A 132,177-nucleotide genomic window follows, 5' to 3' on the forward strand; every position below is an offset into this window, starting at 1 on the left:
ACTGGCAGTGAATTTAAAATATTTTTTTACCAATAATCAGTTAGTAACATAAAATCCTCTGTATGTATGTAAGCCATACATACACACACTGATAGATATTCAGCAAGCTATTTATTAGAGAATCTCTGCTACAAGAAGACAGATAAAGATGTAGCCCTGTTTGGACATAATTCACCAAAAGAGTGAAATGCATCTAACAAAAGGCATTGACAAAAGGTGATTCATGGTCTGTAAAGGTGCTGTCTGCCGCCCTGTTCACACCTAACACAGGTCATAAGGCCTGAAATGCAGATTCTTAGTATGGTCTCAAGATCAGTTTAACACCAAAAGCTTATTCACCTCCCCTTTCTTCTAACATTTAGGTGATCTTCCATGCAACCCAGAGCAGGTACAGACGACAAGGTCACTTCCCATGGCATGTCCCAGCAGGTGGCACGGTGTGACAGTGACACACGCGAATCTGGAGCGGTGGCCAGTGGTCCTGGCACTGTGATGGGGAAACAGGGAAAACTGTGCCTTCCCTAATGGATGTAGCTGTGGCTGCATTTTGACAGGATAAAAGATTTCATTTAACAGAAACCAGACATACCAGCATCAGTTCCCAGATGTAACAAAAATATGTTTTCCTGAGGATTTCCACAGCACTGAGAAGCAATCACGTCCCCAGCTACACCAGAAAACACTTTCTCACTCTGCAGCAACAAAATCGCGGAGCCCCAGTCCTGCTCTGCTGAGATGAACAGCTAGATGAAATTATTCTGATAATTAGTTCATACAGCAACTGCTAAGCATGGTATTGTGCCCAGTGAAATGTTTGTGGTTTAGTTACATATTTTATAAATTCAAATATCACATCTAGAACATAAGATAGTTTATACTGCTATCTGCTAGAGGTACATTCAACAATGAGTGTTCAAGAGCAGCTGTTTGATTTAGTCTTGGGGAAAGCTTTTCATGAATCAGAGAGGAATATTCAGCTTCTCTGTAAAGGATTTCCAGGCCTGTGTATTTAGGTCATTTTAATTAAAGAGTATATCTTTTTCAAGACTCTCTAAACAAAAGGCCAGCCTGTGTAAACTGAGGAAGTGTTTCTGATTTCAGTGGGGTTGTGACCATTTACCAGGGGCTGGTCCTTGGCCTCCAGGCTGGAGTTACAACCCTTGCAAAGGCTATATCAGAGAAATTTTGCAACTGCTTTTTTGACTAATTCTAGACATAGCTCCCATGGTTATGACCTATTTCCTGATCTTCTAATTTGCTCTTTTTCAGTACAAATCTCTTTGTGTTGTTATCAGAACAGCAGATGAAACCACATCTTTTACCCTTTTGAAAAGCAGCTCACAAGAAATAGGTATCACCTCTGTCGAAACTTGCATTGGCTTTTTCTCTTTTTTATTTTAAATTTCTAAGGGAAGGTACATCCTTATTTCCAATGTTATTTCTGAGGAAAAAGTAAAATGCAGAAAATCACAATCTGTATGATATCTGCTTTTTATCACCCTTTCTCCACTTCAGCTCCTTTTCTGAATGGAAGCCAGCAGAATGAAAATAAAATGTAAAAGAATGTATATAAATGCAGCATGGGAAAAAAGAAAATCTTTCATAAATATTTAGAATCATGTTTGTTTTATGGCTTTAATACTTGGTAAAAATAGCCCCCAAAACTGATTGCATGTGGAAAAAATGCAAACTCTGCTCTGTGTCTTCAAAATGCAAATGTGTTAATGGCACATACAAAACCAAAGCAGCACACTGCAAAAATGGATTTCCATGTGTAATCAGAGTGGATAGCACAGAACTATTCCTTGAACCTTTACCATAAAGTAAATGTTGTCATGTCAGTTCCTATTCTCACTTTCTCCTGGCACCAAAACATGCTCAGTAGTTGTCTGTTGTGTTTGCCACTGGTATTATGTTCCCAATTACCTACTATTTATCACTTCTGCAATTACCAGGGTAATACATTTTGTGAAAATCTGTTTTGGATTGTGTTTGCCAAGGCTTCCATATAAACACCAGCATCCACTTAGCTTTTCTCACTCAGCCATGTCTCTAAAGATAATGGCAAGCTCAACATCCCCTTGGAAGAGCTCTCCGATTTGAGAAGCTTTAGAGCTATGAGGGGGAATATGCTGCAAGTGCAGACCCAAGGTGTAATTACATCTGTAATATTCTGTCACTCATGTAAGAGGGCAATAACCATCTTTTTCTCTAATTAATTAATAATAAGTTATTATTATTAATTAATGTTAATTAATGTAATTCTGAACACATGGAGGAGGCCTTGAGAAATGAAAAAAAAGATCCTCAAACTAACTTGCAAAATAAATACATTGGTGTGTAAAGAGGAGTGAAGAGATGCCCTGAGTAGGGTGGGCAGTGGCCAGGCAGAAAAGGACCTGGGGCTGCTGATCAACAGCCAACTGAACATGAGCCAGGTGTGCCCAGGTGGCCAAGAAGGCCAACAGCATCCTAGCCTGTATCAGGAATGGTGATCAGGCCTGTATCAGGACCAGGGAAGTGATTCTTCCCCTGTACTCAGCAGCGGTGAGGCCACACCTTGAGTGCTGTGTCCAGTTCCGGGCCCCTCAGTTCAGGAAGGATGTTGAGGTGCTGTAGAGTCTCCAGAGAAGGGCAACAAGGCTGGTGAGAGGTCTAGAACACAAGCCCTATGAAGAGCAGCTGAGGGAGCTGGGGTTGTTTAGCCTAGAGAAAAGGGGGCTTACAGGAGACTTTACCACTCTCTACAGCTGCCTGAAAAGAGCTCAGAGCCAGGTGGGAATCAGTCTCTTTTCACAGGTAACAAGTGACAGGATGAGAGTACACAGCCTCAAACCACCAGGGAAAGTTTAGGTTAGACATTAGAAAAAAATTCTTCACAGAAAGAGTGGTTGGGCATTGGAATGGGCTGCCCAGGGAGGTGTTGGAGTCACCCTCCCTGGAGGTGTTAAAAAAAAGACTGGATGTGGCACTCAGTGCCATGGTTAATTGATCAGGTGATGTTAGATCATAGGTTGGATTCGGTGATCTCCAAGGTCTTTTCCAACCTAGATTCTGCAAGTGAGCTCTGCCCAACTTGCCCATGGTAAGACCTGTAATTATTGACACATGAGAAACATTTGCAAAGGCAAGAGAAACCTGCCACCATTTACTGAAATATTGGTTATGTTCTGTTTAATCCTTTCGTTGTTCTTTTTTTGGACTTTCTTTTTTTCTTTTTGCTGTCTTTCCATGGAAACATAACACAGTCTATTGTTGTATTTAATTTCTGTCATTTGTTTCTCCTCTATCGACCTCTTCTAATATGTGTCTGATTCTATTTTTTTCAGACAAGCTAATGATCCAGGAAGAGGAAAGACATTTTCAGGGCAGCTCGAATATAAATGATAAACTGTAAGTCACATTTGTTTGCACATGGATAGTATTTGTGGTTTCACACTGTTCCAAAGCAGGGGCTATGCTTCCAAGAACTGGCTCGGTAGTTTGCCTGTTATTTATCACGCTGTCCCAAGCAGATGATTTCTGGATGATTAACAGAGCTATCATTGCATTTTTACACGCAGGCCAAACTTATCTTGCTGCTTTTGAAACACTTAGTAATTGTTAAAAATAAAGATAAAAAATGAACAGAACCCTGCAGAAACACTCATCTGCTAACCTTGCTGTTAAATTTCTTCTAAATGCTAACATTATTTCAGCTGTAATTAAAGCCTAGATTAACTTTTCCAGCCTTCCCATTGTCCATGGCTTGCAAGCAGTTGCGAACCCAACCTTTCTTTAAATCACAGTGAGGAGATTACACTGATGATTATTGACTTTTCAGAGTGGAAAAGAATCTCAGAGATAACACTGTCTTCCAAAGAGCAGAGGGAAGTTTACTTTCAGCATCCCAAAGAGGTTAATTTGAACAGTAGCTTGAAGTACAAAATATTTCAGGTAGTTTTTCCTCCCTCAGTTTAGAAACTAGACAAGCAGAGCCCCAAATTAAGGATGATGCTACCTAGGAAATACTTTCTTCTACATGCCTGGAAAACATCTGCCAGTCCTCCTGTTCAGTTTATGGAAGTGAAAGGCATAATCTGAGGCTGTCCTTGGAAATGCAAATTCAACTTAAAACCACCAAGTTGTCTCCCTTCTTACCACACGTGTTTAACAAATCCCATTTACAAGACTTGCTCTGTACTATGTTGGGGGAGTTATCCATGCTCTGTTTAGGAACATTTTATGATTAAAGGATAGGAAATGATTATTTTTACTTCAATTGGTTAAACTGCTCATATTGCACGGTGGTAGCAAAGTCTGTGACCTGAGAAAATTTGCCAAGTTCCATGACACATCTCTCAATACAAGCAAGTAGTTTATAAACCCATCTTGGGTTACTTTATTTTCCATTTCTGGTCTGTGGGAAGCTAAAGGAGAATCCATGAATGTTATTATTATCATTAGGTTCCCTTGTTTCATATTGCTGAGCCTGAGCATCAGCCCCGTGGAAGCAGAAAAGAGTCAAAAATGTTTAAATCTCTTGTCATAGATTCTAAGCTGCATTTATCTCTCTGTTTCCTGCTTATCAACGTGATTAATCTATTTAAATATTTTAGAGAGGATTCAGTTTTGGAGTATGCAGATATACACTTAAATTCCTAAAGACACCCTGGAAACACAAGGGGTTTTTCAAAAGTAACTAAGCTGCTTTCCTATCAATTTCTTCATTCATGGCTTTTTATTGTCCATAAGTAATGTGGGTACTGGTCCAGGGGAGAATGGTAAAAAGAAAAAGCTTCATTTTACCCAGAGGGGAGCTGGCCAAGATCTGCCCTCTGCCCCTGCACTAACAGGCCTTTGCCAAGAACAAAGTGCCACGTTTTAACTCTTTTTATCTTTGAGTACCTCATATGAACTCATCAAAACCCCCCTCCAAAAGGGCTTGTTTTACTCAGTGAAGACAATCCTTTTGCCTCATGGTTAGATTTGAAATCCAGTTCTGTTAGGAAAGTGTTTAATCTAGTGTCTGCTACAGAGAAAAATAAACCCAGTAATTTCCCCATTCTTTATCTAGCTATAATAGTAGCTTAAAAAACGCAAATAATGATACTTCATCATACCTCCTCTATGGTGGAGGTCTGTTTTGATTCTGTTTTCATAAGAATAGAACTCCTAACCTGACCTGTATTTTCTCTTTTTGCTCTGTTTTCCAGATGCTATCTTCTACTCTGGCAGTATGGCCATTTTCCTGTCAGAGAAGCCCAGCAAAAGGAGGAAAACAAATGCAAGATTTCCTATTGAATGATTCAATTCACCTGGAATAGCATTTGAAATAATGAAAGCTGTCTCCCATTAGCAAAGTCCTGTGCCCACTATTTAAACTAAACTGTGTGCTGTGGAATTGCAGTCCTGTCTTCAAAAAAAATTGGTTTTCCTGCCTGGAGGACACTGCATGACAAAATACACCCTGCTCAAAATAACACAAGGATTTATAACACTCATGTCAATACAAGAAAGGAATAATTTACAGGTTATTAATCAGAAAATTTTGCAACAGTTTCAGTGCCAACTGTTAATGCATTATGCAGTAACATCTCTAGATAGTGATAAATTTTGAATTATTTTTAATTGGTTTTGAAAGTTAAATTGAATCCCATGATTGCTGTTTGACTTCTAAAATCATAGAATTTGTCATAATCTTGTAAAGATCCATGTCCTGAATCAGGTCTTACTGAATACTGTTTCCTTCCAAATCACTCATTCATGTTCCAAAATGCAAGTGTTCATAAGCTCATTTTTTGGCCAAATGTTGTAAGGTCAGTTACATATGACTGCTGGCCTGAGCGATAGCAAAAATGGTGAATGTACATTAATTCCAATTCTTTTTTTCATATAAATGGTCTCAAATTGTTATTCTCATAGGTTTAGTTCAGTACATTAATTCCAATTCTTTTTTTCATATAAATGGTCTCAAATTGTTATTCTCATAGGTTTAGTTCAGCCAACAGTTCTCTGCACTCAGTGGATTAGCTGGTTTAAAATGCCTTCATGCATGACAAATTCTGATCACCAAAACACACTGAATCTTACTTCTGGAATTCATAGTGTTTTCCATTTTACTCTGCTAATGTGAAGTGGTACAAATGTGCCTCATGAGGTCTTGAGAGAGGACTCAAGACAGCAAGATGTGTCTAGTTGCAAGTGTCTGATGAAGGCTGATGGATCCTTCTGGAGAAACCTTAGTGGTATAGAGAGACCACTTGTTCTCTTTCTAGTGTTTAATTTAATGTGCTGTATTTCAACATTGCTACACTCAAAAAATATTTCATATGTATAATAAAAGAACCTTTTGTGTCTGTGACATGTATCAATGTAAGAATAGTTGACATGTGCCAGGGTTATTTTACAACAGTCTGTGGGAAGCAGGGTCAGATCTGCATAATTAGAATAAATTTTGAGAAAACTCTGTCTCAAGAGTAAGCTCAGTTTTTAGCTAGGTCCACAATTCCTGTTGAGACCTCAGGGGACAGGAAGTTTATCTGACATTTCTTTCCCTCAAAGAAGTCCTATAGAGCTCTTTCTAGCAGCCCATCTCTTTTTTTTCCAAGTCTGGTAGCACCCAGAGTGTTTGAAGACCAGATGAGAAAGGGTCATTCAGATGCAATACGTTAATCTATAAAATTCGAAAGATTTCCATGAGAAGTCTCCATGAGAGTTCAGGAGAGTTGTCCTGGGTAACAAACCAGGATACCAGTTTGGTTTATGTGGATCTTGGCTGCTGTACCACAGCAGGAGACCACAGCTGACAGAAGCCTGTAAGCTGGTGCTCCAGGAGTTGCCTTGGAAAGGATTTTGTCACGCTCCAACTTTTCGCTGTTCAGAACAGATTAAATTGAAATGAAATTCAGGATGGGACTCAGCCATAATGAAAGAATTTTTGCTGTCTGGTGACTGTTCAGATGCAGTTAGCTGTAATTAGCTTTATCGTTCCCCAATTAGTGGTTGCTGGCCTTCTGCCACCCTGCTTCATAATGGTAATATTAAAGAACTGAATTCACATGTAGCCTGTTACAATTTCAGGGATGCCTGTGTGGGCTCTGCTTATGTATCCTTTTATAAAAAACATACATTGTCATTTCGTAAGAAAGCTGAAAGAATGGAGCACAACAAACTGAGACTTGCCACCTGCTCCATCTTACATTTTGGTATACTTTTACAGTTTCAGGCTCTGCTTTTGCATGCTGGGAAGATTTCCACCACTTAGATCTGACAGCTGGAATTTCATCTAGGCATCATTTCACCTTTTGGTTCCTTGCTTCAGTGACAGTGTATCTCCAAAAGGAGCTTTGGTGCAATCAGTGTGTGTATGCATTACCAGGTGGTCCACCAAGAAACCATCTAACTCCTCAGTTCTTTTGGTTCCTGAAGGCATCCTCAGTTTTACCCCCAAACTGGTTCTCAGCATCCAGGTAATTTAGTTAGATTTCAGTACTTGCACATGAACAACATGAACAACAAAAAGGGTACTAAGAAAAACTGTAAAACAGTAATTACATTACTTTACAAAAATCGAATTTAATCCCAGGCTTTCTGAGCTACCAGATTCAGAAGGTGGCCTTCCATTTCAAACAGTTTAAACTGATTTCCCTCTTTGAGGATTACTGTTTTCTATTCAAAGAATCATGGAATCATTACGGTTGGAAAAGACCTCCAAGACAAGATCACCAAGTCCAACCTTTGACTGAATACCACCATGCACAGTAACCATATCCCAGTGTACCATGTCCACTCATTTTTTGAACACTTCCAAAGATGGTGACTCCACCACCTTCCTGGGAAACCTGTTTCAGTGCTTAACCATTCTTCCAGTGAAGAATTTTTCCTAGTATCCAACACGAACTTCCCCTGATGCAACCTGGCTTCACCCTCCTTTCAGGGAGTTGTAGAGAGCAAGGTCTCCACTGAGCTCTTTTCCTCCAGGCTGAACAAGCTCAGCTCTGTCAGCTGTTCCTCATAAGACATATTTTCTAGACTTTTCACAAGCCTTGTTGCTCTTCTTCAGACACACTCCACTTCAATGTCCTTCTTGAAGCGAGTGGCCCAGAACTGGATACAGTGGCACTCCAGATAATCTGTTCCTTGACTTTCCCCAGCACTGAGGTCAGGCTGACAGGCCTGCAGTGCCCTGGATTCTCCTTCCAGCCCTCTGGTAGATGGGTACCACATTGGCTAGCCTCCAGCTGTCTGGGATCTCCATAGTTAACCAGGACTGCTTCATATCAGAACCAATTTCATCTTCCCATTCAGTTCTCTTTGAACTTGCAAATTACACTTTTTCAAATTTCTTGTAGGACTCTTAAAGCACTGAGGCTCACATTATTAATGTTCACACTACACCTTAAATGGTGCTGGATTTGAGAACAACTGACCTTTTAGATGTGACAAAAACATACATCACTATTCAGCCAGTCTTCAAAAAGCTCAGAAAACTAAGAATTACTGTGAGAAAAAAATCCAAAAAAGTTAAATCAGAAAACAGTGTCTAGTGTACTAGGGCAACTGTTAACCTACACCACTGTGATCACATGCAGTGACTTTGTTCTCATGACTAATATTATTATTCTTACTTTTACATTAGCTTAAACCTTTAAAAAAACCTGGATATTTCCTCTTTGTGATTTCCCTCACAGATACACATATGGCTCTTTTAGTTCTATATTTTCTTGCCTTATGTTTGCTGCTTTAATATGTTCTGATTCCTTTTACAAGGAACATTATTTAATTTCTACTATATAGCAGCCTTCATCTTATAATTGCTTCAGTTTATCTTCTGTTTTTCCTTTGTAGAGGAGAACAAGATTGCTCTTTCTTTTGAATTTATCTTCTTTTGAATGTCTTGTAATGAAGTGGAAATAATGAGGTTGAAAGCATCACTATACCTGTGTAGAACCAAAGGAAAGAGAAATCATTAACAAACACTTTTTCTACTTGATCATTAGGTCCATCCAAGCAGCAGAGGAGGAGAAAAACACCAGTTAACAAGGTGTAGTGCTTTTGAAGTAGATGGAGGAGGGAATGAAGCACAATGTTTTCCTTGTGCTAATATGACTTCCTTTCAGTCTCCCACTATTTTTTAAAATTGGTTTGACTAGTTGAAGCTAGCTAAGCAATTGATAGTTGAATTTTTTACATTGTTTGGTTCACCTTTAATTAGCACATTCCACCGGCCTTTTAAGCAATTACTGTTAATCATTTATGTAGCACCTTAATGATCTTGTGTGAGGACTTTACATGTTTCAGGACTAATTTCTGCCTCACAACAGAAGAGGAAAGTGGGACTCCAGCTCCCCAAGATGAAGTTGAATGTCAGCTTTTACACAGCTTCTGATAAATAACACTCTGAGTCTCTATTGTGTTATAAAGGCCATTTGTCCACCTAAGAAACAGTTTAAGAGCATGTCACTGTCTTTGTTTTGCTTCAGTGCACTATGCAGTAAAAGCACTATTTCCACTAGAGAAATTAGAAAATCCACATGCAGTATTATCCCTATACCTCCAAGCCAGCTGGAGAATATTCACAGCAGCTTTTTCTTGTTATTTGATTTAGTTAATCAAGAATGCAGGATAAATCCAAATAAAAATAATCAAATAAACTTATGGGGTTTTCTTTTCTTCCTCTCTGACTGACAGTTACATTAACCCTTGAACTTCATTTTCTTTAATGCCTTTTGCCTCAGGACAAGTCATGTATACTTTTATAAATGTGCTCTAGATCAACAATCTCTTCTGCTCTGTAAGAGAAATTTCTTTTCTGCTGGGAAAAGAAATAACTACTAAAAAATCAATCCTGGAATAGTGTAGGTACTTCATGAACATGCTGATAAAAATCCTCATAACTGCTGGATCTTTCCGGTATGACAATTTTCTGAAATCTGGCATATTTGCTGGGCCAGAGGAGATAACATATTCTACTTGAACACATGTCCGGGGACCTTGGTGTTTCAGGAGCTGCACAAAAACCAGAAGAAAAACAGTCAAAGCCCTGAAAACATGGGTTTAATGTGGAAGAAGAAGCAGCAGGTCAATAAAAGCCTCACAAGTGCTTGTCAACAGGAGAAGGGACAGTTGCCACAGGAAACTATCCAACTAGCGAAGGGGCTGTTAAAACATTATGGTAAAAGAGGTTTTAAGATAGTGTTTAAAGATATACTGGGAAGTTTTGCACATATTTTAAGAGGTTGTTCTCGAATATTAGCAGTGGCTGGAAAGAAAGAATAAAACTGCTTTTTGAAAATCTAGCCAGGTACAAGAAAGCCACACACTCTGAACAAAGCCTGAAGCTGGCTTCAGGGCCAAATCAGAAGAAAAATGCTGTTGTTGGCTGGGAAAATCCTCAAAAGTCTTTCTTTTATATGAAAGAGAGGAGGAACCTCAGAGAGAAAATTATCCTTGCAAAAGTCTTCTGGGTGTAGAAGGATTTACTCAGTCCCAAGAAAGCATGCCACATGAAGGACAGCAGAGCCTGGATAATAGTCTCAGTGAATGAATCAGAAACTGTGCATTATTTTAGAGATGTCAGAAGACAATGAAGGCCAGGTTATGGTCCTGTGTGATCAGTGGCTTAATACTTCTGTCCACAAGAAAGGAGAAAAAAAATATGATGAAAAATATTACTTCTATAGTGGCTATGTTAATCCTAAATGCCTACAAAGAAGTGTTAGGGATGGCCTAGAATTTTAATTTGGACAAAAGTGTAGGGTTTATCCTATCTAACTTTCAATAGCTGCAATGTAGATATTACCCTTTATAGGGAAATATGCACAGTTAGATCATCATTCAGCTGCCAGAGTTTAGAGATTGTTCTTTAGCAGTCAGATTAATTGCCCCCTACAGTTCTTTAAATATTATTGGCTTACTTTTCAGACTACACAGAGACCCTACAATGGGTTCTTCAGAAGTAAATACCTACATTCAGATATCTGAATCCCAGTCATGGGGACAGAATACGGGGTAGACACGAGGGAGAATTTATATTTGTAGATGACATTTACTTTAAAAAGACATACACAGAAAGGAGAGAGCTGTAGGAGATGCCCAAAGGGGGATGGAAAAAGACAAGGACACACTGAAGAACATACAAAAGAAATGGTTTGAGAGATAGGAGTGTTTATTTACTTTAGGTCAGTAACTAGAGACTGTGGAGAAACACAGGAAAGAGAGCTAAAGATGGTGAGTTGAGCATACATGGAAAAACAGACCAGAATTTGGCGGTTTTATCTTGGAATAAATAAATCAGGCTTTTTGGGGAAGTGAGAAGCAGAGGCAGGCATAAGGAACATTTTGTGGAATGTGACAGTTTGTTGGTAAACTCTTTTTTTTCCCAAAACTCAGCCTCCAAAACTCACTTTTTTTTTTCCAAAACTCTTCCAAAACCCACCTGTAAAATGGGACCATAGCAAATACTGGGTCCTGAATCATCAAGCAGAGCATGCAGGTACTCTTCCTAGAGGTGAACGACAGCAGGAGCCAGAGCCACTCTGGGTCCTTAGCAGGACTTTTCTAATTCTTTTTACTTCTCATTGCACTGCCCAGGTACTCTCTTGCAGTCAATCAAGGTACTCTCTTTCCTCAAGGCCACACTTCGTAGAGTGTCCTGCTTCTTCACAAAGTACAATATGGCAAAACAAAATCTGATTCATTCACTTCATGCCACAGTTCACACATGGTGCACATGAGCAATGGTATTTCTGTGAAGACTCTCCTTGCTTCATTTCTTTTCCATCTTTCCTGTCTGGCATGTCTTCCATTTCTGTCTTTAGGGAAAACAGCCTAGAAAGGGAAAGTTACAAGATATGCTATTGCTGAACTATTAATTGGATGCAGTTAAAAAGTCATGCAAAGGTTGAGCTGGATGGCATTACAGATACACCAGGAATAAAACTGCTCAGGGCAAATTGTTGCCCGTATATTGTGGCTCTGGAACGTGGACGACCTGAGCAACGAGGGAAGATTTTCCAGTAGGAAAATCTAAACTGCTCAGTTTGAAACAGGCAGCACAGATTACAAATCAGGATTCTCTATTTTCAGTATAATAATTAATAATTTGAGATTAAGTTTTGCTGCAGTGACAGTTGCTGACTCAAAGCAATAGCCTAGCACTAGTGTCTGAGTTTGCTGGGGTGGGAGGGCTTAGTGATTTTCTTTGATTTTTCACAGACATCACTAGTATTTCATAACACTGTCATATTCCTCACTGAATGGTGATTAGACCATTTTGTTTCAGTTTGAGCCAAGCAAACTGGTCTTTTGTGCTACAGCAAGAATGAAAAATCCAGAGGAAAATGATTACTTCTCAGCTCGGGGAAAACTCAAGACTTATGTTGATTCTTGTCTTCTAAAAATACTCTGTAGCTGGATGTAAGCCTACTTGGCATGGAACTTGTTGGGATTTTCAGTTTTGAAACTCTGCTTCAGGTGTTGATTGTCACCTGCTACCCTTTCGGCAAAAAAAATATACATGGAATTTGGATTTTAGGAGAACAGTAGAAATTCAAGTAATAGTAAATTTACTTGTATGCACAGCTTCCTTTGAAACTTCAGAAAACCATTTAAAAGACTTCTGCCACTTCAGAGGTTACATTTCCACTGTATTTTAATTCCAACAAGGTTCACGAGTCTTAAAATAGAAAAACTTGTTTTTCTTCTTTTGTTCAGCAGTGATCTCTCTAGTTGGATTACTGCTTGTAACGTGGATACTTATAACAGAGTTTTCAGGAGATGTTAAGACCCAGAGCTTTAGATTTTCCCTAAAATGGACTAATCAGGATAGGAAAACTCCCGAGGTTTTTGAAAATGCAAATGAAAACAATAATATTTTTTTAAAATTAAACCTGTTTCTGCCATGCTGGATACACATATCTCAGAGTATGACACAACTGCATGAGAACTAACTGACTTACGTCACTTCGTGTTCTAAAATGAGGGCATAATTTGCTTAAAAAGCCAAAATGCATCTATTTTTATACTCATTACTGCTCATGATAAAGGAAGATAATTTCAAAATGCTTTTCTAATTATAAAGAAACAGAGTATTTTCCTGCATTACAATAGCACTTTCCTCCAAAATATTTCTGCACATATATATTTCTTATATAACACTGAATGACTTGTATTTCTAAGGAAAATGTTTGAACATGTTTGAATCCAGATCTGTGGATTTCCAATATTAAGATTTATCATAATGAATTTTTTTTTGTATCTTGTGGTTCATTTACATTAAGATGTCTTTGTGGAATTATGAAGACATTATGTTATTATATGTACAATAACATGTGAAGATAAAACACCATAATAAGGTGCATGCTGTGACTTTTGCTATAATAACATTCTTTGTTTTACTGTCTTGAGCTCAGTTTTCCCCATTAGTCTGCTTTGGAGTTCTGTGTCACTTGGCTGCCGTCACCCTTGTGGTCCTCAGGATTTTAACTGTTTTTTTTTCAAGCTGAAGGAGCAAATTTGGAAGCTGATGCAATGTACACTGTACATAGATGATATGAATAATACAAACTGGTTTGCTGGCTGTGGATGCTTATTTCCTCTTTGTACTGAAATAAAAAGAAATCTGGCTAAATTAGGTCAAAGAATAATCTTGATCCATTCTTACGTGCAACCATCAGAAATCAAAGGCAGTAGCAGGATTGCTGTAGGCTGAGTCCTTTCTTAAGAGCAATAGTAGTTTTAATGACCCAGTGGAAGGCATGGCTGGACCCTGATGGAGTATTACATGCAAATTTAATCACTGATGTTGAAGTCTCCATGAAAAAAATGCAGGCAACCAAGAGGAAAAAAAAGAGTGCAAAAGATTCATCTTTAACTATGTGAAGCAAATGCTGAGAGGGAATATCATGGGTTTGGAAATATATCAGAACAGCAGAAAGGCAAAGTGCTGTTAGTATTACTTATTATAACTAAGAAGGGAAATAATTGATCCAGACTGTCTAGGAATACAGGTGGGCTGGAAGTCAGGGTTAGTTTTCCCCATCAAAGAAGTGTGGTCTGGAACAACTCTCCAGTACAATAAATATAGCAAAAGCCATAGAGAGTTTAATCTTGATCAGTTTTTTAAAAATCCTGCCATAAAATATGAGATAGCCAAGTGATATTTTATACAAAGTTATGAATGTTTAAAATGTCAGCTGAGGCCACTACACAACTGTCATTGCAGACAATGTTTACTGAAAGTTTTTGAGTTGGAAGAAGCATCACTGTTTTATCTCTGGCTCAGAAAGCCTGTTATTTCCAGTGGTTAGGAGAAAACAGTATTTTATCACCAACAAAATAACTTAAGAGCAGAAAATATATAGCAGAATGTAGAAGGTTTGGTACAATCCTATGGCTACATATTTATAGTATCACAGGATTCATAAACATTTTGTTAATTTGTTCAACCACTGTAGCTATTGCTCATTTCTACCTACATTTATAATGTTTATAATTTGAAAACGTTTGCCAAAAAATACTTCTGAAATAATCTGTGTTATTAGAAGTCTCTACTAGAAGTCTCTAAGATTTTTCTTTTCTTTTCATGGAACACTAGCTTCTAAGTGCAACCCATAAATCCTTTCCTCTAAAACTTCTTTTTACTCTCAGTATCCAAATGTGTATCACTGTTGATACTTTCTTAAAATTTTACTAACATGCTAAAATATCTCTGACATGAAGATGCATACAATGTACAAAACAGGTTGAAGTTGGGTGCAGTAGCCAGTTGGTGTGTGGTATAAGGGACAAAGAAAGGTGTCTGGTAGGACAGTCCCTAGTACCAGAGACTTCTGCCTGGGTCACAGCGACAAAAGAAGCCTCTCCCAGCATGCTTTGTTCAGGTATGATAATGTACCCCGGTTTTGCATTCCTGGTTGGCTGTTGGCTGCCCTGCCCCCTTGCTACCTTATATATTTCGTGCCCGAGAAAGTTCTCCACTCCAGGTTCCCCCCCATTGGCCTTTGCCCCTCGCCACTCCCCCAGAGTTTTCCTATTGGCTCCCATATCTTAGTCCTGCCTTTGTACCGCCCCTATGCCCTCAGATCATTGGTCTCTGATGCTCACCCTGCTCCCGTACTTAAACCTGGACCCTCCGTTGTTTCTTGTCTTCGCCTCTGGACTCCTTCATGGTGTAGCTGCACTAAAGAACTGTGGAACTCCTTGCGGGGACCCTTCCCGTCTCTTTGTGGTCGGTTCATTGTAAGAAGCTGTCCATGTGTGGATGTGTGCGTACACGTGTGTGGGTATGCTGAGCGGTTTCGCTTTGGAGACGCTTTTGGAAGATCACTGTATCCCACCAAGCTGGCACCGCCAGCAAACCAGACTAGCGATAACTGGGGTCTCCACATGAACAGTATACTTAATGCCATGGTCCATTGAAATCCCATGGAAACCTCAGCAAACTAATTTAACAACAGCAGAAATGGGATTTTTGGAGGTTTGAAAGGGCCTGTGAATTGTGTCTCTTCAATGATTTCAACGGAAAGGATGAAGACTGTATTAGTGAATGCACCTATTCTATGAAAAATTGTATGGCAAATAATGTACCAAAAAAAAAATCTTTATTATTTGAATGGTATTATCCTGAGCATACTCCTCTCCTGGTGGCAAAGACAGAGATGGAGGTTCTCCAGTCTTTTAAAGACTTTCACAGTGTCTGAAACCTGTGTTTTGGAGTTCAATCCCACTGTGTTTTTTTTAGTGTCTGTAATGGGCATTCTGCTTTATAATTTTGAATATAATCCCCTTGACTCTCCCAGGTGTCTCCCTCTCTCTCTCTCTCACACCACAGAGGTTTTACAACACAGTCCCAAGCACCCTCATACATTTTGCAGTCAGAATGCTTTCTCTTCTACATGACAAAACTGAATCTCTCAAGTATGCTCTGCATACTTTAACTTCTTGGTGAGTTTTTCTAAGCTACTTCTCCCTGCATTATAATTGCATAATAGTCTCAGATTAAACTCTCTTTAAATATGCTGCTGCTGCTTTAATTTGAAATAAATAGACTTTATTTACATCTTCTAGTTCCTTAATTTATTTGATCTCAGAGGAATTGGTTATTCTTGGGCATTGATTCACACTTAAATTATCTATGAGAAACACATTAATGAGTATTATGATAATAACACTAATGCTCTGATTAAGATGGTAGTTTTAAATCATGAATATAAATTGCCTTCAGCCTGAGATTCCATGTGTTAACTTTTGGGAGAATATGCACTTAGCACAGCCAGACTGGCTCCTTTACAACAAAAAAAATATTAGTAGAGAAAATCTAAATTGAAAGCTCTGTTTTTTAAATAGTATTGATAGGAGTTTGCATCCAAGAAATATCACAATGTTGGATATGTTCAGTCTTTAAGTTCACTAATGCTTGTGATTAGACACAAACATTTGCTTATAATAGAATCTTGCTGTATAGCTGGGAAAGTGTGTTTGTCTGCATGCACAACAGTTTAAATGCTGTTACTTGAATAATAGATGAATCAGAAGACTGAGGAAGAGATATAAAATAAAACCAGTTATCTGAAAATCCTTGTTCAGTGACAAGGAAGATAGTTTTGACGACTCAGAGGTTCTCTATCTTCAGAAATTAAGTGAAATGGCTGTCTCAGTAAATAGTGACCATTTGAGGATTTATAATGGAGCAGTTATTCTGGCTGTCTCACCACTTTTTCAAATGTGAACAAGCCTTGACTACTGATGTGTTTATGAGTTTAGCTGCTGGTGTTATTTAAAGTTGATGTTTTGCAACAGCTGGATGACTTAAATGATTAATAGTAAAGTCAGGAATGAGATAGCTACAGCCATCCCAAATGTTTCTACATAGTCCATTTACCTTATTAGCACTGTGCTTTCCACAGCTGAGGTGTCAGCACTATCTGAGACCAAATAGTAAAAATACTCTTGTTATAAAGAAGGTAAAAGAGAATAGTCAGCTTTTTCTATCATAGACATTACTAGCAGGAGTCTAATTTAATCACACATGCTAACACAGCTAAATAAAGCTGCTACTATACCTTGAGCTACCTGATCATGGAGAAGGATCTTGTGTGCTCCTCAATGTGTTGCTGGGTACGAGCCCAAGGACCCTGGGCTATCTGTTATGCTGCTACTTGGTGTGGTTGATATTAAATGAAATACTGGAAAATGTAAGTCTGAATGCAAGAAAATTGGGACTGGAGGATTTTTGGATTCTTCCTCCAATGAAACTAAGGCCCAGTTCTCAGACCTTTACCCTTATTCTGCTTGCAGGAGACATGTAAAATCAGGCTTTCTACAGAAAGCTTCCACTGACAGATAAAAGCTCAAAGTGTTTTGGTTGGCAAGGCTGGAGAATTTGGTCATGTATTTTAATAAGGACCCATACACACCTCACAGCAGTTAGTGCTGGGATACAAGTTAGTTATTCCCTACTTTAGTGAATCATTCCAAATTGTTCTCTCTTCTACAGGTATCTTGAATAACTCACTATTCCTGATAGAATTTTGTAGATCTGTTTTTCCAAATTTTTAACAGGTCACTCAATACTGATTCTTGAGGGACATCACCAGTCAATTTCTCTCTTCTTAAATTATTTATAATTTTTCATTGTCAGTAGCTCATAAGCCTACTTTTGATTGGAATAATTGTCTTATTGTCTAAGGCAAACTGATTTAGTTTTCTCCCTAGATTACCATATGCTTCCTTAGCAAATGCCTGTCTAAAATCCAAGTATATCCATGACACTCTCTGACTTCAGTTTTCTGACTAAAATCTATCAAGTTTGTCTGGCCAGCTTTATTTTTAGTACTTCTATGCAGTTTTGTTTCCATGACAACTGTCCCATCTATGGACTACTGACAGCCCATCATCTGTCACACAGGGACTACAGGGGGTCTGGGACATCTCATGACATTGACGTTGCCCAGCCTCACTTGGATGTTCACCCAGGCCAGAGAGTGGGCCCAAGGACTGCTCTCAAAATCCTCTGGAAGACGAGCATCAAGAATAAACAAAAAGCATCATTGGCTACAGCCCAAGCTCCAGCTACCGAGCCTGACTGAATGGTAAATGGTTCCACTGGAACAGGCACAAAAAGACATTCTCTCCAAACATGGGGAAAGCAGTGAGAGAGTTAGGACTGGGAATAGCAGAGGCACATTGCTGCAGTCAGGAGGTAAGGGATCCCCTGGGAACAGAACATATCCCTTGGCAAGGAGGTTGTGTTAGACCTGCTGTCATCCAAGGTGTTCTCCCCATGTGGTGTTTGCTTCAAGATGAACTGAAACCTTACCTGAGAGCCAGCATGCATGATGAGGCTGGATGATTTCAACCTGGTATTTCAAGGAATTCAGGTTTGGCTGAGGTAAAGCAAAGGTTCCTTCATTACATATTATACATTTGGGAAAAATAATTAATACTTTCATGGTATATTTTCTGTCATGATTGCTCAAATATGGTAGGTTGTCACTCCATAGTAAGGGAGGGTGTGTTTATCAGACTAGTGCAAAGTAATTTAACACTGCATTCTAGTATATTTTCTGAGTTTCAAATATCTCTCTTTCCGACAGTCTTTTAAAAAGGAACCAAACTTTGCATAAATCACATTCAAAGAGTTTGTGAGTGTATTGAAGCATGTTAAAACTTTCTGTTAACCAATTAAATATAATGAACTATCTGTTCTGCAACAACTTCTTTTTATTTTCAATGAAACGACGCCAGATTTTCCCTTTTCCTTCCCTCTCAACACCATTCTGTGTCAAACACACGTACTGAAGTGCAATTCATAATAAAAATAACAACAAGAAATAAATAAAATATAAGATGCTTTTAAAACAGCTTGAAGAGCTCCTGCTACCTCACCCAAGGAAGAACGAAGGGATATTTCTTACCTTGGATAAGAGAAATAAGCTTTTCTCTTGTGCACAGGTCCTTAATGCCTAGCTCTAGTCATATGAGCATGGACCATTATATTTTAGTGAGTTATTTCAAGTTGTTGAAGCCTTCGGAGGAATTTTAGGTGCAATGTTGACCTAATTTGAGTATTTCATAGCCATATGCCACCTTGTACACAGGAAAGCCAACTCTACCAGGGTAGTAGACAAGATGGCTTTCCTGACTGGTGAAAGGACAAATTATAACAGGAAAAAGGTTTTAGCCCAGTACAGTGTCTTAAAAATTAAGCAGCAATGCATTGTAAACTGGAGGGGGGAAAAGCTCCAGGAGGGCAAAAGTAATGAGGTCACTCTTTTTTTAATGTAGCTTTTTAGGTGAAGCAAAAGTCCTGTGTTTTCTAGCCCACATGTCCTCACCCTCTGGGGTTTTCAGGTGCTCTCTTGAAACTCAGCATATTCTCAAATCCTCTTTGTCCATAATTTATGTGTTTTGCATTTGTTTCAGTGTGACAAAACCAAATATATCCGTTTTTAGGGTACACACCTGCAAGATGGAAGCCACTGTTTCACGTTTCCAGTCCAGCCACATGAAGGGAGACAGCTAACTCAGGTCTCCCATTTATCCATCCTGCTGTGCCAACCTCATCCTCAGGTGGGGTCTGTATTATGAGAAAGGAAGGACTGAACAGATAAAGGTGTGGTTAACTTGGTTAACTGTGGGAGAAGGTGCCGGCTGCGAACCCCAAAGTAGCTGTGATGTTTCACACTATTGGGGAGCAGCCCAGCCTTTGTCTGTGCACTGTAAAGGGAATCCTGAATTTTGAATTTCCCTGTAATCAGGGTCGTCACAAGATTAAGCTGTAAGATTAAGCTGTAATACTTGAATAGTGGAAGCAAAGGTGAATCACATTAAATTTCTTATCTTCCACAGAGATCCCTTAGATGCATCAGACTTTTATCAAAATGAAATGTTTGATGTGTAGAATAATCTAGCAAGAGCTAACTTACATGTTTACAAGAATTATTTCCACTGAAGAGTAATCAGGTATGGTCTCATAATGCTCCTCTTGCTCAGCTTCTATTTAGCAAATTTGTTGTGTCCAAGTTATGTCTTTTTATCTGTACTTGCTGCTATGAGCTCTGCTGTGACTTCTACCTTTTTTATGTTTGAAAGCTACTTTTTTCAGACTGCTAGTGAGAAGCCATGGGTCAGACACATTTCTATACAAAACCACCACGTGTAGGATGGATAATGGCAATGAAATTACCATGAAAATTATTTAGTCTGAAAGAGTGAAATTACATCTATTGTGCTCCCAGTGAAACAATACATGAAGTGCTAGGGGAAGTGTTATAATCAGATACTTTGATTAAGCTTATCAAGAGAAACATGTAAAGCTGCTATTATGAGTGCCCATTCCCACAGCCATTGGCAATTTTCATATGTGTTTTCAAACAAACAAACAAAACAAATAGCAACCCCGTCAATTCCTCCTCTAAATTAGGAGAACAAGTAGTACCAGTTTAGGTCAAAGATAAGTCTGTTTCCAATACTTGTAGTGAGTTAGGTATCAATTTTGGCTGTTGGTTTTGTCTTAGACTAAGCTTGTAAAGTCTCAGTGGCTTCACTGAGCTTCTTAAATCTTTAAAGCAGATCTGGAAAGGCTAAAACAAAATTATTGTACTCATGTTTTTCTTTTTTTCTGTAATTCTGTCTCTTTCTAATCAAATTGAGAATATGGCCACATCAAAAACATTTATCTAACTCTGGCTATTCATTATCTTTTTTTTTTTTTTAATGTGAAAGACCTTCTCATTCCCAAACTGCTCCAAAATGCCACTGAGTTATTTCAAAAGCAAATGTTCCTTTTTCCTGAGAACTATTTTCTCCCAAAAAGTATGAAGCTGTGTTATCTCTTGGGTCCAGTAAATCTCTTTCTGGATGAACGCTCAGGAATAAGTCAGGACAGACTTTCATGTCCTCATTCTTTCAACATGTCTTGAGAACAAATACAGCTTGATGGTCCCAGTGAAAGTGGCAGCATTCCTTTCTGGAGCACAGCAGGCTCTCTTCTGAGCACTGTCGAACATGGGGAACCTCTGCCTTGCACAGAAGAGTCAATTTTACATTGAAATTGAAAAGCTGGAGCGGAGCAGTCAGGATCAAACAGGGAGTTGCTTGACGAATGCTGTAGTCTTAAGACTTACTGGAGTGTTATCTTAAAAATGGATTGTGTTTCCCTTCCAAATTCTACTTTGGTGTCTGGCTACTAAGTAAACATCTATGTGATTTGTCTAATAATGCAACCTTAGAATTCCCCCTAGTTTGAAAAAGTCGGGTCCCCTAAGTAAACTGTCTTGAAGATAAAATGAGAAATTGCAAAGTTTCTAGTAACTTCTAGCATTTTATTTTTATGCTATCTTTGTATAACTCAGAAAAAGTGAATTTTTCTGCTTTTGAGCTGTATAAAATAAAACCACTAGCCAGTTTATTGCAGGTCTGACTGAAATTAGGATTCTAAAATTATTTTCTTTTATTGTTTTTACTTATAATACTCAGCTTAGCTCAGTAAAGCAATTTTCTAGGTAATTCAAATAAAATAAAGTCCCCCTTGTTCTGCCTTTTAGAGGAATGAACCTATCAGAGCAACAGGAAGGTATAATTACATTGAACAGATTGATTGCAAGGAGACTGTCAGACCACTGCTCTCTGCTGTGTGAGGCCTTTTACTGCTGAGAGCCCACAACCAAATTTACTTGTTTCAAATGCTGGGCAAGTACCAGCTGAAAATTCAGCAACCATGGACTGGTTATTCCTTTGCAGGTCCTTCCATTCTACAACTGGAAAATCACATTAGCAATATATTGATAAAATTCTTACATACATTATGCTTAAAACAAGGCCTGCTTGACTCAAGTGTTTGATGCAATAATTTTGCTTAATATAGAACTAATCAAGGCTCCATCTTGACATGATCCAAGAAAATAACTGTCTTCTAACCATCAGCTCCAATGGCATTAGATAATTATGCTTTCTCTCTTGCACAATGTGTATTTATAGTGTAGAAGATAACTGCACTGGGTATATTCTTGGAAGCCAGGATAAAGCTCTTACGTTTCTGCACAAATAATCTGGTTTTCAAAAGAATTCAGAAGAAAAAATGATGTTAATAAGTGTGTTGAAGTAACCTCCAGTTGCAATACCATGGTAATTTATCAAGTAGGAGTTTAAAATGCCTTCATCCACATTTTTATGATTTTCAAAAGGTCCATTTTGACCTCAAAGTGTTACTCTTGACTAAAATAACAACCTATGCTGGAATTTTGCTGAGTCTTCAGAAACTAAGGAAAATTTTAATGTGACCTGAGACAGCCTTCTCAAGTCAGGCATCTGGTTTGTCTGTCTGTTTCCTACAAACAGATAATAATCTCCTGCAAATGCAGTTCGTCATCTAGGCTAGAAACCAAAGTGTCCCTAGGCTCTGCAGTAGTTGATTTCAGCTGCCAGGACATCAAAAGAACTGAAAGGTTTGCTGCTTTGAGTTTTTTGGTTTTTTTTTCCTCTTGAGGCTTCTTTAAAGAGTAAACTGTTACAACATCTCCTTCCTGGCAGAAAAAAAATATTAATGAATGAATTTTTTTCCCCTACTCTATTACAGCGCTGCAACATTCAGGAGCTAACTACGGTTATATATATAACTATGGTTATATATGCTACTAAGCCCTCATTCATATCAACAATATAGTATTCAATATTATGAAATATTTGAAAATATCATGGCTATGGCAAGGGTTCTGTTTTTCTTCGTGACAATGGAACTATTCCTTGCTTAAAAGCTTTAATTTCTTATGCAGGAGGGAATTTCTCCAGGGAAAATCGCACATGTTAGTTAGAGGGAAGGAAAAATTTGTACTCATAAATTTTAATGTGTAATTTATTTGCTTGTTTCTGTGGATTAGTCTGAAGAAAAATGTGCAGGGCAAAAGCCAGCATGGCTTGATTAATGGTCCAAAAGGCCTTTGGGGGATTAGGGATTTGGATGAATTGTTTAAAAACATCTAGAGTTTAAAAAGATCCTTCTAAACATTTTAACTTATACCAATACCTATGAAAATTGCATAATAATGACTCTTACCATATGGTGAATGTAACTGTATTCCAAAATCCTCTTTCCAATTTGACTTGCTCTGCTTTAACTCTCTTTTGAATACATGGCAGTATATTCTTGTCATGTACAGGAGGAGGTGAAATACAAATTGGTCACTGGAGATAAGAGAAATAAAAACATGTGCTACTAACTCCTAGTTCATATAAAAAATACTGTACTAAAAAAAAGATGTGAAATATTTGAAACTAACATGGTTATGGTAATGGCACCCCCGCTGTCTATGGCTGATTATAACTGGCTGCATCCCCCAGAGGTCACTGGCTGGAAGGAAAGCGAGATCTACCTCTAAATTCTAATCAAAATTACACTTTACAAAGAATTGGCAGCATTGGTTGCTCTAAGTAGAGATTAAAGTTTATTTTCCAGGTTTAAGCATAACTCAGTAGAGTGAGAATATGCAGTGAGGCTCTATTGGAAAAACCCCACATATCTGGTCCACCTACCTGGACATGCTACCTCTTTCTAGCACAGAGTCTGGTGATTTGAGAACCTCCTGATTACAACCATTGTATGTTTTTCAAGTTATATTAAAAAAAATTGTGCTGTCAAAGACATTGTGGGAAAATAATTAATTTAAACAAATATTTACTGACTGACTGTGTCTCATTCCATTCCTGTAATAGTATCTAAATCTAACTGTAGGGAGCTTTTGGTTTTAGATTAGGAAAAAAAGAATTTACAAAAAGATTAAAAGAAAGGGAAAACAAATCTGAACTAAGCAAAGAATCTAGGCAAGAACTTTTCCTGTTTTCACATAAAATCCAACCCCAGCTTACTTAAATAAATCTCCAGCAAGGTAAATGAGGAACTTCAGACCCAGTGGCTGGGAAAACAGCTCAGAATAAATGTACGAATATAGCATGAGTTTCCAAACTAGAATGATGCGTGGACATCTGAGTTGTTTCTGGCACAGAAGCTCATGAATTATATTTCCACATGAAGAAATGCATGAAGTAATTTGGAATTCTCCCAACAGAGCTACCAGGTACCATATATGTATTGGAAAAAAACTTACATGAATATCTGGCTATGCCACAATCCGAATCCTCAGAACCAAATATAACAAACTATATGTGATAAGAAAGCAGATGAAACATAAGAAAAAAACAATGCTAGAAAATAAAAGAGTAATTTGACCACAGAAGACTAAGAGTATTGCTATTTACTGCATCATTTTCAAACTGAACTGAAGATTTCACATGCAGAAAGACTCATCACAGACCATCAACACTGACATCTTGAAGCCCTTTCTCTATGGGGCTATCTATCATAAATTCAGGGAAAACAAATAGTTTCCACAGAGACAATCCTTCAGCACATGTAAATGTAGAGCTCTATTAACCAAAGGAAATCAGCCAAAATACAATTTAAAAAAAGATTAAAAACTTCTATAAACTCACAACTCTTCACTGTGGAGCAAAATGAATAAAAATCACATCAATAAAAACAGTTGAGAAAAATCCAAGAGGATTTACATGAATAGTAAGAAAATTGATATAAATGTTGAAAGATGTGGTAGTAAATCACAAGGTCCACATACATCTACAGTACTAAGTTATAAGGGCTAAGTAAATTATGAAGCTCAAGCTAGGAAAAGTTCAACAACAGAATTAATAAGACAAATAGGCTACAAAAGCATCTTACAAAGAATGAAAAAAAAGCTTAGCAAGAGCACAGCTGATCTTCACCAGTCTTCAAGCACATTTTCAGCCATAAAAGACTATGTCAGAAATATATCAAACAGCAACAAATACTTTAAGAAAATATTTGATAGCCTCCTTCTTGGAATACTATATAAGCAGGAAGAATATGATAAAATGGTTTTATATCAGGGCATATCTGGCAGAGATGAAGTGTACTCAATGCCAACAACAGTAGCACTGATGTCAGAGATGTTCTCTCAGTGTGGCATTTGGCACTGGAAATACAAATTTTTAAGATGAAGTCGGACAGACAAAGTGAGAACAGAGTGATGCAACAACAGAACACTACCTGTGTTTTACTAATGTCAATTAGCTAACAGGAAAGTGAAACAGCACTGTAAGAAAAGGTGAGTTAATAAGCAGTCATAAAAACTGCAGAACACCAAATATTTTCTAATTTTGGCACTGTATTTAAGGGCAATGAGTACTAAGACAATTTGCTTCCATGTAAATATGAGAAATGGTCAGATGGAAAAGCTGTTGTGAACTGGAGTTGCATCATTCATTGAATCAAAAGAAATGTGGTCACTCCAAATTTAGTAACTCAAGACCAAATTAATTTTTGTTTTGAATATAATTTCCAAATTCATATCTGGATGTCTCCATAATTTTAAAAGCAAGTGCTATGGAAAAATAGTAAATATTGAGGAGAGATTAATTTATAACAAATTTATATGTTTATCCTAAAATTACATAATTCCAGCATATGCTGCATTGAAGCTACAGGGTGTATCACTGCCTGACAGGAAAATGTGGAAAAGGGTCAGAGAAAGTAACTTCCCATGCAGGAAGATTTGGGGAAACTTAGAGAACATAAATGGGATGAAGGAAGGGGAATAGAAAAACTTTTTTCTTCCTTTTTCCTAGCTCTTTTCTGATTGTATGGGAGAATCCAGATTCAGACAAAAGCCAAGCCATTGACTGTTTTCACAGTCAGGCCTTTGCAGTTATAGTTACTTTTCATGGCTTGAGGAAAGAAAGAAAGGAGCTGTTACTTCTCACAAGATCCCTCATTACAGCTCCAAAGTTATTGCTGATTTTCATGAATGCAGTTTCCTTTCACTTTAATAACTGAGAAATATTGACCTTGGGTATTTTGAACCTGCATTTGTGAAGCTGATGATGCTGACAGAATGAATCACACAGGCTTGCATTTCCATTTAATTCATATGTCTTTTGAATTGGGCCTTTTTCACACGTCATATCCTGAATTTAGACCTTGGAAAATTGAATTGCTAGTTGAATTATAGTCATAAGTGGCACTTTGGAATGCCTATAGAAAGTTCTTAGTTTTTTCTATTGGTGATATGCCGTAGTAGTTTTTGGAAGTCATTAGGGTTAGCTTATCTTTCTGGAGAATTATTTCTGAACATGACAAATACACCCTCCCTCCCCTCTCCCCACGTGCAGCCCAGAAGAGTTGTTTTTGCTGGCACAAGGATAGAGGCTGAGCACGGGAGAGCCTGAGCTTGCAGAGACACTCAGCTGATGGATGGGATCCATCAGAAGACTCAGAGCAGCTCATTTCAGAATGGCACAGGTGGAGCCACAGTCTTCTAAGGCCACTGTGGGACCACAACATGTTTGCTTTGCCTTTGAGCCCTGAGAAGCTGGAGCCACTGCTGCGTTGGCAGGACACTGCTGGGTACAAGTCAGGAGCAGGGGTGCTGGTAAGCCCATCTTCCACCAGCAGAAGGGCCAATGCTCCCACCTTCTCCTCCTGCCAGGCAACTCTTTGTGGCTGTTCTTTAGTTTGCTCCTGATCTCTGGCTTTGATTTTATCATTATTCCTTCCCTCTCTTTTCAGCAGGAACCAACAGGTCTGAGTCCTTGTTTCCCAGACTTGGGGCAGGAAAATTAAAATGAAATGGTGTCTGCACTGCTGAGATGCCCTGAGCTGGAACTGTGAGTGGAAATTGTGTCTGTGAATGCACTGCAGACAAGGCCTGGCCAGGCTTGGGCCAGAATGGGCCAGCCATGTACACGATCTGCTGGAATACACCCTCCCAAAATGATTCCAAGCCTGGACTAAGCTTTATGCCCAGCCAGGTCAGAGCAGCAATAGAAGCACTTTCGAAAATCACCTCCATCCATACCAACACACTGCTATGAGGTGAGTTACAACTTCTCCCTTTGCCCAAAGAAGCTGTTGATGCCCCATCTCTGGAAGAGTTCAAGGCCAGGCTGGATGGAGCCCTGAGCAACCTGGTCTGGTGGGTGCCACCTTTGACTGGGGAAGGGGGGTTGGACCTGGGTCCTCTTGAAGGTCCCTTCCAATTCAGGTGTTTCTATGTTTTCTGTGAATCCATGAAACCAATGTATCATTGTACACATTTCTCACAGAGCAAAGTAGAAGAGCGCAATCCTTTTTTTAACTGTGTTGGAGTCAGTCTGAGGTGATACCACAGCCTCTCCTGGAGCCACTCCAGCGCCACACCTGTGTAGCCCTGTGCCCAGAGCTGGGCTGGAATCACTTGAGTGTGCTGCCTAGAAAACCAGAGATCTTGTTTCTATTTTATCTGGGGCTTTGTGTCTCTATATTGCTGCTGCCAGCCCTAAGTACATCAGTTCTTTCTTTGCTTTAAAAAAAAAAAAAAAAAAAAAAAAGTAATCTAGTGTTTCACTTCTTAGGGCTGGAAGAATTATGGAATGACTATAAATATACATACCCTGCTCCAAGGCTAAGTCCCTTCTGAATGTGATCACCCTTGAAAAATGTGAAAGTTTTCAGTGTTTTTAGACCATAAATATGTCAGGATGCATCCTTTTTCTCACTTTCTGCTATATGAGTTGAATGTGAAAGCATTACTTTTTCAATCTGCCTTTTTTCAATCTGGAAAGACATTTCTGGATATACATTTATTTATTTATTTATTTGAAAATTCATTCTCTCATTCTTGATATATGGTTTATTTTATGATTGAGTTTACCAAAATGGGATTTTTTGAAAAGTTTTTCTTTCTTCCTGATAGCTTTTTTGACTTTTTTCTCTGTGAAAAAATTACTTTTTAGTTGAGTGAGTTCTGTAATTTCTACTGTCTTTTTCCTTTTTTTGAAGTTAAGTGAGGGAGAAGGAATTCAAAGGAAGAAACGTCAGTTTAGACAGCAAAAAAATTTTTCAAAATGTTGTTGAGCTACCATGACTGTATCTACCCTATTTCTATCCTTATCTGTTCATAGCTCCTGATCAGCTTGCCTGAAGATTGAGACCTTGACAGCTATGGCTTGCCTCAGGTATGGTTCTTAGAGATGAGCAAATCAATCTTTTTCCCTCAGCTGCAACCTGTTCCTTCTGCTTGTTCAAGTATAAATTCAGATATTATAGATTAGAAGATGGAGGAAGGAGAGAACTTGACTCAGATAACTAACTTCTAAGGGCTGATCAAAGTTACAGTTCCAGGAAAAAAAAGTACTTTTTTTTCATATGTTAGGGTAGGTATTTTAGATCTGCATGAGGAAATTAAAATAAGATCTTAAAAAAAACCAAACAAACAAAAAAAAGGGATCAATCGATATTAGGATCCACATCCAAAATTTTGCCATGAGCTCAAAAACTGAAGGTTCAGAGACAAGAGAAAACAACTTTTGTTGCTTTGCAATATTGTCACACAGCTTCAGGCCATTTCTAATGTACATCATATAGAGCTTCCTTTTTAGCAAAAAACTGCAAAAGGATTTTTGTCATGCAACTAACATTCTAGGCTTTCTGAAAGGAAAATCCTTCTTCATCTTAAATAAATAAATCTAAATGATTTCAAACAAAATCAAAAAAAGGAAAGTATGCATATATAATAGATTATTTGTACAATATTTTTAATATATAAACTATATCTTTTATATATAGACTTTAATGCATAGGACAAGAGAATGATGATATTATGAGCCACTTAGCCTAGAAAATCAGTAAGATCCTAGGTAATTGATCCTATGTTGGTTGGGTCTCATGAGTTGGTCTCCTTGTTCTGCTCTCTGAAGGAACTCAACTTTAATAGGTAGATGATGCAGCTCAGGGTAGTTCTCATATCCAAGCAAAGAACAAACATTCAAGAAAAAAATCAGTGCAACGATTATCTGCTTCCTAAATTACTAGATATGTTTTAAGAATATTCTCATATCAATCTTATATTTTGATGGGAGACTGGCTCATCTCCTGTGTACTATGATTTTGAAAATAACAGATGAGACTAAGCAATAACTAAAAATATAGGCGAAGTAAATATTTTCAGCATGGAGCATTTGACATGATGAATTGGTTAACTGGGTACAAGAAAGCAACTAAACAAGTTAAAGTTAGTAATAGGCAGCTGCAGGCTAAAAGTTTGCCCTGTTTCTGAGGAGTGCAAAGATGAAAGACAGCAGAAACTTTATTCATGTTCTGTATGTTTGTGTTTCCCTCCAGGAGGGTTATGAAGAGTGTTAAGAGAAAGGAATATATTCATACATCTTATATTGTCCACAATTCTCTTGACAGTGTGGACAGCTGGCAGAAGTCAAGAGCCTTAGGAGCTTTTCCTTTCTGCTCTGTGTCCCACAACTCTGACCTTCTGCCTTTGCATCAGTATGCCAAAATCTGTGATCTTCTTATAAACCTCCTTCAAAAAAATTTTGGCTATGTACCTCAAAACATAGCACCCAGATGAAGTTTATCCACTTGAAGTGCAAGAAAGCTCTTTGGTTTACATCAGGGTAATTCAGAGCCAAATTCAGCCCATGTTTTGAGAATTTATTTTGCTTATTTTCCCCGCTTTTTAGCAAGGTCCACCATAGCCTGTTTAGTTAACGCAGTCTTGGTAACAGAAGATGTTGCTTCTTCTGTTTTCTGTAGAAGGTTGGTGGCATTCAGGGATTTAAACGTAGATAGATTTACTATGAAGCACTGGTGAATTTGTAAAAGCAAAATGAGAACTGGATACCCTGCTTCTCCAGTAGTGATTGCCAACAACACTTTGAAAAGTAATAAAATTCTACTGTAGTAGTCCTTACCATTGCTTGCCTCATGAAAGATTTTGTGAGTTCCAGAGCACACAGCCCTGTATACTGAAAAACATAGCCCAAGGAAAATGTAGCCACACAAGATGTCCACAATCTTTGTGCTCACAAAATAAAGGCAAAATTCTAAATTAAATTAAAATTTAAAATTTGTTAAAAAAAAAAAAAGGCAAGAATTATTCAGGGTTTTGATTCAGCCAATTTTCCCATTTAATCAGAACATCCAGGAATTTCCCAGGAGGATTCAGGCTCTTCCTTCCTTCCTTACAGAGGAATAAGTAGCAGTACAGCTACGGTTTGGTGTCTGGGCAACAGAGCAATTGATATTAATGCCATTGTTGTACATTGTGATTGGAATTCATCTACTTCTTTGTCTTTTGTAGATAGGAAGTCTGCTCCCCTATATGCATCAGAATGGGAAAATTAAAACATCCTCTCTCCTGCAACACTAAGTGAGGTCCCAGAATATCAGTGCTGAGGTCTGTGTCTGGATAGAGTCCAGTCCTCTTGCCATTGTAGGACTGCTCAGACTTATATTAACATTGTCATTGGAGAAGATTTTGGGTGGCTAGGAAATCTCTTACTTCTTTCTTAACAAGTTTTGATCAAATAGAGGGCCGTATATGCTTAAGACAGAAATTTTAATTTTTTTTTTTTTTTCTGTTGTCTGAAATGAAATTCTGCTTCGTCTACTTGCATGTCTGGTCCTTGCTGTGTGCCATATTTGGTGTAATACTCCCATATTGACAAAAATTCCTTTGCTATCCAAAATGCTTTGATATAGGCATAGGCATTTTCACATTTAAAAATAGAGGGATAGAGCACACTACTCCGACAGGACTGTGAACAGAAATTGAGCACAATTAAAGCCAGAACCAAAACATAGATAACAACTGAATAGATATGGTATTCTTTTTGTAAGTTTGTGCAACTAAATTAAAGTCACTCCATTAACTCTTTTTCCTTATATTAAAATATTTTTGTTTACAAAAATTGAGAGCCAAGATTTTATGTTAAAAAAAAAAAAAAAAAAAAAGTAGGTTAAACCCTTGTAATGAGAACCTAAATATAATTTTGATATTGGCCAGAATACTACCTGGAATATATGAAGTATTTTTGTAAATTAGCAGTTAGAGTTCACCTCACTTAATAACCACCATTTAAAAGGTAGGCAGGGCATCTAAGAAGCCTCCATCTCAGTGGTGGGTCAAAGGCACCTCGTGAAGAGAAATAGACATCCCAGACTGTTGGGATAAGCTGCTTTTTCCTTTCTGTCTATTTCCATAAATTACTGGAAAAAGGTGACTCAAAAGGTTTCACTCAAATATTTTCCTCTCAGGTGAAGTGAATCCCATTTAAGATTAATGAATTCAGAGAAGTACTGAAGCAGAAAGAAAGCCAAACCAGGCATTCTGCAATGCAGGGCATTTTTGTGCCTTCCCACAAGTAAAATTATGGTTTGGATAATAAATGTGCCTATAAATATCAGGTAGCTATGGGAATTTTTAAAGATTGTATGTTGCTGGAAGGATAAATAGGGACTGACTGTCAGTGCTGGCGAGATGGTAATCTTTCTCACAGCAAAATAGTTGTAAGCTGCTATTCACACATGAAATATTGTAGAGGAAAATATTTGAGAGTGAAATATAGTAAAAACTGGATTGAAGTGATATGGTTATCACACTGGGTAGGTTTCAGTAGTGACCAGAAACTAGAGCCCAGCAGACCCTGGGAATTCCTGAATGTTCTTTGATAAAGTTCATTTTCACCACACAGCAAATTATTACAGCCTTAAAAGGCAATTTAATTCTTGCCTCAGCCTTAAATGACCCTTTCCCCTTACCTACCCTGTTGACTAGCCTTATTTCTTCACACCTTCTGGGATAAGAAAATATTCAGAATATGAAGCTTTAGGGATACACCTAAAGATATAGGAACTCAATAGTTAGATATTTTAATTTTGAGCTGCTAAAGCCTGGTCCCAGAACAGAGTCCACTGCACCAGAGGATGGATACCCAGCTCTTGTCACACTCACCACGGAGAGCCCTTGAGAAAACCAAAACTAAGGTCTGAAATTACTGGTGAGATACAACCCACCTTGCAGCACTTTTCACAGGGCTGTAGAGAGGCACTCTATATACTCAAGTTCTGTAGTCTATAACTATTCTGTGATGAAGTGTGTGTAGGTCACTCTTCCTTTTTCTTCCTGAGTAAAACTTTTTTCTTCTCAAAACATAGGAACTACCCTATTTTTACACCTTTGTACTATAGGACATACAGCCCTAAAAGAGGGAAAGAATTTCAAGCATGTTTTCATCTCAGCAGTTCTGCACCCATCTTTTAGGGAAATGTCCTCCCTGCAAAGGTGTGAGCTGCCCGAAGGAGTGGTGCAAAGTCCTCCAGCTGAATCTGCTCCAAGACGGAGAAAGTAGGTGATTAGGAACTATTATATCTTTCCATTTTCTCGAATTATATACCTGGGGAAAATGACAAACTCTTGTGCTCCAGGTGGCTTCATCAAAGTTACTGAGAGGAAAAAAAGAGTAGTTGTAGTAAAATTAAATTAAGCACAATTACATTTCACTTGTTTTGCTACAGTTTAATAATTTTGTATTGTCTTGCCTTTTTTTGTTAACAAGAAACATTTTCCCCAAATTTGTCTGGTTTTCCACCCAGATTAACTTTTCTCATGAAAGACACCTTCTCCTGCTCCCAAACCTTGTCCTTGATATCCTGAATATGCTCAGATAAAAGTGTTTTGAGGCAAAGTAATTTGAGGTACAAATTGTACAGAAACAGCTCTATAACCACAGGGGTGATATGTGTGATCTTGCCCTTCCTGTCAGGAGTGTGTATGTATTAAAAGATATAGGTTGATAAGATATAGATATATAAGGTATTTTACATCAAATGATATAGGTAAAATGTATTTGTATCAGCACATAAACTTTTATGTTATGTCAGCATTCTGGAGTCCTGGCAAACTTTGAATCCCGTTAAATGAATCTTTAATCAGTATTTTGTTACTAGAAGTCTGGGAAAATATCATCAGATGATAAGGAAATTCCTCAATCATTACTTGTTAATATATGTAACACTGTCCTGAATTTGTCCAGTGTGAATTAGAAGTCCTTGTGCCAAGTGATTTTATCTCTTTCCTTACCAGGAAACTTCTTTATTTTCACAGAGAAAAAGATAAAAACCATTTTCCCTCCCTTTCCATTGTGGGCTTGAGGCTTATCAAAGGATCAGAGAAAATAGTAAAGGAAGGCTATTGTCCCAGCATGTGCTGTGTATTATTGGCAGGTAAATGGAGAGAACAGGAGTAACCTATAAACTCAGGTAAAAACCAGTGCTTTGACACTCCACTCTCTCAAGACATGTATTCAAGAGGATTGCCACTCTCCAAGAAGGGTTACACTTTTTTCCATTCGCATTTTCTGGTATCCAATATTTAACAGTTTTACAGAGTATTAATGTAGTCTTCACTGACCATTTAATAAAAGAAAAGATATATACCAAATGTAAAACCCAACTTTATTTTCGAATAAAGTATCAGTTTTTATAGAGCGAATTGCCATACCAAATTCATAAGCAACTTTGAAGTCTACCAAAGTAAATCCTCTTCAAGCACAAATGAAAAATAGACAAAACAGATTAAAAAAAAAATACACAACAGCAAAAAAAGAAAACTTTCCCCCTAAAAAGCCTGAGAAAATTAAGGTCCTTGATGTTACCTTAAATATAATAAATAAGTCCCTGTGAAAATAAGCTTCCAATATGATCTTGTCAATGACACCAGTGATGTGTACAAACGGTGTTTGGCTAATGGACAATTTATGTTCCATTTTCTGGAATGAGTCCCGCAGGAGCTGATCCTCAGTGGACGTTCACTTGGTTCTGCCACTCTCTTACCAACAAACTATTCCACAGAATCCTGAATGTCAGTGTGCTAGTGACAGTAAAGACTTTGCATAAGGAAGATTGGTTTCTATATAGTTTCTAGATAGTATATGGTTTCTAGGTAGTTACCATCTATGCCACTGCTAGTTTGTGGTTATGAGATTATCAGATCAGATGTATGAATGGAGAAATTTTGTTTCACTCTCACTCCCTTTGAGAAATTCCTTATCCTAGAAATGGGTCCACTGTTAACTTCACAAAACATTGTTTCCAGGCATGCCATTCTTGTCTGCAGGATCTCTAGTATGGCACAGGTCAGCCCTACTCATGTTGTAGTGTTGCAAAAATAGAAAATCCATTACACCCAGAAAGGAGCAGGGTAAATGTGGCCAAAGATCAAAAGCTGGGATGTTCCTTTTTAATCACAGATCATTAAAATGAGCTCTTGAGCACAACAAGAAGGATGTTGAACTTCACCTGTTTCTCCAAATCCTGGAGCTGGTGATGAGTTCCCTTCCCAGTGTTTCACTGGCTGTACACACACAGTGACCATAGGTGTGACTGCTACCCTGAGCTCTTCAGACTCTGCCTAAGCCAGACTTCATTGCAGTTTAAGCCAATTCCTAATCAGAGTACAACTGATGTATTTGAATGGGAATCACTATGTTTGGCCAGAACAAGCATGAAAATCAGTTCATTTACATTTTCCAGGCTACACAAAAGTCAGTAGACGAGAACATTATTTGTGTAGAGATTCTTGAATTAAATGGATGTGTGAGTCAGCATGTCCTTTAACATGGCATTCAGAAAGTTATTTCTTAGACTGTCTTCCAGCTGTTGTATAATATTCTGATTTAAGTTATAATATGTGCAGTCACACAAATTCTGTTGACGTCAGTTGTAGTTCATTCCTTATAATTAGTGCATAATGCTCTTCTCATGTTTAAGACAGGGAAGTGGAGGAATCGGTAATTTTTCTAAAATAATTAAGTTGTCATCAAAATATAATGAAGATAAGAAAATTAAACGAACTCTCTTATGAGTCTGAATGAAATTTAAACTGAAAAAATAGACAGCAGTCTACATCTGCGTTTTTTTTCCCAGAAGTAAATAACCTTATTTAAACAAGAAAAAGACACTTCAGCTGGTGCCTTGACAAGTGTGTGCATCTGTCACATTAAGAGCAATCCCCAAACACTTAAATAAATGAATAATTAAGGATATCATAACTCTTATGCCACCCCCATAATTATGTCACTTTAGTAATGTATTACTGCATAAAACAGTAGACTTGGAATGGATTTCTCTGGTGCAGAAGTAAGAGAGTGCTGACATCCAGCTTAAAGCTACCCTTGTCCCCCATCAGCCCTTCTCCTGTGCCTCCGATCAATGAAATTCACAATGGAATAACAGAAAAACTCTCAGTGATGATAAAAAGCCTTAAAATAATGCAGATGTCCTCTTATATGAAAGACATGATTGATAGCCTATTATTCTTTTTCTGTTCATACAGTGGGTTTGGTTGCAAGGGGCCTTAAAGGTCCCCTTGTTCCATCCCCCCTGTCAGGGGCAGGGGTAATAATTGCAATGCCTCAATTAAAAACAAAACAAAAATTAATGTTCTGGATTACTATTACAGTAAAAAAATGAAATTAACCTTAGGAAAAGAAAAGAAAGCTTGAGGGTAGTCAGTTAATTTTCAAGAAGTGGATCAGAAACAGCACAGTCACTGCATCCCTCATTGTGCAAAAGCTTCCACTGGTCATTAATTTAAAATCTTTTGAAAAGCCACTTTGATAAGACTGTACATTAGGAAGAAATTTATCTGCTAATGCCAAGACTAAGCCATAGGTGCTTCTTTTTATTCAAGCCTATTTGATACATAAAGAATATCTATTTTGCAGAAGAGGATCTGAAAAAGTTTTCTTCAAAACTTATTTCTTCTTCCTAAAATTAAAAAAACCCACTACTTTTCACTGTTGCAGAAGACCAAATTTGTATCTTCTGGCATGTCCATAGGGATGGTTCCATCTTGCAGATGACAACTCAGAGCTGCCAAACCTTGTAATGACAAAAAACCCAATGACTAGGAGCATTATTTGTTTGTCTGACTTTGAAGAACTCAGTGATCTGTGAACAGACAGAAACAAAAGACTCATTTGCAAGGTACAGCCTTGGGTATGTGAAGCTTTTCTATGCATTAAGTTTCAGGCCCAGTTAGTCCAGCATTTACAGCTGAGAAATTGCATCCTATTTTCCAACTTCTAAATAGGGAAAGACTTGGGACCTGATCCAAATCTCAGTGAAGTCAATGGGCATCTTTCCAAAGACTCCAATGGACTTTTAACTGGGATCTTTGTTCCAAACACTGTTAGTAAGCAAAGCTGGGAGAAAGTATTATGAGTAGTTTCTCTACTGAGCATCTTCAGGAAAAAACTTGTCTGTGAGACATGGCTTTGCACGTGTGAGCATGTGGGTGTGTATACAAATTATATACAAACAGGGAAATGCATTTTCATAAGTAAAATGCTTTCCTTAAATGACTCTCTCCTGCCCTGGCTATTTTTGACTGAAAGTACTATAAACAGAGCAGAGCAGATATTTGTATTATTCAGACAAGGATTTCTCTTGGGTCAGCATAAGAGCAAACACAATTAAGTCACCTCCTGAATGAAGCATTGGTTATGCACAAGCAACCAAAGCTTTCCATGACCTCCTTGTTTTTGTGCCAACTTTTCACGTTGACATCACCCATACTGGCCTTACTTCCTTCCTCACCACCAAATGGCCAGTGGCTCCTTGCCATTGCTCCCCTCCCCACCACTGCACACAAATCCCACCCACCCTTTGGAAATTCCTGCCTGTGTCCTGAAATAGCTTTCTGTTTCTTTAGGATAATTCTAATTACTCAGAAGGAGGGGAAGAAAAAAACAGTTGGAATTTGCCATAAATTCTCAATGGATTTCCATTGAATCTGCCCATCTTTCCCTCTTCTAGTCTCCAGTTTAGTCTCTTTTAGCTGTATTTGCAATGCAAGATGTTTGCAAATTCAGACTTAACCTTGTCCAGCCTATTTACTCCTTCTTTCGCTGCCAGGCTCCCTTGATCACCATAGACTCTAATTATTTTTTGCTCAAGATACTCATCTATGCAAAGAGATGGTTTGAGGACCTTGAATTAACTTAGCAAACCATTTTATTATGGCATAGACACAAAATAAACATTATCCACACAAGTGATGTGTGAAGAAAACTGGTCCCCAAACATGCTGTTAAAAAACCCAGTGATAACCACCTTGTGTTTGTCTTGCTGAGAAGTTGGTAGCTGTAGTGTTGCTGCAAATACCTAAGTTTTGAGTTGTAGCCTAAAAGAAGATGATGTTTCAGTCTGAGTTTTGTATGTAGGAAATAATGCACTATACTCCACCAAGGATCTTGACATTTATCCTGAAAACCCCCAAATTCATCAGCTTTACTGCTGTTTGTCATTTATAATTTTGTTGTAGAACTAGAGACTGCTCCCATAAGGTTAATAGTCCATTCAGCTCTCCTTCCTAATCCTTTGAAGATTTGTAATTAAATGTGATGGGTATGACTGCAATGCAGACATCTCAATATGGTAAATCAGCCATATTTAAGGTCTTTCATACCAGAGTAACTCCAGTTAAGAGTATCACAACACTACTGAGTAGGCAACAATGCCTCTGCTCAAAACTTAGGAGCAAAAGTTCATTTTTATATAGGATTCAGGGATTAGGGTTGATTGTCTGGTCAGTGGACAGGTTTAGATACTCCTTAGAATTGCATCACTGCTTCAAATTTCTGTAAAATTAATTTGATCTTTAAAGAACCTAAGGGAAAAAGCCCTCTCTTGACAAACTTTTCTGAGATAAACCTGACTCCAGCTAAAGTCAGTGGGAGATCTGCCACTGAATTTACTGAGACCAATGTTGCACCTCAGGAACTGTAGATATCTTATAATCCTGCTGGATCTGTTCTTGTTACATCTGATACATTTCTTGTTAGGGAAAACCTAGAAACTAAAGCACTGGATCATCTCCAGTACCGATTCCCTTTTAGCTTCCAAGGAAGGCATGAAATATGAAAATGAGCATTCTTCTCACCTTCTGGACAGCCTCTGAGCCATCTGTCTGAAAAGCCACTACATGGAAGCTTGAAAACTCTCTTTTTTTCTCAATTAACTTTGCTTATGGCCTGAAAAGCAAATTTTACTGTTGAGTGCAACCACAATATTAAGACTTTATGCAGTGAAATCTCCTGTTTCGGGGCAAGATTTTTTTTTCCTTTGAAGCTGAAGGGAATATTCAACATTCTAAACCTTAAGCATGTAGTAGGCGCCTAAATCAGAAGGCCAAGTCCAATGTGTTATCTCTGATGGCTCTAGAAGAAGATGCAAAGCATGTAAGTTAAGAACCTGCCTCTCTTCATTGACTGTAAAATTCACTGCGTTCAAAAGGAAAGGTAAAATCTACTTCCATGCAGGCAGCCCAATAAAAAAACAAATCTTGATGTCATAACATTGATATTAAATACAGATGGTGGTCAGTAAACCATAAACTGTTGAAAAGGTTCAGGTCTGAGAACCAGCCAGAAGTCTGGACAGTTTATGGAGCAATTCGAATCTGTTTTATCTGCTAAATTGGGTTAGACGGTCTTGTGAGAACTGGGTTTTTATGATTTTTTCAAAGTTCTTTCTGCTTCTGGATAAGCTCTAAATAGCCTGAGAAAAGGCTTTGTCATATAATTTTGGCTATTCCCATTCTAGTCCCAAGGGACCTGGGCCAGTGTGAAAACAAAGATGGAAAAAAATTTTAAGATTGCGCAAAAGCTTGAAGTTGAAAGAGTCCTTTTAAGAAAGTGGAGGAGAGAGGAGTAAGATAGATAGTGTTTAGAAGATAGAAGTTTTTGACTTTAGATGGCTCCCCTAATATAGGAATATAGGATGATAGCTGACAGGACCATGGAAATGCAAGGACAGCCCTATTCAGACCAGAGATTTGTCTGGCCAGGTATCTGACCAGCTGCAGAAGCCAAGTTAAAACTGGACAGCATAAAACAGGGCAGGCCCATATTCGTCTCTACTTGGGGCTGCTCCTTTTATGCCTTTTATGGCTTTCCTGAGAGCATCCCAGTGCCAAGCACTATTTACTCAGGAGATGGGCTATGCAGCCCCTTCCCATGGGATGCAGAGAGTTGCAGTTCCTGCACATCTCCTTTCCAGCTGTGCATTCACTGCCCACCAACCAGCAGCTTTCTTCATAAGGTACAAACACTCCCTCTTGCTCTGAGCTGATTTTTCCCTGTACAGCAGACAGTTCACAGAGTATGAACATCTTATCGACAAAGAACATTAGGGAGAGGTTTGTCTTGTTTATACCAGCCTAGAAAACAATTTAAAACCACTGTGGGAAATGAGGGAAGGGTGGAGGAGAAGATGAGAGATGAACCTCCCTGCCAATCACTGCTGCTGGTAACATCTACTTTTTCGCTGTATTCAGGTTCTGGCTTGTGTGAACTAAAACAGAGGAGAGATCTGTCTTCCAGGATCAGCACAGAGGCAGCTATGGCAATCCAAGGCAGAATCATCTGTCAGGAAAGTATCCTGTCATGGGTGTGTTTCCTGTGAACACACTAGCCCCACAACACCTGCCAGCACAGCCCACCTCAGTCCCACAGTCACCTCTCACTCTTCCCTGCAAGTGGAAGTGTCAGCCTAAGGATGGCTGTGCATCTGTGCCTTGGGCAGAGGACCACAGAGAACACGGAAAACTGAATGGAGCAATGTTTTAACAGCAACTCCCAATGCCACAAGGAGCATTTAAGTTTCATGAGGCAGAGAAGAAGGGAGGAGACTGGTTGATCTTAATCCAAAGGTTTTATTACTGAAATGCATTTATTACTGTAGTCATAAACTACCAGAGGGTAGTGGTCAATGGCTCAGGTCCAGATAGATGTAAGTCACAAGTGATGTTCCTCAGGGGTCTCTACTGGGACCAGTGTTACTTGACGTCTTCATCAATGACACAGATGAAGGGATCATCTGCACCCTCATCAGATTTGCAGATGACACCAATCTGAGTGAAGCAGTTGCCGCACCTGAAGGACAGGATCCATCCAGAGGGGCCTGGACAAGCTCAAGAATTGGCCCATGGGAATCTCATGAGGTTTAATAAGATCAAGGTGCTACACCTGGGTTGGGACAACCCCTGGTTTCAATCCAGGCTGAGGGATGAACAGATCAAGAGCAGCCCTGCCCAGAAGGATTTGGGGGTACTGGTGGGTGAGAGGCTGGACATGATCCAGCCATGGGCACTCACAGCCCAGAAACCACCCGTGTCCTGGGCTGCATCCAAAGCACTGTGGCCAGCAGGGGTGGGAGGGGACTCCATCTCTCAACTCCACTCTAGTGAGACCTAAATGGAATACTGCATCCAACTCTGGGGTGCCCGGAAGAAGAAAGACATGGACCTCTTGGGCAAGTCCAGAGGAGGCCACCAAGATGATAAGAGGGATGGAGCACCTCTTGTACAAGGAAAGGCTGAGAGAATTGGGATTGTTCAGCCTGGAGAAGAGAAGGCTTTGGGGTGACCAAATTGTGGCCTTCCAGTACCTGAGGGGAGCCTGCAAGAAACCTGGAAAAGGACTTTTTACAAGAGCATGTGGTGACAGGACAAGGGGGAGTGCATGCATAATACTGTCCCTGCTCAGCTCTGTGGGGTCCCGCGTGCACGCACAGAAGCACGGGTGGGTTCAGTGTTATAGTTGGTAGCAAAGAGTCGAGAAGGGCATTTGGGTGCGTTCTGGCAGGAGCATTTGTTCCTTCTACACTGTCGAAGGTTGCAGAGGCAAATACCAACATGACCCTGAAACTCACAGTTTTATCTGGGGGTGGGGAAAAGGAGGGACTGGGGAACGGGGACCAGTGGGGAACTCTGGGGGAGTGACGAGGGGTAGAGGCCAACAGCCAACTGGGGAATCCAAACTGGGATAGATTAACATAACAGAACAATGCGTCCTGGGAGAAACCTTTCTGGTCACCCTAACATAGAGTGGTTCTTGTGGTACTAGGGACTTGTCTTACTGAAAACTCTCTGTCCCTTGTAATATATGTTCACCAGCCACCACATATGCAAACTAAAAGAGAATAGGTTTAGATTAGATATTTGGGAAAAATTTTTTAGTGTGAGGGTGGTAAGGTTGGGCATGGGAGAGGGCCTCGGTGGATCAATGCTGTGTTTGTTCCTACTGGGTCCCTCGTAGGGGGACCACTTAGGCAGCACTCTGCCAGCACCCACGCGTGCACACGATCTCACCTTCGCAGGCAGTCGCGGACAGCCGCTCACACCCACAGTCTGTGCATGAACTGGAGCCAGAGAGGTGAGAGGGGTTCTTTGCATGCAATTCTGAGGTGTTTAATGGCAACACACCCAAAGGGAACAGAGGCAAGAAGAACCCAGAACTGAAAGCCTGCGCCAGTTTTATCCCAAGAGCTCACAAAGGCGGGCAGAGCATCCAAAACCAATAATCTGAGGGCTCGGGGGCAGAGGCAAGGTTGAGTGACATAACAGGGGCCAATGGGAAAAGGGATGGGAGGGGGGAGAGGGCCAGTGACCAGCAGAATCGAGACAAAGGGAGAACTTTCTAGCACAGTGTTGTAAGGAGAGATCACTTTTAAGGCAACTTGAGGGGTGTAAAGTGGACTTAGCCACCGCAACAGTTGGGGATGCCCCATTCCTGGAGGTGTTCAAGGCCAGGTTGGATGGAGCTCTGAGCAACCTCGTCTAGAGGAAGGTGTCCCTGCCCATGGCAGAGATGTTGGAACTAGATGATCCTTAAGGTTCCTTCCAGCCCAAACAATTTTATGGTTCTAAGCAATGTATCTGCATGTTATAACAGCTTTTATTACTACTAAAACAGAAATTATGAAAAGTCCTGTCAGTAAAAAAAAAAAACCTTTAACTTATTTGTGCTGTAAGTTTACTTTCTATCCCAATATGTCAAATGGTCTCCATGTAGAGTGTGGGGTGGGAAAGGGTTTCCCTATTTGCTGTAAGTGTTAAAGAAGATTAAACAGTATATACAGCCATAAGAGGTATGCCTTTTATCCTTGCATAGCTGACTCAAGAAGGTAAGGCCAGCAGATTTAAGAAACTGCATAAACCCTATGGCATTTGTAAAATACCACTCAGCAACACAGTGGGGTGCAGGAATATTCTCCTTAAAGACAAATTGTCCTTCCTTTAACAGCTCTGCAGCTGGCCAGCAGGGATTACTAACCTCATTAATATCTCATGCTTAGTTCCAGTTTATAAATAGAGCCGCAATTATGCATGTACATGGTCTATTCAACTAAGTGTTCTTATCAGTTTTTCCCTTCTGTCCTCTTCTCCAGTCTCTCAGTTTATTTTATTTGTTTACTGAGTCTGAATTCAGCCTGTTAGCTCTAGAGATCAGAAATGTTTGTTTGAACAGTTAGCATGATAAGATGATCTTCCTCTGATGGGAAACCCAAGTGTAATACAAATGCTGCTAATTTGTAATGTTGTTGATCTGGTTGACAAAATCCTTTTGCATCTATTTCGCTAACAAAGGAATAAGCACTCTGGTGAGTAGTATATGGATTAGAGCACTGGAAACTCAGGCCAGAAGTTCCAGCATACCTCATTTTTTCCTCCCAACATCCTTAGACGATATAAGCTGCAGTCTCAGTGTTCCTTGTGACTGTTTTTCAGTTCTTGAAGGCAATTGCTTGAAAGCAGATCACTCTATGATTGCCTCTCCTGCTCTTGTGTGTTGAGGAAGACATCAATGATATGAATGTTTACAGTGAACATAATTATTTCTTGGTAGATCTCATAAAATCAAGCAATCAGTGGGGAAAAAAAGAGACAAACTTATGATATTTCCTTCTTTAACATAAAAAAATTTAATTATATGTTTTCAAATATCAACAAAATGTTTCATTTGAATATCAGGCCTCAGCCTCAACTGTAATGTAATGAAAAGATGAGTGTGACACTGAGCTCTGTAAACTGAAATTAGGTCATCATCTTGGTTAGAGCTCTAAGGTTGACTCCTCTGCTGTTTTTAAAAGGTTCCCACATTTCCCACCATGTTGCTGCCCTACTCTGCAAGAAATATAAAACATTAATATTGTCACTGAGACAAAGACTGACTTCCTAGGGTGGCTGTTGTCCCTTCCTGTGTGTGGTCATGTTTCAGTGACTTCATTTCTGTGATTAGTATAGTCCAGTTAGTGGCAGGCTATGAATAGGGGAGGGAGATGCTTGGAAAATGGGAGAGGTGGATGTAGATCTCTAAAGGAGAAAAGGAAATATGAAATATGTTCTCCATTCTTTTGGTAAAAGGCTAACTGCTCTATCAAAGGATCCAACCTCTTCCAGTATTTTGTGATTCTAACTGAGGATTTTTCTTTCACTGTTTTGATCAGATTATCTCTAATATAAATAGAAAATTAAGTTACTAGTAACTTTTTATAGTATGCATTAAGTGAATAATAAGTAATATTTTTCATTAAAAACTTCTCTCTGAATTCAATCTGCAATTTTAAGTGGTTTGGGGTTATTCAAAAACATATTTTTTAGTTAATAAATAGCTCATGTGGAAAAAGTCATCCAATGTTACATTAGCTAGAGAAGAACATAATTCTTGCTTAGCTAAGATGTTTTCAGACCATTGTTGGATGCTTCCTGACTCCATGTTGCCGTTGTAACACAATGAATCTAGAAAAGTATTTAAATCATAGAATTGTAGAAGAGTTTGGGTTGAAAGGGACCTTAGAGATCATCTAGTTTCAGTCCCCCTGCCCTGGGCAGGGACACCTTCCACTAGAGCAGGTAGTTCAAAGCCTCATCCAACCTGGCCTTGAACACTGCCAGGGATGGGACATCCACAACTCCTCTGGGCAACTGGATCCTGTGTCTCACCATCCTCACACTAAAGAATTTCTTCCTAATATCTAATCTAAACTGACCTCTTTCATTCTATGGAAACACCTTGTAGCTGTGAATTTACCCAGTTCAGTAGTGCTCATCTGCACTGACTTCTTTTTCGGTATCACAATGCAACCCTGGGATTTTGCAGATGATTCTTGATATATTGCATGTCAATATTTCAAGGCATCTGAAAATGTTTTCTACTCTACTCTAAGTGTCAGAAGAGACACAATCCAGTATATCTATTTTGTTATGGTTTTTTCTTTTGAGAAGCACTACTACAGCTTTAATTTGTGCAACTTGCATCAAAACTGTCTCATATTACTTCAGGGTATCTATATATTTCCCATTTTGCCATCTTGCCTTCCTCCTACACCCCATCTTTTGACTTCAGGCAGGCTTTGAGAGAAAAATTTTAGGGCCAGATAGCATATGTCTTCATATAAACCTTCACCAAGGGAACAAAACAAAACACTTTGGTTGTGTATGGAGAAATAGCTTGGCACATTCTTGAACTCCCAGAAAGTGCTTTAAAATGATTTGTAGTAGTTCATAAAAATCATTAATTCACTCAAAACTTGAGTCCACCGCTCAAGCTCTGCTTTTTGGTATTACAGGACCCATGGCGAAGACTGAAGTCTTGGCTTGCCACGTGGCCATAAAAAGCAGCCACAATGCTGGCTTTCACGGGAAAAACCCACTTCTCACTGACACTGTGAACACACACTCCTGCTCATCTGCATCCTCCTCTTCTTCCATCCCTAACTGCACTCGCACTCCAGGGCTCAGGACTGGAACAGGTAGTGAGGGAAAGTGCTTGAAGTCCTGCTGGTTGGTGCCTGGATCGGGAGCTGCTCCATTGTACCTACAAATACAGCACCATTTCCAATTCGTCACACTTGTGTTCTGCAATGACACTGCAGACACTTTTTTTAAAAAATCATATATATTTATAAATATTCCATTGGCTTAAAACAAATAAACAAGCCCTTCCATCAGGCATACATGTGTATTCAGGGTTAGGGTAGAGGTGGAAAGGTCAAAGGGATTGCACTACTACAGTAACATTGCTCAGACTGACTGTGGTAAGTTAGAAATGTATGATTCCTCCTTAAGAATGTGCCTGTAACCAGACATTTAAGGCCATGTTTATAGACTTAACTATAGGTTAAAAAACATTTTTACTCCCTCAAATTAATATGAAATTTACAGGAATTAGCATACCAATGTCTATGTAAGATTTCCATGCAATTTAATTGCAATTTAAAAAATGTTAGGGAAGATTACGTGAACTAATAAAGTTTATAAAAAAAAATTTTAATATATAATTCAAAAAGCACTAAATAATTATGCAAAATTAATTAGCTAATCATATCCCTAAAGTAGTGTTCTCTGTGAAGTTTTAAATAAATTTATAAAGCTTATTATTCTCTGTTCATAAAGCATAGAAATATTCAGCATGGATTTTTTTACTGATTAAAAATATTGTGTGCTCAGCAATTTCACTAAGTTCATTTACACAGAACAGGTTTGATGACAATGGTTTGATACTCAGAAATATCAGCTAGAGATGAAACCAAAGCAGAGCAAATCCAAAGAGAGTGCTTTGTGCAGTACCCTTGAAATGGGAAGATGACTGCTTCCTTGAAGTATTTAGGGATGTTGGTTTTCCAGACTCAGTACAAAAAGCCTTATTTTGCTCCTGTTTTGAGCTGCCATCTCATCTGGGTTCTCCACTGCAGTTTTCAAAAGGCACTGAGCATATTCAAGCATTTATGGAACAAATCTATGCATAACTGTGAAGCTCTTAACATCTAGACTGCATTTTCTTTGTTTCATTTAATTATTCCTCTAAAAGGTATTTACTGTTTCCAAGTCTCTGTAACTTGCCAATTTCAGATGAAACAGGAGTACATAGAAAATATTCAAAACTCACTTAATATTATAAGAAATGGTTCCAGCACTTCCTGTGTCATACACAACTGCAATTATTAACCGTTAAATAAAAAGTGCAGAAATACTGCAAAGTAATAATTTTGCTTGCTAAAAGCCCACCAATGTTGAGACAATAAGGCTAAAGTAGCATTACAAAACATGTTTTGAGCACTTCAGGGCTGATCACAAGTAAAAGTATGTTGTTAAGGGCATTATCCAAATGTCTCTTAAACGTTGACAGGATTGGGAGGGTTGTGAGTGGGAGTAGGAGGTGTGTGTGTTACAATTGCACATTAAAACAACCATTCCACCGAATGAAATTAGGGGACCTCTGTGGTTTGGAGGGTTATCCTGGCTTCACTCCTAAGTAAATCTTCCAAAATTTGCATATGTTGTGAAGTTCTGAAAAAATCAGTCAACGATGGAAACTCGTCAGTATTTAATAACTGGGTGAGTATCCTGAGATTTTATTAACACTCAGTATGCTGCAGTCAATGCCTGCACAGCTTGAGCTGTTCTTTCCTTGAAATTGCTCTTTTTTCATGGTGGTACTGAAAGTATTAAGAAGGTTTTGCTGTTCTCTCCATATAAGTATTGTAAGGAAGAAAAAGTAAAGGCATGGGAGCGAGGGGGAGAGAAAGAAACAGAAGAAACAGGGAAAAGATATTCAGGACACAATACAAAAATGATGCCTAACTGGCAAAACCAGGAATCCTGGACACATTTTCCAGAAGAACATTGTGAAATCCATGACAAACACTTCAATCATATTAAGAGGAGTAATAAGAGCTGATGTTATTTTACCGTTTTCAGAAATTGACATGACATCCAAAGTTAACTTAAGTAGTGTAATAGATGAAAATTCAGCCATTCAAAAGATAAGAAATACAACAAAATGTGAAAAGGTGTCATGTGCACAAGTGTTATACTGAGGTCCACGAGACCTGAATCTCATTGCCTCTCCTGCCCAGCCAGAGCCTATTCCTAGGCTGGTGGGAGCACCCCCACACACCCCTGGGGTGGCTCCAGAGCACTACAGACACAGGGTGAGGATTTCTCCTTTTCTTTGTCTTTGGTCAAAAGACCTGGCCTTTTCTACCTCTCCACCCAAAAACTTCTCTTCTGTTGCTCCTCTTAAAATTATTATCACACTTAGCTCTGTCCTGGGACTTCTCAAGCCCACCACACCAGAAAGGGACAAGACCATTTCTTTATATGAAGTTTAAACTGGTTTCTTCTCTATTTCACGGCTTACATTCTGAAAACAAGGTCTACAAATCACCTTGGGACCCTTTGTTATATTTATCACAGGAACATTTAGGCCAAAGACCTTCCTCATGCCACCTCTGAAACCAGAGCCATGTAAGCTGAATGATGACGACAAACAAGAGTTTATAGGTGTGTGACAACTTGGGGAGTGAGGCTGCTGTATGCTGGAGGTGGGGATGTGCTGGAGTTCATTTAGTATTTTCCTAATCAAGAGTGGGTTGCCTGCCTGGTCTTTTTCTACCTGTTCAGTTTTATGGGACAAAATAAGCCCCTGTTTTGAGCTGGAGGCTGAACTACAAGGACAGGGAGGCTTGAGATAGGATTTGGTGGCTTGTTTGTTTTATTTTCTTAGGTAACAGAGGAAAGTGCTTTTCTGGTAGCAGCAAAGGCATCAATTAATATTTAAAGATGGTTATCAGGGTTTCTTTTTCTACACTCACTGGGGAGATCAGAAGTGCTCTGTCCTGGCTAGTGTAATAATGGTTTATCTCCCAGAGACCTCCCACATTAACAAAAAGCCATGGAAGGTTGCCCAGTTGCTGTCACTGAGGGACCCTGCAAGGTTCTGATGTGGTTTGTCACTTTAGTCAGGCATGGAGGCTTCCTGCAGGAGGTGGCATTCACTCCCCAGATGACGTACCTGGGGCATGTTGGCAGGCCTGGCCTGAAGCCTAGGATGTCAAAGAAGTTCCCTCCATGCTGTCCCTCAAAAAAGCTGAGACCACAAAGGAAGTTCCCCTCTTGCAGTAGTCTTTAGGGGCAGACAGGCCCTTGGAGGTACAGTGGCATTAAGTGGCACCACAGAGCCTGGAGTTCAGTCTGGCTTCCCTCTCTCCCACAAGTCTGGCTGATCACATCAAAGGCAGGAAGCTGCACTGCTGTGCCAGGCAGGAGAGGAAGTCACAGGCTAAGCAGTGTGGAGATGAGGGGGTAAACACTGGAAAGTCCTTGCAGGGTGGTAGTGAAATGGATGCCTTTCTGGGAGCTTCTGCCTAACATTCGATGTTGATTTCATTGGGACAGGCTGAAGCACTCTCACCAAAGTATCTTAAAATTGCAGTTTGTAGGTTGCTAGAAAGTACCATAGGAAGTCCTGAACAATTAGGCTGCAGGCACTTTGGCTTGGAACACAAAATTAGGTAGTTACCTTTTGATCTTCATCTCTAGATCCCTGCAAAGGGCTAATAATGTACCACCTCATCTGGGTGCTGTGAAAATGAATCCATTCCATTTGTGAAGTATCCAAGTACTCTGACACTGAGCACATCAGAACAGCCATTGAGGAAATTGACAAATCTCTGTTCTGAGGAGGGTTTGGATAGCATAAATTAAGTAAGATGTCTAAGGTCACATACTGAATAAAATAAAAGAAATTATTCTGTGTATGTGAACTGAAGAGGGATAGATAACTGGGGGAAAAATGCCATAATGTAATGAAGGTCTGAACTCTAATGCACACTCCCAGGAGTTCAACAGAAAGTTACAGGCAAATTTTAGTCTTCCCTTCTGAAACTTTGGAATCCTTGGCTTTGCAGCTTTGGTGCTTGGGAAATGCATTTCAAATACATTTTGTTTTCATTCTTTTCCATGAGCCAGGTTACCTGGTTGAATTGCAACTTCCAAGGTGCAATGTGGTCTTTATTCTTCTCAAAAGAGGCATAGCAGGTCATTGGAGAAAAAAGGGAAGTAATCAAACTCAATGTAATCCATGTCTGGTTGTCAATATAATGATTCTACCAAACCCAAAATATTTTCCATGTGAGTATTTATATTCAAAATCATATGAAAAACAGAAATATAGGAAAATATAGAAAACGGGATATAATAGCTAATATTTTACTATTTTTTCTTTATTTTTTTATTTTACTAGTTTATTCTTTTTGTGTGTGTGTCTCACCCTCTCTATGAAACCAGAAATATCAGCTGAGCTCTGAAAGCAAAGGCTATACAGATTTTGAGTCATTACCACTGCCAGTATGCAGGATCATATAAGTAAGACTAATCCTTAAAATAAAGCTAGATCTGAAGATGTATTCTTAGAACAGTATAAATAAATTTTCTCACTTAAAAAATTTGTCTAGAATAATATTTTTGTTAAATTCCATTTTTTCTTTGTTTACAGTGGATTTTTATATGTAGTATTGTATAACAAGGACAGTTTTTTGCATTCAAGTACAAACCCCAAAAAGCCAGACCATCCTATTACTATGGAAAGACAGCAGCTACTAAGCTGCCAGAAATTTTATGAAAATGGTTGAATCAAAACCAGAAGAATTCCCTCAGTTTATCCATCCCCAGAGAAGAACGTAGTAGTAGTTCAGGCCTTGCTATGAAGAAGAGAATTCATGGAATACAGAAATGTTAGAAATATTCTAACCATGGGAAAAATGTCAGTGGGAACTTTACCCTATTAGGCACTGATGAATGCATTCCTCCTTCAAGATTTTTCTTCCATGTGAGTTCCCTTCACTAATGTTTTCATTTAAAGCTAAACACAAATCCTTTAAAATGCTCTTCTCTTCCATTGGTCCAGCAATCATTTTTTCCTGGTTGATCCTATTTGGATTTTAAGGTTCTACGAGCTTGTAGATGTCTAGAATAAAAGTTTTGTACTCTGGAAGATTTTGGGGCCAGTTTTGGTAGCAAGTTTTTAAGTAATTGAATCAAATCTGTTAGATACTTCTGGAAAACTTCAGCTCTTCCTGTAAGATTTTTTTTGCTAGGTAACACAAGCTAGAATAAAATTTCCTCTCTATATAGTACATGGGGTTTAATGAGGTTACAGCTAAGAAGTATATCCCTTTTATTCTAACATGAGCAGACTGTAAAATCTGTCTGAAAAGATCAGGAAAACAGTAGCATATTGTACATCAGAAGTGACATCCCAAGATCAAAGGCAGTGAAACTGAAGCTATTCAGAACAGAAAGGATTTTCTCTCATACTAACAAAAAGGGTTCTGGGTTTTTTATTTTTTGTTGCTTAACTATAGGAGACCTTTTGAAAAATATTTGCCATCACATCTGAAAAAAGGTATTAACAGATTACATTTTATTTTCTCAAAATAGTGATTCAACAAAACAAAGTAAGAGTTTATATTTATTGTGGGGTTTTAAGTTAAAAGGAGAAAAAAAGAGACAAGTAACTCCCCCAACAGTCTTCTCCTCAAATCCAATTTTTTTTACGAATGGTAGACAGCACATACGTGCCAGCTGTGTCATCGCAAAGGGCTCACAGCCTTAGAAAACCAGATATAATTTTTGTAGACCACCTTTAGCATAGTGCTTCAGATTTGCAAAATATGTCCAGTAGGCCCCTTTATCTTAAATCTTTGTATGTGAGTTCATGAGACATGAGAAGTTTTCTTATTTAAAAGGCTGAGACCTCAGCTGACGTATGCATTAGTCTGTAAGTAAACAGACATTTCTCTCCATGTCCAGTGAATGAAAAATATTGTAAAGAAATGTGTATAAAAATATGAGTCTAAAATGAAAATTTCAGCATAATACTATAGAAATTGGAACCATGAAAATAATTTTTTATTATTGTTTTGAGGTCAGCTGCTGTGAAAATGAAATAACCTTAATCAAAATTATGTTGACAGTATTTCAAAAAGTTTCTGCTATCTTTTTAATCCAGTTATTTTAATACAGCTTGTTTTCATACTTTTATGCATTTGGGGGCAGGAATTGGTGGAAGATATTTTACTAGCTGGGGAGGAAAGTGAAGGATATCTTATATACCAAGTTTATTCACATGTGTGCTTGTGCATATACAGTGGAATAAAGAAATTAGAGATTTCAGAAAGTTCATGACAGATACTAAAATCTCATTTTGGAAACTGCTGAAAGAAATTTTAGTTTTTGTTTAATTAGCAATTAAAATATAAGAAACCCCAGAAGAACTGTGTATTTTCTGTCATCATGGTATTTTTGGAAATGCATTTTGGAAATGCAGTTTATTGGTTCAACTTCCCTCAGTATTTTGAGCAGATGCTGCAATTTAATCTCAAGAAAATTTTAAGAAGAGTGTCTCTTCATTTTCCAAGGGAAGACCAAATGTTGCCCTCAGGCTCAGAAAAGTAAAAGTCAGCCCCCAGCCCACAGACTGAGCTCAGGAAAGCCATGTCCTCTCTGATGAACATTTGAAATTGCAATACTCATTCTGTCAGAACTTTATTTAAAGCTGGTGAGTGCAGATCAGGTAGAAAGACATGAAAGCCATCCAGTGCCCAATATTTGGTCACATAATCAAGCATTAGCACCAAACCCTTCGAACAGAATATGTGGGCTAATTCACCTCATGTGGAATGAGGAATTGGAAACAAAGACCTGTGTTAGCACTCAGGAATGTATTTAATTTTCTTTGACCTGATACCCAATCATATGTTCTAAAATCTCCATTTTCTGTTTGTGAATGGAACTAGTTTATAGCTGTTTTATCTGATTTGTTTACAATTCAGTAGGAAGGATTTGCAGATTAGATTTATCTCTCAGAGAAAGTTATTACAGAGGAATGAAGACATTTGAAACAGAAATAATAAACAAGGATATGTATTTCATCTCAGCAATACTGACCTTGCAGGAAATTACTTTATATTTCTCTTTCTGGGCAATTCCAGAGAAAATGTTACTAGACAATACACTTTTTTTTTACTGAAATACATTTTTTAAGTGTAAATATTTGGAGGTAATTAAACAGTTTGAGCATTTGTATTGTGACCCAGTCCAGCCTTGCAGTGTTAAGGCTGCTTAGTCTTCACCCAGCAGCACATTTTTAGGATGGGATCCTAAAATCATAGCCAAAGTCTAGCAACACATTGACACACGCTTTTGGAAATTAGAATCTTCCAGAAAAATGAGCAGGAACTAGCAACTCTTCTCACTGGGATAGTCTGCAAGTACCAAGACTGAGCCCAGAATTTTCTGAAAAACATTTTTCTTTTGTCCATTAGCAATCGATTTTGGGGCTTTGGGGATTGTTTCCATTTAAAACCTTCCTTTTGGCAGTTCTTTGGCCAAGATTTTTTAAACTTAGGCTCTGCCATATTTTTCTTGATTTCAAAAAAAGAAAAATCAACTGTGAGAGAGATCTGGATAGTCTTTAGAAGTAAGACAATCAAAGCCATCCATAATGTCACTGTATCTAGACATGCCTAATGAGATTCAAGGAAGTAAATAGTCCTTTCTGTGGGCACAGAGTTTTTACCAAGACACCCCCCCATCTACTTTGCTGCAGCAGCCCTACCAGCTCAAACTTGTAAGCAATGTTAAAGTGAGTGAAAAAGTATCCCATGTTCCCAGGCCAACGTGGAAGCAATTGATTCTTTCTATCCAGTTACTTACCCAGCGCTGTGGAAAACTACATGTTCCCAAATTACTAACTGGTGTTGCTTAAATCAGTTGCTTCCCTTTTACTGATAAAAGCATCAACAAGAAGTTCTTTGAGGATGATGTTCACTGACTGTCCAAAATCACTAATGACATTCATATGAGGACAGCTCGCTTCAGGAGGGTTTTCAGTCCTAAGAGTATCTGCAAAAGTCATTCTACCCTGTGTGCTTTATACTTGAGCTGTGAGGAAGCCTTTTTCTCCCAAGTTTGTTTTAACCTGTAGCATTATACCTGAGAGCATCATCCTTTTCTTCCTCACGTCCCTTTGAAAAAACATATAGTGATTTTCCTTCAGAGAGGTGTATTGTCTCTTTCTGTACATTCCAGCTGCTTTTTGTTCCATCACTTTGTGGTGTTGAGCCTGTGTAAGGGGCTGTATTAAATGGACATTCCATGCATTTGTTTGGCTTAGGAAAACATGATATACCACAGGAATATCACATTTGTGCTGCCAAGCTCTAATAAAGACTATCTTGGAAGATCTTTCAGTTCAGCCTCTGAGACAGGCCAGCCATGCTGCAGTAATTGGTTGCTAATGCAAATTTTTGGGGGAGAGTAGTGAAATACTGTGGGTCATTCCAGATCTGCTGTGGTTCCTTGGAGCTCCTGTCGTGAATATTATTTTAAACTTCAAGGATGAGGGGACTCATAAACTATATGAGGTATGTTGTACCTGATTAATTTATGGAATAAGTGGTGTAAGAGTAAATTTATATGCCAAATAAAATATCAATTGAAATAGATCTTTCTGTGCTTGCTAGTTTGGGAACACAGTGTACAATAGGCTTGTGTAATACATATTTCTAGTTGCTGTTTCTGCCCTTTAATAAACTCTTTTGAGGTTGGTATGATTTCAGTTTTCCATTTTCTTACAATTAAGTGGACACAAAAAGTGCTTAAGCAAAATTAGGATGACAAATATATTATCACAAAAATATTAATAATCTTGCCTATCAACAAGAAATAAACTTGTAAACAATGTATTTACTAATGTGTATACACTTACTCAAAGTGTATGAAAATCAAAAGAGCAAATTAAAGCGAAAACTAGTATGGGAAAAAAAACCCTAAAAGGCAGAGTTTTGATGCTGCCTGCCCTTTTCCTGTTCTTTGTTTCTTTATCTTTCAGTTTCTTCTTATATATTTTGTGTAGAGCTGAAGAAGAGTTAAATAAATAGGGATTATTGGCCTCATTTGTTCATCTCCCAGGGAATAACTTCTAATCCCAAATCCTGTGCAGGTAGTTCATTCATTCATTCAATAATGCAGGTTATTGAAGATGATTCTGGAGAAGGAATCTGCCCTCTTCCTGTCAACTACTTGCAGAACAACTAGCAGAAATTCATTTGCTTCTTAAAACCACTGGAACATAAAATCTAACACCACCGGGGCTCCATACTAATCCAACACATTGTCTCTGACAGCAGCAAACAGCAAATATGCACAGAAGAGTGTAAAATGGGACAAAGACAGTTGGTCTTTGATGAGTGTTCTCCCAGAATTCAGTGATTTGCATTTAAAGTGTTTCCTAAGCCAGTGGTAGTATCTTTGTACTTAACCCTCTGTGGGCTTTTCTTCCACTAATTTGTTCAATTTCTATCCTGAATAAATTTTTGGCAAGAAGCATCCTCTTGAAAGGTCTAAACATCTAACTTCTGTGCCTGGTGTGAAAAAAGTAGCTTGGTAGTTTAATTTCGTGTCCTAGCTAGTCTTTGTATTGAGAGTACCAGTAAACTTTCCTTATTCATATTCATGACATCCATACTCATCCCCTGGAATACCATTTAAAAGTTTGTATCATATTATCTCACTGCCAGCCTTCTGCACCAAAGATTTAAGTGAAACATCACACACTATTAGCAGCTCAGTTAGCAGCTCAGTTCTTTCACTTGGAAATTCATCTAAGATCTTTTGGGAATATTGCCAGACCTGGTAGTTACTGTTCTTTTTGTCTCTTTATTCCATAAACTTCTACCAAAATCTTGACTAGAGACAGATTTTCCTGATACATCACTTACAAGCAAGGTTCTGCCAAGGTGAGCTCTCTGTACTCATTCCTTCACTGTGGTCACAGGTCGAATGAATCCATTTGAGGTTTTTCCTACAGCTTACCATTTTTAAAATATTGATGCATCTTGATCATCTCTTTGCTATATTGATGCTCTAGCAGGCTTGCTGCTTCTGATGTGTTTGAGAAAGACTTTCATCGTACTGATGCCATTTGGAAGTTCATCTCCTGTCCTGTTCTGCTTTTTCATGTGTATTATATGGAGTTTTATGATTTTTCTGGTTATTCTATTTTGGGCACATTTTCAGATTTTGAAGGTTCTTGCTTCTAATAACATTTCCTACCCTTCTGTTCATCCATGCTGCCTTTCTTTTTCTCTTTCCAAAATGGGACGCAGTTGGCCTGAATTCCCATATGATATCTTTGAACAGCCTCTTTGCTGCTTGCCAGAGCTTCACCCTTTGACTATCCCTTTAACTGAGTTTCCTCTCCTGTGTGTAATTCTTTTTTCTGAAAATAAGAGGTGTGGCATTCTCATTTATGCATCTTCTACCACAACTGAAAGTTACACCAATATTTAGCCTTATGCAGAGACATCACTTATTCTTTAACCCAGAGACTCAGGGACATCACACTCCATAGAAAGTGACAGACTATTGAGTTTCATCCTATAGACCTGTCCATAGTTTATCATTCCATGAACATTTATTGGATTGGATCATTCCATGATCAGCTGACAATTTCTTTAACTTTGTATTACCTCCATGAATTTGATTCTTCCCTTATGCATAATTTCTGTAGTGTCATCATTTTCTGCATCTTTCTTCCCTTTCGCATTAACATAATCAATGCACTCAGCCCTTGGCAGAATGGCAAGCCCTTCATATTTCAGAGTACCTACAAGAGAAGAGAAAAACATACCATTAATTTTCAAAAACACATAATTCAGAAATAACTGAAAGGCACTTAGTTTCGGATTCAGCTAGGTAAGTGACCTCTACAAACAATATATTCACAATGAAGTAGTACTGAAGTTGCTGTGGCTGCTGCGGTCAAAATCATAGCCACTGGCTATTCTAAAATCCAGATATTGACCAAACATTCCACTCCCAAGGCAAGTTACCATCATGGCTTGATGAGGGAGAGCTGGAAAACAACCTTAAGAAGGTGTTGAGGAATAAAAGAGTGAAATTGCTACCAAATGCTATCTAGTGTCCAGCCAGTACAAGGGGGATAGCGAGCAGTGCAGCAAGGCCACATGACAATAAACATTGAGATAAACAAACACAATAAACATTAAGAACATGAGCAGATGACACTTTGGGTCTGAAGCCTGTAATTCATCACCATTCTACAACCGAAACACAAACCAGTAGCACAAGGTGATGACTAGCAGTGAAGGGACAGAATTTACAGACTTACAGAGTGTTAGTTTGGGGCTGTTTCAGCAACAGAGTATCAAGTGCCATTAACATGTAAGTTTAGTACTGTGTGAAAGCTGGTATCAGCATTTGATCTGACAACCTTTCATATCTTCCTGTGCTGCTGTGGACTGAGATACTTGTAGTGAGCAGATGCAGTTAGTTCAAGCAAAATGTAATTTGAAGCTCATTTACCACAGAGCAGTCCATGCAATCAAAGCTCTGTGATGAAAGCTGTCTTTCAAATAGAAAGCATCAACATTAAAGGTTTGTTACCAATTGGTACATGCAAATACATTAAGAAAAAGCAGGGGAAAGTGGAATAACTAGCAAGGGAAAGCATGCACTGTGTGTGCTCTTGCTATGCTCTATTAGGACAGAATGTCAACATTTCAATCCTGCCTAAAAAGAAAAAAAGTAAACCTTAAAATCCCTGCAGACAATTGCTCATAATCATCTTCTAGGACATTATGAGCTTGTTCCTTTGTTTTGTGTTCTTGTCTTGTTTTAACTGCTTTGTGCCCTGTGTCATTGCTAACAAGTTTGGAAAGAATATGTAAAATACCACCAAATTTGGAAAATTAGCACACTATATCCACTCCAGTCATTTTGCTCCTATGTAAATCACTGCATAAGGCACAATATGATAAAGACTGAGTGCCATTTTTATTTCCATAGCCTGACCTTAATATTAAATCCTATGACTGGTGAGTCACTTTCTGTCTGGTCTTTTGACATTTGACTCTCACAAATCATTCTGCACAATTCCATTAAAAACAGTATATATTAAAGCAGGGAAATTGCTTCTAGAATCAGTTTCTAGGTTCTCAGTCCAAAACAGCACTGCAACTGGGGAACTGTTCTACTGGCATTTCAGTTGTGGAGACTGGGTTAGCTACTTGCTGGAGTATTTAGTTAGTGCATATCATTCCTCGGTACACGAGGTGCCCCACACTATAGCTGCTGTAAGATACTTTAAAAAGGAAGGGTCTGTGCCATTATTCCTCTGGTAATCATAAGACCAGCCAGCTTTGTGCTCATCTCAAAAAGAGCAGTGTGATTTATAGAAATTTTAGATTTGAGTAGAATTTACATGGTTTCACAGCCAAGTGCTTGGTTTTGTTCCCTGCTGAAGCCAATGGGACTATTGCCATTGATCTCAAGGTGAACAGGGCTGAGCCACAAATGAAGGATTAAGGCAATACTCAAGTTTCTCTTGAGGGTTCCATGATTCCAGTCTGAGCTTCCTCCATATCCACTACACAAACCCAAGGACTCTCAACACCTCTCTAGGGCCACAGCAAAAGAGATTTCAGAGTTACACTCTCAGGGTTTAGTCAGCACTTATTAAAGAATGATTGAGGGAATATGGGGCAAGATCTGGTCCACAGACACCCATTTTCCAGAAAAATGCAAGCATCTAGGGCCTACAAGCACTTTATTACATCTGTTCAAAGAAAAAGTTGTTAATACCTATATTTTGTGTAATACCACAGCAATAAATGCACTTTTCCATAAAGTGGGAAACGTAGGCATCCAGGGTTATGTAAACCTGAGAGGTCTGAGCACACAACTCCTGGCTGTCCAGTCCACCAGGCCCTCTACTCAATGACATCCCCACTGTGTCCCCCTGAAGCTGGGCCACTCTGCAGCCATGGGTCTGGCTCTCATCTTCTATCCAACCATTTCTAGCAATTTTCAAACCAGGTAAATCACCTCAATCCAAGACAAAGTACCAGAGTTGTAAACTCTAGAGAAGGACAGAGCACACATCTGCTCCTAATATGGCATTTTCCATTTATGTGCCTGCTCATCTGAGTGCTCGTCTGTCTTCACCCACTAACACTGGCAGCCCATGGCACAACTGCCCTGCCTTTTCCTGCCTCTCAGGTGTTTTCTGTTTAACTTGGGACCTGAAGTGGGTGGTACTGATTTTGTCTGTGGAACATTCCTATGGATTACAAGGGCTTGTTTAGTCAATATGTATTTCTTTTACCCTCCTGTTACGTGGGAAAATTCTTCATACAAGCCTCAGTAATCCCTTCCTGATTAGAGTGTCATTCAGATCATGGTTCACTGGACAATTAGGCTTCACTTACAGTCTTGCTACTTTGCTGCCTGATGATTTTTTCTCTTAATGGAGACAGTAATTTTAGAGTGTTTAGAAGTTCGATTACATCAATGATGACGTTTTTCCTTTCGTATCTCCTGGGTAGCCTTGAGCTAAGCAACAGAAACCAAGCCTCATATTGATAACTACACTGAAATCTCATCTCTCCTCTTTCTGAAAGAGGAGCTTTATTTATATCCATTAGGCTCATGGTTAGTCAAAGTTTCTGACAGAATCATGTTCTTAATTTCAAAGGCATTTCAGTCTTCTTCTTGAAGTGTCAAAAAAACCCACCACAGTGAGAGATAACAAAAGCTTGACAATTGAAACAACCTTGAACTGCAACTTACTCTGACTAAAATTCACTATATGTTCACTTGGCTCTACTCCAAGATTTAAAGTAATGCAAAACTAGCCCCTAATCTTTTGACAATATAAAAGCAATTCTCCCCCCCTCCCTTTACCAAGACTAGCGATGGCTGGGATTTTTAATCTCTTTTTTCGATCATCCTCTAGTAAAAATCTAGATGTTATATTTTCCCCTATTTCTGGAGAAGGGGCCAGTACAGCTTTCCTGATACAAATATTCCCAGAATACCAAAAAATGAGGATCCAGATGCAGTTCTTGCAAATTTGCCTAAAATCTGTTCTGCCCCAAGAAAAGGTTCCACTGAACAAAAAATGTTCGGGAAGCAGAGTCTAGTAGTGACTTCTGTTTCCCCTCTAGCAAAATTTACAGTTGTTTTGAAAAGCCCCAAATGGAAATATTTGTCCAAAAGCTAAATATTTGTATTTCTGGCAAAAATAGTCAGATTTTTGATGAAAAATAGAATTTTCCACAAAGGTGTGCACTCTGTGTAGAAAACTACTTTTTCTGTGTAAAAAGACAAAAATTCCAGCAATTTGAGGACAGTGATTTTGACAGAAAATTTGGAGAAGGACTATTTATGACAAAGTAGGATAGGAGCTTGGAAAAGACCTATGGAAAAATCACAGTCTATTGTTTGTGCACAGAGCCACAGTACAAAATCCTTTCAACTGACTGATCATGTTCTATCCCCCAAAAAGAAAAAAAAAATTTCTTTGCCTTCACTGTTAAAATATTTGTCCAGAACAGCCACCTGGATATGAATCTACACATTTACTCTCACCTAGCTTAATCCACCCATTTTTCTGCCAAATTTCCTTTAGTCTACACAGTTCCTTTCCTGATGACATATTTCATCTCAGCTTACATTTTCACAGGCAATTGAACCAAACATTCTCTAAAATCCTTCGGTCCTCATTAATTTGTTCTTTATCTGCTGAATTCATCTTTCTTGACTGCAGATTGCTAAATTTATATGCAGCGCTCCAGGTAAGACCTGACCAGTCCTCTGTGTGTTACCTGGCCTGATTCTTTGCTTTTCTAACTCTACAGCAAGTCTCTGTCCCATGTGTCCCGAAATCACATTTATTTTTCACGACCATGTCACATTAATACTCATATTTGCCACACACTGACTTGCACACACAGGACTTCCTGCTATTGCCCTTTAGCTTATGGTGGTAACATTTTCTGTTGTTCTTTAGCACATGACTTTTCATCCTGTTTTATTAAATTCCCAACTACTTTTAAGGACTTCATTTTCAAGTGATCCAGTTTTGTAGGATTACCTGGATACTGCTTTTGATTGACAGCACCTTGAATCAGTAGCAAATTTTGTTTTGTTAAAAATGGAAATAATTACTAAAATTACTAAAAGGAGTAAAACAGGACCCCAGCCTGATCTCTGAGGAACTTTACTGCTATTTCCTTTTTTCCTCCTGTCTATACATCAGCATTATTAGTCAGGCTTATTTAATCACATTTTAACCAAATAGATGTTTTCATTAAGCTCTATCAATTCAACTAGCAATTTCTATGGTAGCATATGAAACACATTATTGACAGCTATCTAGAGCAAATCTAATGGCTTTTCTTTGTATAGAAAGGCATTTTCCTACTTTTTCTCAGTAAAGTATCATCTCATGCTAGTGCAAACTCCCTTTGATAAACACTACTTGCATTTTATTTCATTTTTCATTTGTCTTCCCTTCTGCACTTACTCTTCTCTATTCTTAAGCCTTTTATGCCACTTGATCAGTTAATTTTTTTTCTGTAGTTTTTGTGTTTTGTCTTCTGTTTTTTGGGAAGATCTACCCTTTAAATTGTAAAAAAAAATATAAATGAAACCAATCATCATAACGAACCATTACAAAACCCCTAAAACTAAATGGGAGAATTTTCTTCTCATTATATCTGAAGAAAAAGATTTTATTTTTTCGTGTCCAGTAAACTGTCAAAAAAAAAAGCACTGAACAAATCTGGAGATTTGAAACAAATTAGAGTTAAAATGACATTAGCCAGGTGTTGGGGTCCCTCCCCTGCCGTGTAGCCCTGGGAGAGGGGCCCTGAGGGCACAGACACGGGGTTTCCCTGCCCCTGCTCAGCCTCGTTCCCATTGGTTGGTTTGTGTTCCCTGCGCAGGCAGAAGGACCCTTGGTCCCGTGACTGGAACAGTTCCTGGGCAGAGCCCCGGCCATGCGGCTGGAGAAATAAACATCTCTGAAACATCTAGCAAGAATCTGTCTGTCCATATATATTTCCTTTCCACGGGACTCCTGGTTTTGATATATGCGTGTTGCAGGATCCCCACTGCAACAAATGGTGGAGAATTGAGAGAAGAACGATCCCCGATCCCTAAGCGACTGATTTGTGTGAGTAAACTCTGGAAACTTTGGATTCCTCTTCTTGGTTTTGCTTTGCTATTCCATATCTAAACTATGGAGGAACCGTGGGAAGACTCTTGGCTCTCAGAGCCACATATGGACATTTATCTTAAACTTAAAATGATTCTTGAACAACGATTTGTAAATTTTAGCTTGATTCAAGCTCAGAAAGAGCTGAAACACTTCCTGGCATGGTTGTTTAAGAACTTTTTCTATGTTTCTTGGGATTTAATTCTTACGAAGGGCTTTTGGAAAACCGTTTGGACACAGTTAATACTGGAGTCAAAATATATGCCGATGGAAGAATATTTTCGTGAATATTATTTAGTTACCGAGACTGTTGAGCAATGTCAGCTGTGTCCTGGCGAAGGGAAGCCTGGCGCAGGGACCGTGCGGCCCAGGCCACGTGCACCGAGCGCTCTGCGAGCAGCAGCGAGGCAGTTCCCGCGCGCGGGCGGAGCCATGCGAGCCGCAGTGTCGGTGGCGGAGCGAGGCACAGCGGGACCCGGCAGTGCCCACCCGGCCCCGCCCAGCGCGTGGTGGAGCGAGCCCCGGGAACACCCGACCGAGAGGGGCGGCGCGCGGGCGGCGGCTGGCGGCGGTGGCGGTGGAACGGAGCCGCGCCTGGCCGAGACGCGCGCTGGAGCGGAGCGCAGGGGAGTCATCGCTCGGGGGCCCGGCCGAGACGTGGGTGCAGCGCCTGGCAGCGGCAGCGAAGCTGCGACCAGAGGAGGCGACGCACGGAGAACTGAGCAGTGCGGCCCGGCCCAGCCCGCACGGCCCCGAACGCGACCCCGGGAAGAGCGCGCAGGCACCAGCAGCCCCGACAATTCCAACACGGGAGCGACTGAAAGAGAGAGCAAAGACGCAGTGAGACAGAAAACAGCAGCCACTCGGAAAAAGGAAAAGATCATAGTAACTAAGATCTTAGGGATAGTAAAATGGTATAATGTTAAGCAAAACTATGGTTTTATAACAAGGTGTGACAACCAGCAAGACATATTCGTGCATAGAACTGCTATTAAAAAGAATAACCCTGAAAAATGCATCCCGAGCTTGGGAGATGGAGAGGTAGTGGAATTCAAAATTATACGAGGTAGAAAAGGGTTACAAGCATCGCAGGTCACTGGGCCTGATGGTGTTCCTGTAAAAGGCAGTATATATGCAAAAAATCGTAGTCATGTTAGACAATATCTCCATTGTAAACCCCCCCTACAGTCTCCCTTTCCTAATCCCACCTTTCCCTTTTACCCTATGTCCTGTTACCCCCAGTGTATTCCCAATCCGTTTTTTCATCCATGGTTTCCCTCACAAAACCATGCTTTTGCCAATTGTTTCCCCAAAAATCCCTTTCCAATGCCGAGTGGGGGATGAAAAGGGAGAGAGAAGAAGTTAAACCCTCTCCTGCCTCAGTTTCCCCACAAAGCATGCTCAGAGAGTTCTGTCTCCCTTCTGTCAGCCCTAAGATGTTCCACAGAATCTGTTTGGACATTTAAAGACTCAGGAGGGTGGCTTGTTTTGTTTTGAAACTGTTCTTGTTACGTTTATCCAGTTGTTTTCATTCTCCTTTTATTAAAATAAAACGGGTGAGGTGTTGGGGTCCCTCCCCTGCCATGGAGCCCTGGGAGAGGGGCCCTGAGGGCACAGACACGGGGTTTCCCTGCCCCTGCTCAGCCTCGTTCCCATGGGTTGGTTTGTGTTCCCTGCGCAGGCAGAAGGACCCTTGGTCCCGTGACTGGAACAGTTCCTGGGCAGAGCCCCGGCCATGCGGCTGGGGAAATAAACATCTCTGAAACATCTAGCAAGAATCTGTCTGTCCATATATATTTCCTTTCCACGGGACTCCTGGTTTTGATATATGCATGTTGCAGTATCCCCACTGCAACAGCCAAGTACTTTCCACTATGCCAAATACCCAACTTATTTATTTTAAATTTAATCTATAAATTTAAAAGATCAGATTCTACTTCAGCTACACATGTGAATGTAATGAATGCCTATTAGTTTAATGAGTATAATAAGTATTAAAGGGTCTGAGTATAATAGAAATCAGAAAAACTGAATACCCTGGCCAAGAAATTGAAAAAGATCATTATACTAAAGAGATCTCTCTCACTCTTTCGAAATTACAGGGAAGTCTTCTAAATTTGAGAGAGAAAGAACAAAATTGCATACTTTACACCAAGTACTGTAGACTACACTCTGTGTCTTTGGTGAAAAATGTCCCTGTGCCATCTTCTGACTGAGGATTTCACAGTTACAGACATCACTTTAAACAAGCTATTTAACAGGCCTGAACTTAAAAAACCAGAAAAGTGTCTTTGTTTTCACTGAATTTCTTCATATTTGTGATCTGCAGAAAAATCTTTTTGTGTAGCCAAGCTACTTGCATATTATAGAAAGACCATTCCAGAGGGTTCTCCATGTCACTGTTGCTGGTTTGGAATCTCTGCTTTGGGGTGGAGTTGGTGTGCTGATATTGGCAAACTGCCATTTCACAGGCCACTGCCAAAAGCATTTTGTGTTTGTGAGAGAAGCTGGAGAGCAGCAGGGTCAGAGAGGGCATATACTGGACATGCTGGGGAGAACCAAACTGGGTGCTTGTACCAGCTCAAAAAGCCTAAGGAAGAGTGTCTGCCTCGCCCAAGGACTCAGCAACAGGAGGTGTGACCTTAATGACTGAGGCAAAACTATTTACAAAGTGTAATCTGCACAGCCAGAGCTCAAAACTGACTGCAGTAAAGGGGACAGTAGAGCAGACATGAGATGTGTGGGCACATGGCCTGTCAAGGAGGGTGCAGCTGAACTCTTCCCCCTCCATCCTTCTGCATAGCACACCCAGGTGAAAGGCAGGGAGTGCAGCTTCCATTGATGTGCATCACTACCCTCCCAGGAAAAGCCTTTCCACACCTTCCACACTTCTCCATGAGGACAGCTGCAGTTAGAGACAATGTCAGTAATTCTTAAAGGAGCTCGGTTTGTTGTTTTGTACAGCTACACTGCCATTCACATATTCTATTTGCAGATACAAGACTCTCTGGAGATGAATTTTAACATCCAGCTTTGCCTAGAAAACAGAGCTGGACAGACATTCTGTGGTGTCAGTTCACCTATAATGCAGCAGTGACAAGAATATACTTAATAAAACATAGCTATGGCTATGTTTCATTAAGTCTACAGATAAAAATTCCCAACAAAGTGAGTCCACGTAGCATATATAACACAGTAAGGAATCTATGTAATATCACAGATTGTGAGAGGATATAGGAGACAGGAAAAAAAGGAAATATATATTTTTCCCATCACAGAGAATACACTTCCTCCTTCATTACAGTTTGAGCCTCACAGCTAGAAGATGCACCCTCAGCTACATCATAAGGCTACTCTTCATGCCCAGACACAGCAGGGTACTGTTGTGGATGCTCAGAGGGAGGAGAATGAAACAGCTGAGGTGAATGAAAACACTTGAGGACAGCCTTTCCTTAGAAAACTCTGTCTGCGTGGTGTTGCTTCTCTGCCTAGGAAATAATGCAGGGTTCAGGAGATTATGGGGACATAAGACAATTGGTAATGGTGTCAAAAGTTTGAAATACATAGAAGAACTTCTAGACACCATCTGGATCTGCAGATAAAATACACTGATGCGTTTGCTTATTCAGAGAATCTGAATTTCATCTTCTCAGTGCAGCTACAACATTTGATGTGGGGGGATGGACAGTAGCACACTGTGCTGCTTCTCAGAGGATGGTGGTGTAGCCACACATCCCCTGGAGGCTGCCAAGGTCTGAAATCCCTTTGTCATGAACAGCACACATACTGTTTGCCTCACTCAGGCCTGGAACCTTCTTTGTTGTATTCCATCTGATCAGTGAGAGAGGCTCAGTAGGAACAATCATGTTAATAGCTACTGATGCTAAAATTTTACAGAACTCTAATTTTCTCCAGTATAAAAGATCCAAACTGCACATACATTAGTCACAATCCTTTTTTCCTGGAAACACTTTCTAAAATCATTTTCCAAGGCTGATGAAATCTTTCCTTAAGTAGTTGGGCTGCAGGAAAAAAAAAATCTAAACAACCAACCTAACAAAATGCAGGATGACAGTAGAGCATGCCTTTGGGAGATTTAGGAATATCTGATGAAGACCTAGTGTCTTTGAAAAGTGTGAAGACCTAGGAAGAGCACTCCTTTGGCAATGGGACTTAGTACAGCATTCCACATAAACTCTCTGTGGTCTGGAAAGCAGGGCTCAAAACACACAAAACAGCTTGAGCAGCTCAAGAGACAGCCACTCTTGCAGGAGGCACATTGTCCAGGATGCCTTGTACACATACTTTGAGGGAAACCCTTCAAAGCTTTTCATGCAGTTCGGGTATTTCTGGCAACTGTATGTTATGCATTATGCAAGCAGTAATTGTTAGATGACTGAACAAAAGAAAACTCCTTTTAAACAATGAAAGCAATGGTTTTGGAGTCTTTATACATGGGACATGAACAGGATTTGTGGGTAAAATACAAATTGTCAAAGCATCTTGAACTCCATAAACAATTTAAATAAGAATTGAGCTCAAAGAGGATTGGTGTCATTGCTTCAGTATGGAAAGTCTAAATCAGCCATTTATTGCCAGCGCTGTGTATTAGAGGATTCTGAAGAGACCTATAGCCAGGCAGCAAGTACTTGTTACTTAAAGCTCTACTGGCATGTACCTTTCCTTGGCAGGCAGACTCTTCCAACAACTGGAACTGAAGAAGAGCTTTTGGGTCCTGAATGTGTAGTGAGAGCAGAGAACTTGCTGTACCTTGGCACTGCCTGCCACTGTGTCCATTAGCTGTCATTGAACTTTCTATTTCCACTTTTACTGCCCTCTGAGGAATACCCAGGCTCTGCTGAACCAAAATAATATTTATTTCAACCAAAATGCATTTACTTCTCTACCACCTCTATAGTGATGAATTTCTATCCCTGTTTGGACCCTGTGTCTGCAGTCCTTCTGTGCCTCATGGATACCTCCATAAAATCTTTCTTTTGAATTTGACAGGCCCCTCTTTGAAATGTCATCAAATCAACTCTGTCTAAATTAATATGACTCCTTTGTTCCTTCATAAACCTATGTGTTCTTTGCTGATTAAGAGTATCAGTCTCATTTGTATTTATCTCTATACAGCTGTTCTAGTTCCATTCTTGTTCTTTTTTCCTTTCTACATGCTCTATAATAGGGCACTGAACTGTGATATGTTTAAGTAAAAAGAATTTGAACCATGATTTCTGGATTTCATCCATCAAGAATTTGTTTTCTTCTTAGGAAAAAAACCACTTAGCTATATATAAACAAAAATATTAGTATTTGATGAATCTCCTTCAACTGGTGTCTCTTTCATGTCAAAGAGTCACTGAGATTAGCAACAGAGGAAAGGGCTGAGAAATAACTGAAGATATTTCTTTTCACCTAAAATGCTGATTCATTGAAAACAAAACATCACAAAAGTCTGACTGTGTACAATCTTCTGTTGGAACAGATGCAAGCTTCAAAACTTCTTTGCTAGTTCTAGGATATGAGGACTACTAATACTTGAGATACTAGTTTCTGTCATTCCACAGAAGGAATAATGATGACAGTTCCCAAGAGTGTTTCTACACAGAATGTTAACAGTAATTTGTTAATTGGTTTCCCAGGCTACTCAGCTTCAACATCCTAATGAATCATTTGCTTGAAGAATCAAACACTGGGGTTTGGTGTCTGGCAACTCTTGTGTCCTCAGCTGCTGGGGCAGCCCAGCTGGGGACAGCCTGGCTGGTGGCTCCTCTGCACGGGGACTGCTCTGGGGTTTATTGCTGAAGAACCTGATGAGCCTTGGCATGTATTAATTCCACTCATGGCAACAACTGCTCTCTTAGCAGGATGCCAGACATCACAAAGCACAAGAAAGAACTTCTGAAGAGAGAAGATGGGAAGGATTTTCCAAAGCCTTGCAGTAATGATAAACCATCGGATTCTTGTGAATGATAAAAGAAATGGGTTTGAGATTGGTTTTTTTTGAAAGACTGATAGCTCTTAAGAAATTGTGAGGAGCACATCCAGACTGCCTGTGTCAACCAAGAGCCCGAAGAGGAATCTCGGACACCAGTCTCAAGAATCAGAGGGGTTGCACTGTGCAATTCTCTGTGTCAAAGACTCTTGACCTGAGAGCCTGCCTGGGAATCTCAGAGCTAATGGCATAACCAGTCTCTTCTGCAACCCAGCTGTGTCAGGAGTAGGTGCAATCTGGCCTTTCAGTCCACCTGTCACATACAGATCAAAGCCAATCCAAAGAGGTATTATTTTCTGTTACAATGAAAATACTTTTGTTACCTGACCATATACCATCCTACAAGTTTTTCTTTGTACATTAGTATTTCCCTCTGCTCTCAGCATGCAAGTTATAATACTGCCCATTAGTTTGTAGTATTTCTGTTTTATGATGTCAAAGATACTATAATCAGCTATTTCTTTTTAATATATGAAAATAATTTTTGCATACGCATTAAAAAATTTAAATTCTCTTTAACTTTTCTCATAGGAGTCTCCTTGCTTTGCTTGTAGCTGGTTACTTTGGGTGATATAAGGCTATTTAGGAGAGTTTTATGCTGCCTCCTCAGTCCCTTTTAATACATAGTACTTACATTACAGCACATATTAAGTCAATGGAAAGGCAACTCTAATATATTCTCATTCTCAGCTAAAAGCCAACATATAAAGGCGACTTCTGTAAAAGAAGGCATGGGCTAGCATGTCACTTAACTACATACTTTCCATGCCTCGTGAGGCAAAACCCAGATCCATGCCTGGTGTAAACTGCCAGGCAGTAACACGGAGTTGCCTTAAACTCTTGGTTCTCTATTCAGACCTCGGAAAAATAACCACTTGTGGGGAAAAAACATTTAGTAGTACAGCTGTTGCTCTGCACAGTGGTAAGACTGACTTTGCCAGGGATCACTTCACTCACTCCTCAACATTTTCCGTATGTGCCTGGCTTGAGGGGACTGTGTTCGATGATCTTACTTGTTTCACCGGCAAAAGGCACCCCGGTGCGGGCACCGACGTGCAGTCGGGACAGGCACCCAGGTTCCCTGCGCGTGTATCATGGGAAGAGGGGGTTCTCCGGCACCTGGGAGCGGGCAGCGAGGGGTAAGAGGCATCCAGTGCCCGGCAGCAGCCCGGGGGTGGCGGTGGGCACCTGCGGGACGCAGCGATGGGCGCCGGGCGTCCCGGCTCAGGGCACCGACTTGCACCTCTTATGGGGGGAGCGCCGGCGGCAGCGAGAGGGAGGAGGAGAAAAGGAAGGCGAGCAGAGGGGCTGGGGAGACGCGGGCGGGCAGGAGCCGGGGGCCAGAGGAGGAGCTCCGCGCAGAGCGACGGCGGGCACGGCCGCGGTCGGGCCGGGAGCTGAGGCGCCGGAGCGGGGCAGGTGCGGGAGCCGCCACTGCCGCTGCCCACGGGGCGGGGGAGCCGGCAGCGGCCCCGGGCCGTATGGTGCCGGGCGGGACCCGGACCCCGCTCCCCGCCTTCGAACGGGGCCCGCGGAGCGCCGCGGAACGCAGCCCGCCGGGCCCGGCACTCGGTGGGCATGAGGACCCTGCCGATCCTGCTGCTCTCGCTCTGCTGCAGCCTGCGGCGGGTAAGTCTCCTGCGCACAGCCCGGCCAAGGGAACGCTCGCCCCGCGCCAGACCGCGGGCCGGGGTGACCCTACGGCTCCTTCCTGAGGAGCCTGTGCGGAGCCCTCCGGGCTGTTCCCCGCGGCTCCGCGGGGCGGGGGCTCGGCGGCAGCCGCGGCAGGTGCGGAGGCTCCGGCCCCGCCGCACACACTCCGGGAGGGACATCGGTGCCTCCTGTCGCTCGCTCTCCGGCTGTCCCCGGGCGGGGAACGCGAGGGGAGCGGGCGCGCAGTCCCCGCCGGGACCCCCGGGCGCTGCCCGCCTGCGCTCCCTGCCTGCGCCCCGGGCGCTCCGCAGCGCCAGGACGGCTCCGTCCCGGCTTCGCTCCGCCGGGCACGGTCCCATCCCCGCCGAGCCGCCACTCGCTCCCCGCCGTTTTCCCCGTAGCCGGTGGACACCACTCGTTTGCGGAGAGTTTTCACGGAGCGCTGCTCGGGAGCGGTCCAGAGGCCACTGGCCGTCATCGTAGGGGGAAAAGCCCCCCATCAACAACTGCTCTGTAATACGTGCAATGGGATTGGGATGTACAGAGTATTCAGAATATTGAAGTTTTCTTTAGGGCGCCTGCTTTTATGGTCTTTATATTTTCAAGCGTTTCTTAAGTAGTTTGTAAAAGTCAGTTACATTGATGGAAGTATGATACACACACACAAAAAAAAAAATTAAAAAGCCCTTTAGAATTTTTTCATTTTTTTATTACTGTATAACGGGAAAACATGCTGAAGCTGCATGTCAGAGGAAATGTTTATCTGTCAAACTGCTGGTTTAGATGCCTTAGAAATTGCTAAGCTGCTTAAAACGCAGAGAGCCTCCTGAGGTGTATTTCCAGCTCAGTGTGCGCCTTTACACACGGTTCTGTATTCATTGGTGACAAAGGGTAACCTGCTGCTGGTTAAGCAGAGGGAAAGATGGATGAGCACAAGTCCTAAAGAGTGGTGAATGCCCTCAAAATCTTGATGTGTTTTGGGAGGTGGCCAGAGCCACATAGTCTGGAACCCTAAATCTCTTTCTTTAGCTTTGTGAAGTCCATCTGAATGAAATGGATGTATTAGAACAAAGTATAGTTAGTTAGCAGGCAGCCCAGCTGCGAAAAGTAATATGCTACCTTTGGGTGCTAACAAATGTATGTTTTCAAATTAACCTTTGCTATTAATCACTGATATTTTGGAAGTACCAGAAAAAGAAGTTGTTTATTCGGCAGCTTGCTGAATTGCGGTAGCTACTTTGACTTACCCTTCATTTAGCTAACATTTTTATTTACTGCACCTTCCTTTCCAAGATCCAGTAATTGTAATCCTTCTTGATGAGTAGGAAATCTACTGTCAGTTACTGAATGTTTGCACTTGGAAATTAAAAATAGCCAAAATATGTTCTGTGAAAGGAAAGTGATATTAAAAACGTTATGTATACGTGGGAATTTTATTCTACATGGGAGCTATCTGCAAAAAAGATAATACATAGTAAAACATAGGTATTTTCAGTATAATGCTATACTTTCAATTATAAGTTCTAGAAATCCTAATTCATGTTAAATATGTGTCTTTGAAAGGAAAAGAATTCTGCACTCGAAACATATAATTTCAATACTCAACACAGAGAAAAGACATGGAAAAGGAAGTAAGGTTCTGATGTTGTAGATGGTGAAATGAGACTTTTAGAGAAGAGACAGATTTTTGTGAGTTTTCATAACAGCCCCTGCTTTTATGCTCATAAACTTGAACTGTATTTTTAAAAGCTGTGCAAGTGGTTTGTCCACAAGGAGACTGAAGAATCACCGGGCTCTCAGTCCTAACTCTGGATCCGAGGTTTTGGGCCCAGAATCACAGCTTAATTAATTATTATAACTTTAAAAACATTACTGTGTCATGCATCAGAGATCATTACCAGATTCTGTTGTTAAATGTCTCCTAAAAATGTGAAAAAAAAGACAGAAACTTGGAGAGAGACCATATTTTTCTTGGTAATTACAAGTGTGAGGATGAGTGAAGTACTCCATATTCCCATTTTATTTTTTTAAGATGTGATTTCATTTGAGCTAATCAAACTGTCCCATCAGCTCCACTGATGTTTCCAATTTTTCCATTTGTCACTTCCTGCAGTAATTTCTCCCATGCAGTCTCTTACAGACTCCATGTGTTTCTCTGTGAGGCTCTGAATGCCTCTCTGAATTCATCTGACCCCAGTAAAGCTTCCTAGGGTCTCGTTTCTCTCCCCAATACTGCTGCATTCCTGTCTCTTCCCACAGACATAAACTTTTCTGAAAACCAAAGAACTGGGGGCAAGGCTTTGAACCAGTAAAGGCATTAGTGCTTTAATTTTTAAGCAGTGGGATTTTCTTCCTGTGTAGTATTTGCTTGAATCAAATAATCATGCTCTGGGGCCTTCAGGAGATAAAATATACATGGTGGAAAAGGGAAGAAAAGTAGAATTTACTGTGTCAAAGAGAATGAAGTTTGATCAGTTTTCATGTTCTGTGATTTGTATTAAACTTTCAGCTCTGTAACTTACTACAAAAGGGAAAAAGAGCAAATGTGTCTACTTTCCTGGTTCAGTTTCAACTCAAGAGTTTTTCTGGAGAAAAAGATCTGAAGGCACAATATTGAGGAATGCACTAGAAAGCTAAATGAATGCTACAGGAGCAAGCCAGTAGATTATTTCAACATTTTGTTCTGAAAAGTCAAGGTGTGAGAAGCTAAAATGGGCATCGAATCTGAAAAGTGCCTAGCATGTGCTTGGGTGAAACCTGTGCCAGTTAAAGTTGTGGCTTTCATTATTGGTAGTTGCATTCTTCATGAAGCATTTTAATTCTAGTTTCAAGACATAATGTGTTTGTTAATTTGACACAGGTGAATGGTGTCCATCCAGAATGCAGATTGAAGCTGGAGATTCACAAGGAGGAAACAAGGTGCATGGAACTTCTAAAGAATGCAAAGCCAGTGGACTACAAAGGTAAGAAAAGAAAAGTTGTAATGTAGAGGTAACTGGAGTATTGAAGATTTTCTCCCTTTACCTTCTTTCCTGTTGTGATTGCAGTTTCCATAGTTGTCTGAACTGTGCTTGGGATTTTATGGTTTTTAGAATTTATGCAATTTTACATTAAATGTACTGCTGCAGCAAGCATGTGGTGAGAGGTTTGCAGGTGCTAAGAATGCACTGGCTGGGACAGCAGCTGGGAGTGAACACATTTTCATGTGTTAAGGTGTTGTAGTATTTTCTGGCTGGCAGAGGATCTGCAGGCTGATGATGACAGGACCAGGAGAAAGAACAAATCTGAGGGAAAGCTGAAAGCCTTGGATCCAAGCATCTCTCTCTAGCTACTGTTGAGAGTAAAGTACTAGGGGCAGGAAGGATCTCTGGGTCTCCTAAGTGGACAGTGTTTCAGACAGAAGATCAGATTCACACCCAGAGGACCATGGAGTTGTGTGAAGGGAAACCCGGACAGTCGTGTTACACCCCAAACCCCAACCCTCTGTTACTTTATTGTTTTCATTTTCTTTCTGCATAGAAAGATAAATATATAGGTAGTGATATAGTGAACTGTAATTTATGGAAGGAAGAGGAATAGTAGATGTAAAGTGTTTTGTTAGGTTTTTGGGTTTGGGGTTTGTTTGGTTTGGGATTTTTGTGGGGTGTTTTGGTTTTTTAGATTTCATTATATTTCCTTGCTACATTTTTGTGTTAGCAGAACATAATTTTATGGAGAAATGACATTTTTCTTGTAAGTTGAAGCTGCTGGTAAAGCCATTTTTTCAGCAAGCAGAATACAAAGGCAACAGATAAATTCAGCTTGGCAGTATGTGGTTTATTTGGGCTTTTTGTGTTCATTCTGTTTTGAATGCACTCTGAAGATGACTATGGGACCTCAGAGACCTGCCATCTGCAGTGCTCTTTGAGCGTAAACATGAGTCTAAACTCATGATGCCTTTTCCACCTCTCCTCAATTTAAATGTGTAACTCTCTCCATGCATATTCTAATATTAATATGTATAAAATAAAATAATTCAACATTTTGTATTTTATTATAATTTCTCCTTTTTATTCATCCAGATTAGTAATTTAAAAAAACCCGCAAACTCTTACTGGAATAATTCATCTAGATTTATGGCTTTTATTTATATATGAGTGGTGAAGAGAAATGGCTGCTACATAAATAATACTAGTGTGAAGCCAGATGGAGAAATAATTAGTAGCCCAGCTTAATGAATTAAATCATGAACCAATAAATTCACTGTTAGCTGTTTCATGGCTTTGAAAGTCAAGACTTCCTCAAGATACACTTTTGTGATCCAGATGCTGGCCTGCTCCGAGGGTATCTTTGTGATGCACACCAGTTTTATTTTGGGCTCCCTAGGGGAAGAAAGAAGTTTGCTGTTGGTGTTTTCTTCCCAGCCCCTTTTCACTGGAAGAGGGGTGCCTCTTAAAGGCAAACTTCTGTGAAAGAAAACTCATGTCTTGGAAGGACACAGGATGTCTGATGGTGTTGATTCAACCCTGCAGGCAGTGGCAAAACAGCAGTGCAATGATTTATACATTTTATTGAATGTCTGTCTGAAATTAAAGGAATATTCCATTTTGTTGGAGACTGGAATAAAGCCCCTGTGGTGATGAACCTTTAAAACTGCATGTTTAATATTACAGGAGAATTTGTTCTAGGCTTCCTGTTACAGATACCTTTACCAAGAACCTTCAAAGAGTAGCCTATGTTAAATGTATGCATTTGCATTTACAAAAATAGACATTCTCTGTGTGTCCTTATTTTCCTAATAACCTCTCTGTAATCATACAAAGAAGTAAGGACTATTTTGAACAGTAACACTCTGACTGCTGATGAAGAAGAATTACTAATGAAAATTGGCAAGCTGGAACTAGTCCAAGTCGTAGCTCCACATGTAACTTGTAGAATATTTGAAACATAATTCTTTACAATAAATTCCAAAATGCTATTCCACTTTTTCCTGAATGGGAAAGATGGTTATACAGCCCTTTTCATGCTTTTCTAGCTTTAGTATGTGCTACCTGACTTAAAAAAATCTGTTAATGAAATCTCATGAAGGTACTGTCTTCAATTTGGAAATAAAGGTTCCCTGAGATTTTCCACAGAAGGCTTGGACCTCGATTATCAAAATCAGTGGGAACATTTTCATTAATTTTTTGGGCACCTGGGAAACCACACCTCTATGTCATCTCTATGCTCCAGAATTCAGCTGGCATGCACAGCTACTGAATTTTGGAGGATCCAAATTGTATGGGACAAGTAGTCTCTTCTTAGAGCTAGATGGCAATTATGTATTGGAAATCTTATCTAATCTTCTCAGCTCCCAGTTAGGGATATAAAAAGGAAACATTTAAAGGCAACTGAGGTTTATTTGACATGATAAAATGGTATTATACCTGAGCTGCCTCAAGACATAGGCTGAAGAATTTCAGTGAGTAATTTTTGCATTGTGCCTAAAATCACTGACTGTGAAGTCTATGAAGCACTTCCTTACTTCATGGCTTAATAAAGCAGTAGTGTGTTTTGCAAAGAAGCACTGTCTAAAGACTATGTAAGTACCCTTTGAACAATGCTAAGGGTATGCTAAAACCAAAGGACACAGTTGATCTAAATCTGTTTATTTGCCAGTGTCAAACTGTGAGACACCCAAACCTCTTGCTTTGCACCTTTTGGGGGATTTTCAGGCATTAGCACATACTTTTCCATTAGTGGACAGCACTGCACTCCATTTAGGGAAGAAGTCACTCTCCAAAGACCTGTGGCAGTGCTTTCCTCTCTGTAGTGCTCTTTAGAACATCTGGTTGTTTATTTTATGAAGACTGCATTAGCTTCTATCCACATTTGTTTTCATCTTTCCTCCTATAATTTGGCCCCTGAAGTATGGATGCACCTTAGCTGGCAGCCTAGGAGAGGTTGGTTTTTCTTGGTGCACATTTTATTTTCGAAGGGCAGATGAATTGCATTCTAACTAGCCGATAGTAGCTACAGATTTTGAAGTTTATATGGAAAAAACTATTTTTTTTGATCTGCTACCCATGGCTTGTCTGATTGAAAATACATAAAAATTTTCCTGCTGCAAATGTCTTCCTTTATTCCATATTTAGAATTTCTCTTTATAAAGAAACTGGCTCATTTCTCTTCAACTTTAAGTGAAAAATGAAATCTTATGGTCAAAAATGTTAAAACTCACTCAGCAGAGTTTTTAACAGGGTTCTACAACAAGAAGTTCTAAAAAGATTTCATTATAAAAAAACTAACTTTAGGGGTTTTGATTCATCTTGGACTCAGTGGCTACACAGTTAAATGTGTCTTTTCAGATCTTGCTTTCCAAATATGTTTTTTTGCGAGACCCATATGTCAGACAACATTTTTAATTTTAGATATGGCATCTTAACTTTGAGGAAAGGATGTAGATGAAAAGAAAAATGGCTTTGGAAAGAATTTCATAAACCTCTCAAAGAGAAGCTTCATAATGCAGCTAGCAATAGGAAATTGAAAGAGACAAGACTACCAAAATGATGCTCTTAGTTATTCATAAGTTTAAAGCAAGAGGGACCAATATTGCTGTATAATCCATTCTCCTGAATTGCACTGTCAATAGAATTTCCTTCAGTGATTCCAGCGCTGAGCTCATGATCTTGTGGATGAAGCAAGAGATGTTCAGAACAGTGGGATGAATATTCAAATGTTGGACCTGTGGCAGGTTGTCCAGAAGTTAATTTATCTGACTAACTTAACTGTTAAGGTTGTTCATCTGGTAAGAAACGTGCCTATTTTGCATTTACACCCCCCACACACACCTCTGTGTATAACTAGGCAAACCTGGTGATCACTCTATCATCCACATTAGTCAATAGAAGACTGACACAAAGCCAGATGAGGCTTTCCTTTGCTGCATGAAAAGGAATCTCCTCAAGTTTCCCCCTTTCTTAATGCTCCCTATCTCATCAAGGTCTTGCGTCAGGTTTTGTTTAGTTTTGAAGCTATTGTTTCTGTAAAATGAGTCAGTAGTTCAGACTGCAGTGGTGCTGAAAGTAGAATTAAATGAGATGGTGGGATCATGGAACTTCTTTCGTGCAGCACTAGTAACTCTTGGAAGAACAACTTTATCTTTCTTGAATCCCTATGCTGCTGCTTTTCCAGCTGTAGTGCAGACATGTTGCTACTTTTTAGTTCACACACTTTTTATGAAGGAAGCCAAAGGGGCTGCTTTGGATATTTGTCTGTTTCGGCTTTCACAGATTGAAGTGTCATCATTAATGACACCACATAAAACAGATCATCCTTACAGTATTGACAATGTCTGGGCTTTGTGGAAGTTGTACTTAAATATTTGAGGGCAGAAGGGAGGCAGAGCTTTGTATTTTGAGGAGGCTGGGTGAGAAAGGTGAGAAAGAGCCTTGAATGAAAGGAGTTGCCTACTGAAAAATAACTATTAGTAAATAAAATAGCAAAGACCAAGAAAATTTCCTGATCATTCAAAAATCTCATATAATAAAGTTTAGTAAGAGTGACAATAACAAACCCTTTTGGAAAGAACAGAAGCAGCAGGTGTCCACAATGATTCTGAAGACATGAAATTTCTGCTCTACCCAAAATGTGAACAGCAATTCAGCAGCAGACATTAATATATGGCATTTGTAGCTGTGAAGAAGGAAAATGCACAGCCATAAGTGAATTTATTGTGTTTTCCAGAAGACTCTGAAGGAAATACTGCCCAGCATAGTTTTGCACTTGAGTCCTGATAAAGACAGCAGTGGCCATGGCAGTGTATTCTCCATGACATCCAAAGTTCAAATACCACAAGGAAGAAATTTTGAATACCAAAACACTGAAAGAGCTTCAGCTAATACAACACATAGCACATAGGTTAGACATAATACATACTAGCAGAAATATATGGTCCTACTTCTTAATAGAGACTTTTAATATTTTGTGATGGAGTTTATATGAACAGGAGATGGATATTTAATGGTATTTTTGAACAATGTACAGCATGCCAGAATTGGGGCAACATAAAGATGAAGGTACCTCTTACAGCTTTGACTATACATACATTAATATATTTGCATAAGAATAGAAAATAATGTTCTTATGGTAAGATTAGCATGCCGTCCAGTCATACAAAAGTAAATGCTCTTGTCTCCAAAGGACATTTTGAGTAATTGGAAAGCAGGATTTTCTTAGAAAATTTGGTTGAAAATTTGTTTTCTTTTTAGGAGGTTTTTTTTCAAAGTTTTAGCTGGCAACTTCCGTATTTCCCTACAGAACCCTATAAATATATAAATGACATTAAATGTAATACTGGCCAATAGATTTTTGATTCTCTAAAGGGAAACTGTTCTTCAAAAGGGAAATAAGACATTTCTTCAGAAGTGTTTCATTTAGTGAAAATGCAGAAATCCCTTAGAAATCTCAGAAACAGCATTTTTGCCATTCCTGGTAATAGAACTGGCTTTTGAAGAACCTATGAACTGCAAACATTTTAGGTAAGTATGAGATAAACTTTATTGGTTTCATCATTCTGTTTAAACTAGTTAAATCTGATGTATACTGTAGAATTTCAAATTTCTGTTTGCTGTCTACAAGTAGTGTTCGTTGACCAGAAATGATGTTTTTTATATCAGCGCTTCCTCAGTATTTGTGAGTAATTGGAGCTGCTTCTTGACCACACTGTAGCCAGTGCTTTCATCCTCACACAGCTGCAGGTGGGCAGCTTCACACAGAGGGGCTTTGGGCAGGCAGGGTCTGGCAGGGTCCTTCCCCCCAAGTCAGGGCAGCCCCAGCCCCGGGCAGCTGTCACCTCCCTGTGACAAGGACATCAGCCTGCAAGGTGGGTCAGGACCCAGCCTGGCACAGGGCACCAGGGTCGGGCAGAGACCTGGGATGGCTGGCCAGGGCCACAGCAGAGGGCTGGGAAGAGGCAGGCGCGGCTCTGAGGAGGATGAAGGCAGGTGCAGCCCCAGCATGGCTGAAGGTCCAGCCCTGGGCTGAAGGTCCAGCCAGTTTGAGAGCTCAGGGCCCTGACAAAAGCACGTGGCAAATAACTTCAGTGAGGCAGTGTGGAGCAACAGCTTTTTTTGGAACTGTCTCATTCCTATTCCCACTCTAAGCAGTTCTGCTTTGCTCCCAATTTGCTAGCTTGCTACTTGTGTAGCACCTCCTTTTCATTTCTTTTTTATCACTTGTGTGCAAATGCAGAAGGAATGTCAGTCCATATACATGTTCGTAATTCCCATGCGACCTAAGTTCCATTCTGTGGCACACAGACCTGCAGTCTAGAAATCATTGCCCATAAGAGGTGAGATGGCTCCTGCTCTGCCGAGTACAAAAATCAAAACGTTTCTCACCCTTATCTAGCTGTCGACTTTCTTACTCATTTTCAAAGCACTCAGTTGTTTTTTCATGTTTTATGCATGCCTAGACAGTTTTAAAAAATGCTAAACGTCTCTTGCAAGTGACAATTTTTAAATCCAAATACAAAGTGCCACCTAGTGGTTATAGATTTATAAAATGTGTCTATAAACAAAATTTTCCAGCACAAGCCCCAGTGTTTCACTGAGATAAACTCTATTGGTTTCATCATTCTGTTTAAACTAGTTAAATCTGATGTAGAAGAAACACACATAGGTAAGTGAACTTGTTGCTCAAAGACTGGATCCCAAAAAGCAGGATGATGAATGTGGTGGCAGTACTTATGTAAGCTGAAGAAAATGAGAAACAAAATGTGGTTTATAGTCTGTTATGTTTCCTTTCACTATGAACTATCTGCAAATGCATGACAAGCATTAAAGACCAAACAGTCAAATAAAGTAAGTGATCTCATTGAAACTAGCTAACAATAGTATCTGCAGTATCATCTGGAGGAACAGGAGAGGGGATCAGTAGAAGAGAGACTTTTGAGCGAGTCACTGAGCAAGGGTTTTCTGGGAAGTTTGGTTGTTTCCTTGGATATGCTGTGAATGACACATCAGAGAAATAAATGGTGCAAATGAAGAGATTGAAAACGTTCAATGCAGGGTGCAGGAGTGTTCTTTTAGACACCACAGAAAAAGGGATGAAGAACCTTTTTCCTTTTTGCCTTTGCTAGTTTTATTAACAGTTGTTAATGGCTTAACCCCAGAGATCAACCCAGCCCTGCACAGACACTCCCTCGCTCCCACACCAGCAGGATCACAGAGAGAATTGGGAAGGTAAAAGCTGGAAAACTCTTGGGTTGAGATAAGGACAGTTTAATAGGGAAAGCAAAAACCGACTGTTCAGCACAAATCCAAAACACAGCCTCTTATTAGCAACTGTGAAGAAAATTAACTCTATCCCAAACAGAACCAGCCCAATCGGTAAAGAAAAAGGTAAAGAACATAATAGTAGACATGCAGAAAAAGTTGAGGAGCTAACACAGATCTAAGCTGGACTGGCTTTATATGTACATATCAAAGTGAAAGGACAAAACCACTCAATGCTTGAGAATTTATTGAAGCCCAGTGCAAACATAGAGACTAAATCCAATAATGAACATAAAAGAAAAAAGATGTATATTAAAGTACATCTGGGTACTTAGACTATTTAAAAAATACTATAAATAAAGAAAATTACAGACATTATGTGAAATAAACATTGGAGCAATATCAGTTTTGCTTAAGAAGTGAGCTACTTTCTATAGAAAGTATCTTTTTACTGGTAAAATTGTTACCAGAACTAAAACTTAAAACCTTATTTAAAGCTAAAAAATATAAGTATTTTGTATTTTACTTGATTAATATCCTTCAGAGACAGTAGGAAACAGGCCTATGTATGTGAGAGATGGGTAAAATTTCCAGAAAATGAGACTTTAGATAATGATTTTATGAATGACAGTCCAGAAATCTTAACACTGGATTAATTAATAGATGGACAAAGAGCTGTAGAGAGTGAGTAGAGAGGAGAATATTAAGTTTGATCAAGCTAGATATTCTATGTAGAGAAAGAGAAACATTTAGCATAGTATTTACCACACCTTCACTTCTGAACAGTGTGGTATTTAAAGCTTTGGGGTCACTGGAAAGAAACAGGCAATTGTTTGGGGCAATGAATCTGGCCAAATTTCATGTGTTTTAGGATGAAGTACATCATTCTCCATCACATTCTGACATATGTCATTGCATATGTCATTGTAAAAGGATACTATGGTGGGTGAAGAGCAGTATCTGGAGACTTGTGAAACTTACCAAGATCCCCAGTTGTGCCACATCTTTAATTTCCAAAATCAGTAGGGAATTAGTTGCTAGTTTTAATTTTGCTGAATTGCACTTGTGCTCTACAAAAGAGATACATTTTTGGGATGGAAGAGACAAATTGATGCAAGTGTAGTAAGAGTGGACTCATTAATTTTATCCCACCTCTGCGTAAGGGTAGGGGTTTTTAAGAGAAGAAGAAGATACAATACTGCAATATTGTTAAAAATCTGTAGTAATTGGAGGAAGGGGGAAATGAGTGTGATTTGAAAGCCCAGAAGGTGCATTGTTGTTTAATATTTGTAGTTCTATCAGTAATTACACAAGCAACACCATTTTGGCATTCAGACCTGACCAGTTTTCAGATGCCCACTGTGGGCATTCAATAACTCTAAATGCCTCCAGGACATTTCAGCAGTGTTCTCAGATGTCCTGTATCATAATCAATAAGCCTGTAGATATACATAAATTGAGGGTTAACATTCTTGGAATTCTGACAACAGTCACTTGAGTTTCACTCATATGATTTTTGACGCATTTGAATGTAGTCTAGATGTAGGAAATACGTCTTTGGTGTTACTTTATCCATTTGATTTAAGGTGTCTGAAACAGTATCATTCTCTCATGGGCCATAGATGCCTGCAAAGTCCTCAAATACTGAGGAAAAAATAGGGAAAAAAACATATTCCCCAGAAACCATTAGTGACTTGTGAGTGTTTTGAGCATCAAAAACTTGTATACTGAGTTCCTTCCAGCAAGCTGGCTTTGAGATTTGATACAAATCGTGTTGATTAATTTTGGTAGGAATAGGACTCGAAGCTCAATTTTTCTACATAATATTCCATTTAATTGAGGCTTGAATAAGAGTATTTAGTCTTTTTTTTTTGTGGAAAACATAGCAATGGAGCCCTAAAGTTCACATTGTTCAGCTGCCTGTTTGGCAAAACCTTAGCTCAGTCCATATACAGCAGCATAGGAAAAATTTATAAAGGCCTCTGGGCTGTTTGCAGATTACTGTAACAAACCCACCATTTTACAGAGAGTGGATTAAACAAAAGGGAATTTGAGAAAGTCATCAGCTTCCATGGGTGTGCATGAACACTTTCATGACTCATCTCAGCTCTCACTGTTAGTGGAAATGGGGTTGAAATAAAAACGTCTGAAGTCTCACAAGATGATAATTATTCTTGTGTACTCCAGGGCTTGTTTATGCTGGCTCAGGCAGTCCATCAGTCAAAGCCAAAAGAGTTTCATTTTGTCACTGTAGTTCTGAGTGCCAGCAGATGAAGAAAATAGCTTCTTTGTCTTTCTGATTACTTGTGTGTTGTTGATGTTGTTTTTGGCTTAAAATCAATTGGGGAGGAAGCATGACCTGAACTGGTTCAGGTAAACATTCTTTTACTTTGTGTAAGCCCTGGTGTTGCATCATAGAGATTTGGACTTGATTTTGACTCAGAACTGCAGCTCAGGAAGCACCTAGGCATGTTGAAATTCCATTGACTTCAAAGGCTATGAAGGTGACCTGCTGAGATGTAAACCTCAGAAACTGTATACAGATGGCCAAGCCACCATCAGAGATCTCTCAGGGATACTGTCAGTAATGCCAAGAGGCTGATGCAGCTTACAGGGCAGTGGAGGGTAAGGCATTATGTTATCTATGCACAGAGATAAACTTTGTGAAGTGTTCCCTTTAGTAATCCCTTATTTTTGGCATCATCTTTCTGAATATAGAACAGATGCTGCATTTAGAACTGTACAATCCTAAGAGGAGTGAAGAAAGACCCAATCCCCATATGCGAATCCTCTGGAGAATTGCACTTCCTTGGAAAACTATAAAGAGGACTCTGTGGAATTGGTGATCAAATGCAGAATTTCCCCCATAATCCTCCTCTCATCATCTCCAAACCTTGTTCTTGGTACCACACCGAGGCTCCCTCCCAGCTATCACACTTGGATGGATGTTTCCAAAGGAAAGCAAGGCCCATGGGAACACTGTGCCACTGGCTTTTCTTCATGCTGCAGCTAGGACATAGCCTTGGGACAAATCCAGCTGCTGGTCCTGTAACACATTCTTTGGTTTCCTAGTTTACGTGTGCTTTGAAAGTAACTTAAACTTTGAGAGCAGGATGCTGCACATTTTAAGTCAACACAAGCTGTCCAAGTTTAATTGCACTAAAAAGTTTTTATACAAATATAGAACTTCTAAATATTCCTTTTCAAGTTTCATTTAACTCATGTGGCTTGATTTTGGGCATGACCTCACTAGCACAGAATAAATTAATAATAAATTGCTAATGCTATAAATATTCTGAAGAATAATATGGCTGTGAGCAGTTCCTAATCCAAGTTTTATGTTCTCTTCTGAAAGGAACAAACTGTCCCTTATACTGCTAATAATCTTATGGAGATAATACCAGTGGGATAATGGTTTGGTTTTTCTCTTTAGCATTAATTACAAATTTAAATTGTTAATTGCCTTATCTGAAGACATAAATGCCCAGAATTTTGCACATGGTTTTTTTTTAATAATTTGAACTGAGATAGTACGAGTAACATTTCCTTATTTCTTTGTCCTCACAAGGCTTATATTGAGAAACTTTCAGAACTCTTTGCTTAGCATAGAAGATATGCATTATAAATAGACACCTTTAAGCCGGGCATGGTTGAGCCAAGTGCCTATAGCAGCTACAGGAAGATTTACACTCATTCACAAGATACAGCCTTTGAGCCACATTAATAGAGATATCAACATGGGCAAAGCTGTAGCAAGTTACTCCCTACTTGTAACAAGCAGTTACTGCCACTATAAACCATGTCTATGAAATTTGAAGGCCCCCTTCCCTTCCTGAAACCAATACATAGAAGCATTCCGTGTTCAAATGTCTGTTACTTAGTTTGAGAGATTATTCTGTTAGTCCACGCCTATTGTTCCAAACATTCTCCAATCATGATGCATTCCTATCATATGTGGTGCTGAGTCCAATGAACTACTTAGATATTTATTTGTGATTTGAATCTGCTTGATAGAAAACTCCATTTTAATTGTGATTAAGAAATTCTCAAAATTTTGCAATTCTTAATAATCCATATCAATGCTCAGGAGTTATTTTTTATTATTTTTTACTTTTTCTTAGCATCCTCACATCACAATGACATTGTTTTCATGAGACATTTTGCAAACAATGTATTAGTGGACCTAAAAATTGGCTGGTTAATCAGCAGACTCTTATGATTCCTTTAAAGTTTTCAAGAAAACATCATCTTTGCAGCTTTATTGAAGGAGTCTAATGTTTTTTTAACCCCTCATCCAAAGCTTTTACCAGGTCTTTATAAGGTAAACCCAGCTTTCAATATGTTAACACTGGTTTGTTTCAGGATGTGCTGGAGTTTGGGATAACATCACCTGTTGGCATCCTGCGAAGATTGGAGAGACTGTCACTGTCCCTTGTCCAAAAGTATTTAACCTTTTTTCTGGCAAATCAGGTATTTTATTTTAAGCTCTCTCTGCTGTTCTGTAACATAATATGCTAAAAATGGTTTATTTGGGGGTTTTATTTTCTTTATAGAGTTAAAATTCTTGTCAGAGCTGTTCAGGATACACCATGAAAAGACAAAATTATCATGTTTGTGTTTTGTTTGGTGTTAAGTTAGATACTAAATATATTTTCTGATACAGTGACACTCACCAAAGCTGCAGACACTGCTTGCTCTTTTTTGACCTGTTCTGTTAATTGCTAAGGCAGCTGTGCCTGACTGACATCTCTAACAGCTGCCAGCAGGTCACATGTAGGTTGTTCCTTCTGTGCCTCAGGACGGGAGCTTTGCCTTGCCTTTGTGAGAATAAAGAGCCCACATTAACAGATAATACCTAAAAATTACTGCTATTGCAATTTAAGGTAGTTGTTATGAAACCTTTTATGTTGCTTTTTAATAGAACTTGAAAAGAGCTCATCAGTGTCTCAGACTGCTGAAACAATTAACTGGTTCAAGTCTACCATATTCTGCATCATCTTGTCAATACATCATATTTTTCCCTGTGGCATGAAAGTGGGGTTTTGAAAATAGATGATGTACACAGAGTATTTCACATGTATCTCAAAATGCTGCAGGAAAAAATCTTATCCTCATTGCTCAGGTGGGAAACCATTGTCATGAAGAGCTGGTGAAAGATGAAAAACTTATCACAGTTATGTAATTATTTCTTTTTTGGAGGGAAGGGTTTGGTGTCTCTGTGGACAGCTTTAAAGATATTACTTTTGACTTAGAGGCTAATTTGGGGTATGACTAAAATACCTTTAGACTCAAAACTGTTGAGTAAGTCTTGTTCCAGTAAAAAATAGATAACTAAAACAATCTACAGATGAGCAAAGGTTTTCATTCCTGGAACTGGTCATCTTGATTAGTTTATCATGGATAAACTAAACAATTTTTAAAGGGGAAAGTATGTGTAATCATCACTAAATCTTGTGAAATCTATGGAAGTTTTCAAATTACTCAAATGAAGATAATAAAGTGTTGTCATGAGACACGGCAAACTAATAAATATCAAAAATTCAAAATCTGAATTAAATCATGATTCTTCTGTCTATTTGCCAAAAGCTAGAGCATGCACACTCTGTAGTTTATTTCACAACTGTTGATTATATTACAGCATTTTAATTTTACTATGAAACAACTGCAATAAAAATTTAAGTCTGAAACCTTCACAGTGCATTGCAACACTATCTCACTTCACCATGGTGTCAGCAAGACTGAAAGATTACTTCCTTTTTATAGTTTGCTATTATTTTCCCAGATCTAGGTCTTTTTCATAGCTATCTGTTTACTTCCTGCTTGCAGAACTAACAGGGTTGATTTTTAGAGGTTCCTGTTCAATTAAGAGTGTTTTTTAAATCTTGTCTTTCTATAATTTCAGAGAAGGAAGACAACAAACATTTTGCATGGTTGATTGAATCTTAGCACCTTTATAAGTTGGTTATGCTCAGGAATATGTAATTTATTTAATTCATACACAGCACATTACAAATTAACTTCATTCTTATAGTGGAAAATTATGAAAATATCTTTAAACAATAAATTTAACTCTTTTTATTTAGCCAGATTCGTGAGATGTATGTTTTAGTTTTTAGTGTTTAAGAGGAGTTAAAATTCTACTACAAGATGATCTAGAATACCTTATTTTTATACAAAAATTCCAAACCACTAGTAGGCTTTTAAATGCCATCAATTACTTAAAGGATTTCCCAATTTAAATTGAGAATTTAAAAAAGTAGTTGTCTTCTCATCTTTAGAACTTTTGGAGAGCTGGCTCTAAATTTCATCAGTGGTGGTCTATGTTACAGTTTAAGCATACCACATAATTAATTCTATATTGAATATTGGTAACTTTTGATTGAAAGAATTTTTACTGTGAAAGCAGTCATATTATCCTATAACGTTTTTCCTGTATTTTACAAGCTTATGAGTCTCAGAAAGTTATTCTGTAAAGTTTTTATTCAAATGTATGGGTCTGTGTCAAGTTATAGGTTTTAAATCAGGTTGCCATCTGAAATATTTAACTGCATGAAAAGATGGTGTAGAAATAAATGTTGCCTTCCATAGAACATTGCCCTACTCTCTTCAGGTTAGACAGTATTGCAATATTTGGAGTAGAAAATACTTCAGCATCTTGGGTACATGGAGTCTTTTTCTTGCAAAGCTGGCTTTGACGCAGTTTGTGGTTCTGTTAACACATTCCTCTGCTCTTCCTAGTCTCAGAATCTTGATGTACTTTTAAAGTGAAGACTCTTCACAGTGTATAAATAGGTTACATTTTCTTTTAAAAATGTAATTTCTATGCCAAATGGCAAAAATGGTCCCGTTGTTGGAGGAGACTGTGGGTTTAGGTCAACGCCTTTGGTTGTTGGCTGGTGAACCATTTGTAGGATATTTACAACTTTCCACTGAAGACTTTTTACAAAGAAGAAATTCCAGTAACCAATCAACAAAGTAAAAATCACAAAAGCTTTTGTTTGGAGTGTACATAAACAAGTTTGGTTATTCTTGACCAACACTGATCTATGACACATAGATTTATTTTTCTATGGTGGAAAACAGGCATCTTTAAGTCAAATCTTAAAGACCAGTGGTGAACTCCAGACCAAAGCAGTATATTGTTATAGATTTCAAGTATCATGGATATACAAATTGCTTTTAGAAATGTGAGGGAAGTTGGCTATGTATTAACATTGTAATGTTAATATTGTAACATTGTAAGAGTTAGTTATAATAAATGTGATTACTATATTTTAGTCTGAAACCCAGCTTTTCTGTTCTCCCCTATTAAAGCTGTTCTATATTGCATGAAAATTAATTCATTTTAATGAGATTAAGAAGTAGAATCATGGGTTGCCCGCATCTCATCTGTGTGACTTTGTCTCTGAAAAGAGTCAACTTCTTCTCTCAGTTCCAAACAGAAATTTTCTGAAGTTAATAGATGTTCGAAATTCCTTTCCAGCCATACTTCCACATGTCCTGTGCACTCCTTGGACTACCTTGTTTCAGTATTGGTTCAAAGAGTGAAATTCAGCACCCATTTTTATTCCTTGTTCTTCAACCTATCACATAATTTGGCCTTTAAACTTCATTACCAAACGTACCAACATTTGCTGTAGCAGTAAGTCATCACCTCAATGTCTAAGAGCTTTTATAACTCTTCAGTAGATCACTTGGTATTGGCTTCTCCGAAAAATTAAATAGGAGGTTAGAACAATTCTCACTGAAATGACTTTTCTTTCAAATTGCTGTACCTACAAATAGCCCCTTTACAGAGTGAATGGAAAGACTCCCTTCTGAGTATTTTAAATAAAACAGCAGAACAGTTTAGGTTTTTGCAGATGTGACAGAAATAGCTGTTATACCAAGGGAGAAGCCTGCCATCACAGTTCGGGTTTACTTTTGTTTTTCTGTAGTGCAAAGACGACTCCAAGCAAGAGTAAAAGCCAAAGTAACATGAATGAAGAGAACATGAAAGGAAATGGCTGGGTTGAGTCCTAGGAAATAAAGGAAAAAGAGCTAGGTTGTGACTAGCTAATGACAAATTTAGGTTGTCTAAGGAGTCATTGATGAGAAGAGTTTTGAATTGTTCTGATTTAAAATCTCTAATTTTGTTTTACAGGAAATATTAGCAAAAATTGTACAAGTAATGGATGGTCGGATATCTTTCCTGACATCTTAAGTACTTGTGGATACAATGACTATGAAGATGAATATAAGGTAGGATAAATACTTTTTCTATACATTTAGGTGATGGCGTTCAGTATAGCTATCTAGACATACTCTGCTTCTAAAGAAATCCCATTTACTCAGATTAAATAATAATCAGATTTAATAAAAATCTGTAGTAATTTTTCCTAGCATTGGTTGCAATATGCTCAGATTGCAGTTGTCTAATGAGATAAAATCATAAATATAGAACTCAGTAACTGTTTGAAACTCAAGGCTATAAACAGTTGGTAATTGTGGTAATGCATCTGTATATCTCATATTGCTGTGCTACTCAGATGGGGCATCGTATGTTTTGCATTGTGTTATTTCTAGATGTTTCAGTTATTTCAAAATAATATTTCAAAAGAAGTTATCTCAAAACCTAATAATAATATAATCTGTTTTAATCTGTTAATAGCACATGCACCACTCGATTGATGATATAAGTAAAGTTATAAGCAAAATACAATTTATTTAGGTCATTGAAGTTATTGCAAATTTATATTGACTTGAAGTTGTGTTCGCAGTTGTAAACGGTTCAGAAAGCTATCAAGGTATCCTAAATGCACTATTGCATGGAAAATTGAATTTGTTCACTTTGCAGATACTCTCTTGTAGTTGAGGGAAGGGTTTTTACCATCACATTTTTCATATTTTCTGTCTATTTTCCTGCTGAGGCTAACAGAGCAAGACTTTGTTTACAAGCAGGAGCTCATAGCGTCAGTAAAACTCTTGTTACGCAGAACAGATTAAGTCCTCTCATGAACAAAGATACTTGGCCAGTTGGGTTTTTTCCCTGGATTTTAGTATGTGTGGAATAGCTGTAGCAGATCTGTTCTGTCTGGCTTGCAGAGATGCACTGGCATTCCAACTAAGGCAGGCAGGTTTTGGCATTTCTTTCTGCATTTAAAAGCCCAACCATTACTGTAGTTGAAAATAGATAATAGAGAAAATTGAGAGAATATGTTGTTTTCCCAAATTTTCGGAAGATAAATTCTAAAACATCTGTGTCATCTGACAGCTTGGGAACACACATGTATTACTGCTAAAACAGCCACTTTAAACTGTCATTCAACCCAGGCATTGCCATGTGGAGTGAAAATGGGTCAAAACAGAAAAATTAAAATCAACAAAAGATAGTATTTCAAGTAGTGAGAAACAATTAGAAGATGACTAGTATAATAGAAAAGCAGTTCTTGTTTGACATATTCATTAGTAATTTGAAGGAGGTGAATGAAATGCAAATTGACTATACTTGCAGGAATTAACCTAGAGAACTGGAAATAGGAAGTAGCAGCAACATTTACAAAAGCCTTGAAAAAAGCAAATAATAAAAGTGTGAAGATAAAAATCAGAAGAGAGATGTGAAAAGCAGGTACTGAAAAAATTATTAGCAAACATACTATAGATATAATATCATAGATATAACTCATAGAGACAATAGAAAGAATGCAACTATCATGCAGGTGTGGAATTTTAGAAGGCATTTGAGGTTCTGCACCAGCTACTTGTTTACATAGAAGATGTTTTCTTGAATTCGCATCTTAGTGCTCAATGGCAGCCCCTCAAACCAAGATCTTTGCTCAGCATAAATCAGTAGGGGTTTTTTGTTTTTTTTTTTTTTTTTTTGTTAATATAGTATTTCAACAGTAAGAGCTAAAAATGAAGTCCTAATATTTAGATACTGAGTATTCTGGGCATAAAAATGTCATGCAACAATATGCTTTGCAGTATGGGGTGTGAAATATATGAAGTTGTCCTCAAAGTTACATTAACTAAGGAGGTAATATTTTAGGGAAGGTGGCAAAATACCTTTCCTAGGGTAAGTCCTAAGTTTCCTGGTTTATGTTTTCCTTTGAGGATGTTAGATTAGTAGGTAGAAACTGTCTTTGGTGTAAATTTGGTGCCTGCATCTTCACTGCTGAATGAATTGCCATTATAGATCCAATTAAGTATTTGTTCCTGTGGGGTTTTTTTCCATCTTTTAAGATACAGACTTTTATCTTTAATGCAAAGGGCCCTTATTTCCATACATATTCTACATATTGTACATATATGCATACACACAGGCATATATCTCTCTCCAGATATACGTTTATTTTGGGCAGTTTTGAATATTCTAGAGAAGGTTTAAATGATAAAGATCGATGAGCAAATACTGAATAATTTATTAACAGGTACCAAATTTCTATGCTTAAAAATGCACTCAAATGAGGGAGCTTATTAAGAAATACCATAAATGTGTCACCTCTTATTTCTTTGCTGAAAGAACTTGCATCCTTCCAGTTTGCACTGATTTTATGTTCAAATTAAAAAGTTCAATTTTATTCCATATCAGTGGTGTATTAGCAGGTTCTATAAAAAGAAACAGCTTGCTTAACATTTAAAAATTAACTGTAAGTGCCTGTTACAAAACCCTTGGCTTATTCTGTGTTAGATCTTAGCGTTCTCTACTGCTCTTGCCACAATTTATGGGGGATCAGTTTGATAAATATGACTGTCCTGGTTTCGGCTGGGACAGTTAATTTTCTTCCTAGTAGCTGGTACAGGGCTGTGTTTTGATTTTAGTGTGAGAATAATGTTGGTAACACACTGAAGTTTTAGTTGTTGCCGAGTAGTGCTTACCCTAAGTCGAGGACTTTTCAGCTTCCCATGCTCTGCCAGCGAGCAGGTGCACAAGGAGCTGGGAGAGACCATGGCCAGGACAGCTGACCCCAACTGGCCTGAGGGATATTCCCCACTGTATTGGTTTGGCATGGCCTGGTTTTAGGTAGCAGGGGGGCCACAGAGATGGCTCCTGTGAGAAGCTCCTGGAAAGTTCCACCATGTCCAGCAGAGCTAATCTCTGATGGCTCTGAAGATGGACATGCTGCTGGCCAAAACTGGACCAATGAGAGAGGTTGGTAACGCCTCTGTGATGGCATATTTAAGAAGAAAATCAAAACAAAGTCATGGGGTTTTGCTTCTATTCAGAGAAGAGGAGAAGGTGAGAACATGTCGGGAAAGCCACAAAGCGACACCAAGGTCAGTGAAGAAGGAGGGGCAGGAGGTGCTCCAGGCAGCAGAGCCGAGGTGCCTCTGCAGGCCGTGGTGAGGACCGTGGTGCAGCAGCTGTGCCCCTGCAGCCCCCGGGTCTGGGGGATGCACAGATCCACCCTCAGCCCGCGGGGGAGGGGCCCGTGCCGGAGCGGGTGGATGCCTGGAGGAGGCTGTGCTCCAGTGGGAGACCCGGTGGAGAGAGAGGGCCCTGCTTCCAGGCTGGAGCAGCCTGTCCTTGGAGCACCGCACCCCGTGGGAAGAGAGAGCCCCAACACAGCAGCTCTGGGAGGGCTGTGTGCCCGTGGGAGGGGCTCAGGCTGCAGCAGGGCCGGTGGGGCTGCTGCTCCTGAGAGGGGACCCACGCCAGGGAAGTTCAGGAGAACTGTCTCCCATGGGAGGGACCCCACGGCCTCGCAGGGGAAGACTCCTGTCCCGGAGCAGCGGAAGGAAATCTCGGAGATGGACTGACCAAACCCCCGGGCCCTGTCCCCCTGCGCTGTCGGTGGGAAGGAGGGAGGGGCTGGGGAAAAAGGTGTTTTAAGGGCTTATTTTACTTCTCATTATCCTCCTCTGATTCTGTTAGCAATAAATTCACTTTGTAACTTTAAGTTAATCCTCTTTTGCTCTTGAAGTGTTTTCTCCCAGTTGTCTCAACTAATGAAGCCTTCGTTAATTTTTTTTTTCCTCTCTCTCCTCTGCCCGGCTGTGGCAGGGAAGGGTGAGCGAGAGACTCTCGTGGGTGCCTGGCGCTTGGCCAGTGTCAAACCACGACACACACCACAGAACGTCATGTCCAGTACATAAACTGGGAGGAGTTGGCTGGGAGCTCTCGGCTGCTGCTCGGGGATGGGCTGGGCATCGGTCAGTGGCTGCTGAGCAATGGTGTTGGGCATCACTTGTCTTCTTATCCCAACCCAGGTTTTACCTTCTTCCCAGTTCTCCACACCCCATGGGGGGCTTGGGGAGGCAGGGAGAGGAGGGAGGGAGTGAGTGGTTGTGTGATGTTTTGTTGCCATTGGGGTTTAAGCACAATAATGATAATGTGTGAACAAAATACTTGTATGTTGTTATCACATCGAAGCATAGCTCTAAACGTTTATTATATGGTTCCAGACCTTTTTCTATAAGTAAACTAGTTACTGCTAACCTTCAAGATCAGGTTTTAGGTTCATCTTTGGTATTCAAGTATCTCTTTTTTTTCCCTTTTATATTTCTGTGGAGCTCACAGCAGCACAACAGCAAAATAGCAAGCTTGATTTGACCATGCTAGAAACACACATCAAGGTGTGTTAACCAAACTCAAGCCTCTCTGCAACCTTTCCTTGACATATTTTGACATCTTCTATCTAGACTGAACAAGCTGGAGACACGTCCTAGCTGTTGTCAGAAGGTATTAAACCCTGTGTCAGTATTATTAATATACAGCAAGATGTCTGGTGAATGCAAAGCACTGAAAAGTGTCCACTTCATTTAAAATAATGACTGAATCAGTTAATACAGCTTTGTCTAAATCTTAGTGTGAATTGGCCCAGGATTTTTTAGATCACACAAAAGCCCCAATATATAGAGGTTACAGGCCGTGTGATTTGAAGGTGTAGTGTCTTTTATGGAGAGGAAGATCCTCACGGTGGTTGAGTATGGTGATACTGTTGCAGCTTGTGCCTTTAGTAGGAGCATCATCCATGGAAGAAGCATTCCCCCATTTGCCCAGGTTCCTGGAGCGTTCACATCACCCTGGGTGTGCTGCAGACACACCAGCCCAGACAAGTGGAGTCGAGGCAGTGAGGGCAGGAGTGACAGAGTGTCTTGACTGTAGCTGCCTTTAGAAAACAGATGTATTACTGCTGTCTGTGGAGTGGATCATTGCTCTGGAATAATGGATTGTTTGGAGTGAGTCTAAATTGAATCCTTGCCTCTCAACAAAATCTGACACAAGGCAGCCATCTACCAATGTATTTTCATGTGCCTCTAAGTCATGCTAAATTTATTTATGTTATGCTGCATTTTTCATTAGTATTTTTCCATGAAGTGTCATTAAGAGACCAATATTCCTTAAATTAAATGCAAAATCTTCCACTGACTTCAAGTGAGGACTAGGACTGAATATTAGCTGATACTCCCTCTTGTAGACCATAGAGGAAATTCACTTTAATTGCAGAATATTCAATAAACTGCTAATTTCCAGTACACGAGTGTTCACATTCACAGATACATCTGCTGATACACATTTACACAGGAAAATGTGGGAGTTTGTGCATCTACAAAGTTGTCATCTCTCCCAGTACATTTAGGGAACTTTGAAAAACAAGACATTCTGACTGACATAACTAAAATTAATTATGCCACTATTGCTAAGAGATACTTACGGCAGTGCTGGTCTCATCTGGTTTATTGGCTGGTGTTTAGACTCAGGGTGAGTTGAAGGGAAAACATCTGAAAAAGGATATAATTAATTACTAGTATAAAGATTATTAAATGCCATGAGGAATACCAATTTTATTACATCTTTTTAGTAAATTCTATTCTTCTCTACATACATAATTCACAAATGTGTAGAAGTGTCCTCCTATAAGAGAAAATTAAATTGTCCACAACACATAATCCATCTCTTTATCTCAGTTTATATTTGTTCTCTCATAAGTAGTACAGGATTTTAGAAAAGGCTACTGCCTTGTTGAATTTAATTTTGCAGAAGGAAAGAACTAGGGTTCCTTATTCCATTTCTATTTGCATTTGCTCATTTCAGTGTTTTTAAGGCACTGAACTCATTTGCTAGGCCCAGCTCTTATTTTACATTGTACAGTTTAAGATTTCCTGGTATGTTCTTGGAGTATGAATATTCAAATATTATGAAATATTCAAATATTGAGACTGGGATCATGAAAATTTAAGATCACAAATTTTAATATAGTTGTAAATACTTATATCTGTGAAGAGTAAACTCTCTTACATACAGTATTAGCCCACAGAATAAACAAAATGAAGAGTCAGTTGGGATGATAATGGTCATATATTCCTTAGCAACAATAAATTATATTTAAGGTTAAATGAATAAAGAGGTGAGGATTTTTCTTTTACATTAAGGGTGATTTCTGGTCAACAGCAAAATTCCTTTGGACAAAGGATCCATACCCTCAACTTTCTCCAGTGTTTTCTCCTTCATCACGGAGGTACCTTCTCACCCCTAGAGGTCCTTCCAAACTAAGGATGAGGTTCAGAGATCCACTGGGTGTCTGTCAGCTTTGCTTAGGAAGTGCTATTTTGTGAATAAACAGAAGACTTCTGTCTCCTGAGCTTAGTAAGAATAACGTGAAACTAAATTTAAAGGAAGCATTAGCAGAAACAGGTGTCTTTTGTAAGAAAACAAAAGTGTGCCTAGAAATAGATTTTACAAAAAATTTATTGAAGTTAACACAAATTAGACAAACGTACTAATCCAATTTCATTTTATAAGTGTGGGGGTTTTTACCCTTTTAAAACTTATTAAGTAGCCGCAAAAAAAGAGGAAACATTTTAGGATTAGGTCTTTAGAAAATATTTACACTTTCTGTAACCATTTCCATTATTTTTTTCTGAAAATCTTAAGCCACTGATTTTTTTTTTTTCTGTGCCTAACCACCTACTGACTTTAGTTTAGTGGTTGTAATTTTAATATTTTCCTCAGAACTTTAAAAATAAATTGTTGGATTTCAGTTTTGGAACCAGTATTGCTTAAATAATCCTGCCAATAATTTCCACAGGGCAGCTGTTCTTAATATGTTGCAAAAGTACTGATTTTGTTAGACTTGCAGAAAAGTTCATGTCATTTCAAGTTCATAATTTCATTTCAATTTCATGTGTATGACTTGAATCAGTTTATCCTTTGAAAACAGCTATAAAATCTGAAGGAGTTATGATATTTCTTCTGTGTTAAAATATTTTTTAAATATAATTTATTTTGAAATTCTCTTTTGGTTAATCCATGCCTTTGTTGCAGTCATTTTATTCCTTCCAATCTTGCACATTTATATTTTAAGTTTAGAGGTTAAAGCTAAATGTTAGTTGAGATCTGGGTGATTATGGTTTGCACAGAGTAGTAAGACAGAAGTAAGATATCCCATCTTGTGTAAAAGACATTGGTTTTTTGTTCTATCAGATTTGGCATTGCTTTGCCTGTTTCTTTTGCAGCAATACGATACAAAGAGTTTGTTTCTAAAGGGTACTAGGTAAAATACAGATGAGTGACAAATATATCATAGCTGTGACTAAGTCAATATTAGTCTAATGATTTTCCAGGTTTTCAATTGCCACAGCACAATGTGGAATTTAATTCTTTGTCTTTTTGGAGTTTGTGTGTATATTTAATTGACGTATAATTTGAGAACACCATTTACTAAATTTTTTTTTGTTGAGTCACTAGGAGTTATAGAGGTCTTACTGGCAAATTAAGACACATCTGCTTTAGGTTCATACAAGAAATTTAAGGACCAGTATGATTGCATCATCTTTTGTGCTGAGTCTAATAAAGTGCTTCATGCTATTCGTCTATAACATTCTAATAATCTAAATTTTTTTTTGTCTTAGTTTGAAAGACAGGTGTCTGCTAAGGAAGGCAGGAGCCTCCCCTGGAATGGCAGATGCGACCCCCCTTCCCTCCTAGTTATTATACTTTTGAAATCAAGGGGCATTTAGGCAAAGATGTGGGAAATAGGAATAACAGTTCTTTACTATTATATATCTATATGTGTATAACCAGTCAAACAAGCAGCAATAACTATGGCAGTAACAGCAAACAATCACAAACCCAGTGCCAGCCTTCTCGGCTGTCGGGCCCTTTCCCCTCGGGTGCAGTTCCGCTCGCAGCCGGCAGGGGCGCTGGCGGCTCCCGGTGAGCAGGGCAGGTGCGATGGTTCCCCCGCAGCTGCAGGGGGCACTCCGGAGCGAGCTCGGGAAGCACGCGGCACTGGTGCCCTGGGATCCCGGGAAGGGATGGGACAAAGGCTTCACAAACCGCTGGGCAGCCGATCCTGGTGTCCGGCCGGACCCTCGGGAACAGCGGGCTGGAACGGCAGGGACGAGCACAAATCCCGGGTGGCAGATGAGGTGTATCCAAACAGGGAACCGCCGGGAGGTCTGGGCAGGCAGGGTGAGCACGGCTACAATGCAGCGAAGGCTCGAAGCAGCGGCGGGGCAGGGCGGCCACGGCCCAGCTCCCAGCGGGGCAGGGAAGGTGGGCTGCATTTTCCTGGGGTTTCTTCAGCAGAAGGAAAATGCAGCCCCAAGAAAGCAGCCTCTCTCTCTGTCCAAACGCCGGGGACTGACTGACCGCACACCCAGGTGAAACAAAAGAGTATCCAGATGCACCCCACCCCCTATAGCCAGCTCTTTTGTTTTTCTGAAGTACCCAGCAATTTGTCCCCCTAGCAACACGTATGGGGAAAATTCCTTTAACAGAAAAAAAAACCAGGAGAACTCCTAAAACCTCAACTTTTTTTTAAAATCAAAACACATGAATTTGAATAATTGTAATTTGTGATGTAATGGATTAAGAATGGGTTAGTGTTTACTTACCTTTGCAGCAGTTTGAGAAGCAGGGTTAATTTTTGATCAGTAGAAAATTCTATAGCTTCTAAGATTTCTGATCGTTATGAAACTAAACCAGTAAAATGTCTGAGAAAAAGGGAAAGGTGTTCTTTTCTACCATTTCCAGTGCAGAATACAGGATAATTGAAAAATCTATATCATATGATAAAACAATTTCAATTGTGTAATTATTTTTTATTTTCTCATGCTTAGCTTGAACAAAATGACCATGGTCAGTGTTCAGGTAATGTCCAAGCACTCCTGGCTGATTAACTTCAGTCCTGACATACCCACATGCAGCTGTTCTACATTCATCTCTTTGGCAAAGCAGCGGCCAGCAGAGAGACTCAGTCCTGCTGATACCAACAGCTGTTTGCTGGGCTAAAAGTACACGGGGTTCCTCTTTTGATTTTAGTCTGACTATTTTTTGTAGGGGTCATGTGTGTGTACAGAATGCCAGAAATATTACATTAAATAGTGTGGTTTTTTTCTGGCAGAAGACAAGCTCTTCTGTTCTCCCTAGTAGGGCGAAGTGACGGAGTCACTTCATGTGCAGAAGCCTGACAGTTTCTGTCAAGCTCAGAGTACTTGGCCAGAGGCTAAATTCAAGGCACTGTTGCAGCAGTGTGGCTGGACAACTGATGCTTTGTTAGTAAGTTCATGCAGGGTTTCCACCTTTTTTTCCTTCATTTAGGATTTCTGAAATCAGATAGGTCCAATTTTAAAAGTCTCAGTCAGTGGAGTTTTCCTGAAATCAAATCTGGACAGAATTTTCAAAGTGGTGTGGAATGATGAAAAATTAAGCCAGTCCAGCTTTGTTGTTGGGCATGTCTCAGTCATCCCAATGCAGTTTGAACAGCTACTTTCTTTATGCCAAAGTCTCTTATTCTATAATCGAATGGCTGAAATATATAACAAGCATAAGAATCGCTATGAATGCACTTAAGATCCATGGCAGTTGTTTCCTGTATTTTTCCACTTTAACCATATCTACGACAGTGCGGTTGCAAGAGTCTTCATTTCATTTCACATTTAATTTAGTCTTTTCCATATCTAGATAATATTTGCAAAGTGAATGTCCAGCTAATTTCATCATGAATTTGGATTACTAAAAAAAGCTCCTTACTTGGCCTTTTGAATGCTGTAAAAATAAATATACTAAGTGATTTAAGATTCCTTTGGCTATGTTAGTTAAGAGTGTTGCTTCCTTGCTAGTTTTTACAAACATCATTTGGGAAGGTAAATGATAACCATGTGCACTAAATATTGAAATTCTGTTACATGTAGCATGTTCCACCTTGCTTTTAAAACCTTTAATTTCTTAATGTAATAAAAAAACTTCAATGTTTTAATATTTTATCTAGCTTGAGTAGAAATTAATGTCAGTCTAATGACTGTTGTAGGCATAAATGGAGAAGCAGTTTAATTCTGAAAATATTTAGCCCTATTTTTCTTGATGTTGTTACTCAGAATAGGACTTAATGTAGTATGTAGCTGGTAAATTTACAAATAACTGCAGTTAATCAGCAGAGTGTGCATTTCAGCCTGCTTTCCCTCTGTTGAAAAATTTATTTTCCAAGTTTTAGCATGTAACTTCACTAAAGGAAGGGTTGTTTGGGTCACCATATAATAAAGTATTTGAACATTTAGAGTAGGAAATTAATGAGACTTAAACTTGTCTTCAAAATTAAATTCTTGTATAGCTGCATTACAAAGTACTCTAGAGCAGAAGGACTGAAGGAATTATTATGGAAGGAGGGCTTCGGTGGATCGATGCCGCGTTTATTCCACAGGGTCCCTCGTGGACCGCTTAGGCAGCACTCTGCCAGCACCCACGCGTGCACACGATCTCACCTTCGCAGGCAGTCGCGGACAGCCGCTCACACCCACAGTCTGTGCACGAACTGGAGCCAGAGAGGTGAGAGGGGCTCTCTGCGTGCAATTCCAAGGTGTTTAATGGCAACACACCCAAAGGGAACAGAGGCAAGAAGAACCCAGAACTGAAAGCCTGCGCCAGTTTTTTCCCGAGAGCTCCCAAAGGCGGGCAGAGCATCCAAAACCAATAATCTGAGGGCTCGGGGGCAGAGGCAAGGTTGAGTGACATAACAGGGGCCAATGGGAAAAGGGATGGGAGGGGGGAGAGGGCCAGTGACCAGCAGAATCGAGACAAAGGGAGAACTTTCTAGCACAGTGTTGTAAGGAGAGATCACTTTTAAGGCAACTTGGGGGGTGTAAAGTGGACTTAGCCACCGCAACAAATTATTTCTTTTAGAGATAATCTGTTCTTTCAAACTGACTTGCTCTTACCAGTTTGATTGTGTTCATGGAAATTGAGGAATCTGACACTTTATTTGACCTCACTGACATGGTGTAATCAACTGGAATGGTACCAGATTGTGTGTCTAAGTTTTGAGTTCCTGAGGCTGAATTTTCTACTGAAGTAAATTGTCTTGAGATGTTGCCTTGCAAAATGTGTTGGAATAGAGATAGAACATTTTCATCATGTACTGCAGTGCAAAGAGTGAAAATCATGCTTTAGCTTTCAGAGCTATTCAGCTGACAATTACATCATTTCACAGACAATTTTCCATATCAGTAAGTAGTTTCTGCATATGTATTTTTCTGTGCAGGTCAACTTCTATGTGAGGGTGAAAGCAATTTATACTCTTGGATACAGCGTATCTCTGATTGCTCTTACAACAGGAAGTATAATTCTTTGCCTTTTCAGGTATGTGTTTTTCCTGAGTAAATATTAATGATAAGACAGCTTTAACTGTTGTCTGATTGCTCAGATGCTTAAAAAATGCACTGAGTTTACACTTTTTGCAGTTAAACAGCTGACAGTAACGTAATGCTGACTTGATTTTTGCTAGCACTGATCATATTAACAATTTTCAAAGCATTTTACAAATTTTAGAGGCATTACAGCCCATGTAAGAGAGAATAGTGATTTAGGAATGATTATATAAAGCATTTTCTATTTGGTTATTAAAATTGACGCCTTGAATTGCTCCTGAGAATTAGCGGGAGGCTGGTCTCACCAGTGGACAAGTGGGCAGATTTTGTGGAATATTCTGGGTGGTTGCCAGGAGTACTGTAATCAAAGGCAAAGGCAATCATTACTTTGTCCAAGTGGGGCTGTAAATCACAGAACCACCCAATCACCAAGGTTGAGAGAGACCTTCAAGATCATCTAGTCCAGCCATCAACCCAGCACTGCCATAATCACCCCTAAACCTTATCCTCAAGTGCTGCATCCAAACACCTCTTGAACACTTCCACTTGTATGCATTTAACATTCATTATTTCAGCTACTGAATAGGATGAATAACTAATCATCTGCATGAGTTATTCAAGAAAAATAGTTTCCTCCTATTTGCAGCTTGCATATATCTCTGAATTGCACAGGAACATGTGATGCAGTCCAACATAATAGTGGTATCTCAGCAAAGGATGTGCATGGCCGCAGCAATCACTGCATTTTTGACTGTTTAAAATTCAGCCTGATATTATGTCCTTTGCCAAATTCAGGGCTAGCAAGGCTGATCTGTTCTTTATTTTCCTACACTCATTGTAAATATTCTTGTTTTAGTAGTTTCAGAATGGATTATACAGTGTTTGTTGAAAATCTCAACTGGAAGAATATTTGGAAGTTGCCACTGCACACTGCCATTACACCTATTTCATCTTCATTCTCTTGCTGCTCATACTTTCTAAAATGCCGCATCTTCTGGCCTATTTCCAGGTGCAGCTCAAGGTGCTGGTTGTGACCACAAAAACCTCTTATCAATTTGGTTTCTGGGGATTTGATATATAAAAAAAATTAGGAAAATCTTGAAGGGATTGTATTTTAAGGGGAAAGCCCTCAATTTATAGCTTGCTTCCCCTGAGTACTCATTGACTTATTTGGAATATTTAATCTGCCATTTGTTTGTAAGACTTTCACATGGCTGCCAGACAAAAGAAGAAAAGTTTCGCATTCATTGGATGGAAAGGATAGGTGATCAAATGTTTTGAATGCATTTTTAATTGCTCCTGCATACACCTACATCATAGGATCAAAAGTCACTCTGTGCAAAATACAGGAGTTAAATAAAAGAATGAAACCAGAAAATAATAAGTGAGAGCACATCTGAAATACATCCAGGATAATCAAAGTTGTGTTTGCAAGAAAAACACTGGAATGAGCGCACACAGAAGGATATAATAATCTATGTTTATTGTCAGTTTATGTTAAAATGTGAGAGAAATACCACTGGGATCTTTTAGTCTATGATACTGAACAGAAGTAAGCGATAAAAGGAAACAGCAAGGCAGCACTGACAAAATGACAGAAAAGGAAAGGGTATGCTCTTACTCAAGGTTCGTATTGCTAAGAAATGTCCAAAGAGTAATAGAAGTCTGTTCAACATTTTCTGCATCATAACCTAAAATGCCTGTTTTTAAATCTCATCGTAGGAAACTTCATTGTACTCGGAACTACATCCATCTGAACCTGTTCCTCTCTTTCATTCTAAGAGCCATCTCTGTTTTAGTCAAGGATGATATTCTCTATTCCAGCTCCAACACAGCTCACTGTCCAGAGGATCAAACCTCATGGGTAATAAACCTCATTTTCTACCTAGTGTTACCACTATTTTGTCACTGAATTTTCCTCCATGATCCTTTTAAATATTTAGGAGTACCAAGATTTCAGTGTAGACAGTTCTGTAGAGAGTATAATGACTAGGAGAATGGTCTGTTAGAATTAGCCAGAGAAAGAAGGTTGCAGCACAAGTAGGAGACATTAACATTGTTTGCATGTCCATGAAGGACAACTTGTCATCAGCTAAGACAAATCATAACCAGATATAGCTCAGAATAAGTATGGCCACTGCATTAATCAGCTGGGAGAGTTGAAGACAAACAAGAGTGCCATCAGCTGGGAGTGATTAAAGGCAGATGCTCTGGAAGTGTTCCAGCAGCTTTATCAGGGGTCCAGGAATTGGACAGGTATCAGCGGAGGGAGGGAAATAACTCAGGAAATTAAATATTTGCAGGAGTTTTCTTCATTAACTCCTCTGTACTTCTGGGCTGTGACAGAGGTGTTATCATCTCTTGCATTCTTGGCAAGCTAATATGTTTACTGTGTTTTCATGCACAGGGTTTAAAAAAATCTCAAGTGTTGCTGTTAAAAGACTGACCTATATATCATATTCCTACTTCTCTGTCCCTGTTATTTCAGTAAAAAATCCCTTCTAATTTTAATTAAGTACAGTTTAAGCTTGTGAGAAAAAAAATGGAAGAAGATATTTTTCTCTTGATGAAGCCGTATTGTCCCAAACCATGAAGTTCTTAGCAGTGACTACCAAGCTGTACATAGGAACTCATAATCTGGGATATTTCTAACAGGAAAAAACAGGAACTGAGTTGGTAGACCCCAGTTAGGCAAAATAGATAGTAGACAGACTGCTGGGGTAATCAGAAGTTCTTAGGTCCTACAAAGACTATTCAGTGGACTCTCAAAATGCTACTTGATTTCTGCAATTTCATTTATTCTCCAGTTATCTTAGCTACAAAGCCTTATAATTTCCTATTTAAATATGTCCAATTTTGTGAACTGCTGAGTAATTTCTGTTGCATTGTATGTGGGATGATCTGGCACCAGCCTGGCAAGGCTATTCTGTCTTACCCTGGCTTGGTGCTGCCTTTCAGAGCACACGGGGTTTGCCCCTTTTGTCACATGTGTGTGATGTTCCACAGTTCTGCTGCACTCACAGAGGTCTAAAACACTAAAACATACATAAGGCACTGTAAGTAGGTCCTGGGTCTGGATTACATGGAGCACTAATTTTGGCTAATTTTACTGATAGATACCTTCACTGTTCAGCATCTGCAAACACAGCTGAAACAGAATTACTTGCAGGAGGAAGGGAAAATACTTTGATGCAAGGTATATAAATTGAGAATGTAATACAAGGGAGTATTGGAATTTATAAGGGATTACAAAATTTTCACTGCTAGTCTGATTGTATGGAATCATAAACATAAAAGCAAATTTCAACTTGCTTGACAATTTCGCCTTTTCACACATTTTGAAATGCTAATTTTTATCCATTTTACATCTTCTGGCCCACTGCTGATCTGCAACGGATATCCCTTCAGTGGATATGAGGTCCAGAGGTAAGATCAGTCTTACCAAAGCTAGCTTTCTAACCTTGGTTGTAGGCAGCTAAAATCAGGTGAAATGAATTCAGGCCTTTGGACTCTTCCTCAGTTTTCTGTATATGCATGTACATAGGCATGAATACAGACATGTATGTTACTTCGGGTGCACTGAGGTGTCTGAGACATCATAGGGGGCTGATGGATACAAAGAAGTATCCATAAGGAGGTCTGCCCTTCTGGCTTAGCAGCTGGTGACTGTGTCTCACTTCTTAATAGACATCTATGTTTAGAGACAGGAATCAATCGCTAAAAGTAAGTTACCTGCTTAGGTATCTGGTGTATTTGAAATTTTAACAGAAAATTTGAGGTATGAAGGGTATTTAAACTGGAGAAGTGAGTAAAGCTGGCAGAAGCTAGAGATTTTATTTGGTCCAGTTTGTTTTGTCTGTTACATTCACAATATCATCACATTTCTCAGCACATTCTCAGTCCATATGAACATTTTCATATTCAATTCTCACATCCCAGATTCCTGCTGGGAGGTACCAAAGTAGCAGCAGCCAGCACTGTGGAACATCAGCAGCACAGACATCTGAAAATTAATTCTGAAGAGCAGCACACAGACTATAAGTATCATTTTTTGATACGTCTATGTGTTTTGTTAACTAAGAAACACTAAAATATTTTCTAAAAGGAAAATATAATTTTTAAAAGTCCAGTCAACTTTTTCTTCTAAGTCTACTTAGTCATCATGTAAAGTTATATTTTTCACTCAGTTTCACATTTAGCCTTGAAAATTCATAAAGCAGTTTCTTTGTTAACTGTTACCGTGTTAGGAAGTCAGATGAGGTTTTAATACATTTATTAGACTCCTAGTAGATGATCATTTAATTTTACAGCCATTCATTAACAAACCATTGCAAAAGTGTGCCTTTATTGATAACCACCATGTTTTTCAATGTTTATCCTATAACGATTTCAAAATTTGTGAGTGAATTTGCAATGAGAGCCATCTAAATAATTTTTAATAATTCATTTTCTTTTAATATATACAGTAACATTTACAATGTTACAATTTGCTTGACTGAAGATAGAAAATTCTACTGGACTTGGTTTACCGATATTACAAACACAGCTAAGATTTATAGGCTGTACTAGTAAAAATAATATGGCATCTTTCCTGCAACAAATTTGATCCCTCTTCTCATATTTCAGGTGGGCTGCAAGGCAATTCTGGTGTTTTTTCAGTATGGTGTCATGGCAAACTTTTACTGGCTCTTAGTAGAAGGACTTTACCTCCACATCCTCCTTGTGCTAATATTCTCCCCCAACAGACACTTCACAATCTACCTGCTGATAGGATGGGGTAAGAACTCACACATCATCCAGTAATGTTCTTTTTTCTGTATGTGAGTGTTAGTCAGGTTCACTATTTCATACCAAGGTAGTTGAGCTGTCTCTGTTGGTGACTCCTCAGACTCGCAAGTTCCTCAGTTCAGCTCCAGCACAGGTTACAGCTGCTGTAGCACAGGAAAGAGTAGGCACAAAACTGTTGGAGCACCACTGCTGGCTTGATCCCTGGCACAACTTCCACCTGTGCCATCTGCACCACACCCAGGGATTCCTCTTGTGCAAAGACTGCCACTGCAAAACATATGATTCAGGTGTCCTAATTTGCGAGGAAAATTAAAGTTTAGCTGCACAGCCATGAGCTGTACTATGCAATTTTTGTTTTTGAAAAGCCCAATAATACTGCCCATCTGGTTTTAAATACATGTATTCCCTTCATTTACAGAAAGTATGTTGATATTTATATGGAACACTTTAATACTTCCAGTAATAGGTCGTCATAAAACATTTGGGTGTTGCTGGGAAATGGGAATAAACCAGTGTGTGGACAAGGTTCCTTATGAAATGATTTATAGTTCAATTTTATATTGCAGTCCTTGGAGGTGCATTGGGAATGCACAACTTGTATCTATTTTCCTGTAAGACACTCTGACACCTTGCAAGAAACCTAAGAAAGGCGCTTTTTTTGCATATTAGTAATTATGGCTGCATTTTTATAAGAAATAGACCCACTTCTCTGCAGTCTTTGTTTCTAATACATTTCTGACATCATGTAGCTCATCAGATGGGCCTCTCCCTCCATTCACTGAACTGTTTACTATGTGCTGTGTATTTGGGCAATAACTGGTTACTAGTAGGACGAACATTTTTTTTGTGGACTTGCATTTTTGTGATCATTCTCTAAACCTCTTTGGCATTTTTCAGGAATTCCTACAATATTCATTATTACGTGGACAGTGACACGGATCATTTTAGAGGACACTGGGTGAGTGTGTGAGAGAGAAAGCTGTAACTAAACTGAAAAATCATGCCCTACATAATTTCAAGGCTTTCTTTGCAAGACCTCTAAACCAAAGGCAAACTCCTTTTTCCTTTGTCATTATGATTACAGAGGAACTCTGAAGTGTAATTAATCTTTAATCTGACTAACCTTTCAGAGGACTTAGAGTATTTGGATCAAAAGTGCTGAGCCCAGGGTGAAAATTAAATATTCAGTTTTTCAGGTTCAGTCTCACATTTTCACAAACAAGTTCCAGGCATCTATAACCTGAATATCCCACAAGAAATTATGTAATTTCAATTGCACCTGTCAGTTGCTTTCGATCTTTCGGCTACCCAGAGGGTCAGTGATAAGTGCACTCTGGAGAAGTGCCCTTACACTAAGTGAAACTAAGCTTTATTCCCAAAAAGGTCAACATCCTCTATGATGTCTAATGGTACAGCCCAGTGTGCTTGATGTTTTAGCTGATTTCATAAAATCATGGGATGAGTTGGGTTGGGAGTGACCTTGAAGATTGGTTAGTTCCAACCCTCCTTGCCATGGGCAGTGATGCCACACTATAGACCAGGTTACTCAGAGCCCCATCCGGTCTGGCCTTAAACGCTTCAAGGGATGGGGCATCCACAGCTTCTCTGGGCAGCCTGTGCCAGGGCCTCCTTACCCTCACAGTAATGCACTGGTGAGGCCACACCTCGAGACCTGTGTCCAGTTCTGGGCCACTCACCACAGGAAAGACATTGAGGGGCTGGAATGTATCCAGAGAAGGGCAATGGAGCTGGTGAAGGGTCTGGAGCACAGGTCTGGTGAGGAGCAGCTGAGGGAGCTGGAGATGTTTAGTCTGAAGAAAAGGAGGCTCAGGGGGGGCCTTATCACTCCCCACAACTCTCTGAAAGGAGGCTGTAGCCAGGTGGGGATTGGTCTCTTCTCCCAGGCAACCAGTGACAGGACAAGAGGAAATGGCCTCAAGCTGTGCCATGGGAGGTTCAGTTAAGACATCAGGAAGAATTTCTTCACGGAAGGGGTTGTAAAGCATTGGAATGGGCTGTCCACAGAAGTGGTGAAGTCACCTTTCCTGGAGGTGTTCAGGAAATGACTGGATGTGGCCCTCAGTGCCATGGCCTGGTTGACATGGTGGTGCTTGGTCAAAGGCTGGACTCAATGATCTCAGAGGTCTTTTCCAACCTAAATGATTCTGCAACTTTATGAGGAAAGAATTTCTTCCTAATGTCTAAATCTCTTCTCTTTCATTTTTAAACCATTCTCCCTTGTCCTATCACTACATGTCCTGGCAAAATGTCATTTTCTCTGTTTTTTATAAGCCCCCTTTAAGTGCTGAAAGGTCACAGTGGATTCTCCCTGGATCCTTTTCTTCTGCAGGCTAAGCAAACTTGACTTTCTCAACCTGTCTTTGTAGGAGAGGTACTTCAGCCCTCTGAGCACCTTCATGGCCCCCTCCAGACCTGTTGTAATAAATCCACATCTTTCTTATGCTCCGGACTTCGCACCTGGATGCAGTGCTCCTGGTGGGGAAATTGAGTATGCATATTAAAACAAAGGAAATAAAATTAATAGCAGGAAATGACTGAATGCCAAATTCTAGGTTAGAACAGGCATTATTTCAGTGTGCTTTGACGTGTTTATAAGAAATACTTCTCCTCATAGGTCTTGCTTGCCAGATGATATTAATGTCAACATGATTTTCCCTCTTTTTTTTATAGTTGCTGGGATACAAATGAGCATGGTGGTCCCTGGTGGGTTATACGAATACCAATTTTATTTTCTATTATAGTAAGTAAACTTTGAAGCATGAATTATAGATATTTTCACCATTGTGCAGTGCATGTAGCCATTATTCTTTACTGCTAGTTACAGATAGGAAAGAATTCTGTTTTAATGAAAAGAAATTGTGCTGCAGGAGAAATGTTAAACAGATGCCAAGACCATTAAATTTGTTGCCTTCAAAATTTATCTGCCTCGTATTAAATGAGCAGTTGCTTTTATTTGTGCATTGTTCTTCCTTTAACATCTCTCCTGTTTATGAGCCTGGAGGAAGCAAAAATCTAATTATACTTTTCAATGAATTGCATATTTGATTTTGTGTGTAAATAGTAGTCCTGCAATTGAGAATCTGATATTAGTCATAAAAAAGTGTATGTCTTTCTTTAATTGGTAGCCTACTGAAATATTTATGGAATATGAAGTGTTTGCAAAATAATACCATTTGAGAATGTTTCACAGGGCTTTTCCTGTTTGGAACTCATTAGAATTACTGGAGTAGTGTAATAATATTCCTGTTCACTGTAATGATTGTGTAATTAACATTGGGCATAATATACTACAGTTATATGTCCATTTCTGAAAACAGTCAGAGAGTAAATTAATGTATTTTAGATACGCTTGCTTCATTTTTAGAACTGTAGGCAGAAAATCTAGGGCATTATTAGATTACGCAAGATTTCAGGAGTTTGCATTATGTTTGGGCTTGGCTTTCAATCTGTGCCTGCTGAAAATCATTTTGGGAGGAATTCCTGTCATCACCATCAGAGTGAATTCTGCAGTTTGAAGAGAAAGAAGAGTAGGCCATATCTGTGAAATGACATAAGGTAAAGCCTCAAAGATGTTTTATGGTATGAAGAAATGAGCATGAAACAGAACTACAGTGTGATGGGAATACTCGCACCTCAAAGGAGCTGGAGAATGGGGACGATCTGGAATGAAGAAAATATGCTGGAAGATAAAAGCAAAACAAACCACCTAGTATTTAAAGGAAAGCCTGTTCTCTGAATGCTCAGTTTGAGCAGCTATCTGGTAACCAGCTGAGACTTCGTGTGCCAGAAGGCAGTGCTCCTCCAAAGCAGTCCTAGACCTGGAAGTGGAAGTTATCCCAGGGCACATTGCCGGACCTGAACTGCAGCTTGTTCTTAGTGAAGACTGGGAAATGAGTTGTGATTTAAGCAAATGGACTACTGGTCAGGCAGCAAAAGTCTGATATCTCTAACAGTATTGTGAGAGTGGGTTCTGATACCATTCTGCCCAGTGGGAATGACTTCAGTTAATTCAGTGTGTCAGAACCCTCCCTGGCATTTTCTCCTGTGAATTTTGGCTTGAGAGGAGTCACTTGGCAGACTTTCACACTTCATGCTGTACACACTTCAGAGTTACTCAGTAGGATGTGACTGTTCCAAATGAATGTGCTGTTACCCCTATTCTTTCCTTAGCCACCAATACTGGCTCCAGTGCATGTGGCAAGTTAATATCCCTTGTGTGTGTGGTGTGTGCACTCTGCTGCATTAAGTCTGCAAATAAATCTGCAATAACAGGCTTCTGTCTGTTAGCTTTATAGGTAGGCCTCTAAGTAATCATCTGCCTGAAAAAATGTATGTTAAGTTCAGCAAAAGCCTATGTTTTCTAACATTTCTTTTTTATTCTTTTTTAAAAAGATATTAGATAAAATTTTCCTAGGTTTTTATTTCATCACTGTCAGTTCCTTTCACTCCCTTCACCTGTCATTTCAAACAAAATGTTAAATACAGAGGGACATGCACTTGCTATGATCATGGTTTTTTATCAGTATCCCAAATTCTACAGCCTGTGTTAGAGAAGACACAGAAATTAATTGAACTTGAAAATCTTAGAACCAAATTTTTAGGCAAAAGAAGAAGGCTTCCACCAATACATGATGGCAGAGATTTATAGCAGTGAGACAGACACTACCTAGTTAGGTACCCCACCTCCAGATTTTGTGCTTTGGGATGGGGTTAGTTTAAAACACCAAAATTCTCATTCACACAGTGATACAAATTTTTCTCTAGATTAATTTATTCTAAGATGTGTGCTTTTGATGCAGCTGTTTATGTAGCTGGAGTTACAGTTTTCAGCACACTTGTTGCTCTGAAGGTGTAGATTCCAACTGTTCCCTTACTTCAGTATGGACGTGCTATGTGTAATGTGCAGTTTTCTAGACCACACCAAAGAATCCAACACCAGAAGGAATGGTGACCAGAAGAAGCCAAAAGTCAAGGTTGAAGAAGTAATGCGAGTGAGATTTACGATATACTGAGTTTTATACTTCAGTTTTATGGACTGGTTAGCTTCTGATCATAATAATTTTTTATGCAAATGCCTTTCTATAAAGTAAAACATGAAATAAAATACAAAATAAAATAATGCCACTGTTCTGTCTTAGAGGGCTGTAATGAGAATTAGACCGCAGGGATTCAGCTGGACTAGCTGATCTCCAGAGGTCTCTTCCAACCCCAGCTATTCTGTGATTCCTTCATTCCTAATGTCAGCATTAATATCCAATGCAGTCAGATGCTTGTGAGAGGCCCTTTTTGTGCTTGATTGGAGTAGACATATCAGCTGTGCAACAATCTTCTCTAACGCTAATTCAGACAGAAAATACTGAAAGCTGAGGTGAGGGACATGGGAGGGTCAAATCTGTGTCTGGGCTTCCAGTTGTGAATCCATGTGACAATTTAGGACAGTTTGATTGCAGCAAATCACATCCAGTGTCCCATCCTGCTGGGAAGTCTGTCCTCAGCTGAAGTAGTGGAAGGAGGATATTTCTGAAAACTGGGGCTTTCAAAGACTTTTGCCAGCCAGAGCAGCACTGGTGGGCATGCAGTTGTTGCTGGACATGGCAAACCTGATGCTTCAGAACACAGTAGGTCTGGTGCTGCAGAGTTGAGGGCTTCTGGAGGGAGGTGCATGACTCCCACTGCTGACTTGACTCTTTTCTGACTTGGTAAGCATTTCTTTGTGCTGCATATTGAGTGGAGAATTCAAAGATCACCATTCTATTTGTTTTCTTTGCAGGTGAATTTTATACTTTTCATTAGCATTATAAGAATCTTACTGCAGAAGTTAAGATCTCCAGATGTTGGAGGAAATGACCAGTCACAGTACAAGTAAGTCATACTTTTAGATATTATAGACAGAACCAAAATAATCTCTTTAAGATTTCATCTGCTGAAAACCAACATCTGCTGTGTTAATATAGTTGCATTTAATTTAGAACTACTTTTAGATATGGGTTAATAAATATAACTATGCTGAAATGGAGATAAATATATTTTTTTCAAACACTAAATTCAGTAAAAAATATTTAATTTCATAAAGACCAATAAGCTATTCTTGAATTTGAGTTTAATCCATGAATCAATACGCTGATATAAAATATACCAAGAGTATTATCTTTCTTTTGATACATAAATATTTCATTTTGACATAAGAAAAGTTGCAAAATCAAAACATTTTCCTTCAACCTCCTTAAAACCTTTTTTTTCTAATTTCTAAAATACTTAAATATATTTTAAGAGCTGAAAAGAACTTACATTGTTACCAAAAATTTTTATATTAAGTATAGTGTTTTATATTAATTTAAAATGCCATCTTTACTTTTCTAGAGGAAAATGATTGTTTCTGGCTTAGATCAACTTCATTTCTGTTTAGACTTCTTTTATGTTTTGGTTTGAACATCAAATCATAAAACATCTCTTTGTTTCCACAGCTTTAAAATCAAGGGATGTTTGGGCACAATTCAAATACATTGCTAAAATTGATTTTGTTCCTTATTGCCCTATCTGTTATTGTTGTTTATTATAAGAGCTGCTGAATATGTCATAATCTGCAATCAAGAGTCTGTTGCAGCAGGTCTTATTTTAAAGCTCAGATGCAGACACTGACAGTTCAGGGTGTCAATATGGTACTTCAGTGGCAAAACCTAACATGAACACTGAAAATCCAAAGCTGTGCAAGTGGCCTTTGAAAATGCGCTCCTGGATAACACCTTTCCTTCATTTAAAAAATACTGAATTCCTGTTCTAAAAGCTGATAAAACATGGTATGCAGAAGTAAAGCATATCCTTAAAGCCAAGAGAAGCAGGACCTTATGTGTTTTGTGGACAATGTGACGTGTTTGATGCAAAAAGTGAAGAATTCTGATGTGCCACAGAAAAGTCAACACAACAGGACTGACGGGCACTTTTGTTTTGCAGAGCTACAACGGTCTTGTTTTGTGTTTGCTGATTCAATTATCTAAACATGTGGGAAAACTTAATGACTCTAGGTGAAATTGTGTGGTTGCCACATTATTATTTGGCAAAATGGCCAACCTATAGGCAGGAAATTCCTTCAAGTTTACTTCTCGTGACATAAACTTTTCTTTCCTTCCATGTGGTATTTATTTATCTTTTGAAAATGGGGCATTCCCTTCCCTTCAGTCCCACCATTTTCCACAGTTTACTGTAGCACTTCATAATATGAAATATTCACATTAATAGCAACCTTGTCCTTCATTATTCAGCCCTGCAAATTCTTTGCTTTTAGCATTTGATTGCCTGATTAAATTTGTATTTCTGGTCTTTAGCTGATACCCGTGGGAAAGTAGATTAACCTCCTCAAGAAACTGCATCTACAGAGCAAATTAAAGATCTGGGAGGCTCATTTTTAGAATTGCAAATGTGTTTTCTAAAATGCAGAGAATAAGGCTATTTTGTTTGTCCTTTTCTTTCACTAAAATATAAGTCCAGTATAGCGAAAGTAGCATCAACGAGACAAAAATTATTAAACCAATCGTGGAGTGAAAGTGAAATATGAATCTAAAATGAATACTACTCATGCAAGTCGCCATTTTTCTTCCCTTCCCCTGAACCTGCTTGTACCTGGTTCCATCCTTTTTGTTGTTCATTTTACTTTTGCAGTGGATAAGGCTAAGTTCAAATAAAATCAGTTTTCCATTTCACTTGGGAAACCGGGGAATTTGCTGCCAGTGCCATCTCCTCCAGCAGTAAATTGATTTCTTCTGCTAAGGAAAACCTATTTGTCCTGCTTCTGGTATCATCTTTAGATGTGGGGGGTTTACTATTCTTGAGAAACTTTACTGTAAGAAATTATTATTTCCACATAAACAGATGCAGCCCCTGGGGCATTATGAACAAGGCAAGGCCATGAAGACAGACAGAGAAAAAATAAAACTACTTGAAATACCTTAACTTTTCTTTTAAAATAGGTGAATCCACAACAACATCCTTTCATCGTTGAATCAAGTTATATTCATCAAGACAGTGATGAATTATGGAACTCAACATTATAACTTCTCAAATTTTATATGATACTAGACATCCAAAATTGTGCATGACTGGCCCTGTATAATATATGAAACTGATGTTATTAGAGTGAAATAAATGACAGATAAGGTAAAAGTAGCAATTTATCATTTCAGTAGTTTCATGAGCTGTTTGTCAGAGCACTTCTGCTTAGAAATTTAAAGATCTCTTTCCTTAACTTCAGTAGTGTCTTCTGCTAAAATTTGTTAATTGACAACATTGAAAAATATTTAATGGTGTATGCTTAATACCATCAGTAAAGCTATGAAGTTTCAGTATTTGGGGCTCATGAAAATCTCACGGATGAGATTATTCTGGATTACATTTCCTAGGTACTGTTTGCATATTGCGTGTGTGCAAAGCACAGACTAACCATACAGTTAAGGAAAGGAAATTAACAGCAATTAACCTCAAAAGAGAGATTTTACCTTCCATGCTTGAGGACCTGTCAATACGACTTTGCAGGAAGGCATCATTCCTTTGCACTTTGAACAGTCTGAAGTTTTAATGCCAGGTAAAAAATATTTTGAGAGATAGGAGCAGCTCATGACACTTTGTCAGATGTGGTCCTGTGGAATAATGCAGGAAAACCCCATGCCCAAGAACCATGCCATGAAACCAGGCTGGGAAGGGGCTGTGTGTCAGACACAGTGGAGGACAGGTCCTACACCCCACTGCTGTACAGAGGGCAGCTGGGGGCTTTTACAGAGGCCCTGCCACCTTCCTCCAGCTTTTGGCAGAGTGCAAGGTCACCAAGATCAAGTACAACATGGAATTGCACATGCCAGAGTTACTATGTGGGTAACCTCATTGCAAGCCTGAAAGGAAAACAATTGGTAATAAATTATTGTTACTGTTTATAAATCCTAAATCATACCAGGTTTATGTAAATGACATTGCATCAAGTTCTTATCTCAGTAAAACGAGCTCATCATTAAATTTCAGCTTTTTCTCTTTTCTTTACCCAGGAGACTTGCAAAATCCACATTGTTGCTTATTCCGTTATTTGGAGTTCACTATACAGTGTTTGCTCTATTTCCTGACCGCAGTTCCAACAATTATAAAATAATCTTTGAGTTGTGTTTGGGATCTTTTCAGGTAAATTTTAAGGTTTTTATTTAAAAAAAGTTTTATTGACCTAGGTGAGTGGTGCCTACTAACTAAGGAATATTGTCTCTTTCCAGGGGTTGATTGTTGCAGTCCTGTATTGCTTTTTGAACAGTGAAGTAAGTCTCACCTTTCCTACTGAGAATGTTAAATATTGGTTTTAGTAAACGTATAAGTGTCCCTATAATTCTGCTCTGATACATGAAACTGTTTTAGAAGGTGTTTGCATTCCCATTAATAGAATATATTTGTGACAGTTTTTATGCAACAGGAGAAATCAGTGTAGTTGGGTGAAGAGTTTTAAGAGCTGTTTAAAATCTAATTCCTTGCAAACTGAGATATTAGTGTCTTCTGTTATTTAACATGATCTAATCTAGCTCTGTTAGAAGCAATATGGGTTGCACAAGTGAGGAGGAACAAGCCTGGAAATTTATCCGGAACTGGAAACACCATTTAGTAAGTATTTAGGGGTGATATTCTGTCAGTATCTAAACCTCAGAACAGCAACAGATTTTCACAAGTGCTCAGCATGTCATAGTTTTCATAGTCTCAACTGAGAAAGATGCAAGGAATTCCTTTTGATTTCAGCCACCATGCAGTGTCTGACAGAAGGAATCTGTCTGAAGAAGACACCTGCCTGCACAGAGAATTAATATTCAGCTCTCCTGAGTGCTATTCTGGTCTTTGATATTCCATGAGATGCTTGATTTTGGGCTAATCATTTGATTCTGTGCTTTGAGTACATGTGATAAGTAGCTCGATACCAAAAGCTATTGTTGCAGCACAAGTGATACAAAACTGATTTTTAAAGTGGCCTTGGGGCGCCTCTTCACAGACAGCGTAGGCAGTCTTTGCCTCAGTTATGTGACCTTGGTAAAAACTGATTGCATACTCTAGAGGGAAGGGATGCCATCTAGAGGGACCATGACAGGCTTGTGGAGAGGGTGAAAAGAACCTCAAGAGGTTCAATGGGGCCAAGTTCAAGGTCCTGCATCTGGGTCTGTGCAGTGCTGACTGAGGGATGACGGGGTTGAGAGCTGTCCAGTAGAGAAGGACTTGGGGATGAAGAACGGACCGTGAGCTGTCAACGTGCACTTGCAGCCCAAAAAGCCAACTGTATTTGGCCTCAAAAGAAGCGTGGCCAGCAGGTCAAGAGAGGTGAATTGTCACCAGTAAAAGACAGATATGGACCTGTTAGAGCAGGTCCAGAGGAGGCCACAAAAATTCTCAGAAGGCTGGAACACCTCTCCCATGAAGACAGGCTGCGGGAGTAGGGATTGTTCAGCCTGGAGGGGAGAAGGATCTGGGAAGCTTTATAGCGCCTTACAGTACATAAAGAGGGGATTATCAAGAAGATGGTGAAAAACTTCTTAGCAGGGCTTGTAGTGGCAGGACAAGGGATGACACTTTTAAACTGATATGTGGTAGATTTAGGAAGGAAAAAATCTTTTCTTTGGAGACACTGTAACACGTTGCCCAGAGAAGCTGTGGGTACCCCATCCCTGGAAGTGTTCAAGGCCAGGCTGGATGGTGCTCTGAGCAACCTGGTCTGGTGGAATGTGTCCCTGCCCACGGAAGGGGGTAGAACTACATAATCTTTAACAGTTTGTACCAATCCAAACCATCCTATGATTCTGTTCCTAGAGATCCCCATGTGACAGCCAATAGACGTGGAAAAGTTGCTCACATAAAAGAAAATTTTCAGCTCGTATTGTGCATTTTCTTTTTAACACAGGTGCAGGGGGAGCTGAAAAGAAAGTGGCGGAGTTTGTGCTGGAAGCAGACAGCAGGCAGAGATTACAGTCTCCACAGCTCGTCCATTTCTCGAAATGGATCAGAAAGTGTTTCCCAACTCCACCGGAATTCGAGAGCTCACTCATTTATGCAGACAGAGACCACCATGATATAAATGAGCTAGGTCCCCCAAAACATGAAAAACTGTGGGATATATCATTCATTATGCAGCTTGATGTGATATTTTATAAAATGTACAGTTTTGTGCTTTGCTTTTATACATGTTGGTATTTGGGGAATTGGTTTGTGCAGCCAACCTGTTAATAACAGAGAAGCCTGGATACTTTCTGTTTTGTTTAAATGGTATTCATATTAATTCTGATATTCTCTTGCAGTTTACTAGCTGTAACAATTCAAAAATTCATTGTTCATAAAAGTCCCTTTCCCTTCCAACACAGCTGCAAGATCAATGCAGGGTGTCCTGCTCAATGCAGACTGCTTTGCCACATGTAAGGGTTAAGATGGGAAGCAAGATAATTTCTTACACTTTATTTATACTTAAGGAAACATTGCCTTAAGGATTAGGAAATTCTTTTCTAATTATGGAAAATAAAATTAGAAAAAAAAAATCTAAGACCATAATTAACCACAGTGGGAGTTTAGTGTGCTAATCCAGGAAATCATGAACATGATTTACACAGGGGGAAAAAGGTAGTAATTCTAGGCTAATGGCATAAATTTCAGAGATTACTTTCTACAGACTTCAATTCCAATCCTGTTGTTACTTTCAAAAATGCCCAGTTTAATGTTTGGGTGCAGAATGTAGGGCTACCTTTGCAGTCCATACAGAAAAGACTACTATATCAGTTTTGAATAAAACTGCACCATTTCCCAATAGTGCTAATGCAATCATCAGTTGTTTTTCTGTTTTAAGTCAGAAATTGTGTTGATCTTTCACTAAGCAATTTTCTGAAGAGGTATGTTTTATTGCTAAAGCAGCCTGGCATAGGATAAATGGCCTTGGATAGCACATTACACAGTGAAAACACTGTTTTTTTACAGTATTATCACTGAAATACGTCTCTAGGACTACATATTTGACTGCAAAACACAAGGACTATTGCAGTGAAGTTACAACTCACATTTAACAAAAAATGTAAATTCTTTTAGGTTTATTCGGTTCTATATCTATCTGAAATGACTCAAAATTTAGTCCTGACCATGACTCCAGAAAAAAACAATTAGACAGAATCCCTAAAAATTACCATAAAAGGCATAGAGAAGGACTCTTCGACAATACCAAGCCTACTTAAAAAAAAAAAAAAAGGCAGAGAACTGACTGAGTCTTATAAAAATACACAGAACATTTCCACTCTTAAAAAGAAATAAACCAAATGATGTTTTCTTCCCATGTCACGTTTAACCATATCCACCCTACATTGCAAGTGGGAATACAGTGTATTTGCATGAGTACCTCCATACTAGCCATTGCCCTCTTATTTCAGATAACAGATTGTATGGAGCCAGCAGAATCCAAGGTCCCTACTCTTGTCAGATAAAGGTAAGAACAGCAGCAAGGGCGTCTCTTGGCAGGCATATTTGTACATCCTTGAAAATATTACCAGTACTGGGAATATTGTCAGCAGGTGTCAAAGTGTCCCTACAACTCTTGGTCTGATTTAATCCAGCTGTTTATCAGTCAAACACAATTTTTTTTAATGGGATTGCCCTGGAGTGATAGAAAGTTTTGTCAGACCAAAGATAGAGAGGCCCCCATGTAGTTCACATTACTGCAGAATGTGGTATTACCAGTAGGTATCATTTGAGTTAAACAACAATCACTCAATGAATTGTTACTCACAATATTCGAATTCAAAGAAGCTGTTGATCACTTCCAGATCATTCAGAGTGTTTTCTGCTTGGCAAAGTAGCTATGAGATTCTGGATTCTGGAAGTAGGCTGCCCAAGGACATTCCCATGGGGTCTTAAAGATGTCCCCCTACACATGTATTTAAACTAAATATATTCCCAAAGACTCTAGACTGAGGAAACACTGCTAAACTTTAGTATTTTTCCTGGATTTCTGGAAAAACTTATCACAAACTCTTAACTGCAAATTTATGAAGACCCATTGGAGCTTTGGAAGTTGCTTTTATACCTAAATTAAACACATCAGTGCACTTTAGGCTTCTTTGTCTGAAATGTCATTGGGACTGCTCAGCTCCCTGAGATGTGACGTGCAGGATGTTCTTTTTTTCCCTAAATTTCTAGGGTACAAAGGCACATGTGACAAGCTTTCAAGTGTGCTCATCTTTTTGCTCAAATGAGGGTATGTGAGCGAGTTGACACACAGACAGAATCATAGCACAGAAACAGAGGTTTCAAGCAGTCATTTCCATCAGTCTGTTCTGCAGGATGCATCACCAATTATACATGTTTGTAACACATTGTATCCTAGAGAAAACTTTGTTCTAATTAAGTGAGCATGGAGAAAATCTGCACTTTTAATTATTTCTGGGTTATAAAGAAGAAAAGCCTTAATAAGAAAATACATTTTATATTGCAACAAACCAGCATCTTTTCCTCTAACAGGGTGCAGATGCATTTGGGCTTGATTCTACTTTTCATGTAGGGTGAAATGCCACGAGACAATGAAGTTTTGCCAGTGGGAGAACATAGAGGGCATCACTTAAGTTTGTAAAGGACTGTGTGGACATGCAAAGAATGGCACACAGGGGACAGAGGTGCTGTATATATTTTTCTTTCAAACTAATGAAAAGTACGGTACTTTGGAGAACCTCATCCCTCTATTAATAATCTAAATACAGATAATTTGAATATTGTTTTGTGAGACAGTTTAACCTCATAATGCTTTGTGTAGAGGGCACTGTGCTCACTTGCTTTTACTCCCAGAAAATTTCTGATTTCCAAATAACTTTATGCAAAGTTACAGCATCAACCCTATCATCACCAGTTTGACTTACAGCTGCCTTTTCATGCACAGATACACATTATATAAAAATTTCTGTAAAAGGTGCAGAACAGTTTGACAAATGTAGGACTTGATCAGTGTTTTGCATCTTTACAACACCCAGAATGAGACAGCTTCTCATGGTATTGTCTTTCATTGCATTTTACCAAGGAGTATGGGATTAGATGTTTTTTCTCTGTGTTGTGGTGACTCTAAAGAGTCAAAAGAACAATGCAATGAAACATCATGGCCTTCTGTCATCCCTAATCCTAGTTCTCAGTCCTACCAACATCAGGGGAGGAAGTAGAGGCTGCAAGACAAGTGTAACCTTTCCCTGCACCTCCCCTTCTTTATTCCTTTACTTCATTTTTCCCTTTGGTTCCATCAGGGTCCAAACTGAGTTGTAAAGTTTTCAGAGCAGGAAACTGGGGTTTTTTGTCCATTCCCACTGAAAAGCCAGTAGCACAGCTTGTATTTACTGAGCAAGAATGGTTCAATTCACTCCCAGTACTGTGGTTAATTGTTGTGCTTTACCTCCCCTGGAGGCACCATTAATTCTGAGTGATTTCTGTCAGCATTACCTGCTGCTGATGCCTGAGGAACACAGTGACAGCTTGCTCTCCACTTACTAACCACAACTTAAAAATATATATGGACACTGACTTAAATTTTCCTCTGCAGAGTCAATTTCAGCTGGGTGCTTGATAAACTCAGGTGAAATTCATTTGACCTGGTTTTGGTGTCTAAAAGCTACATGCTTGTCTCTGAGCTAAAGACTCTTTTGAAGTGCCTTCCATAGTCATCATAGAGAAATAGGCACTAGTTGAAGATGATTCCTTCCATGTTCAACTGGATATCTGGGGTAGGTAAGCTGGACCTAGTTTTCTCTGTACTTACTATAAAATGAGCCTGGGGTAGCTGGCTAGTACTTAAATTTCTCACTCCATATTCTGAATTAGGTAAGATGTATCCCTCCAGATCATGAAGTTATCTGGGTAATGTTACATAGATACCTCTTTTTAAGCCAGTTAACTAAGGTTGGCCTAACTCATCCTCCAAGAAATGTGCAGTGTAGCTCAAAAGGTCAGGTAGTGGAGGATCCCACAGTTCATTTGGTCAGCTGTCCGTTCCTTCCATGATAAAGCCCATAGTTTTATGTCCCATTTTGATTTGCCTGGCCTCAGCTTCCAACAAATGTTTGTTGTTTTGGCTTAGGTGTTTGGCTTTTTGACTTTTGTAGAGGGACCATATGCTAAAAGAAAGTGCTTTAGAGTACCTGGAATTCTCTTTATGTCATGTGCTGCAGGTAACCAGCTGAGGAATACCCAGTTTAAGCTTGTGATGGGACTGTACTGTAGCAGCAATAGATAACTGGTGGCAAAGAGCATTTCAAAAAACCTCCTACAGTCAAGTTGGAGCCAGCCTGCCCCACTCTGTAGCATCTGCTCCACATCCTGATTCACCCCAGGCTTCCTTTTGCCTTTAACACAATGAAGGGAAAAGCAACAGGCATAGACCCTCAGCAAACCAGAGACTGTCTGGGGCAGATTGATGAAATAAGGCATTGACATACTCCACGTGCAAAGACTAAGATGAATCATCTGCATCATTTGTCTCCTATTTTTCTAAAAATCATCTTCTGTTATCTGCGAATTTGCCCAGTCCAGCAAAGCAATTTGGGATAAAGTCCAAATTCAGTCTATACAGATTTTTTTCAGACATCCCTAATGAAAAATCAAGTACTAAATATGTCTGATAAAAAGAAAGACCTGGCAACTAATCTGCAGAGAAAGCTGCTATGTGTATAAGGGTCACTGCCTGAACAATTACTGTCTGTGCATAGTGATACAGGAAATACCTTTACCAACAGAAGTACCTTCGTGTTACCATGAGTGCCTATATAAGCTGTGGGCTGTCAGTACTACCCTGACATGATCAAATACAGAAGTTAGGATGCAGTGCTATTCTGTCTATGAAAAAAAAATTCTTTAAAAAAACAAAGGTGTTCTAACATGTATGTTACAAGAGGATAACATTTAAAAGGAGCATTCTGTGGTATGGTTTAACCACTCTGTGTTGAATCTGGTTCTGCCCAATGATAGCAGGTTGTATTTAAATCTAAGCCAGCAACATTTCCATTGTCAGCTAAAAAAAGTGACTGAAATGTCCCAAACCCCTCTATTTCTCAAAGCACTGTCATAAATTTATGATTTCCTGCAGCTTTTTTTGTGCTGGCACATTAGTATGAGTATTACTTCAAAATTCTCTTTTGTCATCTTTGTTATAACTTTATATCTGTCAAGTATGGTAAAAATTAAAGATGATGTAAATGAATGTGATTATTTTTTACAAAATGTACAGATTATGATGTTGTATAGTTTAATGTGTGTAAATAGGTTTCATACTGTAATTCTCTATGGTTTTCTTCTGGTTTTGCTCTTTTGTTCTTTTCTGGTTTCAGTTTTTAATGTCACATACCTAACAGCCTTCTCTGAGATGTTATATATAAAGCTGTGAACAAATAAGTGTTTACATCTTTATGCTATACAGATAATAGTAGTCAATAACACCATAATGGACTGAAGAGGAATCAGAGAATAAACATTTTAAAAGTTTTGCACAAAATTCTGTTACTTATGTTTTTTAAAAATTGTGTAAAATCATGGATTTTTCTTACTGATTCAGTGGGTCAAGGCCATGCTGAAGGATGTGGCTAAGTTAATACTTCACTTTTTAATTCAGCAGCTGTTAGACACACATGTAAAAGAAAAACAGCCCCTAGCTTCACTGAGCTTTCTGCAACCTAGATATGCTTACAGGGGCATGAGAATGGCACCCACCTAGAGCAGATCCAGGTGATCCCATATGTTGTGTATGATACCATCTCCATGGCCAGCAGCTAATTTTGATTTATCACAGCTTGCTCAAAACTTGACTGCGCAGTTATCTGTCAGAAGTACAGTATAATGCAGTGAGAACAAAAGAGAGCTGTAGAGACAACACCATATATCATGTTTTTTTCCCCAAAATATATGTATCTATTCCTATACCTCTAATGGGAATGGGCACAGGGAAGAGACTGGCAGTGGTGTGTTGCTGGTGGGGCCAGAGAGAGAAGGGTGTACATGTGGGGGAGGAGGTGGCACCTCATGGGGCAGTACTTGTCCTGGCAGCAACACTGAGCAGGGACAGAGGATGGAGCCCTGTTTTGGTGTCTCTCATGGACCAGAGAGTCCGTCCCCTTCTGTGTGTGTCTCTATGAATCACAGAAGCCACACCACCCAGAGGGCTCTTCTGAGCCTTTGGGACACCTGAGCTCTCATCCTCTCCCACCTTATGTGAGTGCTTGTAGGGGCTGCATCAGTCTGGACCCTTTGGCAACTCACAGCATGTCTGCAAAGAACTTCAGTGTCCTTGCCCACATGCATGTCCTCTCTCCCTCAGAGCTAAAGGGGCAGCCCCACAACCAGATTACCTTGAGGTCTGCAGGTGAGCTGCTCTGGAGCTGATGAGCAGGACAGCCAGGGTGCAGATGAACGTGGACACTGGGTCAGTTCCCATCAGTTCTGGTAACAGCACCTGCAGGTTTCCATGGCAAATCAAATGGAGAAGTGGGTCCTTTACAAAAGTTCTGGATAATTAGAGAAATGGTTATCCCCAGAATACAAGCAGTGTACTGGGGAGGGGAAGAGTAAGGGAGCCTGCACTCCAGAAGCAGCTAAAAGAAGCAAACACTTCTCTGGAAGCTCCTGCATGGTCACACTGGGCAGTGTCAGCTGCAGGAGTCTCTCTGTACTCATGTCCCCTGGTCCAGAGGCTGAGAATACAGCACAAAGCTCCCTTTCCTCTGATTGCACCAAGGAGCTTCTAACTGGGACATTTGAAAAGGTAAAGGAGATCAGTAGATGGGATGGTAGAAGAGTCAGAAGGACCATCTGTCATCCCTTCATTTCTGTAAGAGAGCTGAACCAAAGAACTACAGCAGATAGTAAGAGAAAAGGTATTGCAAACTCTGCGTGTGTGTAAGTTTGGTATGGTTTGTAGAATGAGGTTACTTTTAAAGAACACCTTAATATAGATTGGGATATATTATGAGCTAGCTGACATGCAATTTAGGTTGACTTATTGTATCAAACTATTTAATAAGTAAGTATATGTTGCATCAAAATATAGATTTTTCACACAGGACAAATAAATATTTTTCATGTAATATCCTATGAAGTACCCTAGGGTATTCCATTAAATATGGATATTGGATTTGGAAGACAACAGAAATCAAAATGAAGAGCTGTGCTTTATGTTGAAATCCTTCTGGATTTCTCAGTTGGTGCCTTTGTAATTGAGACTGCTTCTCAGCACAATCCTCTTAAACTGTGAAATTCTCTGTTCAGAAAGGCTTTATTTAGCAATAGCCCTTGGCCATTGCTTATCCCTGGTTTCCTGCTTATACTCTTCACCTGCTCTTAATTAGTGCCTTGGGCTTTGCCTGTCTGTCCCTGTAGGATATGAAAAAATAGTGAGGGAAATAATGAGGGAATCAGTAAGCAAGTTTATAACAGTATAATTAATAATGGATCCTGACTACAAGGGGACATTTTGTTACACAGAACTGCATTCACGAGAAGCAATTTGAAAATTAAAATATAATCTGAGTAATACACAAAAATGTGCTATAGAGGATGATTGTGCCTTAGCCAGGTGATGAATTGGACGATTTAATCATTCCTGCAGATTATAATTCTGTTATTCAGATAAGTACCAAAATCATATGGCCTGTTTCAAAAAACACTTAACTTGACCTTATTACTCAAAAACAAAAACATGAATAAAAACATTGTTTCCCTCAAATACACAACATCTTTTAAAAATCATTTTCATTTTGCCTTTGAAGGCCATAACATCCTGTTTCTTGGACTAGGACTGACACTGACCATGCCATAATTATGCCTCCCCTGCTGGGGGAGAGTTTTAGAGTCTTTGCCAGGAGTCCGAGAGACAAACGGGGCTATCAGCCTTCTGTGCTTTCAGATAGTTGTTTATTAAGTCTTATCAGAGAAATAGAGCCACTTAACGTGACCCAGACATAGCACAGAGCACTGAATGCAAGAGAATGCCCAATTATCAAGATTTACACAGTCTTTTAAAGGTGAATTAACCAATGGTCACTAAAAGAGTACATTATTTTTACTTTTCCACGAATGTATAATAAATCATCTAGTCACATAGACAGGAACTGTGTAATTCTTTATCCAGTCATCCCAAACTACTTCTACTGCAGAATATGGGGTAGTAGAAGAAGAAGAAGAAGGTCTGGAGAACAATAATCCTGCATTTTGAAGTGACAATCTTACATAATATTCTATCACCTAGTTCACACCAGTGTAGATTCTAATTCTTCCCAGAGGATAGGCAATTTTCTCCAAGGACGAAGGTCAAAAACACTGTTGTCCAGGGGGGTAGAACCTTTCAAAACAGGCAGAGAAATATTCTCTGCACTCTGGCTTCCTACAAGGACAATAATTTATCAATTTAGACACTTGAAAGTACCGTTTTGTTTTGAAACATATGGAATTAATGTTGTTAATAAGTAGGGGTTTTTTTAAATCTTTGAAAAGCCCAGCATATACCTTGATCAGGGTATAGCTCTGGTTGCTTGTCCTGGTGCCTCAAACATGAGCTGAGAGCAGCTTGAAAGACACAGGCAATACTGGGGGGTTTTTATCATTTAGGCCTAGTCCATTTCTATCTAACTTGAAACATCACAATTAAGTGTTCTATTTATAATTCTTTTTGACTGAATGCAGCACTAAAAATCCAGCCCAAGCACTGCTCCCTCCTCTTGGGTATTTCATACCCTGCCCCAGAGGAGGCCTTGCCTGGTGCCTGCAAGGTGCTGCTGTGGGGAGCCCCCTGTCCCCACAGAGGGTTCAGAGAGTCTGCTGCTGCCCCTCACACACTATTCCCCTCTCTGGCAGTCTGACAGGGCTGTGCTATAGATATGTTGAAGTTTTCCCACTCTTTCAGCCACTTATGAAATCTGAATCTTAGTTTAAACTGTGAGATCCCTGATTTTATTGTCCCACTCTCATGACATCCAGTAGGAAGATACTTTACAACCCTTTCTGGCTTCACTGCAGGGAAATACTGAATTTACAGCAATGCTATCAAACATACTAATGGATTTAAAGGATTAAAGTTGAGTAACAACTGTTCTTGGATGCACAAAAATCAGCAGGAGGATTTTTTTATGGTTGTGGTACCTATATAAATTTACTTCTACGAATGAGTCAAATATTGACTGGCATCACATAAACTGAAGCTGGAAGTTAGAAAGTTATTTGCAAATCACCAGAGGAGTGAGGTGTTGAAAAGGCTTCATCTCAGGAAAATTCCACTTTTAGATTCCTGTTTATATGACTTAGGAGGAGTAACACATTATGAGTCTAACGCAGCTGAGGATTAGACCTCATGACCCATGCACTTATACTTCCTACACTCCCATCAGCCTATGGGATCTTAACTGCATTAATATGTCCAAAGTTTTGGAAAGAAACAGGAAAACGCTAGAAAAAATTTATAAACTTTTACAGATCTGAGCGTTAAGACAGATGAATTAGTCACAAAAATCATTAGGTTTTGATCTGTTGTCAACTGCTATTACAAAACTCGCTATTAACGCTATTTCCGTCACTTATTTCAGCTGTAGATTCAGTCTGGTGCTGCTCCTTTGTGCCTGGATGAATGGAAACTGCTGTGACGTAGATACTTTGGAAGAAATGTGAGCACTATAAAGAGACTTTTAGTCGCAGTTCATCTTCTTCCTCTATTGTGCTCCGTATTCATCACAAGCCTAGAAAAGTTCTTCCAATTTCCTATTCATATACTGATCCATGAATAGTACAACTGTACTGCTATATATGTACTCCAAATGTCTGGGCTGAATAGTTTATTTCCTCTGAGTTGTAATTATTCATCTCAGCATTTGGCAATGTTTTCAAGTGGTTTTAACTTTCCTCATGCAATGTGTCATCAGGTTTCAAAAATAGTAGTTTCTTTGGACAATCTGGATACTGAAGTATTAGGTTGGCTCATAGGGTAGAAAATGGCCTGTGACCTTCACAACTAACTTATGGTCAACTGCTTTAGCACATTTAAAAATTCAGATTAATGCAAAATAGTAAATTAGAAGAAAAACATCAAGGAAAAGAATATGAAGTTGGGAAATAAATTGGGGTAAAAGCTAGGATCTGATTTTGAGGAAATACAATTATGCTCTAGGACAATGGAAGTGTGATGGGAGGGTTGGTTTGGGGAGGCCACATGTAGAACCAAGTGGGTGGGAAAACGGTTGTGATAGGAAGTGAGGAGCTCTGCTGAAGGTTCATTTGAGTCAATTACTACTTGAGGACAATTTTCTTGAGGAACTATGAATGATCTTCCTAAATATTTTCTACTGTGTATGTGTGAAGCTGAACTACAACCTAAATTTTCAGCAACGTGCACTGCAAGCAAAACCTGACCAGTTTTGCTCCGGTTTGCAGCAAGGATATACAGTCTGAAAAATTTAGACATCCAGATACAATCCCCCTATCAACTGATGGTCTACATTCCTGTCCTCTTATATAGAAATTTTACACATTTTAGATGACATGAAGGCCATTTTTTGGCTCTCTACCTATGAAAAAATGAAAAATTTTCTGATTATATAATAGAATTGAAAAGCACTGATTCATCTTCTAAGACAGAAAAGACAAAAGCCTTTCACCCCACCAGACCAAGAAAGTATTTTTACACCAATAAACCAATAAGGTAATACATTTTGAGGGCATTAAACATAAATCATGAATATTGATCTCATTACCAAACTTAAACACTGTGGCATTAACTATGTCAGCTGATGGATTGTGTGTGCTGTGATTTCCGCAGCCAAAATCACTAATGAAAAATAATATTCCCTATACTTTCGTATGTCTCGAATATTTATTTTATGATTCTCCCAAACCAAAACACAATAATTTTGGCTTTCACTCTTCCACTAGTGTCCAGTGTGTGCCTATTGAATTGCAAATGCTTCACTAAAGGTACAATCCCAGTAGCCAGCAGGCTGTCAACTATCAAAGTATAGCTCAACACCAGTGAAGTAGGAAGTCGATTTTTGAGCACAACTCATTAATTTGCCCTTCAGTTTTCTACTTGAAAATAGTTAGCCTTTGGTTTTGTTATTAATACAGCTTAAAGTTTGCCATCTGCCTTTGTAAAACCATGGATTTTGGACATGCTGGGTCAAATTCCTGCAAGGTAACCTATGGCCTATCCCAGCCTTAACTATGTGTCTGCTGTTCCTGACCTATTTATTCAAACTGTAGTTCATGTCCCTCAGCAACAGGCACTGAACAATCTTAAGAGGGCAGAAATCCTCTCAGGGAGATGTTTGTCACAAGTTCTGGCTGGTGAAACACCTATGCTTTGTGTGCAATTCCTCCTCCGATGAGATCCACAGATGTCACGGTACCATAGTAGTTGTTTGAAGGAAATTAATTGCTGCTCTAAAATAAGTCTTCTGCAATATGTTTTAGTTCATCTTCTGCAATGATCAAAACCTAAAAGCATCTGGATAGCTGCTTACCCTAAATTTTTATTGCTTTTAAATATTCACATTTTCAGCTACTGTATTATTGTATCTGTTGGGGGTACAAGTGACAGGTTGGTACCAGCTAGGAATATGTGCCCATTTCCTACAAAAGAACCACATTCTCTCAGGCCCGTTCAGGTATCCAGCTGTGCACATCTCAAGCTTTAAGCCTATATTTAAGTCCTAAAACATCAGCAGAACTTAGGATGCTAATCTGGTGTTTTGCTGACTATAAACACAGTTTAGAGCAATAGTGCTTGCCCTTCCCTGCTTATGCTTCATGGCTTCCATTGTGTAAATTACATATGATCTTGAGAGTCCCTTATCAATACTTACCCATCTTACAGCACGTTTGTTACTCATCTTTTGCACTCCATCATGGATGCGGTTTCTTCTTGTGCAATATTATGAATATTTTATGATATTTTACATATTTCCCTTTAATTTATATGGACATGTTTGCTGACACTGGTCTCTGGATACAATATTTATGGTCTCTGGATATATTTTCAAAATTGTTATGGCAGGAGGAAAACAGGGTCACAACTACAGCTGTGACAAGACAGTCATGACACCCTTCAGGGAAGAAAACAGATTGGAACACCAAGCCAAGAGGGCAAGTGCCAGGGCAGGGAGCTGGAAGACCAAAGCTTGTCAACATGCAGCTGGAATGAACCTTGAGCACCCATCCTGCCACGGGCAGAGCCAAGGAGATACCACAGAGCCTCCCACAGGGGCGTCTGAAACCCTTTCCTAAGTGATCTTGGTGTTGACATGAATTGACAGCCTACTAGAAGAGCATAAGGGGAGGGCTTGGATCAGCTGCACCAGTGCTAAGGGAGCTCTTTTGAAGGCTTTAGCTGACTTTTTTCAGTGAGTGATTCAATCGCCCTAATCTTTTCTGGGGCCATTGGACAGCAGTGCAGACAGCTCCAGACTTGCAGTATGACCTCCCAGCTGTGGGTTCCAGCAGGATCTCTGGCTCATACATCAGAAAGTCTCATTATCATTGCTCAAATTTTCTGTTTATTCTTTCAGATATCTCCTCACAAATGTTTGTTTTAATTTCATGGCAGTTACTTAAATCAAGATGGCTTTTATCAAAGTGAATTACTAAGAACTCAAACTTGAGAGATACTTTGAATATTCCTACCAGGCCTATGACTTTTTTACTGTGGAAGAAGAGATATTGAGTAAATTAAAAGCAGTCTCAGATTTTGAGGGTACAGGACCAGCCAAGAAGCAGATGGCCATTAGGCCCAATTTTGTTTCTTCTTTTCTTGGTGAGTAATAACTTGAAGCAAGCTTGTAGATGAATTTCAATTGACAATAAACAAAGTAAACACTTAGACAAGCCCACGTAGGTCCCAGTATCACTTAGCATTCTTTAAAAATCAGCCATTGTAATGTAGATGAGGAATTCAAACAAGTGGAGAGAGAAGCCCGCTAGATTTTCCTTGCAAACTCCCATGCAAACCTATTTTTAAAATGGTTGTATGTTATGGATGGAAAATAAGAATAGTAGTCTGTAGCACTATTTGTACAGAATAGTAATCCTTAATGACATTCACATTAATTCCTGTTTTTTTCTAAGCTTTGTTTCCTATATATAATTTTTCTTTCATCTTTTCCCGTGTCCCTCCACTACCCCAGCAATATTGTTTGTGATTTATCACATGATGTTTTAGTACCAAATTAACAAACCCCAGAGATGATGCCTGGACACTGAAAAATGGTGTAAATCACTGACACAGGACACATGAATTAGTGCAGAATTTCTGTGCAATTAATGAATGCACTTGAGAATGTTTCAGTGCATTTAAAGTACTTCAGAATTTCCACTAAGTCACACAACCCAAATGCAATAATTGTTACTAAAGCCATGTCTTGGATGGGGAAAAGTAAGAAAGCTTGGACTTGACTTTCTCAAGTCAGCAATGATGGAAAGACACAGATTTGCTTACAGGTAAGATAAGTGTTCCAGAAATAGACAGCTATATGGGCTTAGAACTGAGGGCTTTCTGTTTATCTGTACACTCTTCAGATTCTCATAAATTTACTTCAAATACAATTTTGCTCCAAGAATCATTTAACTGGGTTCTGTGAGGTGTCCCTACAAAGGGAAATAATTGGTGTAAAACAAAGTCTGCAACTGCCTGTTATAAACTGAGTATAAACTGTGTATATGTCTGCTAGTTTTCAAGAGGGTTTTTTTGTTTATTTATCTACTTGGAATAATTTCTGAATACATTGCTGTATCATAGATAATACAGCATGCTCTACTAGATCAAAACAATGACCACATATAGCAAAAGCTTCAGCAAAAACACATTTAAACATTTTTACTCTACAACCTCTGTTTGGTGACCTCCTAACCCAGAGTTCCCAACTTACACCCAGAGACATGCAACACCCGGCTCCCTGTGCTGCATTTTAACTCTTCCCTAATACTCTCCTGAGACTGATTCTCTGTTTGCCATTCCTACCCCACTGTAGACTGTCCTTTCTAAAGGGTAATTTTCTTTTCAGCTCTGTTTGTGGAGCTGGCCAGTGCATTTTCTAAGTGCAATATTACCTTGCTGTATAATACAGTAGCTGCATAAGTCTGAAGTCTCCAAACTATGGTATTGCAGTTCATTTTTGGCTTCTGGGCTGAAGCATTTCCCTGTGCAGCTTCATGCTGCTTTCCTGCATACCAAGACATTTTCTTGCTATTGCTGATGGCTGGAAGATGTTCCTTGCCCTTCCCCAGCCCTTAGATTAGCAGTTCCCTGACTGCTTACATGGTTGAAATCAATCTGATGTACTGATGCTTTTGTTCAGGATTTCCACTCCCAGAAGAATAAAAAGCTTCATCATACATCAAATGTCTCAGACTCTACCGTTTCAGAAACTTTAGAGACTTGCAAGAACAAATAAAATTGCAAAATATCAATTGAATGTATTTAATTATAAAAGTTTACTTTGTCTCCTTCATCCCAATTTCAATGAAGGTGGAATTAACTTCATGATGTTAAGATGAAGTTTTAAGATTGTTCAGAGCAGCAGCTTCTTCCTGCCTTCTCTTGCTTTTTGCCCTCTATATAAACAGGACCAAAAGCTAGAATTTTTATGTGTTCATGCAAGCTAGAAAGCCTTGTTGTACCCATTTTTCTGCTACAAAACCTTGCTTTTTTGTTTCTTGCTGTTGTCTTAGGATATTTATTTTCCAAATAAGGAAAATTTTCTCTTTGGAAGTGTGTAATAGTTCCCATTTTATATTTTTATTCACCTTTTTTTGCTTTCATATATCATGTCCTTTTGAAAATGGTTAGTAAGACCTTTTGTAACATCATATGAATAATTTTCAAACATTTTTTGCCAGATTCAAAGCTGTTTTCTCCCTCCGAGGTTGTGCAAAGATCTAAACCTATCACAGGTGGTGAAATTGAAACACCGATACTTAATTTGGCTAATATTCCTTTCCCTAATCTATGTTGTTTAGGACCCATTGTATTCATACCCGTTTTCATTCATGAATAAATCATGAGCGTGTCAGCTGTGTTTGTAGGTTTCAGATCACAGTATTTATTTCTGAGGGTGACATCCAGAATTCAAATAATGTGGCATACCTCAGGTATTGCGAGCTCTGAGTGATTTTGTGAAAAGACCAGCTTACTTCTGAGCAGAGCTGAAAGGGGCAATTGAACTGGTTTTGTTGGAAAGGAGCAAGACTTTGATCAGGCAGTTAGTTAAGCAATCAGACTGTTTTGTTAATGATCCTGCAGGGGCTGTCAATTCACATTACGTGTTAGATTAGTTTCACTGGAGTAGAGCTGAAAGTTGAGGGTTGGTTTCTGCCTCTCTCCTCAAAAGCAGGAGTAGGTAGGTGGTGCAGAGCAATCTTCTTCACAAGCTCCTGGGCCAGCAGGCAAGGGAAGGGAATGGCAGTGTTTTAGCACAGACACAAGAGGTGCTGCTGATCGATCTCACCTTCTCTCTGGTACCTTGGCAAAGGCACCATTCTGTCTGTGGATGCCTATCCCAAAAGAAAATCACCCTGCAAAATACGGTTATCTTTATCTTAGAGGAGTTCCAGGCTCTGTTTCATCATGTTGCCCGGCAAATGGTTAATTTGGCACACTGAGGGTTGTAGACAAGGGAAACAGGATGGGAAAAGGGGGCCAGAAGCTGCCTAAGCCAAAAAGAAAGACTTATCACTCTGTGCCCATGAGTAGGGACAATATAAAGTCCTACATGTGGCCTTTCAGAGGAGCTGCAAGTTCAATCTCCATAGAATAGAAACAATTGGTAAGATATGAGTATAGAGAAAATTAGTGGCTTCAAGACAAAGGGCTGGAAAATGACTGATGAAGAGAAAAGTCAAGGAAAATTAATTTCACCAAGTGAAAGATAAGATTATACTAATATTTCATGGTAAAAATCTGAAGTGCATGAATAATTTAGACTTCTACCAAGAAACAGATTAAGTTCCAGGTGTAGATACCCTGCTATGCGCAGTGCTGTAGTATAATTTATATCCATTTTTTGTGGCTCTATACTGTCCCAAGAAAATCTGTCAGAGTACTTGAAAAATACCATTTAATAAATTCTCCCAGTTTATTACCTTGATAGAGCTAATCACATTTTTCCTAGGAGAAAACTGGATATTTCTCATATGCTTGGATCATACAGGAAGTCTGTGGCAGCCCAGGATATAAGCCAGATCTTCTGAATCCCAGCCCTGCTATTTAGCTATAAATCTTTTACTTGTTTTGAGTCATACCTTGTACTCTAATATAGCCTACTTCTCCCCCCTCCCTCACACCACCCCCCAAAGAAAAGTTAATTCAAAATAAGATTAAGGAGATGAATTCTTGGACTGGTGAAAATTTGCATGGAGTTGAGCCCCAAATATATCAGCAGACTGGTTGGCTTGACACTGAAAAGAAAGAGAGAACACAGAAACTTCAAGAGCTATACAGACATTTTTGGAAGTTTTAAATGGGCATGTTGCAGGGCTGCATGTAAACTGTACAGGATGAGACACGCTGTCATTAACCTCATTTGTTCCCTTTCTGGATGACAGGGTCAAATCAGCCATTTGTCTCCTGGTTTTCACCTGTTCATGAAATATGTGCTAGTTTACTAAAACTCTTGTAGACTGACCTGGACTATTCTCGTGAAATAATTCTGGAGAAGGGAGAGAGTCTGTGTAATATAATTTTCATGAATGATGAAAATTTTTACTCTCTATTCCTTCCTTGCCTGCTATCAGATTATCAGCATGCTGTAGTCTCAAATCCTACATTATTCAGAGCTTTGAAAGAAAAGTAAAAACATAACATTGCAACATATCCTATAGTCCAGACTGCAGCCACCACAGAATCCCTTCTAAATTGGGTTTCTTGATATTTCACTTCTATCTTGCTTTTAAAAAAAAAAAATATTAAGTGGTTAAAATTATTTTCCACTAAACTTTGAATTTGTGATGAAAAACCCCAAAAATAGTTTGTGTTTTATGACACTTTCTACAATTCAAAGATATAAGCAGGTACATCCCAAATCCTGGCTGACTCCTTGTCCTAGCCTGCTCTTTCAGCACATTTTTAAGCTGAAGTTAATCTTTCCTGAGCACATCACTACAGCAGCATAAAACATCTCACTTAGAAACCCACATTTTCTGAAATCAATGCTTATTTCTATAGGGAATACCTTACCAAACACCTTCTGGGACTGCAAAATTTTCCACACAGTAGCAATGACAGTTCATGTCAATGAATGTGACCAATACATCTGTCAGTCATTCTCTCATTCGTTCTCACAGAAACACAGAAATGTGGTTGGAAAAGATGTCTGGATCCCTGGTCCAGTTCTCCTCTCAGAGAGAAACTGTTGCCAGCTTGGATGATGACAGCTTTGGTTTTGTCTGGCCAAGCCTTGGAACCTCCAAGGTTGGCACTTCACAGCCAAAGTTTATAGTAACAGCCCTTTTGTTCAATGGGCTTCTGTCTCACATGTTCAGTGCCCGGGCACATGTTTATGTTTAATCACTCTTCTCACATTTTGATCCTCCAGTGACATGTAGCTCTATTTTGTTTACAAAATAAATCCCTCTATATGGATGGGGTTTTTGTCTTCATGTTACCAGCAAGTTTCATGAGTAAATTACTACATTTCTGGGCCAAGACCCTATGAATTTAATTCATTATTGTTTTTAAATAAGATTTGTCTCAAGACTGATTCCTGAGGAATTCCTCGGGTATCTCCCGCCACCCTAAACGGGGTTGCCTGCCATTTCAGCTTTTTTCCTACAATGCTTACATTAATCCCCATCTTCTGCTTCCTAACTCACATTTTCAGTTGTCACCCTTAGTGAAGTGGGACACTCTGACCATGGGGTGACTCCTGTGCTGATGGATTAATTCACCAATTGCATTAATTGTTATTCAAATCTTTTTTCTCAGAAACACATATGGCTACATTATGTTAACTATTTAAATTACTAGAAATGCATTTTTCACTCTCTTCTGGCCATAAAGTGAGCATTCTTTGTGTCTCTAGCTCCAAATTTTTTCTAGAAAGCAGCAGAGATGTCCCTGAAATGTGTTCTATTGCAAATGATGACGAACCTGGTTTACCAGTTCCCATGTGGCTCTGGCAATGGGAGCATTTTGCTGGAATACTTAAAGTGTGAGTTTCAGGCGAGCAGCACATCACATATATCATGGTTGAAAATCATGAGTAACATTCCATATATGTGTCTCGGTTTTGAAAGACAGGTGTCTGCTAAGGAAGGCAGAGGCCCCCTTGAAGTGGCAGATATAACCCCTTTTCCCTCCAAGTTATTATATTTTGAAATCAAGAGCCT

At 39.2% G+C, this 132,177-nt stretch overlaps 1 protein-coding gene and 1 long non-coding RNA gene across 3 annotated transcripts; both read left to right on the forward strand.

Moving 5' to 3' along the window:
* Nucleotides 1–2,933: 2,933 nt before the first annotated feature.
* On the forward strand, nt 2,934–7,930 carry LOC121671675. The gene is made up of 3 exons (XR_006018574.1): nt 2,934–3,393; nt 5,196–5,904; nt 5,973–7,930. It is a non-coding gene; the product is annotated as an uncharacterized LOC121671675 (long non-coding RNA).
* A 59,612-nt stretch (nt 7,931–67,542) lies between these two features.
* On the forward strand, nt 67,543–119,320 carry VIPR2 (vasoactive intestinal peptide receptor 2). 2 transcript variants are annotated; one of them, XM_042043480.1, is made up of 13 exons: nt 67,543–67,695; nt 71,070–71,172; nt 82,807–82,914; nt 86,588–86,685; nt 97,908–98,005; nt 99,736–99,877; nt 102,640–102,790; nt 103,699–103,759; nt 105,493–105,562; nt 108,593–108,684; nt 111,852–111,981; nt 112,068–112,109; nt 113,726–119,320. In XM_042043480.1, exons 1-13 carry the CDS (start codon nt 67,651–67,653, stop codon nt 113,897–113,899), a joined length of 1,314 nt encoding a protein of 437 aa, XP_041899414.1. In that variant the 5' UTR covers nt 67,543–67,650; the 3' UTR covers nt 113,900–119,320. The 2 variants fall into 2 exon arrangements, with proteins under 2 accessions (XP_041899414.1, XP_041899413.1); XM_042043479.1 differs by lacking the exon at nt 67,543–67,695 and adding an exon at nt 67,937–68,185.
* The last annotated feature ends 12,857 nt before the right edge of the window (nt 119,321–132,177 follow it).

This window comes from Corvus kubaryi, unplaced genomic scaffold (genome assembly GCF_017639235.1).
Source record: "Corvus kubaryi isolate FWS band 111438036 unplaced genomic scaffold, C.kubaryi_AGA036_p1.0 37398, whole genome shotgun sequence".
NCBI classification, from domain to species: domain Eukaryota; kingdom Metazoa; phylum Chordata; class Aves; order Passeriformes; family Corvidae; genus Corvus; species Corvus kubaryi.

Coding starts and splice junctions, on each gene's coding strand:
- VIPR2 (XM_042043479.1), top strand. CDS start 68,135: ATGAGGACCCTGCCGATCCTGCTGCTCTCGCTCTGCTGCAGCCTGCGG. Junction 98,006..99,735: donor ATAATTCTTTGCCTTTTCAG/GTATGTGTTTTT, acceptor ATCTCATCGTAG/GAAACTTCATTGTACTCGGA. Junction 108,685..111,851: donor AATGACCAGTCACAGTACAA/GTAAGTCATACT, acceptor TTCTTTACCCAG/GAGACTTGCAAAATCCACAT.